The sequence below is a fragment of the Ctenopharyngodon idella genome, chromosome 20 (assembly GCF_019924925.1).
Source record: "Ctenopharyngodon idella isolate HZGC_01 chromosome 20, HZGC01, whole genome shotgun sequence".
In the NCBI taxonomy this organism is placed as follows: Eukaryota; Metazoa; Chordata; class Actinopteri; order Cypriniformes; family Xenocyprididae; genus Ctenopharyngodon; species Ctenopharyngodon idella.
Window position 1 is genome coordinate 3,194,046 of NC_067239.1, and position 121,896 is coordinate 3,315,941.

General features: G+C 36.6%; 9 protein-coding genes and 1 long non-coding RNA gene across 12 annotated transcripts; 9 read left to right on the forward strand and 1 right to left on the reverse strand.

Moving 5' to 3' along the window:
* Positions 1-9,278: 9,278 nt before the first annotated feature.
* Positions 9,279-24,518, forward strand: dsg2.1 (desmoglein 2, tandem duplicate 1). Its single transcript, XM_051874073.1, is given in 15 exon segments — positions 9,279-9,572; positions 13,038-13,166; positions 14,407-14,568; positions 14,684-14,825; positions 15,320-15,483; positions 15,733-15,864; positions 15,957-16,142; positions 17,237-17,454; positions 17,456-17,650; positions 17,746-17,888; positions 18,514-18,735; positions 20,296-20,535; positions 20,619-20,746; positions 20,857-21,132; positions 22,319-24,518. Coding segments are annotated over 15 exon segments (3,432 nt in total). The 5' UTR covers positions 9,279-9,518; the 3' UTR covers positions 23,360-24,518.
* A 3,666-nt stretch (positions 24,519-28,184) lies between these two features.
* LOC127501843 (desmoglein-2-like) lies at positions 28,185-43,000 on the forward strand. The gene is made up of 12 exons (XM_051874074.1): positions 28,185-28,272; positions 32,091-32,213; positions 34,694-34,849; positions 35,770-35,911; positions 36,009-36,178; positions 36,297-36,431; positions 38,990-39,175; positions 39,342-39,781; positions 41,566-41,708; positions 41,945-42,166; positions 42,423-42,662; positions 42,825-43,000. Exons 1-12 carry the CDS (start codon positions 28,219-28,221, stop codon positions 42,983-42,985), a joined length of 2,172 nt encoding a protein of 723 aa, XP_051730034.1. The 5' UTR covers positions 28,185-28,218; the 3' UTR covers positions 42,986-43,000.
* Positions 43,001-43,072: 72 nt separating this feature from the next.
* Positions 43,073-47,086, forward strand: LOC127501844 (uncharacterized). The gene is made up of 2 exons (XM_051874075.1): positions 43,073-43,354; positions 43,620-47,086. Exons 1-2 carry the CDS (start codon positions 43,073-43,075, stop codon positions 44,874-44,876), a joined length of 1,539 nt encoding a protein of 512 aa, XP_051730035.1. The 3' UTR covers positions 44,877-47,086.
* A 9,507-nt stretch (positions 47,087-56,593) lies between these two features.
* LOC127502611 (desmoglein-4-like) lies at positions 56,594-59,414 on the forward strand. The gene is made up of 3 exons (XM_051875637.1): positions 56,594-56,689; positions 56,782-56,967; positions 57,578-59,414. Exons 1-3 carry the CDS (start codon positions 56,594-56,596, stop codon positions 58,175-58,177), a joined length of 882 nt encoding a protein of 293 aa, XP_051731597.1. The 3' UTR covers positions 58,178-59,414.
* A 37-nt stretch (positions 59,415-59,451) lies between these two features.
* On the forward strand, positions 59,452-61,071 carry LOC127501848 (desmoglein-2-like). Its single transcript, XM_051874078.1, has 3 exons — positions 59,452-60,434; positions 60,523-60,641; positions 60,745-61,071. The coding sequence occupies exons 1-3, from the start codon at positions 60,101-60,103 to the stop codon at positions 61,060-61,062; spliced, it is 771 nt and encodes a 256-aa protein (XP_051730038.1). The 5' UTR covers positions 59,452-60,100; the 3' UTR covers positions 61,063-61,071.
* Positions 61,072-62,361: 1,290 nt separating this feature from the next.
* Positions 62,362-64,789, forward strand: LOC127501847 (desmoglein-4-like). The gene has a single exon (XM_051874077.1). It carries the CDS (start codon positions 62,366-62,368, stop codon positions 63,257-63,259), a length of 894 nt encoding a protein of 297 aa, XP_051730037.1. The 5' UTR covers positions 62,362-62,365; the 3' UTR covers positions 63,260-64,789.
* A 1,704-nt stretch (positions 64,790-66,493) lies between these two features.
* Positions 66,494-71,172, forward strand: ttr (transthyretin (prealbumin, amyloidosis type I)). The gene is made up of 4 exons (XM_051874080.1): positions 66,494-66,661; positions 68,110-68,249; positions 70,262-70,397; positions 70,920-71,172. Exons 1-4 carry the CDS (start codon positions 66,596-66,598, stop codon positions 71,025-71,027), a joined length of 450 nt encoding a protein of 149 aa, XP_051730040.1. The 5' UTR covers positions 66,494-66,595; the 3' UTR covers positions 71,028-71,172.
* Positions 71,173-73,887: 2,715 nt separating this feature from the next.
* b4galt6 (UDP-Gal:betaGlcNAc beta 1,4- galactosyltransferase, polypeptide 6) lies at positions 73,888-95,956 on the reverse strand. The gene is made up of 9 exons (XM_051874076.1): positions 94,853-95,956; positions 89,302-89,418; positions 88,475-88,588; positions 84,472-84,593; positions 84,263-84,379; positions 83,896-84,083; positions 79,667-79,789; positions 79,356-79,457; positions 73,888-77,441 (listed from the first exon to the last, which is right to left on the reverse strand). Exons 1-9 carry the CDS (start codon positions 94,965-94,967, stop codon positions 77,294-77,296), a joined length of 1,146 nt encoding a protein of 381 aa, XP_051730036.1. The 5' UTR covers positions 94,968-95,956; the 3' UTR covers positions 73,888-77,293.
* Positions 95,957-104,310: 8,354 nt separating this feature from the next.
* On the forward strand, positions 104,311-115,192 carry LOC127502175 (E3 ubiquitin-protein ligase TRIM47-like). 3 transcript variants are annotated; one of them, XM_051874817.1, is made up of 6 exons: positions 104,311-107,445; positions 109,636-109,731; positions 109,828-110,061; positions 110,162-110,321; positions 111,555-111,599; positions 111,822-112,574. In XM_051874817.1, exons 1-6 carry the CDS (start codon positions 106,867-106,869, stop codon positions 111,998-112,000), a joined length of 1,293 nt encoding a protein of 430 aa, XP_051730777.1. In that variant the 5' UTR covers positions 104,311-106,866; the 3' UTR covers positions 112,001-112,574. The 3 variants fall into 3 exon arrangements, with proteins under 3 accessions (XP_051730777.1, XP_051730779.1, XP_051730778.1); XM_051874819.1 differs by lacking the exons at positions 109,828-110,061; positions 110,162-110,321; positions 111,555-111,599; positions 111,822-112,574 and adding an exon at positions 114,889-115,192; XM_051874818.1 differs by lacking the exons at positions 104,311-107,445; positions 109,636-109,731; positions 109,828-110,061; ... (1 more) ...; positions 111,555-111,599; positions 111,822-112,574 and adding exons at positions 113,128-113,749; positions 114,640-114,735; positions 114,889-115,192.
* A 10-nt stretch (positions 115,193-115,202) lies between these two features.
* Positions 115,203-121,082, forward strand: LOC127502184 (uncharacterized). Its single transcript, XR_007926792.1, has 3 exons — positions 115,203-115,354; positions 115,446-115,493; positions 117,454-121,082. It is a non-coding gene; the product is annotated as an uncharacterized LOC127502184 (long non-coding RNA).
* The last annotated feature ends 814 nt before the right edge of the window (positions 121,083-121,896 follow it).

Consider the following 121,896-nt stretch of genomic DNA (forward strand, 5'->3'; position numbering starts at 1 on the left):
ATAAATAATAATCCTGATATTACGGATATGGCCATGAACATTGTGTGTTGGGTGATGTTGAAGCCCTGAAGCTTCTCTTGGCTCTGGGTGTGCACCTGCCACACCTGCTGATGCCCAACACCTGACTGACAGATGAAAGTCACACGAAAGGCTGTCATTAAAGCTGAATCATGAGAAAATCGATGTGTGAATCAAGGTGGGGCAAAAATCTGAATTTAGGAATTGCCTCACTATCAGTGTATGAGTTGTAATTTGAATGGGCTTTGCTCCGCAGCATAGTGAATTGGAAACACAAGAGATTCAAAGCTGAACATTAGAGGAATTTAATTTCTGTTTTTACCAATCACATTATGAATTTTGCCTAATTATCCAGTGTTACAGTATGTAAAATATTTGTAGCTTTAATTTGTCAGCTGATTAGACATATTTCTCTAATATTTCTACTCTTAGCTAAATTGAATACAGTCTACTAAATCTTTAGATTTATTTTGCCATACAGCACCACAAAAAGTCCACCACACTGTTTTCAGATAGACTGGGGCAGTGTTGGGGGTAACGCATTACAAGTAACTTGAGTTACGTAATCAGATTACTTTTTCCAAGTAACTAGTAAAGTAACGCATTACTTTTAAATTTACAACACAATATCTGAGTTACGTTTTCAAGTAACGCAAGTTACTTTGATTTCCCATTTATTGACAGACTGCTCTCCTCTCCGCATGTTGAGAGAAATCGTGAACTCATTTGTGTTTCATTTTTTGTTTTTATTGTTGTGCTGAACTTTCTTGTCTGAGTTGCGCCCTCTACTGTACAGGTGTGACTTTGCATTTCCTTCAGCCTGAGGCTTATTCGTTTCACTTATGGTATGAAAGGGCCTAAACATTTGCCAAAAGTAGAATTTTTTTTTTGTTATTAGAAAAACAAACAAGCAAGCCCAGCCCAGGTGAGAAAAAGTAATGCAAAAGTAACATAATACATTACTTTCCATAAAAAGTAACTAATACAATTAGTTACTTTTTTAGGGAGTAACCAACGCAATATTGTAATGCATTACTTTTAAAAGTAACTTTCCCCAACACTGGACAGGGGCTATTTACACTAAGTGCGAATAGTGTTATATGCTATTTACACTATGTGCAAATAGCAATAGATTTTATTTACACTTGTAAAAATAGCAGTATTTTCTATCATTTACAATAATGCAAATGATTATATTTATTAAATAATTGCCACCTTATTGGGACAATAAAGCAGTCTGTACACCTATCCCTAACCCTACCCGATAAACACTTTATTATTAATTAACCATTAGGCACTTTAATTGCACTTTTCACAAATTTTATTCATATTTATTGAAAATAAATGCCTTTCCAATCTGATATGCGATGGGAAATGGGAGAAGAATGAGTTCGGCAAAAGTCAGATTCGAACTCGGGTCGATCGAGTCAAAAGTAACTGTAACGTGCCTTAAGGGGGGCGGTCACACTACACTTTTCATTCCATTGATTTCCATTCATTCGCATGAGAATGCGTCAGGCCGCAAACACATGCTCATACAAAAAGTGAGCAACCAAAGCGTGAGCTGTTAAAGCTCTGCCTTAATTTTGGAAAGTGGGCTGGGAGCAGCAGCTCATTTGCATTTAAAGGGACACACCCAAATAGGGGCAAATTTGACAAGCTATAATAAATGATCTGTGGGGTATTTTGAGCTGAAACTTCACAGATACATTCTACACCAGACACTTATTACATCTTGTAAAAGGGGCATAATAGGTCCCCTTTAATATATTGTTAAAAATTACACTTACAGCAGTTTCACTCCATTTTATTTCTACTTCCTTAAATTCAATTCAGATTTAAAGTTATGCATCCAGTTTGCAGCCTTAATTCAAACTGAGGAACTCAAATTGATGCATTTCTGCAATTCTGAATGGTGCACTACACCACTGTGAAAGAGAAAGACAAAAGAGAGAGAGTGAACCAGAGAAAAAGCAAGAGAAAGAGATACCAGTCACTAAACCAAGTGTGAGATGGGATGTGATAACTGTTGACAGTGACGGTACAGCTGCTATTGATACACGCTGACAGCAAATGTCCCAGATTTCTCCAAACCCCAATCATAAAACCACAAACCACTTTCACTCCCAGATTTATTTTCAGATTTCTAACAAATGTTGCTTCAGTATTGTAGCACGCCTTTGTTTGTGGTTATACACTCTGCCTGCATGAGTACTGATGCATGCATGTAATTCAACACCTGTGCGGTACGTGAGATCTCTCTGCACACGGTTTGTCAGTTGTTGAGTGCAGGTATGTGACTTTCTCTCCTATTTCCTTTCCCACACTTTGTAGTCTCTAAATGCTGAAATGAAACACATATATACAATCTAGTATGAGTGAACATTATAATCAGTGTGTACAAAAATGTATTACAACATAATATTTTATGACATTTTTAGGGCATTACAATATAGTTTGGGGGCATTGGAAGTCATCATCAAACGTCACTTGTACTTTGGGTGTGACATATTTTAAGTGCAGATGTGTGACAGGCAGATATACTGATGACAGTCAGACACTGAGTCAGTGGTTTCACCCCAATCGGCCTCTCAGCTGTCAATCAATGTATTAACATCACTTCTCTGATTGAAATTTTTTGAGATGCTGAATTTGTAAAATCTTTTTTATGTTCTACTGCGGTATTGTAGAACATGTATTTTCATGTTGGGTATTATATATATTTAAAATGTAAATTAAATGGTATTTCATAATTTCTTACTATAAAAAACATGAATTGTACAGTATATTTTACAGTAAAATTACATATAAAGTGACAGTAAAAAGTAAAGCATATAACATATAAACCATTTATAATGTGCATGCACAGAATAATTAAAATAAATAAGTAAAATAAAACCCCACTGTGCTAATATGCTGTACAACCCAACAGAAACCATGTTCTGAAAGAGCATAAAATACAAATGAAGATTTACTGCTAAGTCTTTAGTGAATAGAAAATAGCAACAGTCTGGCTAAATCTCTGACGACACATGGCTGAGTGCTAGGAAACGCTGTTTATTTGAGACTAGTAGACACGCCTACCTCCTCTCTCGCCTTATCACTGAGCTCAGGTTTCAGTCCAAGCCGTTGCCATGGAGCTGTTTTCTTTTGACTGTGCACAAAGAGAAAGAAGGTAAAAGAAAGAGTGCACTCATACAAAGAAAGGAAGGAGGGAGGAAGAGAAGGGGAAATTGGGATTCTGGGAGACTGAGAACAACATCAATTTTTGGAAAAAATGAATGAACAATGCTGTTATGAGACTAACTTGGGAGCGGAAGTGACAGTGAGACAGAGAGAAAGAAACTAATTATGGGGTGAAAAGACAGAAAGGGAAAAAAGAGTCATAGGAGTGTAAGAGAAATGCGAGGGTGTGTCAAAGGCCAAATGATCATCCATAAACACCCAGATAAACATTCACAGCCTGCATGGAGTTATCAGGGACTCCTTTTAAAGCATTAGCTCACTTCAGAATTAAAATTTTCTGATGATTTACTCACTCCCATGTCATCCAAGATAATTATGTCTTTCTTTCTTCAGTCGAAAAGAAATTAAGCTTTTTGAGGAAAACATTCCAGGATTTTTTTCCATATAGTGGACTTCACTGGGGTTCAACAGGTTGAAGGTCCAAATGTCAGTTTCAGTGCAGCTTAAAAAAGAACTCTACACGATCCTGGACGAGGAATAAGGGTCTTATCTAGAGAAACGATTGGTCATTTTAATAAAAAAAAAAAAAAAAAAAAATTGTATACTTTTTAACCACAAATGCTCGTCTTGCACTGCTCTGCGATGTGCCACGCATTACATAATCATGTTGGAAAGGTCACGCATGACGTAGGTGGAAGTACCGATCCAGTGTTTACAAAACAAATGTGCAAAGACTAAGTCAAACGGCCTTTACAAAAAAGAGGTAAAACAACGATGTCGGACAATTTTGAAGTTGGAGGAGAAAATAAGATGGAATTTTTCACCCTACCGCGGTACTTCCGTCTACGTCACGCAGAGCAGTGCAAGACAAGCATTTGTGGTTAAAAAGTATATAATTTTTTTTTTTTTTTTTTTCGTTTCACTAGATAAGACCCTTATTCCTCGTCTGGGATCATGTAGAGCTCTTTGAAGCTGCACTGAAACTGACATTTGGACCTTCAACCAGTTGAACCCCAGTGAAGTCCACTATATGGAGAAAAATCCTGGAATGTTTTCCTTAAAAATGTTATTTTCTTTTCGACTGAAGAAAGAAAGACAAAAACATCTTGGATGACATGGGGGAGAGTAAATTATCAGGAAATTTGAATTCTGAAGTGAGCTAATCCTTTAACTACTTTTTAATGTATTTGATTTTATTGTTCTGTATAAAAGTCACAACACCGTTACACATAAAGCAAAAGTTGACAAAATCCTGCGCACAAAAACAAATACACGACTTTACTGCATGCATATCTTTGATTGAAGAGACGGTATAGGGTATCTATTTAAAATTGAACCGATAAATCAAAAATTCATTACCAAGAACATGATCTTTATTGGATTTGTTGTGCATTGAATATTAGTGTTTATTAGCACCAAGAGATTGCACCAATTGAAAAAGCCTTTTAAATTTCCCGAATTTGAATTGAATTTGAGGTTTAAAAATAATAATAATAATAATAATTTCAGAATACAGTTCAAATTTAGGGATGGATGTAGGCAGCAACACAAACTCAATTGCCCAATTGGTGGCTAAATCAAATGAATTTCAAATCTCATTTGTACAATCTGCTCACACCTGATACTAACAGTTTAGCAGTGGGTTTGAGGGGGAACTTCATGCTTACCTTTTTTTTTTTTTTTTTTTTTTGAAAATTTATAAATTTTGTACAAAAATCATACAAATTCATACCAAATCTCTACCTCGTAAAATACTTATGGTTTCTCATGAGATCTGGTTGGGTGAAGAATTAAAATGAACTAATTGAATAGCTGTAATTTTTTAACTAGAAAATTTCAAAGAATAATATTTTATCATTTTTAATAAAAGTACTTCCGTGGTCCAGGGTGGAAGAACACTTCAGTTCCCAAAGTGGTCACCTGTGTTGAATTTCTTTGAATTACAATTTAATTAATTCCTCTCACTGTTATTCTAATTCAAATTCAAAACGGTTCAAATTCAAAACGGTTCAAATTCACACTTATAAATGAAAATGGAACTAATTTTTCAATTCTGAATTTTGCACAGCCCTATGGAAGTCTTCGCAAACTGTAACATTAAATAACATTAAACTGTCTTACAACAAAGCTAACAAAACTAATCCGAGCCATGCAAACCTCTCCAAGACTAAAATAGTTAATGCTTCACCCTCTTCTATGAATAATTAGACGAGTAGAGTTTTTGGTAAACTGAAACCCACACCCTAACCTAGCTTTTCCTAAACTTTTTTCAGTCACGACACCCTTTGAAAATTTTCAAAAATTTGTGGCACCCTACACTAGTTGTCACGATACTAGCTTTGATACGATACCTTGAAAAGTATTGATTTGCACAGGGAAGAACCGCCGTATATACTGTTATATACATATTTTTAATATTATCTAATTTTTTTGTCTAGGCAATCAATAATTTCTTATGAAGAGCTCACTTTATACGATGACAGATTTTAATTTAGGGTTTTATTCATGTATAAACATTGCTCAATTACCATTATAATCTCACCTAAATGTCTGCTCACTCAATGTATTTGTGTTTTTACATTTGGCTAATTTTATTGCAATAGCACAAGATAACTTGATTTCAAACTTTTTTGCATTGAATTAAAAAAAGACAAGTAAACAGTCAGTAATAAAATAAAAAACAAATAAAAAATACTAATGTCAACACAAATAAATACAAAAGAATAAAGATACAAATTAAATAAATTGCTAACAGTAATAGGGCTATTGAGGTAAGAAGTACTACAGAAACTGAATAAAGTAATTGAATATAACCTTGGATAGTTTTCAGACCAAGCTTTCTTAGGATTTGCATTTTTATTATAAATTTGTGTGTTATTTGCTGTTATTGGAGACATCAGAGATTGATGGTACATATTTTTTTATTTATTTATTTTTTTTTTTACACATTTTAGCAATTTAAAAATGTTTAAAGGATTTTTACTCGGCACCCCTGCTCTCACCAGATGGCACACTGCCCTAACCTAACCCAACCCTTACAAACATGCGTAATACCACTGTTCACGCACCCCTAAGCTTTTCCTTACCTTAGTACCACACTCAATCATAATCTTAACCTGTACTCTAACTCTAACCAGATCCCTATCCACCTTTAACAATCCTCTTCTAGAGCTGGGACAATCAAACTAAAACATTTTGGCCACGTCCGGGGTGTGAAAGATTTGTGCCTCCACAACGGCAAATTAAAATTAAGTGCAAGGATAAAACATCTCAGCAACGCACATGAGTATACAACGAGTATTATGGAGAGCATCCTATAGGTTAGGCGGATTGCCATGTGAGCGCTGGAAACTAGGGTGTTGTCTGCTGAGCGAACACACAACCCTTCCCTCAAACACACCCTGCCTAAGCCAGCCTGACACACCCAAAGGCTCTCACTGATTTCACAATGAGTCATACAGTCATTATTGTGCACAGGTGACAAGCGTGTGCATGCACTGTCTACAGATACAGACCTGTTACTGTTTATCATCCAAACTCAAGGGAGTTTCCTGCAGGACTGGTTTTCTGTACTCTGGTTCATATTCTACATCCAAGAACACAATCAGACAAAAAAAACCAAACAAAAAAACAACAACCCAAGATTAAAAAACAAAGACGTTTTTTCCTGGGAATATATCCTGAATTCTCTGTTACCCCACTGGCAAAGTGCTAAAGTTTAAACTTCAGTACATTCTGTTAGATTTGAACTTAAAACAAGGGCAGTATGAAAAATACAAATAATTCTAGATATATATTCTCTCAAAATAAGTCTTAATTTTACTTCTTGAGTAAATGTATAATTTTTTACAAATATTCTTTAAACTGGAAAACATTATTTTATTTTATGTATTTATTTATTTATTTCTTATTTTACTACATGATTGTGCTAACCCATACAGTAGATCAATGTAAATTTTCACAAAGTTGGTAGAGCTTTACTATTTCTATTTTTCCCAATTAATGTTTCTGATATATATCTTGACCTGCAGTAAATGGCATGGAATCCCTCTTTCTATTCTTCTCTCTCTTTCACCATCTTTGTCTGAGAAACAGATTTATTACGGCTCAGACAGTGCAGGCTTGATCTGAATGGAGGTCACATTCAGGATGTTCTCTAAATGTGTGCAAATGGCAAAGACTTGCTAATCAGACCCTACAGGGCCCCTGTGACTACGCTTGGAAATCCTTAACCTTCATATATCCCTTTTAACATCTCCAAAAACATGCTGAAGTATTATGTTTATACTTTATGGCATGATGATTTGTTATATTGTATTGTCAAATTGAGACAAAGTCAGCAAAGAGAACACATAAGTAAAAACTGAGTGGGAGTGAGTAAGTGAGAAAGACGGAAAGAAAGAAAAAACACCTAATGCTGTCTCGCCCAATCACTTCTTTCTTTTCCCATTCTCTTTCCACACCTCCTCAGAGCCAGCAGCCATGCCCTGACTTCACCTTTCTCAAAAATTGCCCCCTCTTTTCCATTGAAATCCCACTTTTCCACTGAAGCTGTGGATATGTTTGATAGTGTTATCACAGCCAAATAAGTTCACATGAAAACATGATCAACGTATCTTCAGAAATAATTCACGTGTAATGCAATAAAATATAGTTCTTTATTTGGGCAAACCCTCAGACATGTTTCGGTTAAGACATTTTTAGTATGACCAACTTTTAATAAGCGCATGCTAAGGTGTGCGCGCCTAATGAATCAATTCATACTATAGGTGTGATTAATAGTGAAGAACACCTCAAAGAGCATCACTTCTGATCTTTAATGAAGCTAATCCCTGGGGCAATTCAATAGCTTTTCATCAAAACTATCCTTATATGCAAAATGATCGCTATAAAATTATTTGTAGGATTTAAAAATGACTGATCTCAGACTGATTTTAAAATGTATTATTTCAATTAAACAGCATAAAATCGCTGGTGTCAAAATGTTCACGTTAGATACACGTGAGTGCAACATCACATTTAAAATGACTGTCATGAATAATTGTAGCATGCATATTTACAGGTGTGTCATCTGTAAAAGCGCTCCTTTTGTGTCATGAACATACTGTATGTGCAAACCTTTTGATTTTTGTATGTGTATTTTTAAAGGCATTTTAGCACAGAAGCAATATATATCAATAAATGTGTGTGTTCATATATATATATATATATACTATCATTAATATGTAAATAAATAAAATAAATAATTGTCTAAACTCTTTAAAAACTTGTTTTGAGGAAATTCGAACTAAGAACAAGTACATTTCTGCTATTTTGCTATTTTATCACTTTATGTTATATTTTGTTTATGTTTGTCAGTACATGAAATAGTCCATTTTACTATGATTCTGTACCATAAACAACTAATTACTGAAAACTTACTGGAAAAAAAAAAAAATACTGAGATTTGTAGAAATACGGTATAAACATTAGATTCACTTTCTACTGAACACATTTCATTATAACAGTGTCAGCCTATAAAAAGTTATTATCATTATTTGTTATCACAACATTTTTTCTTTTGTCAAATCAACTTCGATATATAATGTGGTTCAGATAACATAATATTTCGAGTTTCTGTTGATTAAATCAATTGCCTTCATTGTATTAACTCAAATTTTTAATTTCAATGAACTCAAAATTTTAAGGCAACCGTTAACTTATACTTTTTTTAAGTTGAACCAATGTAGTTCCAAGTTCCAACATATATTAAAATGCTTTTAGGTCAAGATTATTAATAACTGAAAATATTCTTTGTCTGATACTATATATAATATTTATTTTATTCATTTACTTTGCTTGGCCCATGTGTTACTCATAGGACACAGCATGAAGGGTTAAGGATGGGTCTTGTGGATATATGTTAATACTTCTCGGGGTGAGAACACCCATGCCACCCTTTATGATACATGTAATTTCATTTTGAAAATTATATATTCCCACCCCTTTCTCTCTCACACTCTCTCTCTCTCTCTCTCTCTCCCCCCCTCTCCCTCTCACACGTTAACACTTAAACTCTCTCTTTCATACACACACACACACCCATCTTTGTGACGTTAGGTCCTCCTTTTAACCCGCAAGGTGAGGGTGTGGGAGAAAGAATGAATAAGGAGTTACTCTAAAGCGCTCCGGATCGATCTCATTCGCATTATCGTGCATCAAACAGCATCGCGACGCACATCTGCATCAGCGGGATATATTGAAACTTTTCCATAAGCGGCTGGTGACAGCAGCGGATCTCAGGTGATCAGGAAATACCGTTTGTTCCTCCGGCCATGGCCCGGCGTATATCGCCTGCTGTCGCGTTTCTGCTTTGTTTCGGATTATCGGTAAGTTTGTCGTGTTTTTAAATGTCTGTCTATGCACGTTCACAGAGGCTGCTCAGTTTTAGTCTTTCTCTATTTCGAAAGCAAACCAAAACAATCGTATGCGTCTCTCATAAAACCGAAACTGGTTTTGTTTATTTGTTTCGCAGCTTGTTTGTTTATAGTGTACTCACGATGTGTAAAGCATCAACATTTATGTTCGTAAAGTTAATGTGAGAAAAAGTCACTTCTGAGCTCGTGTCTCTCTATCACTCCTAAAATGCCGGAGGGGAATCGACTCAATTGTCCAACCCTTTACAGAAATTACCATGGCAACAAAATGTTAAAACATGGGATCGTAAATACATGTTACATTATGTCATAACAACTTTTTCCCCCATCTATTTACCTTTACTAAATAATTTCAGTCAAAGGTTAAATTCAAAGCAGACAATAAAATAAAATAAATGCATCCATCCATAATAAAAGTAATCCAGGGAGTTAATAAAGGCCTTTTGAAGCGAAGCGATGGGTTTTTGTAAGGAAAATATCCATATATAAAACTTTATTAACTATAAAAACTAGTTTTCGGCAGACGATTTAATCAACTATAATAGCTAGTTTATTAAATTAAACTTTGTTATTATTAAACTTATTAAGTAACTTGATATTTTTACAGTGTCTATACATTAGTATGTTATGACATTAGACACCATTGTAAGTGGTCAATCAGTAAATAAATAATAAAATGAGAGATTTAGATTTTTCTCTGTTGTTGTGGAGCTCCCCGGCTAACTTATTAGGCCTATAGTTTTACATTAGTAACCTTTATTGTAGCAACTATTTTGCAGGAAACTTTAATGATGGAAACCCTCACTATTTACCATGGTGTATTTTTGTAAAGGGCATTTCAGAACAAGCTCTGTCTGGTACAGGGACAGACAGATTACAGCAGTCGAGCTGGATCTGCAAGTATAACACTTGTAACGCCTAACCTTTCAATTTCAGGAGTGTTGAAATTTCCTCCCTCTGGCACCTTACTGTTTGTCATTTCTCTTTTGTTTTTGATATACAAGTGTGTGTGTGTGTGTGTGTGTGTGTGTTTGTGGTTTAAAACAGAGAAGAAGAAGTGGTTTAAAACATCTCTCTCTTGGATTAAAATTGCAAAACTCAAAAACATACTGTTTATTGCTGAGTGTTTTGCACCTTGTATTTCTATGTAACAAATTTAAAGGTTCATTCATATGACGATTAATGCCTTTGATCTATATTTAACAACTTAATCCTTATATAATTACTACACAAAATGTGATGTCTCCATTTATCACTATAAACACTGAAGGGGACACTCAAGTAACTATTGAATCATTGTACAGTACAATGCAGAAATGCACAGCAGCAGAAATGAAAAAAAAAAAAAAAAAAAACTAATAAGTAAGACATTACATCTTATATTTGTGGGAGTCATAGGGATAGGATTGTGATGGGTTTTTGGTCACATTTTATATTCGGTAACTAAAACCGTAACCTAACATGCTGTTGAGGGTAAGGTTTGCGATGTTATGTTTCGGTTTATTGGTGGGTTAAGGGGTAAGGGAAGGGTTAACAGTGTAATTATAGATGTAATTACAGAAATTAATTACAGCTGTAATTACATGCAGGTATTTTTTTAATACAAGTACAATGTAAAAACATGTATGTATGTACACAATAAATTTAAAGGGATAGTTCACCCAAAAAAAAAAAAAAAAAAACTCAAGATCACCTTAATAAGACCACACACAACTAAGATAAAGCAAGTAAACAGTGGTTGAAAGTAAAGAAAACCCGGTTCCACTTTATATTAAAAGGTTAGTTCACCCAAAAATGAAAATAATGTCATTTATTACTCACCCTCATGTCGTTCCACACCCGTCAGACCTTTGTTAATCTTCAGAACACAAATTAAGATATTTTTGATTAAATCCAATGGTTCAGTGAGGCCTCCATAGCCAGCAATGACATTTCCTCTCTCAAGATCCATTAATGTACTAAAAACGTATTTAAATCAGTTCATGTGAGTACAGTGGTTCAATATTAATATTATAAAGCGACGAGAATATTTTTGGTGCGCCAAAAAAACAAAATAACGACTTATATAGTGATGGCCGATTTCAAAACACTGCTTCATGAAGCTTCGGAGCGTTATGAATCAGAGTGTCGAATCATGATTCGGATCACGTGTCGAACCGCCAAGCTGCTGAAATCATGTGATTTTGGCGCTCTGAACTGCTGATTCGACACGCTGATTCATAATGCTCTGAAGCTTCCTGAAGCAGTGTTTTGAAATCGGCCATAACTATATAAGTCGTTATTTTGTTTTTTTTTGGTGCACAAAAAATATTCTCGTCGCTTTATAATATTAATATTGAACCACTGTACTCACATGAACTGATTTAAATATGTTTTTAGTACATTAATGGATCTTGAGAGAGGAAATGTCATTGCTGGCTATTCAGGCCTCACTGAGCCATCGGATTTAATCAAAAAATATCTTAATTTGTGTTCCGAAGATTAACGAAGGTCTTACGGGGTCTTTAACTACTATGTACTAACATTTAAAGAGACAGTGCACTCAAAAATTTAAAATTTGTCATAATTTACTCACCCTCAAGTTGTTCCAAATCTGTATGAGTTTCTTTCTTCTGCTGAACACAAAAGAAGATATTTTGAAGGATGTCGGTAACTAGACAGTTGACGGCACCCATTGACTTCCATAGTATTTTTTTCCTACTATGGAAGTCAATGGGTGCCGTCAACTCTCTGGTTACCAACATTATGTAAAATATCATCTTTTGTGTTCAGCAGAAGAAAGAAACTCATACAGATTTGGAACAACTAATGATGACAGGTGCACTATCCCTTTAAATATAAGTACATAGTAGTTAAAGACACTTAATATAAAGTGGAACCGGGTTTATTTTTTACTTTCAACCACTGTTTGTGACTATGTACACATGCTTTATCTTAGTTGTGTGTGGTCTTATTAAGGTGATCTTGAGTTAAATGGAATGCATTTTGCTTTTGCCAAGTATTTCTTTATCTTATCTTTCTTAATTAGACGTCTACTGAAGTGGATTGAAGTAATGACTTCTGTGCAGCGCTTTTTCTGCAGTTGCAAATCTTTTGAGATTTATCACTGTCAAACCATTTTATATGAATTTCACATTAATGATCTTCTATTTAATTGTGCCTTTATACAGACAGGATGATCCTAGTGTCTAACTATGCATGCATGCAAGTTGCAACCATAGAGTTTCGCTCATTAATAATGACTCATTTATAGTGAATCATTTACAAATCCTTTTAACGAGAGCATTCTTACCAGGAAGGGCAACGAATATAAAAACAACTCCCTGTCTCCTTTCTTGCTGTGTGTGGGAAAACTGAAAAATTTGGCAGAATGTCTGTTTTCACAATTATTTATTGTGCGTTTGTGTTTCGTCGCAGCATGTGTTCGAGGCTGAATCCAGATTCCAGCACTCTGTGGCCCTCCACAGGCAGAAGAGGGAATGGATCGTCCCTCCCCAAATCCTAGAGGAGAATGTCGATTACACCAAGAGAGATTTCATTGCAAAAGTGAGTGAGCCTTTCTCAAACAAGTTAACATATGATTACATAACCATTACTGTATAATCAATGTACAAGTAAAGAAGTTGATAACACTTTACAATAAGGTTCCATTTGTTAACATTAGTTAATTCATAATTCAAAATACTTCTAAAGCATTTATGAGTCTTAGAGTCTTAAAATCTAATGTTGTATCTGTTAATATTATTTGATGGACCTGAGGCCTTGTCCACACACATTATTTAAAAAATGCATCTTTTTCTCTCCATTTTTTGCCTTCTGTCCTCACTGAGACATCATTTTTGTCTAAGGAAATGTTTTAAAAAAAGCTTTCCAAAGTGGATACATTTTCAAGTTGTAGTGTAGGTGGTGAAAATGGAGTTTTTTTAAACGATGGCGCATGTTTAGTCTCGTGACGCATATTGTACCCATACATATCTATAGTAATTCCAGCATTTTGCCTGCTATTTACCAAGATAAATGCTCCTTTGAAGAATTTTTGTATTCCATTCCTGTAAAGATGACAGAGAATTTACTCACATTTGCTGTCCTGCGTGGCAAAACATTTGCGTTTTAAACGCTGGACCCGTTTTCAAATGTCACCAGAATAATGTAGATGTAGCCTGAGCTAACATAAACTAACAATGAAAAGTTGTATTTTTATGAACTGATTTTAAAAAAAGATTAATAAAAACTGTAACGAATGCTTTGCTCATTGTTATTTAATGTTTGTTAATGCATTAACTAATGCTGACTACTGGAACCTCATTGTAACATGTTACCATATTATTTAATGGACCTGAGCTAACATGAAATTGCATTGAACATTGCATTTTTATTAACTAACGTCAAATGTTGTTGTATTATTGTAAAGCATTACCAAGAAATAAATCACAAGACACCAGCTTTTTCACCAGGGAGTGAAAAGTGAAAAATAACATAAGATCTTTTCTTAACTCATCTATTTGCAATTTAAATTTTATGTTATGCATAAAAATTACACTGATAAAACTGATGTCTGCAGTATTATTATTTGTTAGATGTAATGTCCAAATGTTAATAAATTACATCTTAAATATAAGAAATGACCATTATGTGAGAAATAAAGCCAACAATGAAGTCACTACATCACATGTGTGATACATTGCAACTGTATCGTACACATTTGATATTTGCAGTGCTTCATTTCAATGCGTCAGAGCACTGTAAGCTTTTGTTTTAAAAATGTATGCATTTCTAATTGATTTAGATTCGCTCAGACAAGGAAGATCCAACTATGAAAAATCTGAGGTACTCCCTAACGGGCGTTGGTGCAGACAGGGAGCCATTCAATTTATTTGTGGTGAATCCTGAAACTGGATACGTAAGAGTAACGGGGATCCTCGACAGAGAGTCTGTTGCACAATACAATGTAAGTGAAATGACCGTGATGACAACAGGTGATTGATGATGATGAAGCTAGCTTTAATACCTACGTTTATTGATAAGGGTTAGTGATCCTGCCATTCATTTCTTCACCTCCATAGCTTTCAGGGATTGCTAGGTTCACAGATGGCACAATTGCAGAGAACAACATTGGGCTAAGAATAAAAGTTAAGGATCAGAATGATAATCCACCAGTTTTTGGTCAAATGGATCCAGGGGCTGTAGATGAACTCAGTGAAGCAGGTATGTGACCCGCAGTTGTTACAGCTTAACTCTTTTGCCCGTGTTAATGCCAACTGCATACATTTTGGCACAGGTGTGCATTTTTAATTGGAATTTTACTATTTCACCTCCTAAATCTACTTTACACTAGTAACACAAAATAGTTCCACTCAGGACCTTAAGGACAAAAATGTCCCCATTGAAACCCATTAAAATTGCAATTTTTAATCCCAGGGCCATTTAACTACAAAATGATCTAGTCTTTGTTAACAGGCTTTCATTCTGTTGGCAAGGCTTCAAAATTCATATATATATTCATATGATATATTTTATATTCTATTTCTTTTTTACATATTGTAATTTTTTACTTTTTGACCACATGATGTTTATACAGTATAAAAATGAAGAAAAAAAATCACCCTAAGAAACTAAAATGAATACAAAGAGCACATTTCTAAGAACTTGCCACATGTTTTTAACTAAAAGACATTTCCTTTAATTTACCGTGGACACAGGTACATCAGTGATAAAGATCAATTGCTTTGATGCTGATGAGCCAGGAAACCCAAACTCTCACATCAAGTATGAGATTGTTGAGCAGCAACCAGATGGGCAGTATATGTTCAGAGTTGACAGTGACGGGACAGTCCGTGTTGCCAATCCTAACCTGGATAGAGAGGTGAGTGGTCACGATCACTGTATCGAGTGTGTATGATATCCAACATGCTACAAGAGTCCATGCGTTTGCTCTGGCTCTTTTTTATTGACAGAGTCTCTCTGTGTCAGTGCCAGATGTTCCACCCCACGTGGCTGTTAATGTTTACGTTTTTAAATGAGGAACAAAGACACGATGAATGGCTTTGTTGAGCACTTTGAGCAGTATGTAAATGATTCCACCTGTTTGTTTACACACTGTCTCTCTCTTCAGAGTATTGATCAGTATGTCCTGCTTGTCAAAGCATCTGACCTGAACGGTGCCGCAGGCTGCAATGTCGCCACAGGGACAGTAACCATCACAATCAATGATGTCAATGATAACGTGCCTACATTGCAAGGCCCGGTAAGAAAATATCTACACTTTGTTTACATCCACATGGTTTTAGTATGTTGTTGTAGTGAATACGTGCTCATACGTTTTTTCATTCTCCATAGTTTGACGCCAGTATTGAGGAAAATACAGAGAAAGTGGAGGTGATGAGACTCAAAGCAAGTGACTTGGATCTTAAGGACACGGACAACTGGGTGGCCGATTGCTTTATTGAAACAGGCAATGAAGCTGGATACTTCTCCATTAAAATGGACCCAAAGACCAATGAGGCAGTCCTGATGCTTGACAAGGTGTGCAGTTTTTCATATTTTTTTCTAGTAGGTTAGTCATGATACCGAAATGTCAGTATTGATACCAATGTTGGTCAAATTCTCAATGCCAATTTCGACACCACATGAAAAACTCATTTGTTATTCAACACACTGTTTAATTTAAAAAGTTAATTATTCATATAAATATTAACAACAACTTGCAATAATTATTCAAGTAAACAGTAAAGAAATAAAGTAAGGCTGGTTTCTCTTTTTCTTTTCAGTACTGTTGTTTAAAATGAAATTACTGTCATTAATTACTCACCCTCATGTCGTTCCACACCCGTAAGACCTTCGTTCATCTTCAGAACACAAATTAAGGGTTTTTTTATCCTGCATTGAAAGCAACAAAATTACCACATTCAATGTCCAGAAAAGTAGTAAAAACATTGTTAAAATAGTCAATGTGACTACAGTGGTTCAACCTTATTGTAATGAAGCGACGAGAATACTTTTTGTGCTCAAAAACAAAATAAAAGTAATGACTTTATTCAACAATCTTTCCTCTCTCTGTCAGTCTGTTACGCAGTTGGAGCAGTGCTGCGTTTCCGTGTTTACGTCAGAACGCCGGCTCATTATTGGCCAATACTGAGCTGCCATTCGGACGTAGAACCTAGAAACGCTGCAACAAAAATAGCATAGCAGAATGACAGGGGAGAGACGAATTTGTTGAATAAAGTTGTTATTTTTGTTTTGTTGTTGCGCACAAAAAGTATTCTCGTCGCTTCATAAGGTTAAGGTTGAACCGCTGTCTTCACATTGACTATTTTAACGATGTTTTTACTTCTAACACCATTGGCTATTTTAAAAAAGGGGAGGAGCCGAGTTGTTTGATATGCCCCGCCCTGTCTTCCTGTTTCAGTGGAAATTCCATCAACACAGTGAATAACGCGCGTTCCAGGGCACTTCAGTGGGCATTTAAAAGTATTGGTACTTTTGACATTTCTAGTTATTTAGCATTTAACGCTAGCATTCTTACATACTAACTCGTACACACTAGCATTGAACTGTTCTGAAGCGGATTATACTCTCAGCCATTTGCCTGAAGAAAGTCATGTCCATTTTCCCTGCAGGCTGTTGATTATGAGGACGTCAAAGACCTGAAACTTGGCATCGGTGTACGCAACAAAGCTCCGTTCCACCCCTCTGTGACTTCAGGAAACTCTGGAATGAGTGTCAGCCTTGGGGGCAGCGGCGGCGGTGGAGGAGGAGGAGGAGGAGGAGGAGGAGGAGGAGGAGGAGGAGGCGGTGGTGGTGGTGGTGGTGGTGGTGGTGGTGGAGGTTCAGGTAGCAGGTTCATGGTCATCGTCAGGCGCTCAGCTCTACAACGTGAACATAAAGGTGAAAAACCAGCCAGAAGGTCCCAAGTTCTCACCCCAAACAAAAGCCATCCCCATCTCAGAAGGCAAGACTTTTAACAGCAATGAGGTCATCGCGAGGTACCCGGCTATTGATACAGACACAGGAAAGGAAGCTACCAACGTAAAGTATGTTTACATCAAAACAGTTCTATCAAAAATTAAAAGAAACGGCATTTAAATCAATAAGAAATGAGCCTGAACTATGTTCCCTTTTCCTGTAGGTATATTAAAGCATTTGACCCAGATAACTGGCTGACCATCGATGAGAAAACTGGGGCCATTCGAATGAACAAGGCTCCTGACCGCGAGTCCAAGTATCTAGTTAACGGCACCTACTATGCCCAGGTTTACAGCATAACTCAAGGCAGGTTCCAGGGAAAAGGGAAAACGTTTCAATCTTTGTTGTTTAATAAGGATGTAGATTTGCCAGCTGTTTTAATTTTCTAATATTTCTATAAAAAAGTATTTTTGAACTGCTGCCAGGTTTGTCGTTCACTACGAAAATATATGATAGTATACTTCATTAACTTTTTTGACACATCATACTTCCAAGTGTGCCGTATTGTTTAACATAATGACCACAGGACATTGCAGATACATAACCTGTCCTGAAGATGGCAGCATATTCACATTAATCAACAATAGTTACTGAAAACTTCAGTCAGAGATGTTTGAATATGTCTACAAGTTAACTATCTACAAGTTATATTGTACAAATGTCAGTTTACATTATTTAATTCATTTATGCCATTCATTTACAATTTATTCTCTTCTTTTTTTATTTCTTTTTAATTTTTTTTTAAAGTTAAGAGAAAGTAGCCCAAAGGCTTTCTTTTATTTTACGTTTTCGACACTCGTTATTTATATTTTTTTATTTTTTATTTTATATCATAGTATTATAATGTTTATATAAAATGTAAATATAAAATATAATTGTTTTATTTATTTATTTGTTTTTGAAATATGTATTTCTTTCCCCTCTTTTATAGACTTGCCTTCTAAGACAGCAACAGGCACCATTGCCATCCAGGTAGAGGATTTTAATGACCACTGTCCCACTTTGGCAAGCAAAGTCCAGACGCTTTGTACTGAAAAGGACGCGGTCTTAGTCACTGCAGTGGATGAGGATGCACCACCCAATGGAGCTCCATTCACCTTCAATGTTGTCCCAGAAGGAACCAAGGGGAAATGGTCAATCGAGCATTTAAATGGTAAGGCAAGGCAAGGCAAGATTATTTATATAGCACATTTCATACACAATGGAAATTCAAGTGCTTGACATAAAAAGGATGTAAAAGTAATCACAAATAATGCATAAGAAATTATAATCAAAGCAAAGAATAAAAATGATTAAAAATTGATCTTCTTGGTCCACATGTTTAATACAGCAATAAGCCCCAGGAAGCCGTGGTTTATAGTGAATTTAGAACACGCACACACACACAGACACACACACACACACACACACACACACACACACACACACACACACATCAACATATCTCCCATATGAGAAGACTTTCTTTGACAGGGAAGGGTGTGGTCTCAAAATTAAAGGTGAATTATTCAACATAACACCAGCAGGGGTCACTCATACTTCATTACCTAAATAATAAACAGGATGGAACCTGTGTCAACGCACAGATGTAGTGGCGCAGTTATAGGCTACTGATGTAATGAGGTCACAGGTGTATGTTTTTTAAATTATTTACAATGGCTTAAAACGCGGCTCAACCAATCAGAATCAGGGACAGGAACTATCTATTTTATAAAACTATTTGAGGTATTTTTTAATGTAAGAATTCAAAAAAAAATGAAGTACTAGTCAGTAGGGCTGTAATGGTACACAAACATGATGGTTCGGTACGTACCTCAGGATTGAAGTCAGTTCGGTACGGGTTCGGTACAGCAAGGGGAGAGAACTAAACATAAAATTGCTTCTTTCTTTTTCTTTTTTTATTAAACAGTGGTTTATTGGACAAATTGTGTCTCTCTTTAAATAAAATAAATTCAATTATAATTAACATTTTCTTAAGGATAAAAAAAAAAATCTATCTCAATTAATGCTGTAAACTATATACAGGAAGCCCTTTCTTGCACATACTATAATATTAAAGGTTACAATTAACAACAGAGCCCACACTTTTAAATTCAGTTGATATTTATTTTTAGATATAATAATCAACACTCAAATAAAAAAAAAATCTAATTAATTTTTCAATTACTTTTCTACTCCAACTCATTTTTTTTTTTAAATATAATCATTTACACAGTTACTGTCATAACTTGTTTCATGACAAATTTATTTAAACATATATTAAATAATTAAAACATTACTAACAGGTAAAGTAAATATAATGAATATATAAGCTAATATAGTGCATATATTTAGTGAAATGCTCCCTCTAGAGAACATGCTGTGGACACTAAATGACTTGCCTGAGATAAATGTAATGCTACGTGTTATTCTCAAGATATTTTATTAATGTCTTTCTGCAGTTGAAACACTAGTTGAGAGATTACACATAAACATATCTATGATAGTAGATAGTCTGTTCTTCTTCTTCTGCGCTGGCAAACAGCGTTACATTACCACATGGATCGCCTGTGACTGACTGTATTCGTCGTGACTGTATGAACTGAACCGTGACGCCCGTTCCGTAAGGGTTCAGGAGGACTACATGTAGCGTTACACCACTACTAGTTAGAGATCTAATAATCGGGATGTCACTACTGACTCTGTGGTTGAGATCTTCTGTTCTTCTTCTCAGATACCACTGCCATCTTCAGGACACAAGAAAAGCTGTGGCCGGGAGAACATGAGCTGATGGTGGATGTTAAGGACCAGCAGGGGTTGGGATGTCCAGAACCTCAGAAAATAGTGGTGGAAGTGTGTACCTGTACAGACCGGGGGGCTTGTGACCGAACTGTAACAGGAGCTTCTAAGAAGGGGTCAAGATTTGGACCTGCTGGAATTGGCCTGCTCTTCCTTGGATTGCTTGCATTATTGCGTAAGTAACTAAGTTCACAGACAGATTATGATTGATAGTTATTATGGTGCTGAAATAAATGCTGTATTTCTCCTCTGTTACAGTCATCCCACTCCTGTTGCTGCTCTGTCAGTGTGGAGCTGCTGGGATGGCGGGAGCTTTTACAGACATGCCCTATGACACTAAAGAGCATCTCATCTCTTACCATACTGAGGGCCAGGGAGAGGACAGGGTAAGAAATTTAACATCTCATTGATTTACGTAATGGGTATGATATGTTCTGAGATGTTACTGTATTTTTGACATAAAGCTAAATAAATCAAACCATTTTGTCTCTGACAGGATGTTCCAGCAATGGCCCCGGGCGACAATATTGATGGTGGGATGATCGGTTTAATAACCAAAAATGTGGGTTGTGTGCGTTTAGTGCCTGGCGTAGGAGCAGCAGGAGGCTACATGGATTCCTCTTCCACAATGGGTGGTCATGGCTACAATGACATGGATTTGGTCTACATAGACTCGATGAGGAGAAATAACAACCGTATGAGTAGAGAAGTGGCTGGAGATTTTGACGGAATGGCTGTGTCTGAAATGTTCCTGGGTGAATACTATTCACAGGTAATATATAGCTACAGGATAATGTGTAATCTATCTCTCTCTCTCTCTCTCTCTCTCTCTCTCTCTCTCTCTCTTTTCATTTGTCTGTCTTCCTGTCTATCTATCCAGGGCTTGACATTAACTTTTTTGCTCACCAGTCACTTTGGCTAGTGGTTTTCCAAAGTTACTAGCCACTCAGCTTTTTACTGGCCACATCGATACCATGGTGGAAAACTGCCATATAGAAATTTTAATATTATCTCATAATTTGGCAGCAGGTATATTTGGCTGCTGTTACTTTAAGATCTGCGCACGGATCCATTATACTGTTACACATGTGTTTTCTTTCTCAACGGTTTATGTTCACTTAAAACAAAACTGACTGTGTTTACATGAATACTCACCTAGACCGGCATTTTGACATTATTTTGTGTGTATTTGACTGTTAAAGCTCAATAAGCAGCGAAAAATAACTCAATTTAGTACTGAGAGGCGGCTTTATGTGCGTGCACTTCAGGTGTGAACACAAAACTTGTGGGAATGAGTAAAATTATGCGCAATCCCACCTCAAATTTCATACCCTGCAACAGTGTTGTCAAAAGTACCGACTTCGATACCCAGTCGATACTGAAATTTTAAAAATATGATGCTTTGAGCGCTGTTGAGTGGATTCGTAAACACTTCTGATTGGCCTTTGTGTTCATGTGCTCATCAGATATGTCTGTGATTGGCTACAATGTTCAACGCTTCAAAAACATGTTGTGAATAGACATCATTGATGCTCTTCACATTCAATTCAAACACTTCTGTGTGCTTTCAAACGCTCCCGTGCGTTAATCATAGTTGCCAATCACAGACATATATGTTGAGCGCGTGAACACAATGGCCAATCAGAGTTGTTTACGAATCTCAAAGCATCAAATTTTAAAAATTTCATCATCGACTTGGTATCGAAGTCAGTACTTTTGACAACACTACTGTAACAAAGAATATTCATCCGGAACAAATGAAACGAGTGAGTGAGGGGAGGAGGGATGAGAGAGAGAAAGAGCAGCTGGTATCGTGTATCTATTCTGAGAAAAATGAGCCTTTCAGATATTTCAGTATCGATATGTATCGAAAAATCGACGTTTTTGACAATACTACACTGCACTATCATCTATCTCTATGTGGATCACATATATGTATTGCTCTATGTGCATTACAGAAAAGCCGAGGAATGGAGGATGGATTTGCTAAGAATGAACCGATGGTGTATGGTTATGAGGGGAAGGGCTCCCCTGTTGGCTCTGTCGGCTGCTGCAGCATGCTCGAAGATAACAATGACCTAGAGTTTCTGAATGACCTTGGGCCAAAGTTCACCACTCTCGCCGAAATATGTGGAGGTAAAAAGACCGAGGTCCCCGCTTCTCTTCCTCCCCCTCCCAAACCCGTCGTGGACCGTACCGAGGTGGTGTCTTCATCAACCAATATTATAAATGCAGGGAATACAGCCACTAACAGAGCTGTATCTACAAATGTTATGAATGTGGCTTCCAACACGGCTGCGACATCATCTACTCTTGTGGAGAACGTGATTGTCACAGACAGCCGGCCCACAATGATTGCGAGCGTCCAGCCGGCTCCGACGTACCTGGTGCAACAGCAGCCGATGTACTACATGGTCGAGCAGCAGCCCAGCACGGTACTGCTCGCTGAAAGGCCCGCCATGGGACAGGGCATGTACGTGCTGAACAGCGGCCCAGTAGCCGAGGGGGTTGTCGTCCAGGGCACCAACATAGCTTCGAATACCCTGAATCGTGGTGAGAGAATGGTGCTTGTGGACAGGAGTGGATCTGCTCAGGCTCTGAACAATGGACTGCTGCACACAAGTAATATGTCTGGATCACAAGTGCTTTTGGTGGATGGGGGAGCCACAAGCGGTCAGGTCCTTCAGGGGACACTTCAGAGAGGAGTTGTTGGATCTCAGGGCCTGATGGTTGTGGACGGACAAGGGGGCCAGGTGATTCAGGGGTCCCTCAAAAGAGGCGTTTCCACTCATGGAGGATCTCAAAATGTCCTTTATGTGGAGAATAAAGGGGGATCAGGTATGGTCCAGGGGAGTCTTCAAAGGGGCATGGCATCCGCAGCAGGGTCCTTTACTGGTAACGTTGGATTCAATGGGTCATCTGTCCAGATTAACCAAAATCCATCATCACATAAAGTTGTTGTCCAGGAAAGAAAGGTGACAACACAAAGTATCAAGTAACAATGCAATGCTCATACAGTACGTGTACAGTTGTGAAAGTGTTAGAGGGTTTAGAAAGACGTAAAAAGTCTTGAAATTTTCAGCTCATGCATGCCAATCATTAGAGTATCATGTTGTGAACACGTTAGGTCATGGAGAATATGCAAATTAATGCTTGAAAAACTGGTTTTAATGCCCTTGAGTTTACTTCTCTATATGTGTAGTGTACTATACATGAATTTCTTCCTTCCTTCCTTTCTTTTTTTTTTTTTTTTTTTGCATATAGGTAATATGCAACTGTTTGTATGCATTCAGTGTGTGTGTTTTGTAAAGAATGTTGTTTGCACATTATATGCCGTTCTGGTAGCCCTGAGGCCATTCCAGTGTAGTTTATGCAAATCACCTCGGAGCTATTTTAGTAAACAGCAGATATATGAGAACACCCTGTTAAATCCATAAATCAGCCAAGTACTGAAAACTCAAAAGACTGAGAAGAGCAGATGTTTTTTCGTATCTGGAAATGTACAGTACTGTAAAAGACAATTCATAAAACACTTTTGGCATCAGGTGAACTACAATTTATGTTTTAGGAAGGCATTTATGGGAAAGATCAGAGTATGGTGTGCATTTTTACGGTACTGTTCATTCCTCTTTTTAATCACTTGTAAACAAATTAAAAACAAGTCTGATTAGTACGGTCTGTTTAGAAGCTTGGGGTTTTCCTTTGCAGTGTGTTTGAATAGCAAGAACAAACCCACATTCCAAGCAATAATGTTTGTGTATGAAATGAATGTTATGTAAAAGAGTCTTATATTTGTAAAATTGTGTTTCTTTTCTCAAAACATTTGAAAAAAAAAAATAGTAAAGTTGCGGTGCTGGGCTTTTTCTATTGACAGCTCTGGTTTGGTACCCAAAAATGGTTGCTTTTCACTTGTTTGTTAAAGGGGTGGGCAGTGGGTTCCAGCTTTCCCAGAAATGGACTCATAGCTGTATGTTGGGAAAGTATGGTACTGGTTTTAACAGTGAAACATTTTTCAGGGGTCAATAAAATATATAGTAAAGCAGCATAAGGCTGTTTAGAATTTCTTTTTTTTTTTTTTTTAATGTTCATTTTTATAAATGTTTGATATGTTTGACTATGGAAAAGACTACAAAACACAATAAAGTCATTTTAATGTCATCCAGTGTAAAGCTGTATCTCTCTGTGGGCAAATGTCAACTAAAACTGGAAACAGAGATAAATAATAAAGAGATCCAACTTTTGTTAAAATATGGGTGCGGGTTTTAGGAACTGCCACTCAAAAGAATTGGATGCTCTATTTTTATCCATCAGAAAAATAATGAATGGTATTATAATGTGAAATTGATATCACAAGAATGTCTGAGACAAGAGCTCTTTTAAATCTACTGCGCTGTTCATCCAGATTATTTTCTTTTATCTTTGCACTGTAACAATATTAAAAACACAACAGATACTACTCTCTTGTGGTCTGCTCTTCCAAATTAATGAATGATATCTTGGTTTGTCTTTACACAGGCACTTTAACATGTAATTTTATCCTCTTTCCACTTTTATTCCCAATTAGTGTTTACTAGAATGTTCTTAAAGCAATGAAATACAATATTTTGTAACACCTTATTTCGATGGTCCACTTTAGACATTCTAGTAATGACGCTTTATTTTGATGCTCCACCAACAGACCTTCTCCTGACTATAAGTAACTTTGCAACTACATGTCAACTTATTCTACTTACCCTGAACGCTAACACCTAACCCTAACCGGTAACACCTAAACAAGTTTAGGGTCAAATTCTCACTATTAACTAGTTGCTTATTAGCATACTACAATATTGGCTGTTTATTAGTACTTATAAAGCACATTTTTCCTGCGTGACCATATCTACATCCCATAATCCTAGCCAATACCTAAACTGGTAACACTTTATTTTACAGTGTCCTTGTTACACGTTACATGTACTTACTGTAGTAATAACAATAAATTATGCATAATTACATGCAATTAACCCTAAACCAAACCACAATCCTAACCCTAACCCTATAGTAAGTCCATGCAGTTAATTATTATTACACAGTACTTAAATGCATAATTACACTGTAACACAGACACCTTAAAATAAAGTGGGTAACACTATTTTAGTGTCATTGTTACACATGTTACATGTAGTTACTGTATTTATGACTAGAAATTATGCATAACTACATGCAATTAACCCTAAACCAAACCCTCATCCTAAATCTGAGCCTATAGTAAGCAAATGAGGTTAATTATTATTACTCAGTACTTAAATGTATAATTACACTGTAGTCAAGTCAAGTCACCTTTATTTATATAGCGCATTTTACAATGCAGATTAGCAGCTTTGCAGTGATAACTGGTAAATGATTTTGGCTACACAGCAGCTCTTAAAGAAAATGGTGTCATTGACCAGCTTAAATAAATTCAGTATTGATTCATTCTGTTGTAAAAATCAATAGTTATTAATCTAGTTAATTTGTCTATATATCTATCTGCACTGCAGAAAACAGTGATGTCATCGTCCAGCTCAGTTCTGTTCGCATACAATGGTGTCAATGCAGGCAGATCAGAAAACATTGTTGAATATCAAGTGTCCCCAACTAAGCAAGCCAAAGGCGACAGCAGCAAGGAACCCAAACTCCAACAGGTGACATCAGGTGACAAACAGGTGATAAAAATGGAGAAAAAAAAAAAACAGGCTCAGTCGGGGGGCCAGTTCTCCTCTGGCCAACAGCGAACAGTGCATAATTATGATTTAGGCAGCTTTATTTAAGCTGTATTTAATCCAGTTCCATCTAGTTGAAGATCGTATTCATCACGCAGGTATGGGACGGTTTGTTGCGAATCTTTGCCACTGGCTGTCGTGTCGGTGAGGCATTCACAGGGGATGATCTAGTTGACACAATCTCTGCTGACACTGCGTTGTCGTCGTGTCTAGGCGCAGGTCCTCAATCTCAACTGAATACGGCCCGGATACGGCTGACTCCGGTAGACCTCGGGATAAACAGAGCGACTAATATTAGCGTAGATGCCATTTTTCTACTGATGTAACGAGTACATCTGGTGTTATAGGAAATGTTTTCAGTTCCGGCTGACCTAATAACAATCCTTTAAAGGATTTGAAAACATAAATTGATAATGTGTTATGTGTATGCCAGGTTAAAGAGATGCGTTTTTAGTCTAGATTTAAACTGACAGAGTGTGTCTGCTTCCCAAACAATGCTAGGAAGATTGCGTTAGCGTCGCCTGAGCGAGCTCTTAACGCATTATAGTTCTTCACGTCTATTGTGTCTACTGGGCAACTAAACCATTTAGTGCTTTGTAAGTAATTAGCAAGATTTTAAAATCTATACAATGTTTAACAAGGAGCCAATGCAGTGTTGACAGAACCGGGCTAATATGGTCATACTTCCTGGTTCTAGTAAGAACTCTAGCTGCTGTGTTTTGGACTAGCTGGAGTTTGTTTATCAGGCGTGCAGGGCAACCACCCAGTAGAGTGTTACAGTAATCTAGCCTTGAGGTCATGAACGCATGAATTATCTGCTCCGCATTTGTCATTGAGAGCATATGTCATAGTTTAGATATATTTTTAAGATGGAAGAATGCGGTTTTACAAATGCTGTAATATTGACACCTTAAAATAAACTGTAACCCCTAAACTTAACAACTACCTTACTAACTATAAATAAGCAGGAGTTTGAGGCAAAAGTCGTAGTTAATAGTTAGTTAATAGTGAGTATTACATCCTAAACGAAAGTGTAACCCCCATATCAGTCTACTACAGTCTACTAATACTCTAATGACTGCTAATTGTTGTTGCAAAGTTACTTAGAGTTAGTAGAATGTCTAAAGTTGATATCGAAAAATAAAGTGTAACCCAATATTTGTTATCTGTTAAAATACAGAAAGCACTTTGAAATATACATCAGTACAGCAGTTACATTTTTCAATGGAACATCAACGGAACATTACGCAACACAACTTACACGTTACGTAATATACACGTACTTATATTACTGTAATAGACAGTGGACAGGTTAAAAGGTCACTCTAGGGGTAGCTTTCATGATTTTAACAAGTCGGTAGAGCGGTTGAAAAACAGCTGGCTTTGATGAGTAAATAAATGTTTAAATATAAAAATTCAATAAATTGTCAATGGCTGGTAACTTCATAAGGAACTGCTGCATAAAGTAAATAGGTTTGAACTGATGCGAGTAATGCAAGCGAATCAAATCAAAGACAGGTTTCTGACTACGAAATTGGCATGACTCTTTAACGTAACATTTTTTAATAACTTTTGCCGTAGTTCGTAAAAAGTAATTATCTAAGTATTTTCTTCAGAAGTCAATTTATATAATGCATTGCTCACACTAGGCCACAGACACAAATAAAATCATTAAAAAAAAAGCCCTGTAGCAATTGTGGTGAAGTACAAGAAAATGTTGTGTGGTTCCATGTTAAAAGCTTCTGCTAATTCCTTAGAACTGTACCAACAGTCATGTCACAATACATCAAAGGGTAATTAAAATGCGTATTTTACTTTCATTTTCATTCATTATTTAAAATTCACTTTCAGAACAACCAAACTTTTAAAAAACAATACCACACCTTAGTATGTGTTGTTTGTGTAGTAACTTGTGTAAAAATAGAAAATGTCCTCTCTACCATAATTAATATGTCACTCCCTAATCTACACGCAGACACGTGGTGAAGCTTTCATTTTTGGGCGGACCAATAGATGGTTTGAGCCTTATATTTTTGTGGTATCAATAAACAGTGTGCAAACACTTTGAAACTCTGCCAGTGACAACACTGACAGATCTCTTTCATCTTTCCAAGAAGATGCTTCCTCACTCTTTGCTGGCTTCGCAATTGTTTCTGCTTCTCACAGTGCAGGTAAGTAGAAAGAGATGGGATGACTTACTAATACTCTAACGAGAGTTAGTTGACATGTAGTTGCAAAGTTACTTGTAGTCAAAAGAAGCGGGGCATCAAAATAAAGTGTTACCAAAATATTTGGTTACACTTTATTTTAAGGTGATGTAGTTACATTGTAATTACTTAAATAAGTACTGAGTAATATTAATTAACTACATGAATTTACTATAGAGTTACGGTTAGGGTTTGGTTTGGGGTTAGTTAACTACGTCACCTTAAAATAAAGTGTTACCGAATATCTAAATAGTACCAAAACAAGATAAACGTACCTGAGAAGAAAAACGGCACTATTAAAATTGAACAGAAAAGGCAGCAATGCTGCTGTTAAAACCTGTTATTTGGTTAACTGTAACCTTACCATACATATAATTATATAGTAACACATTACAATAAAGTTTCATTTGTTAAGATAAACAAACAATGAAAAAATACTTCTAAAGCATTTATTAATCTTAGTTAATGTTAATTTCAACATTTCCTAAAACATTATTAAAATCAAAAGTTGAATCTGTTAATATTATTTAATGGACATGGGCCACGTTTCCCGAAAGCATCATAAGACCCTATTACACCAATAGTCTCTACGAACAACTTCGCTCACAATGCTTTTGAAAAACACAGCCCTCAGCTAACATGAAATAACAATGAACAGTTGCATTTATTTTTTATTAACTAACATATCAAAGAATAATAACTACTGTAAAAAATGTATCGATCATTGTGAGTTAATGCATTCACTAACTTGCATTAACCTTTCTGTAAAATGTTACCAGTAATATTATATTTTAAAAGACAAATGATGCATGTATATTTATTGGAAAATATTGTCAAATATGCTTTTTAGTTTAAGTAAAAAATTAAAACTAACTGAAAAGTAACCTACATGAATCTATGAATCTCTTTCTACTTTTTAAGGGAAAGAAGCACAATTCTGTTTGCGAGTAAATAAATGCCTTTAGTACCACATTATCGCATTATTATCAGTATATTACAGTAGCAAACTGTTTTTAATTCCTCAAAGAGGTTGCTATAATAGCATAATGTAATTTAATGAGAAAATTGATATAGAAAAATTTGCTATGTAATATGCTAGTAAATTTCACAAACAATTACAGCACAATACAACAGAAAGTAACATTTTGAATGAAATATTTAATTTTCAAGAAGAAAAACAAACATACACCAGTAATCTTTTTTTTATTTACAACTTTGAAAAAAAAAAGTTTTTACTGTACATATACAGGTAGCAAAAGGCTATTCCGTAATGACTGTAACATCGCTGTTTTTTTTTTTGTTGTTGTTGTTGTTGTTGTTTTTTTGTTTTTAATGATTATGATTTTTTTTTTTTTTTTATGATTAAACCTAAATACCAAAAAATAATTCAAGATTGGTAACACTTTAGTATAGCGAACACATAAACTATTAACTATGAATTTTCCCTCAATAGACTCCTAATTTACTTCTTATTAATAGTTAGTAAGGTAGTTGTTAAGTTTAGGTGTTGGGTAGGATTAAGAATGTAGAATAAGGTCATGCAGAATAAGGAATTAATATGTGCTTAATAAGTACTAATAAATAGCCAATATTCTAGTAATATGCATAATAATAAGCAACTAGTTAAAAGACCCTAAAATAAAGTGTTACCTCAAGATTTAATAAAATAATAATAGGATGTTTGAAGGATGTTCAGATATTTTTATGTAGAACAAGACAAAACTACTGATTAAGAAAGTCATCTACTCTTTTTTACATTTGGAAGTCTTAAATGAGAGACCTAAAAAATATCAATATTAGTGCAGAACTATCTTCACATTTTGAGTAGTCCTACCTGAAAGTTAAGCTGGGCAAACTAGGTTTGTGATAGGGCTAACATGAACAAATCCCTCGGATATCATACTGTGGAAGATGTTTCAATATCTGCATCTACAAGTCTTTGAATACGTTAACTCTCCTAAGTAAAACATTTATTATTTATTTAAAAATTAAAATTAGTTATTCAGTTAAAATGAAATATCCACTGAAATATCCATCAATGTGCCAGTTACATTTATGGTCAACACAACTTACACGTTGTATAATATAAACGCCACGTACACGTCCCGTATCATTTCTCAGTAGGAGTTACTGAGGCACAACCTAACGCGGGCTAGTTGTAACACACATGGTTTAAAAGTTTCCACACAGTTTAGATAGTTCTTTAATGCTTATCTAACCAGTAGGAGACACTAGCCGAGTTTAAATCCCAGTTGCGCAGATGGGGCATGTTAACACTGCGTTACAATGTGCCCCTATTAGAACTATGCTATTCTATGCAATATAATTCACATTCGCAGAATTCTATTAAGAATAACCTGTGGCCTAATGGTTGGAGAGTCGGACTTGTAACCCCAAGGCTGCGGGTTCGAGTCTCAGTACCGGCAGGAAATGTAGGTGGGGGAAGTGAACGAACAGCGCTCTCTTCCACTCTCATTATACACAAATGAGGCACCCTTGAGCAAGGCCCCTAACCCCTAATTGCCCAAAAGAACTGCCTCAAATCACAAATTAGACTCGTTACCAAAATTTGGGACAATCGGTCCCCAGGTGCTGCAGCAAAAATGGCTGTCCACTGCTCCAGGTGTGTGTGTTCACTACTCACTGCTGTGTGTGTGCGCGTGGCACAAATTCCGAGTATGGGACACCATACTTGGCTACACATCCCGTCACATGTTACAACGTGCCTCACCTTGGGGGAAATAATAAAAATTATACACTGATTAATGAACAAAAACCACATAATTATACTAGAAATGTGTGAAATTAATGTGGGAACAAAAGAAAAAAATACTTTTAAACCCCAAGTGGATAACTGGGAAAGCCAAAAAGTGTTAGGTTGCGCCCCATTCTCCACTACTCTTTACTTCCTTGGGGCAGAATTCTTCAGTCTGAATTCTACAGTCAAGTGGAATGTGATAATTTTTTTTTAAGCTACTCTTACATAACAAACAGCCTTCTAGTCATTGGCATGTGGTGAGTGATCCTTTGAGATTTGCAAATCCACGTGACTTAGAAGATAATCAAATGACTGGGGTAGTATTGGCACATTCTTTTCTCACGTTTTATTACCTTCATAAACAAGATTCCAGTACCATAAAAAAAAATAAAAAAAAAGCACTTATCACTGTACTCAAGCCATCCTAGGTGTATATGACTTTCTTCTTTCTGATGAACACAGTCGGAGTTATATTAATAAATATCCTGATGCATCCAAGCTTTATAATGGCAGTGAACAGGATCTATGAGTATGAGCTGAAGAAAGTGCCTCCATCCACATAAAAAATATCCATATTTAACAAGTTATGAAGTAAAATATCCATCTTCCGCCAGACCGCCTTCTGTATTCAACATAGGAAGAAAGTGTAACATTTCTCACAGTTCAAAACGCATTTTTCGTACGTTGAATACGAATGTACGAAAGCTGTGTGGAATACGTTTATGATGGATTTCTTCAGGTTTATACTCGTTGATCCCATGCGCTGAGCTGATGCGTCAGGATATTTTATTAATATTTCTCCGATTGTGTTCATCAGAAAGAAGAAAGACATATACACCTAGGATGGCTTGAGGATGAGTAAATCATGGGATAATTTTTATTTTAAAGTGAACTAATCCTTTAAACCTAACCACCAGGCTACAGTTAACAGAAAATAGCATAACATTATATTTTAAAAAGCATTATGGAGCAAATACTATAGCTTTTGTTATGTGTTAAGTTTTTTTTGTTTTGTTTTTTACAGATCTTGAGCACTGGAGACTGTTGGACAGGTTCACAGAAGCAGCGTCAAAAAAGGGAATGGATTGTACCTGTTAAAAAGATTACAGAAAATGTGGACTACAGTAATGAGCAATATGTCAGCAAGGTAATAGAAACACCATACAATACAGCAATTCTCTCCATGTACAGCATATTACAATGCCGGCTTGGATAATAATATTCAAGTTATTCAGTTTATACTTACTCAGTAAGTCAATTTCTCTATTAAAAAATTAAATCTGTTACACAGCCAGTTGTCAGCACTTTCCACAAAAAGGGTACAAACTAAATTATATTACCTGTTTTATTTTCCAATCAGGCTTGTTACAAAAATTTGGGATATGTCCAATTACAGATTTAGACAAAATTAATTATGTTAAAATAATGACAGGGTTACAGTGTTGAGAATGTAGTCTAAATGAAGCTATCACTCAAGAGGGATTAGCTAGTTTAGCAACAAATGTTGGTTTGTATTTACTTTAAAACCTATTTGGTTACACTTTATTTCGATAGTCCACTTTAGACATTATAACTCATAGCCTATGTGTGTCAACTAACTCTCATTAATTTGCAACTACATGTCAGCTAACTCTCATTAGAGTATTAGTAGACTTAGGTTAAGTTTAGGGTTAGTAGAATAAGTTGGCATGTACTTGCAAAGTTACTTAGGCCCTGTTTACACCTGGTATTAAGATGCGTTTCTGTTGATCAGATCACATGTGGACAATGCTAAATACAGGTGTAAAAGGGGTCTAAAATGCTTTGAGCTTGTCCACTTTCAACCACTTCCAGAGGTAGTCAAAGACCCTGTTTCCAGCTGGTATTAAGATGCGTTTTGGTCAATCGGATCACAAGTAGACGAGGGAGACATATACCCGTTTACACCCGGTGTTTCAATCCATCTCTTTTGTCCACTTTTGACCACTTCTGTCCTGATTTCTGGGTAAATGTTAAGGTTTTTTCAGATCTTTCAGTCTAATGGACAAAATAAGCTTGCACAATTTACATATGAATGCATCCGGAGATAACAGAAAAACATACAGAGAGCAGCAGCTTTCATTTCTGCTCTGACAGCCTCAAGACCAGCCGAACGCTGTTGAGTGTTTGTTAGAAATCAGGAATGGTGAGAGAACATTGTGCTTGGTATGTTTTTGTCTTCAAACCAAACGGGTCTTCAGCTGACAAAGTTTAAATCCAGTCTGGCTAGCGCACGCTTACCTTACGCGTTAGGTCAGTAGGAGGAGAGTAGGTAGTCTTTTGTGGCTGTTCAAACACATTCACTTGAGCGTTTCCACTACAAAAACAATTCTGTCAAATGCATTTTCAACAACCTCTGGAAGTGGTTGAAAGTGGACAAGCTCAAAATGCTTTACACCCAGTTTACAGCTGTATTTAGCGGTCTTGTGATCCGAACGACCAAACTGCATCTCAATACCAGGTGGAAACAGGGCCAAAAATGCATTCGACCTGAATGCTTTCGTAGTGTAGACGCTCATGTGGTCGAATGTGTTTGAACAGCTGCTAAAAACCGCCTACTAATGCGTAAACATTATGGGAAGCCGGCTGCCAGACAGGATTTAAACTTTGCCGACTGAAGCAATAAGTTTGGTTTAAAGACGAAAGTCAGTCATTCTAAGCACAATGTTCTCTAAACATTTCTGTTTTCTAACATGCACTTACTGCATTCAGTGCGGTCTCATGGCTGTGTCAGAGCAAAAACGAAAGCTGCTTCATGTTTTCTGTTGTCTTCGGTCACGTTTGTATGTAAATTGCTTGCGGTTATTTCGTCTATTAAGTCAAAACTTCTGAAAAAGCCCATACGTTTACCCGCCCATAGACCCTTCCCTCGAAGAAATCAGGACAGAAGTGGTTGAAAGTGGACAAAAGAGACGGATTAAAACAGCAGGTGTAAACGGGAATGTGTCTCATGTCTACTTGAGATACTTGAGGAGCATCAAAATAAAGTGTTAGCAGATATTAAGCAGACAGTCTACTAATACTCTAATGACTGCTGGTTGACATGTAGCTGCAAAGTTACTTATAGTAAGTAGAATGTTAAAAAGTTACTTATAGTTATGGTTACTTAGTCTGAATTGGACTATTGAAATAAAGGGTTACCACTTATTTTCCATAAATTAAAGAAAAGTTCTTGTTTGATCATTTTTGAGCCTGAGCTTGGTGAATGCAGTCAACTTTGTGCACTATAGTCTGTGAAAATTGAGGGGGGAAAGGGGGGGATGAAAGGTTAAAAGATTATTTACTTGTCTTTATGCCATTAAACTGTTACTTTTTGGGTGTTACAATTTTAAGGAATTTTAAATTTTTTCATGTGGTAACAGGACTGTGCTAAATTAGTAAGACAGAGCTAAACATTATAGTTTTGGTTATTAAAATCAGTTAATTCTTAGCAATATGAATTGAATATAATTTCAGCACATGTCAGAAGTAGGCCTATATGATGAGAGAGTTATATGATTTTAATTGTTATTGAAGTATGATTTTAAACTTTCCAGGTTTTAGAACCTTTTACACTTATCTTTAGTGACAGCAGTCTAACCTGCGTTATTGCAATATTAACTTTCTCAGATACAATCAGACATTGACAAGGGCTTGTTACTGCGCTACACTCTGAAGGGTCCAGGAATTGATCAGCCACCTATCGGTCAATTCATGGTAGACGAGTACAAAGGATGGATTCGCATCGTACGGCCTCTGGATCGTGAGCAGAGACAAAACTACACCGTGAGGATAACGAACACACATTAATTAAGATACAAAGCATATAGTACACAGTCATGTGTTATATTGTAGATCGTCCAGGACTAGTTGTCACAAGGGCTATATCTCAGTAACTTTTGAGTAAAAAGTTAATTTAAAAAAAAATGTATTTGTATGTTGGTTTTAGATATCTAGCTCAAAACTTCATTCTGAAAAGTTTTGTAAATTCAGTTGTCCAAGATAAAATTACAATGCCATAAAATTTTTGCTATAGTTGTTAAAAAAAAGTTAAACTTTGATTAGCAAAAGCATTTTCTTAAAGGGATAGTTCACCCAAAAATGAAAATCCTGCCATCACTTAATCACCCTCAAGTTGTTCCAACCCTGTATGAATTTCTTCCTTCTGTTGAACACAAAATAAGATATTGTGAAGAATGTTAATCAAACAGTTGACAACACCTATTGACTAGAAAAAGAAATACTATGGAAGTCAATGGGTGCCGTCAACCGCCTGGTTACCAACATTCTTTAAAATATCTTTTTTGGTTGTTCAACAGAAGAAAGAAACTCATACAGGTTTGAAACAACTTGAGGGTTATGACAACATTTTCATTTTTGGGTGAACTGTCCCTTTAAAATCTAGGTTAGAATACAGTTTTAATGGGGCAAGTGTGTTTTAAATGTCATAAATTAATTATTTAACTTATTGATTACAGTATTTGTTGGCCAAAACAATTATTTAAACTTTGTATGGTACGTTTTGTATCATTATTGTTTTAAAATTGTGACAGTTGCTCTCGGTTTCTGATAAACCATTTAATACCCACAAACTCCAAATCCAGAAAGCCTTTTCAAGGTAATAAGTTATTTCATAAACAAAGTCATGTTGTCATAGAAGCCTTTTTTTAATTTTTTTTTATTCTATTTTTTATTTTTTGTCTTAGATTATTGGCACCGCATGGTTCCCTAACAACTCCATAGCTGAAGATAATATTAAAATAAACATCGTCGTGGATGACCAGAATGATAACCCACCAGTTTTCATCAAGCCAGAACGATGCAGCGTTTACGAGGGGAGTCAAGTTGGTGAGCCTGATTGTCTGATTTTCTGTAATTAGGGATGAAAGATCCTTCACCTTAAAGATTTAGTGAGATGTTTTTGTAATTGCTGTGTATTTTCTAGGGACTATTGTAACACAAGTTGTGGCCAAAGATGCAGATGAGCCAAACACTCTTCACACTAAGATAGCGTACAGCTTAATCAAACAAGAGCCAAACAATGGCCAGCTTTTCTTTGCTGTAAATAAAGACAGCGGAATAATCTCTGTGAGCAACCAAGCACTTGACAGAGAGGTAATTGCTTCCAGTTAAACTGGTATTTATATGTGTGATTATGTGTCTGTAGTTTCCAAAGAACTCATTTACTTTTGCCAAACAGTCGAGATTGATTAAGTTTTTTTCTGTTGAACAGGAACACAGCTCTTATGTTCTTACGGTGCAAGCTGCTGACATGTATGGAGGTGCTCAAGGAAATTCTGCTACAGCTACTGTATCTGTAGACATCCTGGATGTTAATGACAATATTCCCACTTTGGAGAAGGATGAGGTGACTTTATGCATTGGCTAATCTAGTCAGGAGGTCACAATTCTAACAATAAATAGTGTTGTTTTTCTTGATACCGTTGCGAAAAAGAAGTGTGCTTAAACACATTGAATGTGTACCTTTATAGTATGTTTAAAAAAAAAAAAAAAAACACTATACTTGCATATATAATATTCATAAAATAAAATGCCACTTAAGCGTATTTAAAGGGGGGGTTTAATGCTATTTCATGCATTCTGACTTATTTACACTGTTAAAGAGCTGCATTCTCATGCTAAACATGGCCAAAGTTTCAAAACACGAGTTGGACATTCCTTCTGATGTATTTGGTGGCACTTAAGTAATTACTAGTGGGTTACCATGATCTTCACTTTAGAATTAATTATACATTATGCATTATTCACATTAATTATGAACCTGTATATAGTAGTTATTAGTAGTTCTCTAGGAGGTATGAAAAAATAGTAGTTACTGATTAGCTAATAGTGAACTACCACCTTCAACTGAGCACTATTACTTACTAATTCATTAATCAGAGTTTCTTGTTAGTTAATAGTAGTTACTAGAGTGTTAATAATGCATTACTCATTTGTTCCTGTGTAATTATTCATTATTGAAAGATCAGTATTCTAAAGTGTTACCTATTAATGTACTTTAAGTGTTTTTTATGTTAAGCGTTTTAAAAAGTTAAGCTGATTTTAGTGATTGAAAAACTGCAGCCGGTGCTGTATATGGATCACAAGCACCCAAAACTTGCATTTTGTTCAAATATTTTTGTCCTTCTTTTGAATGATCTAAATATTTGTGGCATGAAACAAATGGAGAATTGACAGGCCTATATGATGCAGTTCTATGGAAGTTTTGCCCTCCAGGTCTCTGCGCCAGTCACATGACTGAAAACTATGAATAGAAATATGAAATTACTTGTAAAGTCCTATTTAAGTGGGTCAAAAAGCACACTTAAGTTCAACTATTTTTCTGCATCTCAAACAGTAGAGCATGGTGCCAACAACACCAAGGTCATAGTTTCAAATCCAAGGGAAAGCAACAACTAGTGAAATATGCACTATGAATTACACTGAAAAAAAAAAAAACACTAAAATTTACGGTAAAAAAAACCAGCAGCTGTGGTTGCCAGAACTTTACTGTAAAAAATACGCTAGCAACATTTTAGGTTTTACGGGACAGCACTTATAGTTTACTGTCTATTTTACAGTTCAACACCGTATCATTTAAAGGTTTATATTGTAATAATTACGGTTCATAACTGTTTATTTTACAGGTTGCTTTAGATAAAAGTGTCTACCAAATTCCGAAAAATAAATATAATAATAATTAAAAAAAGAATAATAATTGCATTTAATAGCAATTTAAACTATAATACATTTTCATTTAATTGTAAAATAACATGCAATTAAGTGTCCGAAAACAAGACATTCAATTCACACTTAAGTTTATTCTTTTAAAGCATATTATTCCCATAATAAGTGCTCTTTTTAAAAGTATGCTAAAGTGTACTTCTTTTTCTCAAAGGTATTCCTCTTAACAGTGCTGGGTAGTAACAGATTACATGTAATCTGGATTACATAATCAGATTCCAAAAATTACATTATATTACATTTTAAAATACTCATAATCAGACTACAGTTACTTTTTATTGATTACAAGATTACATATTGTTCATTCACACAATGGCAGTAAATCATTCATAATTTATTGATTGTCCCTTTAAGTTTAAAATTTTCTTTTCTAAAAAAAAGCATATCGCTTTATATATATATTATATATATATATATATATATATATATATATATATATATATATATTCAAAAAGTCTTCAAGTTTTGTGAAATTGCAGTTATAGTCAGAATTGCAGCCACTAGTCAGGTGGCTATAAATATATGGAAAATGTATGGCCACAGCTACTGTATACATGGCCACGCAGCATTTGACCACTGGATTTACAAAAGTCATTTCACTTTTAAGGAGTGCTTTCATTGCAACATTGCATACTAATTCAACTTCTGACAAACACATTAATTATTAATCACTCGGTGCCATTTAACTATGCATTGCTCTGTCTTTGGAAGGCTTTTGTCTTTCAAACACTTTTCAAACACATTGTTCTAAAATTCTACATTATTTTCATTTTAAATATTTATGATTTAACTTTTAGCTTTTCATTCAACTCACAAACACTGTGAAGCCCTGATGTCATGTCACTTCATGTTGTTAATAACAAAGAATGGAATATTTTTCTTTCTCTTTATATTTTCATATCAGTATGGTACACTATTATACCATTCAAATCAATGCGATAAAGTTAGGTCAAAGTAATCTAAAAGTAATCAAAAAGTAGTCACCAGTCAGATTATATTAACTAAAATGTGTAATGTAATGGATTACTACAATTTTTGTCATGTAATTTGGAATCAGTAACAGACTACAATTTGTAAGTAATCTACCCAGCACTGCCTCTTAATTGTCTACTGTAGTGTAAGAAAATGTTTAATATTAGATGTTACTGGAAAAGAGGGTGAACACTTTTTCTGGTTTCATAGTTTTCAGTAAGCGTTGATGAGAATGTGGCACCCATTGAGGTTTTAAAGATCCAGGCACTGGATATCGATGAAGAAAGGACAGACAATTGGTTGGCCGTGTTTGAAATAATCTCTGGAGACGAGGATGGACGTTTCTCTATTAAAACTGATCCGAGGACAAATATGGGTATTTTGTACCTGAACAAGGTCAGTGCTTATTTTGTACACAGTTCCAAGTTCATGTGAAGGAGATCAGGGCTAAAATGTAGTAAGGGTGTGCTGTATTAATGCGATGTACACGTGTGCTATTTACACACATATTTGCTACATGGTTTGTATTGAGTAACCAATTACACTTTGTTCTCTCCTTTAGCCTGTTGACTTTGAGTCAGCATCTAATCTGAAACTGAACCTAGCTGTTGCTAACACAGCTCTTCCAGGAGCACCTATAGGGAGTGGAGCAGGAGCAGCAGATGCAGGTGCAGCTGGAGCTTCTGGTCAATCTGGAGCTTCTGGAGCCGGTGGTCAATCTGGAGCTTCTGGAGCCGGTGGTCAGTCTGGAGGATCTGGAGCCAGTGGTCAATCTGGAGCTGGCCCTGAAGTTGTGTTTTTGGGAGGAAACGGTAAACCAGGCTCCAAGAAAAAGTCATACTTAGTGAATATCAGTGTAAAAAACAAACCAGAAGCTCCAAAGTTCCAGCCACAGGTCAAGCCTATATCTGTATCTGAAAACACCAAAAGTTCTATTCCAAGAGTAATTGACACCTACACTGCTATAGAAGAAGACACACAGAAACCAGCAGAAAAAGTCAAGTAAGTGTTCTTCAAGAATTTCTTGTGAAAAACAACAACAACAACAACAAATGTCTCGGTTACATATGTAACCCTGGTTCCCTGAAGGAGGGAACAGAGATGTCACGTCAGTCACTGACGAATTGGGATCTCACCTGAGAGCACTATCACCTTTGAGTGTAAACTAAACGAGACAATGCACAATGGCGTGCTAGATTTGCATCTCGCACTCCACCCTGCAGCGTGGGTATAAATGCGAAAGCGGGTGCAACGCACATTCAGGTTTTCACTGAGGAGCCAAGTCGGTGACTAATGTGGCCATCGTCTGACCGAGGGAGTGTGCAGTGACTTTCGTTGCTCGTAGTGCAAGGTCCGTTGCTGTGTGCAGCTCCTGCATCAGTCCTGGGTCAAAACAACCCTTGTGCAGCTCATTAAGTGCCTTGGCTTGGTATACTTGCAGGAGAGCCATGGTGTTCAAGGCGGAGACAGCCTGTCCAGCGGCTCTGTAAGCCTTGGCAGTGAGAATAGATGAGGACTTACAGGCCTTGGATGGGAGACGCGGGTTACCCCTCCAGGTGGCAGCGCTTTTTGGACACAATTGCATTGCAACAGTGCGCTCCACCGGGGGGGATCGCCACGTATCCCTTGGCTGCCCCACTATGGGTCAGGCTTGGGCAATGTTACTCTCCCCGAAGGAGGTAACTTGAGTATTCATCCCCGGAGTACTCCAGCTCACCCTCCGATGTTGCGATCAACATCTGATCATGAGACGCCTGTTCCCCCATGAGAAGGACTAGCGCGTTCAACTGGAAACTCCACAGCTTGCGGTGTGCAAGAGGAGTGGGGGGCCCACAGAGACTGACTCGGCAGGTTAGCCCCCACTGTTATCCTCAGGTCACCCTGGCTATTCACCAAAGTAGCCCTCTTCTGAGGCCCAAAAGTGGATCTAGATTGGGGCATAGGTAAGGACTCTCCACCTCCTTTGAGGTACTGGATTCTCGACCGCAACACCGTGATGGTCATCTTACCGCAGTGGGTACATCCACGAAAGCAACCTCAGCGTGTTTGATGCCCAGAAACACACGGGTGTAATGACATCTTTAGAAAGACGCAACGTCACAACCGTGTTTTGCTCTTTTAGGGAAATTTAAGCTATCTTTAAGTGCTGAAGCGCATAGGGGAAATGGCCGCAGCACAGCTAGCAGAGAATAGTGCAGTCTGCAGTGTGTCTTTTAGGCTGTATGAAAACAGCAGGAAAATGTTCTGAAAGATCGCGAACACCGCTGCAGCGGCGTCACACCAACACCGGAATAATAAAGGCTTCTTCTTGAAGAGCACTCCCGAAACACTCGTAGAACACTCTTGAAGTGACAGATAGAGCAGAACATTTGAACCACTCGGCTCCAAAGTGAAAAGCTGAATGTGCGTCACACCCGCTTTCTCATTTATACCCACGCTGCGGGACGGAGCGCGAGATGCAAATCTCGCACACTAATGTGCATTGGCTCAAATAGTTTACGCTCAAAGGTGATAGGGCTCTCAGGCGAGATCCCAATTCGTCAGTCACTGATGTGACGTCAAACGTGACTGACTGAAAGGGAATGTCAGTTTCAAGATTTTACAATCTTTCAACAAAATGATCTGGTTAAATCTGCAGTACATTACAACAGCTCAATCAGGCATATTAAGAAGCATTATTATGCCTTAGTTCTACAAAATGTGATTGAATAATAACTATTCCTGTTATAAACCTCAAATGTGGAATTTAAAATTGCAATTAGGTAATGTTCCCCATGTTTGTTTAGATATGCAAAGGGATATGATCCTGACAACTGGATTTCTGTTAACATGGACACTGCTGAGATCAAACTCAACAAGGTACCAGATCGTGAGTCTCCATATGTGGTAAACGGGACCTACCATGCCGAGATCCTCTGCATTACAGATGGTTAGTAGGAACAAAGTTTCAGTACATTATGTTGGGAACCTTTATATTGGCAGCCAAATGTTTGGACACACCTACACCTACTTTACACATTATTTAATTTCTCCCAACTAACTTCATGGAGTGCTTTCTAGGATGCTTTTAAACACTAGTGAAAGAGTCTCCATGTCAAACATTAAAAGAAGATTTACTGTATAAAGGTTAATTATAACATGATTTGTGTTTCTTATACATTTTAGAGCTGCCCGCTCAGACGTCTACAGGGACTATAGCCTTGCAGGTGGAGGACCTGAATGATAACTGCCCCAAACTCCTTGATAATGTGCAGACTGTTTGCAGTGATACCAGAGCAGTGAATGTCACAGCAGAAGATAATGATTTCTATCCCAACGGAGCTCCTCTGGAGTTCAGCTTGATACAAGAGAAGACAAAAGGCAAATGGAACTTGCAGAGAATAAATGGTAAAACATCGGTTTTTCAATAATAATAATATCTTATCAAACATTCAGATATTCATGTAAATGTCTGATGTAATTTATTTGCAATGGTCTGAATTATGAAAAAAATTATAATTTTCCAATATTTAATCTAATATACAACAACAGCAGGTTTTTGTTATTTAAAATAAACTGAAAGCAACATATTCAGTAGATAATCATTGTTTTGAGTCGAAAGTAACCACATAGTCAGGTCTCTCACTGTTTTTCACCTCTTCAGATGTAAGTGCTTCATTGTTCATTGAAGGTGACTTATGGCCTGGTTTTTACCAAATCACCATGGAGATCAGAGACATGCAAGGACTGACCTGCCCCGATGAGCAAGTCCTCCATTTAGAGGTTTGCACCTGCTCTGAAGGCGTGGTTTGTGGTGCAAAAATGGCAGCAGTACACACTGCATCAGCCACTCTTGGAGCGGCAGGAATTAGTTTCCTGATTCTAGGATTCCTCTGCCTAATCTGTGAGCATGATGTTTAGTTTGCTATGGTCTACTACTGTAAATATAAAGTTTAGTTAACTGTAAAGTTTACTGGCTAAATTAGTCTGGATCAAATTATTTGTAGTAACACTGTAAAATAGACATACGATTTAGATGTGTTTGTTTGTATGTCTGTACTTTCAGTGGTGCTGATGGCCTTAATAAAATGTGAATGTGGGAGTGCTGAAATAAATTTTATTGACATGCCATTTGAAACCAAGCAACACCTTATGTCCTATAGTACAGAGGGAAAAGGAGAAGATAGGGTAAAAAAAAATCCCTTCATGATCTCACACAGCTCATAATTATATTCTGAGGGAACAAGTGACAGTGTAAAACACTTTTGTAGTATGTGATAATTGATTCTGTTTCTCTTCCAGGATGCTGTTCTGATGAGCACCCCACCAAAACTCAACAATGGAAGGGGTGGTGAAATGAAAATGTCCAAAGAACCTTTAAGAATGGTGGAGGAATCATTCCATCATTCCGGGAAAGCCCTGCAATCAAACCAACCTGTCTATAACAGTTCTAAAATGGTAGGAATGACGCAAGAGAGTGCATTTAGAGGCTTTTACTGTGATATTGATGGAGTAGACATGGAAAACTCTGCCAGGCGTCAAGAAGAACATGAGGTCTTGTTTAATGCAGCATTCCTAAATGAATACTTCATGCAAGTATGTTATTATTATTATTATTATTATTATTAATATTATTGTATAGAGGCATTTATATATATATATTTAAAGGGATAGTTCACCCAAAATTGTTTCTTCTTTTTTTTTTTTTTCACTGTCATGTTGCTCCAAAACATGAAGTCATGAAGTTCTTTTGGAACAACATGAAGATATGTATAAGACGATTTTCATTTTTGGGTGAACTATGCCTTTAACACTTCATGAAGTTACACTGAAAGTGTCATTTTCTTTCAATCTTTTGCAGAAATGTAGGTATATACAAGAGTGTGATTCTCCAGAGGAAGGATTCAAGGAGTATGATTATGAGGGTGAAGGATCTGTTATCAGTTCTATTGACAACTGCAGCTACAACGAGTCCAACGATGACCTGGAGTTCTTGAACAACCTTGGGTCAAAGTTCACCACCTTGGCTGAGGTTTGTGGATTTAGACAGACTCAATCTATGTCTCAGGCTGACCCAAAAGTTACTGTAAATACTGTGGAGACAACACCAACTACAACAGCATTTACTGCAGTATCTTCCAATCACATGACCAACACTGTCCAACCCAGTCCTGTGGAGATAACTGTTAAGTCACCACTTGTCCAAACTGCACCTAGTCAGGGGATGGTCATACAGGAGCCTATGTACTATGGGTTCAACCAACCAATGCAAAACAATGTTTTCTTGTCTGATGATGGTCTTGGGCAAGGTGTTTACATAATTAATGGCACTGCAGAAGCTGACAGACTTCTCACTCAAGGTAACGGCCATGCACTTGCACAGTTAGGTAGTGGACAGCAGGGCATCATCAGTGATTCCATCTTTTACTCTCAAATTGGACCTCAAAATCCAGTCATGATTAATCAAAAAAACCTTGTAATGATGCCACAGCAACAACTAGATAGAACTGGTTCACTACAGATGGTACAAGTACCTGTGGGATCGGCTGTATCAGGAGAGAATGGGCAGGGTAGAGTAACTCTAATAGATGGTTCAGTCAATGGAGGTATGGTATTAGTTGGAGGTCCAAATCATCATCCCATGGGCCCACAACAATTTTACCCAATAAGTTCTCAAGAGTTGAGTGGAGCAGTACACATGAACCAAAGTGTAACTGATGGGTCCTTTTCCAATGCACAGAATGATGGACAAGGGAAAGTAACAATTCTAGAGGGTCTCGTCAATGGAGGTAATGTTTTAGTAGGAGGCCCAGGAGCACCAAACCTAGTGAGCATGCCTCAAATTGCAAATGGTCAAGTAAACAACCAGCTATTAGTAAGTGGTCCCTTCTCGAGTGTTCAGAACATTGTAGCAGGGGAAGGTGGACAGAGTAGACTATTGGTTAATGGTCACTCTATTCTAGAGGGTCCAAATCAGCGCCCACTTGCCATAAGTTCAGGATTGCCTCAGGTGGCAAACAAACAGTTATTCCGCTCTACAGTGTCCAAAGTTCTGACTTCAATGGTTATGACACCAAAATCCAGAAGTCTTGTAGCAAATAGGCACCTGAATGTTTAGGAGTGATCAATTCTCAATTTTTTGCTCTCAGAGAAGCACAGAAACTATTTTAGGCATCAGATGAATTAGAAGTACTCAATATTAATGACAATAAATGACAACAAGTGGGTATGAGCTTTTTTTTTGTTGTTGTTGTTGAGAAATCTACATTTTTGGAGGGTGTTTTGAACTTGTTTTAAAGGCCAATATTGTTAATAAATGTTGTATTTTACTTTTCAACGGGATAAGGTATCCTATTTCTACAGAGCAGATTTCAAAGAAAAGGTCAACACATTAGACATATGCTTTATAAGGCAATAAATAACTTGATTAACAATAAATTAGAGGGATAGTTCACACAAAAAATGAAAATTCTGTCATTAATTACTCACCCTCGTGTCGTTCCAAACCTGTAAGACTTTAGTTTATCTTTGGAATACAAATTAAGATATTTTTGACGAAATCTGAGAGCTTTCTGTCCCTCCATAGACAGCTACACAACTACCACTTAGATGCTTCAAAAAGTTCATAAAGAGATCGTAAAACTAATCCCTATGAATTGAGTGGTTTAGTCCAAATCTTCTGAAGAGACTCGATCGCTTTATATGATGAACAGATTGAATTTAGGCTTTTATTCACATATAAACATTCATCAGCTCACACATCAGTTGTGATAAATGGAAGTGCAAGCATGTTTGCTTGAAATGGGAGAACCAATGAGGTTAATTCAAAACGAAAGTCTGGCGGGTTTGGAACGACATGAGGATGAATAATTAATGACAGAATTTAAATTTTTGGGCGAACTATCCCTTTAAACAATTTATTATGTAGCCATTTATTATGTCTGATTATGTATCTATATATATTGTAAAGCTTTTATTTTCATAAATTAAATAATTACATTTTGAACCATCTGAATGTGAACATTCAAGTTGATTGATTTAAAATGAGTGTTGATTATTATTAGTCGTTAGTTCCGAAAGAGAATGCAGTCACATGATTCCATGGAATTCATAGAATTGCTTTCTGTAAACAGTGAGGAGGAGTCAAAGTTATGTTCCTGTAAAAATCAAAACCACAGATACTATTGTATTTAATATTTCTCTATTTTTGTTGTGGAACACATCTTTGGTGAAACGACTGTGGTTTAGTACATTGTAATAATAATCACTGAAGTTAAGGAGTTGGTAAGATGGCCACTGTGATGGAAATTTTTAACTAATTAATAATGAACTAACATTTCTTTTCTTCTACGGGCCTAATAAGCTAACTTTGAAATAGAGAAATAGTCACTAGGACTGAGTGTAGTAACAAGTGGAAAAATTCTGCTGTGCTGGCTAGACAGCATCCTTCTAAGGATAAAAAATAGTCTTTGAAAAATTGTTTTAACCTATTGAGTAATCTGAACTATTAACCCGGTGATATTTTTTGATGATCTTGTGATTCAGTTGTTCTAATCTAAATTTACTCCGCCAATAAGTGGGGCAGAGGAACTGAGACGTTTTTCTTAAATCTGAACCAATCATATTAAGATTGATGATTATGAGTAATAGATCATGCTATACTGACAGTGAAATGTACCTGAAATCCTATAAAACCTGCTGTATTCCTTTGTTCGGGGAGAGATTCTATGGAATTGATTAAAGCGTTGAAGGACAAAAACTGGAGTCTCTGGTTATTGCTGCGCAGCAAGTCAGGTTAGGGAACACTAGGTTTTTGAGGGTCAAGACGTTGACCGAGATATTATTGAGTGTCGATTTGGAGACGCTCCTAAAGATTATATATTATTGAGTGTCGATTAGGAGATGCTTCGAGTACTATTGAGTGTCGATTTGGAGACGCTCCGAAAGATCAGGAAATTTATTGAGTGTCGATTAGGAGACGCTCGGGTGTCGATTAGGAGACGCCCCAGGAACAGGTAATCTTGAGTCGGGTGCGTCTTGGAAAATCTACCACACCACTCAGTGTTTTTGAACACAATGTTGTCTTGTGAATGTGATAATAATGTGTCTTATTTTTTCAGTAGCTTCAAAAAACTTCCCTTAATCATTCACTTTAAGCATTACTGCAGGTTTATTGTACACTATAATTATTCAAGTTTATTTTTTTATAGCATTTTTTACAATACATATTGTTTCTAATTATGTGTGTTTTGCATTGCATAGCTATGTATTTGGAAGCTGTTACCTCTATTGCTACCACTGTAAAAGCAATAAATATATATATGGCTAGAGTGATATTTTGTGATTTACACCATCTAGTGGTATGAAACTGTACTGATGTTTTTACCACACTGGTCAGGTGTTTTCTGTATGTTTTGCTTAGGGCAGACTGCATTTCGGTGAGAGGTGTAGCACATAAACCTGCAGGACAGGTGAATTCTCAAAGTTCTTTAAAGTGTTTGAAGTATCATCTGTTTAGTGGAACCGAAACATATTTAGACACTTAAGCTACGTTATGTAGCAAAACATCACACCAACTGCCATTTCTTTTAAAGAAATATAGCACAAGCCATTTTCAAGTGGTTTGTCAGATTTCAAATGATAAAACAATGCCCATTACTGAAGTATTGTGACATTTTGTGATTTGGTTTTGATATTTTGCGATCTATGCCATGAAATTCCTTTTTGGGGACACTATTTCATGTTACATTTGCACAACCTCACATACACAATAAATGTCTTTTACAGTTTAAATATGATGTATTAGCATCCTTTATCACACAATGTGAATAAAAAATGAAGGGTGGAAAGAGAGAGAGAGAGGTGGTAGGGGGCTCCTCCACAGCAGAAAACTCTCACACTTGGGTGTGTACAAGAGAAAGTGCTGTTTCAGATGCCCCACCCAAAAAAAGTGATCAGTAACCTGCCCCCCACTTCCAACGCTTTCCTCAAACCCTCTACACAAGCACAGCTCTGATCAACAGCTCGGAACTGAAAGAGAAGAAGGGCCGGAGAAGATACGAGAAACAAGGTCTGACCACTTGCATCTGACCTACAGCTGTCATGTCTCTCGGTTGGCTTGGACGAATAGGTTTGGTCCTGCTGCTGTGCAGGATTGTGGTGAGTGACATGCTCACATGCTCAATTTGTTTTCTTTCACACATACTTAAGCAATTGTATTTATTACAAATAATGAAAAACACTTAAATTATTAACATACTATACACACTTCACACACTATCTTGATCACATTAACTCTTAAAACTGTTTTTCTTTAGAAACAATTTTATATTTTTTCAAAGCTTTTGTATGAGATTATGCAGTGTTAAATGAAATAGATTTGGTCTGATCAGTTCTCAAAACTTTATAGTGATATATATATATATATATATATATATATATATATATATATATATATATATATAAAATGTAAGCAAATACATCATTACAGTAAAATGTAAGCAAATACATCATTATAGTAAAAAAAATATATAACAGTCACTAATTGTTGTGGCCTATTGTTATCTTAATCACTGGAAGGGAGAGGTATCTAACAATAACCACCGTTAATATAAAAAACGCCTGTGGGCAGCACAGTCTCAAGTTTAAACTTGCACTTTGTGCTACAGCAGCGGATTCTTACAGTAGACAGAAAGAAAAAAAAAAGACATTACTGTCACCTCAGCACATTCAGAACTAGTTCAGTTTACAGTAAAGAGGAAAGGTTTACAGTACACACACACACACACACACACCCATATATAATTATATATACACTATACTGCCAAAGGTATTGGGACACCCCTCCAAATCATTGAATTCAGGTGTTCCAATCACTTCCATGGCCACAGGTGTATAAAGGTGCACCTAGGCATGCAGACTGCTTCTACAAACATTTGTGAAAGAATGGGTCACTCTCAGGAGCTCAGTGAATTCAAGCGTGGTACCGTGATAGGTTGCCACCTGTGCAATAAGTCCATTAGTGAAATTTCCTCACTACTAAATATTCCACGGTCAACTGTTAGTGGTATCATAACAAAGTGGAAGCAATTGGGAACAACAGCAACTCAGCCATGAAGTGGTAGGCCACGTAAAATCACAGAGCGGGGTCAGCGCATGCTGAGGCGCACAGTGCGCAGAAGTCTCCAACTTTCTGCAGTCAATAGCTACAGACCTCCAAACTTTGTGTGGCTTTCAGATTAGCTCAAGAACAGTGCGTAGAGAGCTTCATGAAATGGGTTTCCATGGCCGAGCAGCTGCATCCAAGCCTTACATCACCAAGTGCAATGCAAAGAGTCGGATGCAGTGGTGTAAAGCACGCCGCCACTGGACTCTAGAGCAGCGGAGACGTGTTCTCTGGAGTGACGAATCACGCTTCTCTGTCTGGCAATCCGATGGACAAGTCTGGGTTTGGCGGTTGCCAGGAGAACGGTACTTGCCTGACTGCATTGAGCCAAGTGTAAAGTTTGGTGGAGGGGGGATTATGGTGTGGGGTTGTTTGTCAGGGGTTGGGCTTGGCCCCTTAGTTCCAGTGAAAGGAACTCTTAATGCTTCAGCATACCAAGACATTTTGGACAATTTCATGCTCCCAAATTTGTGGGAACAGTTTGGGGATGGCCCCTTCCTGTTCCAACATGACTGCACACCAGTGCACAAAGCAAGGTCCATAAAGACATGGATGAGCGAGTTTGGTGTGGAGGAACTTGACTGGCCTGCACAGAGTCCTGACCTCAACCCTTCTCGCCAACATCACTGCCTGACCTCACAAATGTGCTTCTAGAAGAATGGTCAAAAATTCCCATAAACACACTCCTAAACCTTGTGGAAAGCCTTCCCAGAATAGTTGAGGCTGTTATAGTTGCAAAGGGTGGGCCAACTCCATATTAAACCCTACGGATTAAGAATGGGATGTCATTAAAGTTCATGTGCACGTAAAGGCAGGCGTCCCAAAACTTTTGGCAATATAGTGTGTATATATACAGGGTTCTTCCTACATTGCGGCAGCCAAAACCTTATTTGGTCAGTTATTGAGAGTTATTTATTAGTGATGCAGTCTGCAGAAGACTGCTGCGCTTGTGATAGGGCGCATGTTAACTGGAGGAGAGAACGAGCAGAGAGCTTCTCCCTCGGTCTTCAAACTAAGCGCTGTATTTGCTCTCTTTCCCTTGCACATAATAATCTAAATCAACGGGCACAATGCTAAAAGTTCAGAAGACCGTTGTTATATAGCTCAACACGTTTAGTCTTACTGTTTAAATCTAGTTCTCTTGACTCACTTAAAAGTGAGTACCATGTTTTTCCATGCCTCAGAGAAAAAACACTATTTTTTCAAGTAGCTAAGTAATACAGCATTTTCTCCATCATACAATATTATACAATATTATTTTAAAATCCATCCAGCATTTATTATTATGATATTCTAAAATATGTCTTTGATTTTGTCCAAAATTGCAGTGCGCCACAAGTGTCTCACAGCAGCCGTAATATCGTCATAACATCATTTTCAACATAGTCAAATGAATCTAATATGATAAACAGCGCTGTGTTACCTCATATGCTTGACCGGAAGAGGCGAACGCGGCGACTGCAGCATAATAAGAGCTCCACTGCTCGCGAGGCGTGTGTCGCGTTCGTCTCTCATTAGGAATCGCTCCAGCGGCCTCTTTCAGCTCCAACATCACTCGGCCATGCTCTGCTTCATATTACAGTGACGTTAATAATCCACAAACATGATTTCTGCTCGAGTCCCGCCCTGATTCTTTTCTAACATCTGTGAGGTGAAGACGACATTTCCAAAGATTCCGCGCTCAAACTCGGCATCATCAAGCTACGCCTTTGTTTTGAATATGGAATCTCTAGCGGCGAAAATCTAGCTTTAACACATCCTTGCTGAATTAAAGTATTAATTTCTTTCAAAAAAAGAAAAAAAAAATTACTGACCCCAAACTTTTGAACAGTAGTGTATATTGTTACAAAAGATTTATATTTTAAATAAATGCTGTTCCTTTTTTTTTTTTTTTACTTACTCACCATAAACCCATCAGCCTGTGCCATCTAGAGTTTCATGACAGAACTAGGCATTAAGCAGCACAACTGTTTCCAACATTTTGATAAATCAGCATATAAGAATGATTTCTGAAGGATCATGTGACACTAAAGACTGTAATGGCTGGTGAAAATTCAGCTTTGCGTCACAGAAATAAATTATATTTTAAAGTACATTGAAATAGAAAACCATTATTTTAAATTGTAACAATATTTCACAATATCACTGTTTTTTCTGTATTTTTGATCAAATAAATGCAGGCTTGATGAGCATACGAGACTTCTTTCAAAAGTATTAAAAAATAGAAATGTTTTCAAACTTTTGATCGGTACTGTGTATATCATTTCTAAGCATGAATACTATTGACACATCTGGTATGCTGCCATGGCAAGCCATAAATAATTCACAAAAGCATTTACAAGCACAGAGTACACAACAAGTACACCAGTGCTCCAATAGTCCATAATACATTGTTGTTAGTGTTCACACACTTGAAAATAGCATTTGGATCTATTTTTATCAACATCAACAGTTGCCAACCATAAACAGTTGACAAAGAAGATCAAATTGACGTGACATGATGATAGTCACTAAAACGTATAAAGACAAAATCACAAAGATCTTTACATTAATTGTAGGATTAGAGGTAGTTATATATGTTGAGTACAGATAAAATAATACATTTTTCATATATGTAATAATAAATAATACTTAATGTATGGTAAACGAAGTTATATGTGCTTAATGTCGTACAATCTAAAAAAATCTAATTCTTTAGGCATCAAGAGCCAACAGCAGATCGAATCGAAGGAAACGAGAGTGGATTCTTCCACCAACAAGGCTGTATGAAAATGTTGACTACACAAAAGAGGAGTACGTGGCAAAAGTAAGCATTTTACAGTTTTTTTTTTTTTCTGTACACAACCCAAAGACATATTTTGCATATGCTTGCACTGAGTGGTCCTAATGTCAAGCTTTTCTTGTTTGTGCATTTACCTGAAAAACTTGAGATCTGGATCTAGTGGTTCTTAAAGCTTCACATTTTCATCCGTTTCAAGCTGCCCTACATACTGCTCAATAAATCCTCCTGAGACCAGCAAAACAAAAGCTGAAAGCATTTTTTAAAAATGGATTTCAGTTAGGCCTTTATTTTTTACATGATTGCATACACTTTAATTAATACTGCCTTCATACAGGGCTGTCGCCAGAACATATTGACTGTTTTTTTTTTTTTTTTTTCTGATTGCACTTTCTGAGAAACACACATTCACTAAAACCCGTATTTACAGTTTTTTTCAAATTGCTTACACAGTTTTTGAAACTATGGCTCCATTTCTCAAAACTCTACACACAAAACCAAACACGCACACAACATGCAAAATGTCACACATATCTAAAGCAAACACTTCATTCAAAACTGTTAATTATTATAAAAGTTGTATTTTTGTGTAGTAACTCTACAAACAAACATAAAATGATTAGTCACATACCCGCCCAACTGCACACAGATGCGAAAAATGTAAAACACTACTCTCTTGTGTATTTTGCTTGTTCAGCGTGCAGTGGAGTGTACAGGAGTTTGTCATAGCACTCGCATGTACATTTGCACAAATACACTGTATATACAGTATGTATGCACAATTTTACACAGGTATTGAACTGAACTGTTGATATATATAAGAATAATTTCTTTCTTTCTCAAAACAGAGTTTTGATTTGTAAGTGAACAAATTGTGTACAAGAGTTTTCACACTTTCGTCATTGGGCGTAGTTAATCAGGAAATGAGTGTGGTTTTTAAATGGTACTGCTTCCCAAATGAACCACAAGAGCTGTTAGATTTGAGTGGTGTGTCTAATTTAGAGAACTGTGTTTAAAGTTTTGCAAAAAGTTTGTTTTACAATAGCAAACTGAGTGTAAATCTCGTAATGTGCTTGTAGTTTTGCAGACTTGGTCTGAAGATTTGGTACATGATTGAATGGTTTCACTGAGTGGGCCTTAAAGGGTTAGTTCACCCAAAAATGAAAATTCTGTCATTAATTACTCACCTACTGTGACTACAGTGGTTCAACCTTAATGTTATGAAGCGACAAAAATACTTTTTGTGTTCCAAAAAAACAAACAATAATGACTTTATTCAACAATATCTAGTGATGGGTGATTTCAAAGCACTGCTTCATGAAGCTTCGAAGCTTTACGAATCAGTTGTTTTGAATCAGTGGTTCAGAGCATGTATCAAACTGCCAAAGTCACATGATTTCAGTAAACGAGGCTTCGTTACGTCGTGCTTCGAAACATTTAGAAATTTCAATGGTTCACGTGACTTTGGCAGTTTGATACTCTCTCCGAACCACTGATTTGAAACAAATGATTCGTAAGCTTCGAAGCTTCATGAAGCAGTGTTTTGAAATCGCAAATCACTAGATATTGTTGAATAAAGTCATTATTTTGTTTTTTTGGCGCACAAAAAGTATTCTCGTCGCTTCATAACATTAAGGTTGAACCAATGTAGTCACATGAACTGTTTTAAATATGTCTTTAGTAGCTTTCTGGGCATCTGAAGGTGTTAATTATCTTGCTGGCAATGGAGGCCTCACTGAACAATCGGATTTTATCAAAAATATCTTTGCGTTCCGAAGATGAACGAAGGTCTTGTAGGTGTAGAACGACATGAGGGTGAGTAATTAATGACAGAATTTTCATTTTGGGGTGAACTAACCCTTTAAGTACTACTTTTAGTGTGTAAGCGTTTGGGGAAAAAAATGGTATTATAACTGAAATACTGACTAAAATCTATATTAAAAACAGAACACCAAAACACAAGCTGTGACTAAACAATTGAGATAAATTAAGTAGGCTATAATCTACACCAAAACACATTTTCATTATGCCTATACACTATCGTAAACAAGAGTCACAAAAGCTCTTTAGTTCCACCAACAATACAATAATAATTACGTAAGTCTATAGCATATTAAAAGGGCACTATAGGGGAGAGTGGGGTAAGATGAGCCAGTGGGTAAGTTGACTGTATCTTGGCAACTGTACACTTTTATTGTCATGTGACCATACATTTTGGAACCACCCATCGTTTCTGCCAGACTGTGAAAAGGAGAAGCACATAGAGGGGGTGGAAGTGACCCATTTACTTTAAAAACTTTTGTCAAAGTAATATTTTAGCATATCAGATGTAATGGTTGCTACATCAAAGCAAATTTATCCTATAACATTCATTTATGATGAATGTTGGTGATTTACCAACATATAAAACTATGCAAATCATTTAGGTAAATATTAACCTGAATTGGTAAGCTAGGTAGTTTTTTTCAGTGGTTTTTCAGTTAATGTAGTACTACTCATTTGTGAAAAAAATTAAAGTTAAAACAAAATGGGTAGGCCTACTTTGCATGTTAAAGTCGGCATAAAATGGAATTGCGATGGTCTTTTCTTTCCTATTGTGACGTATACCCGAGTGAAACTTCTTGAACAAGAAAAAATGTAGGGCGGGGCTTGATTTTGTGTATCGGGAATTGATTGGATGGTTGTGGTTTGCTATTGGTGTGATGTCATGTGAGTGACAGGTTGCCCCGCCCTTGCGCTAGCAAACACATCATCAGAGAACAGAAGAGATGTCCCTGCAATAGGGAAACGTATTTTGATTAAACATTATGAAAGCACATGAATTAGATTTTTAAAAAAAATGATGTGCACAGATAAATCATTTATAATAAACACTGCAATATTCCATTAAAAAAAGAAAGAAAAAGAATTGTCCATTTTGATTTCATGGTGATTTTAAGTCCGGTCATGTACCGGCATTGCTTATTACACTATTGACAATGGACCTATTTTGACCACAATGCTAAAGTGACCATTTTTACATTCACACATTTAAATACTCAATATTCACTAATGTTCTCAATATTGTCTTGATCTTCTTTTTAGATCCGGTCTGATAAAGATATCAACTGGCAGATGGTGGAATATGGACTAAGAGGTCATGGTGCTGACAAGGCACCATATAATTTGTTTGTAATCAATCCAGAAAATGGCTTTGTTAGGGTCACCGGCCTGCTCGACAGAGAGAAAACATCTTTATACAATGTGAGTTGTGCCTCAGGTTCATGAATGAAATGATGATTCACATAGTGACTAAAATAAGAGACCTTGAAAAACACATATCTTTTCTAATTTTTCCTTCTGTATAGTTGACTGGCATTGCAACATTTCGTAACGGAACAATAGCAGAAGAAAACATTGAGCTGAAGATTAAAGTTGAGGATCAGAATGATAACACACCAATATTCAAATTACAAAGGGGATCTGTAAAGGAAAGCAGCAAGATCGGTGGGTTGCATTCATTTATTACCACATTGTTCCTTCTGTTTCCCAATCAACCATAGCAGTTTCCCAACTTCCTTAAACACACAGCTTTCTCTGTTCTACAGGTTAAAAGGTTATGAATTAAAAACACAATGCTATTTTATACATTGTTAGTAAGTTAGCCTAAAATAGCACACTTTTTGATGATGTTAATAGGTTATAGCTCCAATAATAACTGTTATAGGCGAGTTATCATGTTTTAAATTGATTATGATTTCACTTTTTCAACTTTAGTTAGTGTGTAATGTTGCTGTTTGAGCATAAACAACATCTCCAAAGTTATGACGCTCAAAGTTCAATGCAAAGGGAGATATTTTCTTTAAAAAAATTCTCTGTTTAAGGACTACAACAAACGGCTGGTAGGGACTACAACAAGCTTCTTTCCGGGTTAGTGACATCACAAACCCCAACATTTACATAAACCCTGCCCCCGAGAAGACGCAACAAAGGGAGTGAGGCCATGTTGGGCTGCCTTAGAGAAGAGGAAGAGTTGTTGTAGTAGAGTGTTGTTGCCATGCCGTCATTTTATGCCGGACTGCTTCACAAACGAGGGTCAATTCAACGCTGGATTTGCACAAAAGATTAACACGACGGCACATGCTAGTCGATGAGTTGAATCAACTCCACAGCAACTACGTAAATGTATCCACTAACCATTCAGAAACATCCAGATGCATTTTATAAGTTGTTTGAACAGGTTTGACCAATGTAAGGCTGAACACTGTTACTGACAATCCTCATTTTGGCTGCGTGAGATTCTCCAGCTTTGTTGTTGTTGAGCAACTGAAGTGCAAGCTGTTAACGCTCCGCCCTCTTCTGGAAAGGGGGCCAGGAGCAGCAGCTCATTTGCATTTAAAAGGACACACAAAAAACAGCGTGTTTTTGCTCACACCCAAATAGGGGCAAATTTAACAATCTATAATAAATGATCTGTGGGGTATTTTGAGCTGAAACTTCAGACACATTCTGGGGACACCAGAGACTTATATTACATCTTGTGAACACCCACCTTTTATAAATACTTAATACAAATGACACATTTTTTGGTCAATGTTCTTATGAAACTACAGGAACACCTGTCATGCAGATAACAGCTACTGACGCAGATGAGCAAGGCACTATCAATTCCAAAATAGCATACAGTATAGTAAAACAAACACCAGCGGAATCCAAATATATGTTCTCCATAGATAAAGAAACTGGGAAAGTCTATGTGAAGGAGAAAACCCTGGATCGAGAGGTAGGCTAACTGATATGAAAACTGGCACTGCATAACATTTAAACTGCATGATCATTTAAATTCAGGATTTTGGCCAATTCTCTTTTACAGAGACACAACATATATACTTTAATAGTTCAGGGAGCTGATATGTATGGAGATCCATCTGGAAACACAGGAACAGGCACTGTGCAAATTCATATTTTGGACATAAATGACAATGTTCCCACTCTTGAGAAAGAACAGGTAAGATCTTAAAATGTCCTGCAAGCTGTGGTTATTTAATGACATATAAATGTTTTTTGTGCTATAGTATCAGTTGTTCTTTCCTCTGTTAGTATTCAGGCAATGTTGATGAAGGTGTGACTGATGTGGTTGTCATGAGAATTAAAGCCCTGGACAAGGATCTGGAATTCACTGATAACTGGCTGGCAGTGTTTGATATTATCAAAGGAAATGAAGACGATCTCTTCACTATTGAAACAGACCCTAAAACGAATGAGGGAATTCTAAAACTTGTCAAGGTGAATGCTTTTTCTTATATGGAAATAATCACCCTTTCATATTATACTATTTGTTGAGGGCTCAATGACTTGACATCTCTGAATTCAGTGTTGGAAGATTAGCCACTATCTAGGTAGTGGCTAATGGGGATCCAAATAAACAAATAAAATAAATAATCTCTCAATTCATTCAAAAATACATTACAAATGCAAATTCATACATGACTTTAATACACCTCTTCTATGATGAGAATATTTTTAATTGTATTATTATTATTATTATAATTGTAAGTTAAAACGTGTCAGGATGGTACAACTGTCCTGATATCATAATGAAGATATTAATAATAATATTAATATGACATAATTAAATATAATTATACACACACTGTGTATATATGATCAAATATGCATTGAGAAAATATATATTTAAAAAGTTTATTATTTATTATTATAATATTATTTTATTATACTATTATTTATTAGTAATTTTATTTTTCACTTGGTACAAGCATTTTAAACTAGTTTTTTCTTTTTTTTTTAATCACTTTTTCTTGTATGTCATCAACTCTGAGACATGTCTTATTCATATCCCTTTTTTTCTTTTCCATGTCTATCTGCTTGTCTGAAGCCTGTTGATTTTGAAAAGGTAAAGGACTTGGACCTCAGTTTGGTTATATCAAATGTAGCTCCTTTTATAAACGGAAGTGCTTTAGAGGTGGACGTTAATCTGGACAAGGATGGACCAGGGGCTGGAGCGGGCTTAGGAGCAGGGGCCGGGATGGGAGCAGGATTGGGAGCGGGGTTAGGAGTAGGGTTAGATGTGGGAGTAGATGCTGGACTGGATGCTGGACTCTATGCAGGAGTGGATTTGGGTGCTGGAGTGGATGTCGGAGTAGATGCGGGTGGTAATATTGGACTTAAACCTGATGGTAAGCCTGGAGCCAAACCTGGCCCCTCACCTGGTGTCAAGCCTGGGTCTAAACCAGGAACAAAACCGGGCACTAAACCTTCTGGCAAACCTGGATCTGAGCCTGATAAAAAACCAGCTGGGAAAGGTTACCCAGTTAAGATTAGTGTAAATAACCTACCCGATGGCCCTAGATTCTCACCTTCTTTAAAAGACTTCCCAGTGTCAGAAGATCCAGATAATGAAGACTTCCCAATAGTGCTGGGCACCTATGCTGCTTTGGATGGTGATACTGGAGAACCAGCTGAAAATGTGAGGTGAGCTTTGATACCAAGGTCACTTTTTCAAAGTAATGAATGGTATTACACCGTGTCCTAACTACACGTGATAAAAGGTATCATTCCCATGTTAATCAGAGTTTTGTCCTGACTAGCTGCAACTAGCGACATGCGATGATTCTATTTTAGAAACGGTTTCTGCGACGACGCGGCTTCAACAACAACACAAAGTATGGCAATGATAATCTCAAGTACTGTATATGTGCTTTATTTATTGTTAAAAGCGTCTAATGTCCGTTTGAATATCATTTTGTGTTCTCTGCTTTGTAGCCCTGTTGAAAAAAACAGGTTAGGTGGTTAGGTATGTTTTGAAGCATGGAAGCTGGTTTGAGCTGGTTTATACTGGTTCTTAGCTGGTCATGAGCTGGTTTAAGCTGGTCAAGTGGTGGTCCAACTAGCTCCAGCTCAGGACCAGCTTAGGACCAGCACTTGACCAGACTAAACCAGCATAAACCAGCTCAAACCAGCTTCCATGCTTCAAAACATACCTAACCAACATATGCTGAAAGTAACCTCAGATCGTGAAAATAATGGGCACAGCACAGGAACGTTCAAACTGTCAACTCCTTGTGAACGAGCAAGTGTATTATATGATAAAAATGGTTTTAGTCACTCTGGATGTACTTCAAATAATATTTAAATTGTGTAATATTTATGAATTTGATTATGTACTCATCCATTTCATTGTGACTGCCGTGTGCTTCCCAAGAGAGCCCGCCCTCACGCTCTTCTGATTGGATGTGGTTTTTGATTGATTTAGTCGCGTCACTGCTTGTCACTCGAATCTTTTCGCGTCGCGTTTGGTTAGGACGCAGTGTTATAAAGTGTACAGCTAGTTGGTATATTAATGTTAAGTATATTAATGATTTTAGATTAAGTTTCAATACAGAATTATATTCATTGATTATATTTGTAAATAAAGATAGATATTATTGATTTCTATCATTGCTATAATTGATTATCAAATAGCATTGTTTATATGGGGGCCTAATAATCTTTGATCCACTGTTTTCATGTTATTGTTTTGATCATTAATTGAATACCCAGGTATGCTAAAGGTCATGATCCTGATAACTGGTTAACCATTGATGAAGAAACTGCTGAGATTAAACTGACAAAGGTTCCTGATCGAGAATCAAAGTTTTTGGTCAATGGAACCTACTTCGCAAAGATTATCTGCATGACTCAAGGCAAGCATCATTTTTCAGGTTTCATGTCTGTTCCAAGCCTACCAAGGTGAAAAAAAAAACAGAGAGAACCTGTTAAACTACATTTGAAGGTGTTTGGACTGGGTGGTTTTGTAACAGAAGGATGTTAAATATTTTTTTGTATGTTTTTTTTTTTTTTCTCTGTAAATAATTAATATGTTGTAAATATGTAAATGTTAATAAGTATCTAAATATTGTTTTTTAAATATTCATTATGCTTTAAATATTTAGATATTTAATCAATCTTAGATTGATTTAAATTATCTTGATTAATCATCTTGATCATTGCATTACATTAATATTTACAGAATCTAATATTTATTAAATATCTATATATTTAATTGATAATATTTAGATACTTATATTAATATTTGTATTGTTACAATTTTGAAACCATTGTTCTAAATCATTGAACATCAAACATTTATTCTATCGGTTGTGTTCCTTTAAAATGTCTACATTTCTTTCAACATTTTTAGATGTGCCAGCTAAGACAGCTACTGGGACAATAGCATTAAAGGTGGAAGACTCAAATGACCACTGCCCTACATTGACCAGCACCTATCATCAAACTTGTGAAAATAATAAAGTGATAAATGTCACGGCTTTCGATGAGGACGCTGATCCAAATGCCGCACCTTTCCAGTTTGTTCTGATAGAAGAGGAGAGTGTGGGAAAATGGGAGATGGTGCCTATAAATGGTAAAGACAAAGCAGGTTTATTCACTTAAAACATACAAGACTGGACAAACTCGAATGCAGTTAGCAGAGTGTAATTCTCTCTTATTTGTAGGAACAACTGTGAGCTTTCATGCACATGAGGCTTTGTGGCAAGGCATCTATAAGCTGACAGTGAAGATCTCTGACGCTCAGGGTCTGTCCTGTCCAGACAGCCAAAAGTTTGAGGTAGAAGTGTGCACCTGTGAGAAAACAGGCTCATGTGGGCCGAGGATAGCCGCGCAACGTGGCTTCCCGTTCAAAATAGGAACACCAGCCATTGGCTTGTTCCTCAGCGGTGCAGCTCTGCTCCTGCGTGAGTTATCCGTGTGTGCAACACATTTGTACAGCTTTTCATCCTTATAGAGCTTATAATACAAATGCTGTGTTGCTTGCACTTTCAGTGGTACCCTTCCTACTGATCTTCTGCCAGTGTGGGACCGTGAGCGAGTTCACAGATTTGCCCTTTGATGCAAAAGAATGTCTTATTTCATATCACACTGAAGGCATAGGGGAGGACAAGGTATTTACTCAGAAGCTATTTACTCAGATTCAAATTTAAAATTACAACTTGAGTTTATATCAAAAAACACACTTACAACGCGTCAACTTGATTTTGTATATAGGCGGTTCCTCTTCTCAGCAGTCCTGTTGATACAATACCCAAAAAACAACTGTTCCAGGATCTCAAGGTTTCCAACACTGTATCCTCAAGGCCCTTTCAAGCAAGTGTTGCTAATGACAGCAAAATGTTCAACCAGGAAACAAACGATGGGTTTACAGAAACTGATGGCAGGTTTTGGTACCGGCAAAACACCCTTTTAACAGCCAATCAGCGCGCTAGTGCTCTCTACTCTGCAACACTCGTGCATGAAAAACAGGATATTTTGGGGGATATGGCAGTGGGAGATGAATTCCTCAATGAATACTTCTCTCAGGTATGAGATTATCTATGTTTTGAAGCATCTTATTCATGTTTTAATTAATGTAATAACAATTGTGATCACGATTTCCCTGCATAGCGTTTGTATGACTATTCTGTGGAAAATAAGAAGTGAATTTTTTTAAGGAATACCTTGGGAAATCATTCCAATATAATGAAAGTGAATGAGGACTGGGGCTGTCAAGCTTCAAAATGAAAAATCATACACCATAAAAATATCATAAAAGGGGTCCATATGACTATTTTCCATGTCTTATTCGATAAACATCTTGACATCCATCCTAGCTCTTTTTGGCATGTTTATGAACGAAGTAGCAATGCCTGATTCATGAACGAATCATTCTTTTGAGTAAAATGACTTGGAATATAAGTAATTTTGACCATTTTTGCAATACATTCAGGGCTTGACATTAACACCCGCCATCCTGCCAAATGCGGGTGGATTTCAGCAGTGGTGTGTAACACAGTCACTCCTACTAGATACTTTGGCGGGTTGAAATTTATATATAAAATACATTTTTCAATCGTAGCCTTTTAAAAAGGCTTCTGAAATAATAAACTAAGTGCAATGTAGTGTTGTCAAAAATATAAATTTTTCAATACATATCGATACTGAAATATCTGAAATGCATCCAATACTCATTTTCTGCAGAGACAGCGAGTTGACACACAAACCAGTCTCGGGATGAATATTGTTGGTGTAACAGGGCTTGAATTTTGGCATGGGATTGTGCGTATTGCACATAATTTTACTCATTCCTGCAAAAAGCCGCCTCTCAGTACTAAATTGAGTTCTTTTTTGATGCTTACTGTGCTTAAACATTCAAATACACACAAAATAATATCAAAATGCCGTATTCTAACTGAGTATTAATAATAAATGAGTATTCACGTAAACACAGTCAGTTATGTTTTAAGTGAATGTAAACAGTTGAGAAAGAAAACGCATGTGTAACAGTATAATGGATCTGTGTGTCAGGTCAACCTAATATACCTGCTGCCAAATTGTGAAATAATATTAAAAATATCTATATGGCAATTTTTCCCCATGGTATCGATGTCAAATTGTGGCCAGTGAAAATGCTGCGTGGCTAGTAACTTTGGAAAACCACTAGCCACAGTGGCTGGTGAGTGAAAAAGTTAATGTCAAGCCCTGAATACTTTTATAGTGCTTTTCCAATCTTGTTTGACATCCCCAGACTCATTTACTTATGTTATATTGAAAACAGTGGCCAGGATATTCTTCAAAAACTCACTTTTTGTGTTCAATAAATACAGGTTTGGGATGACTTAAGGCTATATAAATGATGACAGAATTTTCATTTGATTCTTTATTGCAGAAAGCAAGCTGTGCTGCAGCAAAGCCTCCCCTGACAGACAGTCTTCTGGGGTACGAGTATGAGGGTCAAGACACCCCTGCTGGCTCTGTTGGTTGTTGCAGCCTCCTTGAGTCTGACAATGACCTGGAGTTCCTTAACAACCTTGGGTCAAAGTTCCTTACATTAGCGGACATATGCCGTCCTCCAAAGCCTCCCAAAACTGAGCAAGTAGTCAAATCGGTTGAAACCAGCTACAAAAGCGAGAGCACCAGCACTAGCACCATCCAGGTTACCAAAACCACTCCACCTCCACAACAGGTACAGCAAAGCTCTGTTACCAAAGTCGAGACGGTTAATAAATCAGCCACACTTCCAAGTGCCAAAGCAAGCCAGACACTTTTCGTGCAACAGCAGCCTCTATTCTACCTGGTGGAGCAGCAAATGCCAAACACAGTTTTTGTTGAGAGCCCTACTCAGGGTTTGTATGTAATAAATGGCAACCCTGGGACGGAAGGTTTGATACTGCAAGGCAGAAACGTTTCACAGGCGACGCTAAGCAGAGGACAGCAGGCAATGTATGTGATAAATGGAGCCCCTGTGGCTGCTCATAAGCCGATTCAGTTGCAAACGGAAGTACAGGAACAGGAGGCAGTGCTGGGATTTAGCCCCGTCTCATCTCCCATTGGAGCGCCTGGAGGTGTACTGCTAATGCAGACACATTTTCCTGAGAAAGCAGTAGAAAAGGAAACTGGAAGACCACCATTGCTGCTTGCTGATGTTCCAGCACTGGCCAAAAAACATAAAAAGAAAACACCATCTGAGTCGTTAGGTACCAAAGTAGTGAAGGCTGAACTAAAAGATACTGTGTCATCTAAATAGATAAGAGAAGATCCAATAAGACAAGCACCCATGACACAGTCCAAAATTAAGCCTGATTTGAGAAAAAACGGGTCAAGTTGGAGTATAGTGCTGTGACTATAAATGTTTTGCCATATTTTACAAAAAAAATGATTAGATAGATAGATAGATAGATAGATAGATAGATAGATAGATAGATAGATAGTGAGATGCTTCCTCTAGAGTTCATTTCTCTAGTGAAGTAACATACTGTGGATACTAAATGACTTGCCTGAGGTAGATATAATGCTACGTTAAATATTATTCTCAAGCTGTTGTCTTTCTGCAGTTGAAACACTAGTTGAGAGATTACATGTAAACATATCTATGCACAGATTGTTTTCTTCTTCTGCGCTTTTTCCTGTGGTGGCGGTTAGCAAACAGCGTTGCATTACTACGTACACACCCTTCTGGATTGGAGTGTGGATCGCCTGTGTCGACTGTTTTTGTCGTCTGAATGTATGGACCGAACCGTGACGCCCATACCATGACGATTCAGGATGAGTACATGTTCCGTTACACCCCTGATGATAGATAGATGATAGATAGATTGATAGATAGATAGAATTTCTTGCGCTGTTCAGTCCGTCAGAGAAGGGTGTGTCTATGCAGACACCATCTGGACCATTTGGCCTTGAGGTTCTTCAGCATTCACACTGACACACATGTGGCCAGATGTTCTGACAGCTGAAGGAGGAATAATTTGAGGGAGAGTGAACAGTAAAGAACACTGTGTGAGCTAAGTGTTACAGATGGAGATGGCCCGTGGGAAGAAACTGTAAAATAAGCATAGGAAAGTAAGAAATCCAGGCACATTAATGCTCACCCAGGAAGTGAGGGTTTGAATTTGTTTAAAAAAAAAAAAAAAAAAAAAAAAAAACATTTTTATGCAAATATTAAGGAAACATTCCATTTTATCATTCTTCAAACATTATGGGAACGTAACTTTTGAAAGTTTTCTGAAAAAAGTTTAAAGAATGTTAGACGTCCAACAAACATCCAACTTAGGAGAAAACTTTCCATGGATGATGTATAAATAATGTTTTTGTGCTAACATTTTGAGAACATTTTTAAAGACTAGATAACTTTAAATGAACCTTCTATTAATGTTACTGGAATAATGTTTGTTAATAATGTTGGGAGAACCTTGCCAGAATGTTCTGAAAGTGTTCCAGGTTAGCTGGGGTGTCTTCCTGACATTCTCACAATCATTTCTTCTTATTTCTCTATTTTTTTTTTAACCATCAATAAAATGGCAAAGGGCCAAAAAACTTTTCGTAAAATTAAGAAAAAAAAAATGCTATATAACATTTGCCAATAATTGATCAATTTTTTTCCTCTTTTTTTTTTTTACTTCCAAATGTGTTTTTACACAGTGACTCATCTATTTTCTTGTTTACTGGTGATTCTGGTGATCCAGTGGTGATTTTTTTTTTTTTCTGCATGAATTAATGAAAATCTTTTATTAGGGGGATTTCAGACAATAATCTTTAATAAAGTCCTTTAATGCTCCAGTTCTGCAGAGTCTTGTTTTTCCCATTTGTTACTGCTGTGAGTCATGTGTTGTCAGCTTGACAGCTTACTCGTTAACCCTGAGGAGCTGTTTCAAAAACAAATCTAATTTTCTCTTTTCACGCTACCTGCTGAAACCTGCCTTACCAGCAGTTTTCAATTGCAGTCATAAACCTGCAACTAACTAACCTCATGCCACAGGGTATGAGCTGAAGTATGAGCATGACAACTTTCAGCAAACATTAGACTTTGTCACTTATGATTTAAGAGGCCTACAAAGCATCCAGTTCCCATGCTTTGCCCAATTCAAACTGGATCATGTGAATCACAATGATCAGAGCATGCCTGACAGTTGCAACTATCATGTTCATGTTTAAACATATCTGATCACATCTCATTTTGTATCAGATAGTATTAAGAAAACGAGTCAGTGCAGAAACATCCTGTCCTTTCAAAGGCCCTTGTTCCTGAGAAAAAATTTTTTTGTTGTTTTTTTTTTACAAACGACATCCAGAAAATACAAATAAATAAATGTTGTATCTCTTAAACTTAATATAAACTATGCATCTTTGAAAAATTAAGTTGTACAGTTTTTGTAGCTTTAAAAAACCAAGCACACTTACCCAAATAGTTATTGAACTTAATTGAATCAACATTGAACTAAATTGAGCTGAATATAATACACTATTGTGCTCTGTAAAGATGTCTTATAGCTGAATTGAGTATTTGTATGTCGAGTACTGATGTCTGTGCATCATTAGGTGATGGAAGAAAAAAATCTTGTGTTGCAAGTTGATATCATCTTTCAAAGACGAATCTCAGCAGCTGCTTCACTACTGTGAAATTTCCATCTACAAACAATTAAATAACGCTACTATTATTTTACTAACTTGTAATCAGCCAATTAATTTATTTTATATTCGAGCTTGTCATCATTTTAACAAATGTTTTCATTTGTTACACTTCTGACTTGGCTAGATCAGACATTTCAATATGAATATACAAGGTCCAAGACCACAAGCAAATGGAGCACTGATCACCATTGTGGCGACTTACAGTGGTAAACAATATATTTTCTTACAGTGGCATGGTTAAAGGCTTTATCATGTGAATTCACAGTAAAAATGAGCAGTAAATTACCATGATGTTAGCATCATTTGCTGTTCATTCACAGTAATTTGTAAGATCCAGCATACATTAATTTCACAGTAAATTTCTGACTACATTAATTTATTGTAAAATAATACTTCTTAATCCTGTAAATTCCTGGCAATTTTTTTACAGTGTGGGCCAGTTGTGAATGTGTTATGAATCTGCTCACAAGCAAAGGAATTCTGCTGTTTATAGACTTATAGATTCAATGCCTTTAGCAATACAGCTAGCACATGAAAATATGTGAAAAACAAGTGTGCACTCGCCTCTCAAGGGGTATCTGTACACTTTTCTTTGAACTGTCAATAATAGCTCAGACCCTCAAATTTGTGCTGCCCAGAAATATTTCACCGGTGAGCTTGAACTAATGTCCTCAGAAAGTAAACAGACAATAAATCAGATCTCACACAGAATGGAGGAACTTTGGGAATTAACATTCATGAAATGCACAAATTCCAAGGACAGGGGTGCTGTTTATGGGCTGATGCCCTTGATTGTTTCCACTGGATTAACCAAATTGTATGGAGTTACTCATTCCCGTTTATTTACTGTGTCAACAGGGCGCCTCAGACACCCCCTCAAGTCACCTGATGACGGGGTCGGCAGCTGTATAAAGGGCATTTTGGGTGTTATCGCCCACAGTTGTGCTCTAACATGGCTAAAGCAGTGGTTTGTGTGCTTCTCGCATCTCTGTTTGCCTTCTGTAGATGTGCTCCAGTGGTAAGTTCAATTGCTTGGGTCTACAGAATAGAGCTAAACCATGGGAACTGGCACAATTTTAAAATTTTGCATCATTAAATTTGTATCATTAATGTGACCAGTTCAATGCATTCTTACCAGGGCTCGTTTCATTTTACTCCGGATGAATGTTATAGGTGTTACAGAGCTTGAATTTCAGTGAGGTATTGCACTTATTGTGCATAATTTTACTCATTCCCGCAGATTTTGTGCTCACACCCAAAGTGCACGCACATAAAGTCGCCTCTCAGTACTAAATTGAGTTCTTTTTTGCTGCTTATTGCGCTTAAACAGTCAAATACACACAAAAAAAATAATGTCAAAATGCTGGTCTTGGCGAGTATTCACATAAACACAGTCAGTTTTGTTTTAAGTGAACATAAAGAGTTGAGAAAGAAAACGCATGTGTAACAGTATAGTGACAGCAGCCTAATATACCTGCTGCCAAATTATGAGATAATATTAAAAAATATCTATATGTCAGTTTTTCCCCATGGCATGGATGTCAAAATTGTGGCCAGTGAAAATGCTGAGTGGCTAGTAACTTTAGAAAACAACTAGCTACAGTGGCTGGTGAGCAAAAAAGTTAATGTCAAGCCTTGATTCTTAATATGTTGTGTCATGTATCTTATCTTATATAGAATTCTAACCAGACTCTTAAACATAAAGGACATCCATTGAACATCCATTGAACTTTTCTGATGTACAAAACATTCTTTGAGTGGAAAAATGTTCTTCAGATTAAGATGTACTTCACACTAAAAAAAAAAAAAAAAAAATCTTTAAAAACTGTTTGCTGAAAGGCAAAAATGTTTCTTGTATGGTATTGCTGTGAAAACTAGCCAATCCAAAATGCTTTCTGCCTCATTTTGCATGGGCGGGTTTGCGTCTTTGCGTCTTTGGAGGGTGTAATTTGGGAAAGAGGCTGTAAAGTGAACTGGCTGAAATCTCTTACAGCAGCTTTAAGTTATATTTAACTTGGCATGGACACAAAATCTATGAAATGTATATGATAGATAAAATGTCTCCTAAGATGGCCCCTTCTGGGTGAGACAAGGTACTTTCTGTTGTTGGACGGGCTAACATAAAGGTCACAAAGTTATCTGCACTCTGCCATACTACAAAGTGCTGCAGTAAACTCTATACCAGGAAAACACACAACTGTACGTCCAGGTGGTCACTGACCCAACAAACAGCTCTGAGCTGATACATCTGCATCTACTTCCATTACGTTTTACATGTATCCTTTTATTCAAAGCGACTTAAAAATGAGGAATACAACAAGAGATTCATCTTAAGACAAGATCATTGAAGTCAAGATCATTTTCAGGCCTAAACCAGAACAAAAAAAGACTATAGCACCATGCTTAGACTAAGCAGAACTAAGGAGTATTTGAATGCACATTGATTTTGCTTTGAATGTGTTCCAGGGTTTTCATGGTGGTTCAGATGCTCACTGCCCTCTGACGGTAAAGATCCTGGATGCTGTGAAGGGGATTCCCGCTGGAAATGTAACTCTGGATGTGTATCGCCAAGATCAAAGTGGGACATGGGAAAAGATTGCCAGTGGGTAAGATCACATTAACAACAATAATCATAATAAAAATAATAATATAAACAATATCACACTCGTAGCTGTGCGATATGGCTGTATATCAGCACAGCTATGATTCAGTCGTAGGTAACAGCATACTGATATACAGCCATATCACATGGCTACGAGTGTGATATTGTGTTTATATAACAGTTCGACGGCACGAGTGTGTAAATAAATAAGAAACAACAACAGAGTGTCTTTAAAAACCCTCTTTTGTGCAGTACTTCCTTCCTCCAAAGATTTGAATCCTTGGAGGAAGGAAGTACTGCACAAAAGATATATATACATTAAAAAGTATCGGTTTGAATGTCCGCTGGGGAAAGCGAAATCTTTGTCTTTGACCTTTTAAAAGATTTCCCATGACTGTGCTAAAACAACTTCCTTGTTTACAACCAGTCCCTTTCAGTTTGCTACTGACTCACTCATAAAGACAGTTAATGGTGGCCATGACAGTCGCCGCTAACGGAGTGATACAAACGGTGAAACGCTTTCAGTGCTGATACTGGGGTAATATTGCATGGCTGGAAAAGGCTCTCAGCCAATCAGATTCGAGAACCATATATATATATATATATATATATATAAAATCAATGATTACATTTCAAATTAGAACCCAGTGGATCACTGAAACTTTTCATAAATGCGATTGGTATCCATGAGCTCAGTTTGACTTCAGCAATGTCCTTTTTGACATTCACATTTTACATTTATTCATTTAGCAGATGCTTTTATGCAAAGCGACTTACAAATGAGGAATACAAGTGCCTCATTTTATAACACAAAAAGTGCTAGCAATACAACGTTTCAAACATTATCCAGAATAGTTGTCATATTTATCATATGCTGTACATCTCTATACACTTTTATTTGTTAGCTGGGATCTCTGGACAGAAATGTATTATTGTTCATGGACCATTTTTAATAAATTATATTAAGTATCAAATGTTGTTAATTAGTCAATCCAGTCAGATATTAACCTAAAAAGGTACAATCAAATATTAACCTGAAGAACTACAAAACTACATCTACAGTGTTGTACATTTGTTTATATCTTTCAACAACAACAAAAAAGAAAGCTCAACTAAACTCAAATTTAAAGAAAACAGTGTGAAAATAGATGAATTTTGATTAATTCAGTAAAAAACAAATATCAGTTACACTTTATTTTAAGGTGTCTTTGTTACACTGTAATTATACATTTAAGTAATATTAAGCAACATGTGCTTACTGTAGGGTGAGGATTAGGGTTTGGTTTGGTTTAGAGTTAGTTGCACAATGATTGTACAATGACAAAATAAAGTGTTACCCAAATATCTTTTTTAGTTCCGAAATTGGCATAGTTGCTGCATTTTGTCTTTGTATGAAAGCAAGGTAACACTTTATTTTAGGGTATTTTAACTAGTTGCTTATTAGCTTGTATATTATTTGAATATTGGCTGTTTATTACTACTAAGTACATATTAATGCCTAATTCTACTTAATCCTACCCAATACCTAAACTTAACCACTACCTTATTATTAATAAGCAGTAAATTAGGAATTTGTTGAGGGAAAAGTCATAATTAATAGTGAATATGTGTTCCCTATACTAAAGTGTTACCGAAAGTAATAACTGCTCTATTCACACTCCTGCACATTTTAATCTGAAAATCTACAAAACTATTTAAATGCAGCAACAACTACAATGTTGTATAAGTTTTGTGAGCGTTACTAAAAAATCATATTTTGTCAAAATTGAGAGTGATCTGTACCGACAGACTTTGACTCAATTATACTCAGATATAAAGAAAACGATGTGCAAATGTATGCATTTTGATTCATTTTTTTTTAAATTCAAATGAAAAAAAAAAGCATCCCATTTGTCTTTGTTGAAAGGTTTTACCTGCTCTATTCACTCTGCTGCACATTTTCATTCTAGTCACATCCGCATGGTTCCCCTTTCCTGCCTCTGTCATTGTAATTAATAAGCTCTTCCTCTTAAACAGGAAAGTGGATATGACTGGCGAGGTGCACAACTTGATCACTGAGCAGGAGTTCACTCCTGGTGTGTATCGTGTGGAGTTTGACACTAAAGCCTACTGGAAGGAAGAGGGTCGTACACCATTCCACCAGATGGCTGATGTAAGCAGTGCTGTGATGACACTCCTATATTCATGAGTGATTATTGGCTGCTAAGTGATGGGTTATTGTTGTATCAAGGCACCTAAACCACAAAAGCACACAGTCTGGAACCCTTCATCAGGACGATTTGGGACTAATATATATATTGTGTAATTATCTTTTCTAAGAGCTACCTACTAGATATGCATATAGCTCTTTCTTGCAGCAAATATAGGTAAATTAACACCCAGAATGATTGTCTTGGATGTGAACCAAGAGCTATATTAACTGTGGGGAGGTAAAAATTTAACAACCTATATCTTGTTTTCTGTCTAGACACAGTAAATGGACCAGTGTTAGATAAGAGGACAGAGCATTCAAGGACAACACATGCATGCACGCACAGACATACAGAGCACACAGGCACTGACATATGAAAGAGTCTGTGAAGTGACAGATATACACTTTTGTAAAGACCCTTTTGTCGTTCAGATGTGTTCGTGTTGGATGGTGTTTCTCAGTGGTTCTTGTGTGTTTTTGCAGGTGGTGTTTGAGGCTCATGCGGAGGGGCATCGTCATTACACTCTGGCTCTTCTTCTGAGCCCCTTCTCATACACCACAACAGCTGTGGTCGTCAAAGCACATGATTGACATCCCACAGAAAGTTGGTTCACGTCAACTTAAACAGAGAAATTACTTCACATCCAGGATCCAAGATTAACTCCTTGCTACACCTTGTAATCCCAGGTTGAGATATATTACTAGCGATTAAACTACTTTTTTTATTTAAAAATTATTCTTTTGTCACTACAGTTTTTTTCCTTGTATATTTGTGAATATAATGCAAGGAATATATGCAACACAAATAAACATCTGATAGTAAAATTAATTATATATATTATATATATATATTATATATATATATATAATTTAGATATTATAGCCTCAGACTTTTTGGCAACCCTGGTTGAAGATGAAAAGTCTGATGTTTGGGAGAAGGGATTTAGAAAATGGTTGTTTTATTATAAAAAAGGATAAACAATTTTCAGAAAGCATCAATGAAGATATGATCAGTTGTCTTATATGAAAACTAGCCAGTTATCCGAGAGAGTCTAATGTGAGTTAAACATTTTCTACATTTTAAACATTTTATATCATGGCAAAGACATCAAAAATTAGGCCTACTTATGGAGAAGATTTTGGTCATATCAGCCACCTCTAGGTAAAATAAACAGGGAGCTGCTAAAAAAAAAAAAAATCAAGTGTCTCTCAGTGAGCTAGCCAGAGGCGGCAAAGAGCGAAACGAATGAAGAGCGAAAAACTCCATTTTGGTGATAACGGGTTAAACAATTTAGGGCCGTAAAGCATTCCAATACGTGAATATTTTCATAACATTAGAATGAAGAAAGTGATCAGCACGACTGACATTCAAAATGGTAGCAAGCGTTGCTTTGTTTAACAGCAGTCCTTGTTTTGATTCTCTTTTTGAATGACTAATAAACTGTTGATAGAAATGCTAGTTGGCAGTCAGTTGTAGTCTTTGTGAGGTGCAGCTTTTTGGCGTTCTTTAGCGTAGGCTTGGTGTGTCACGGCCTTTAAACAATGTCAACTTAAAGGCAGGGTAGGTGATTTCCAGAGAGGCTAGCATTAGCGAGCTAGCTTTGAAAGCACAAGATCCCACCCTCCCTTCAGAGCGTCTCCAAAGCCACGCCTCCTTCTATACACAAACACGTACAATAGGGAGCAAATAAAAGCGTCATGACAGACAGTGTGTTAAACTACCTCATGTCTCAAAGCACATACCATTACAATAACAATGAACGTAAACAACTTAAAAAGCACTGACCTGTGCCACCTGTCTGCTGCAGATTAATTTCGGCGTTGATAGTGTTGCCTTTGAAACGCATAAATTCGAGTATAATGTCATGGGTTTCCATCTCATCTGAATTACGGTGGTTATTAGGGGTGTAAGAAAATATTGATACACATGAATATCGTGATATGTTTGATGATACTGTATCGATTCTCAAAAACACTGCATCGATATTTATTTACATCCAAGATTTGTGGCTCTGTTCGGTTTAAACCACAGACTGTATAAAACCCAACCGCTAGATGTCATCGTTATCTCAGAACGTAAACTGACACGTAGCCGGAGAAGCTTAAGGTGCATCGCTAGCGTTAGCATTAGCAAACCCAGCTCACAAGACGATAGAATTATTCCGCTCTTGCGGTATACAGAGCTGAAGTGTGTGGACTCATTTTGGCTTCAACTATAAAGAAACCACCAAGGAGATCGACTAGTCAGTTGTTTGCAAAATAGGCCATGTTAAAATCCAAAACTCGGGAAACGCATTGAATCCGAGTGCTCACTTAATATCCCGATGCCATCCACGCTGCTGAGAGGCGTTCGATGGAATATGTAATATGTACTGCACGTTTTCCTCTCAGTAACAAAATAAACACACAACAAAAATGACAGCGGTGACAGCAGAAAGAAAGCATCTGATCATAGCAATGTGGATATGTTTGCACCAGCTCTGCAGTTCAGTACTTCAGTGAAGGCACGTTTATTTAAATAGAACTTCACACAATAGACTGCTTTAAAGCAAGCAGCTTTACAATATTAAATATAAAACAAACAGACATTCAGTCATGAAATGGACTATGCACTAGTTAAATAGTTTATAAATTAAAAACTGCTATACCGTGAACCTTTAAAACATACACACCTAAAGAATTCTGCAGTCACTTTACGATTTTCCCTTAGATTGCACAAAATAGTGATTAGTGATATAAATGCAAATGGTACTGTAAAGTTGTTTGTAAGGTTTTATGCATATGGTGGTGTGTTCTTTATGACAGTTTTTTCTAAAAATAGATCCTTTTTCTAAAAAAACAAGAAATATCGCAATATATCGCCTTTCTTACAGTATCGCAATATATCGTATCATAACCCCTGTATCGTGATACACATCTTATCGCCAGATTCTTGCCAATACACAGCCCTAGTGGTTATGGTGTGAAAGCAGCATAAGCTCGTTGTTTTGGTTAAGGAGGAACTGTTAAACGAGGCTGCTGTTTTGGTTGCTTGGGGGCTTGTGACTAGCATCTGAACTCTGCATAGTATGAACAGGGTATGTAAAAGCATACGTTGACAGGCAGAAAGGACATCCTATTGTATCCCTCAGACCGAGGGATGTGATTGGATGAACATTTTATGGTCCTACGCCTTCCCCTATATAAATACATATAAATACATTTAGACCACTTAGTGATTGTTATCGGGATGTGAAGAGACTTTAAACTAGCGTAACAAAAATTGTTTTTGAAGCAAATCACCTACCCTGCCATTAAACATTAACAAATGTCTTTGTAGCTTGCCTTTAACAAAAGCAACTTTCTTCAACAAAGCCAGTTTTCACATGCATTTGGTACTTGGCGAGAGTTAATTTTGGACCATGATTACACCCGCTCACCCTTAGACCAATTGAAGAGATCAGACTCAGAATAAGTTTTCAACTATAAAGTCTTTTAATGATCATTACAGAGTGAAACGCAGTGAACAGACTGGTACAACAAAAACAAAACAAAAAAAGTCTGGAACCAGGATTGTACATGTCAGTCAAAGCAGCTGGCATCTCAACACATTCTGCTTCTCATACTGGTGTTACAGTTAAAGTGGACCCTCAATGTTGGAGAAACAAACACAGGAGAATATCCTCATGTTTTTTTTTTAGTTCCCACTGAATGACCAGCAGACATTTTAGATTTATAGACAGCTCCAGATTGAAATAAAAAACTGTTAAAGAAAAATGTAAATGTGCTCCCGATTCTAATTTTAAACACCATCCACACACACCCCACTGCACATCTCAACAATGCGAAATTGAAAAGGGAAAAAAAAAAAAAAAAAAAAAATCAAGGCACAAATATGAATACTGCAAAAATTGAACACTCTACACATTACAGATATGTAATGGTGAATAAATCATCTTTTTAAATTTTCTATCTATTGTTTCTTCTGGATATTTTCAAAAGACAGCTGAACAGGATGGGGCAGCTAGGAGAGGGGTTGGTTTGGGGTGGAAAATGAGATGAACCTTAAATTAGAAGACAAATGACAGCACTGAACAAAGCTCCCTCAAAAGCTACAACTGATTAACCACCAGATCCAAACACACCAGAGCAGTCTCACCGGTACGTTTCCCATAATATTAAAAAAGCACATTTCATATCAGGGGAATGGAGCGTGACCACATTCACCACCACAAAAAAAAAATAAAAAATAAAATAAAAAATAAAATTCAAATCAACTTAACATTCAATATTCATATTGCAACCCACCTCACTTTAAGAACAATGTGTAACTTTCAGTACCCATCTGTGTAACCAAATAAAAGCGTTTTGCAAGCTAATGATTAACACAATCCATAACAGGCCTATCCGACTCCGTATTGCAGCACAAGACCACTTCTTTACTCCGTTAGCACATGAAAGTGCGGCCTACCGCCTGCAAAACAAGAAAACAGTGCACTGTGAAGATGGAATGATACTCGTTTATTTGAGCATTCTGGAAACTAGTACCTGTAAGCCACACTTCCCCTCTTTGAAAGCCTATAATCGGTCTAAAATGCCTCTATTTTTACATTAAACAACACATATTAATCTCACCAGCTGCTTCAACATGAACACAGAGCGTAAAACAACAGCTTAGCATCCCACATTGGATGCCAAATTTGCCTAAACTTTGCTTATGTAAATTTGTTGGCCCCGTGCAGTGGAAAAGCGAGGCGAGGGGTTTTTCAGCCTTCATTCTATAGCCTAACGCAATCCTCTCACACTAGACTGCATATGACACAAACTCATACACAAACTCGCTTCACGCATACCGAAAAACACTCGCAGATCTTCAAAGTGACTGGCTTGAAAAATCCTAGAGCTACATTTTACCACACAATGCTGAATGAGTGAAAAGGAGGTGATCAATGAGGAAAAGTGGACTTTGGCACCATTAACCTCCATTTAAGTATATTATATTCAGTTAATTTCAGAAAATGACAGAATTCTTCAATTCCTCGTCTGAGTTGGTCAAATGTTTTTGTAACCCGTAACCACAGTAAACGGGTCTGATTAGACCCAACTGCGAGTCTGATGGTTTAAGAGGAGACTGTAAACAACAGACTGGGCACTGGAGATCACGTCGGGGTCACCATCAATGGGAAAAGACCATACTAGAGTTTAAGAAATCATCCACTCAGAAAAAGACAAAGCAAGCAGAGGACCTCAGAGATGCCATGGCTCAACTACACTTCAGAGACATGCGGATGGAAAGAACCTACAAAAAGCCTCGGAAGCAGGCGCAATAAAGCGTTTTTGTGAGCTGTAAGTGTCTCAACTTCAAGTGTCAGAAAGTCCAGTTAATGTCGCAAAGCATGCTGCTGACAAAATCTCCCCCTCGATGTGCAATTCTGAGTGGAAGGACACACACACACACACACACACACACAGACAGCATGAGAGGATATGAAATAGCAGTTTTAGGACATTTATATGATAACTTAAAATATACACAAAAAAAAACTAAAGTACATCGACAACTCCAAAAAAATAAAAATATATACAAAAGGCAAACATATACCAACAGCTTGTAATGCTCAAAACTTTAACAGCATAAAGTCGTCATGGCCCAAGGGTACTCCAAATGCCATTCAAGAGCAACTTGCGAAGTCGCTCTCTCATCTTGGCCCTACAGGAGTGCAACGTCACCCAGTATTTCATACTGAGAGCTACACACACGAACAGACAAAAACACACAGGTTGAGACACATGCCAAACCCTGTGAAGGGCGTTTTGGCTTTAGCAGCTGCGAACCTGACTGACCAACAGGTTATCCTGTGAAGGACCTGTCTTTTAAACACCGTTTCAGTCATATCTTTCACTACCATGGAGTGCATTTCAAAAACGAGACATGAGAATGATTACGCTATTAACAAAAGCAAAGACGAAAAAAAATCAATATGACTAAAAAATATAATTCTTTAAGACACAAAATAAGCATTTAGCAAAAAATAAATTAAGGCATGCAGCAGGTAATGATATCTATATTTCGTTTTTGATTTTTTGTTTGCATTCTACAGTTACTGAAATTATTTGACCGGCAGTCGTGTGTCCCAAACTATTGAAGAAAAAAAAAATAATTAACAGAAGTCAAAAACAACAATTAGCTGCCAAAAAGAAGAGTGTTTCCACTGGAATCACAGGCGTCTTTTGGGGGCCTAAAGCATTGTTTAAAAGGCCAGTTATTTACAAGGGAGTCAGGGCCATGCATGCAACTTGTCACAGCCTTCTGTTTAGCCATGGAATTAGGGAAAAAATAAAACTGTAGCACACCACCAAGGTGAAATGTATATCGTAATACAAGAACAAAAGGTGAAGTACAGATTTAAAATACATCCATTTAAACTGCATTGATGTCTTCTTTTTAAAAAAACGATATGTATAAAAAAATTATACTAACAGAACATGACAAAATGTCTATTGGCGTCAAGAGTGCTGTTGCCATGTAAAACCAAGCTTTCTACAATGTAGATCTACAGAGTTTGATAGCCTATAAAATTCAATTAAGGCTTTGCAGTAAACATCTGATTTGTTGACGCTGGCACTCCCCACCTTTTTTAAAATGTGTTGTGATCTGATTCGCTAAAGCCAGCATGGACACAGGAACATGCAATTAAACACGCAGTCACGCTAATACACTTTCACAGATATGATCCAGTAATCGTACACACGCACACACACTCACGTCACACAACTAACTGTGCATTAGACAGGCCTTTGCCCTCTTCACTCCTGTTTTTAAGGGCATTTGGCATCACATTTTCTGACACGGGGTCACACCGAGGGGGCGAAGCCTGTCAGTATTCTGCTATGGGTGCGAGCTCGGGATTCAGATTGACCGTGATGTTCTTATACAGGCTGCTCAGAGAGATCTCCGGAGAGTACTGCAGATTGTTCAAGCCGTCTAGATGCTGTCGCTCTTTAGAGTACCTCAGCAACTTGTACCTGAGGGAAGGGCGAGATGAACGTGTGTTAGCGTGTCCTTGAGATAATCTGCTACAATATGCAAATATCTACAGTTGCAAGAAAAAGTATGTGAACCCCTTGCAGAATCTGTGAAAATATGCAAAATTTTAACAAAATAAGAGAGATCATACAAAATGCATGTTATTTTTTTATTTAGTACTGTCCTGATTAAGATATTTTACATAAAAGATGTTTACATATAATCCATAAGACAAAAAAAATAGCTGAATTTATTCAAATGACCCAGTTCAAAAGTTTGTGAACCACTGATTCTTAATACTGTGTGTGGTTACCTGGATGATCTACGACTGTTTTTTTGTTGTGTGATGGTTGTTCATGAGTCCCTTGTTTATTCTGAGCAGTTAAACTGAGCTCTGTTCTTCAGAAAAAATCTCCAGGTCCTGCAGATTCTTCAGTTTTCCACCATCTTTTGCATATTTGAACCCTTTACAGCAGTGACTGAATGATTTTGAGATCCATCTTTTCACATGGAGGACAATTGAGGGACTCAAACACAACTATTAAAAAAGGTTCAAACATTCACTGATGCTCCAGAAGGAAACACGATCCATTAAGAGTCAGGGGGGTGAAAACTTGAACAGGATGAAGAGGTCCAAATTTTTCTCATTTCGCTTGAATATCATTTTTTTAATCATTTTTTTTTTATTTAGTACTGCCCTTCGGAAGCAACAGAAGATACTTGCATGTTTCCCGGAAGACAAATTAAATACAATTTACCTTGATCTTCAAATTCCAAATGTTTTCACCCCCCATCTATTAATGCATCATGTTTTTTTCTGGAGCATCAATGAATGTTTGAACCTTTTTTAAAAGTTGTGTTTGAGTCCCTCAGTTGTCCTCAGTGTGAAAAGACGGATCTCAAAATCATTCAGTCACTGTTGTAAAGGGTTCAAATATGCAAAAAATTCTGGAAAACTGAAGAATCTGCAGGACCTGGAGATTTTTTCTGAAGAACACAGCTCAGTTTAACTGCTCAGAACAAACAAGGGACTCATGAACAACCATCACAAAACAAAAAAACAGTCGTAGATCATCCAGGCAACCACACACAGTATTAAGAATCAATGGTTCACATACTTACGAATGGGGTTATTTTAATAAATTCAGCTATTTTTTTTGTCTTGTGGATTATATGTAAACATCTTTTATGTAAAATATCTTACTCAGGACAGTACTAAATAAAAAACAACATGCATTTTGTATTATCTCCCTTATTTTGTTAAAATTATTAACATTTTCACAGATTCTGCAAGTGGTTCACATATTTTTTCTTGCCACTATATATAAATATGACCGCAAATATGTTTTTGTCACACATAGGTCAATCCACTCTAGGCTACACAGAAACAGATGAATACAACTTTTGTTTAAGGTCAGGTCAAGCGTAAGCAGGTCAGAGGTAAAGATTGAACAGTGCAGTGAAGAGAAAGCGGTTTTCCACCCTCCAAATTTTTTTGAAGTCCTAGCTTCCAAAATTGGGGATGGACTGAAAGGAGATTGAGGAAGAAGGTGGAGCAATTTTCCTTTACAAAGTGTTTGTTAGAACAAATAAATTTGCTTCCTCAGTGTCGACTTGACCCTCTGCTAAACACACAGTTCCTGTTTTTAGGGCCAAAACCCTGAAAGGGAAAAAGACCTATTGTTCTCCTTAGGATTATGTAGGTCCCAGCTCTTGAAACTTTAAACACATGTTGGAATCGTTGGCCATTAGGGCAAGGCACAAGGGCTCTACAGCACACCCTTTTATATGGTGGTATTTGAGGGGCTCTGTAGCGCTCCCCTTTTCACCTACAGTAACCAAGCTTCATAGACTCATAGATCTTCTTATACATCACCCACATCTAGTGTTTATGTATGTGTGCGGGCACTGACCTCCCCAGGAACTGTACTTCTCCTCTGTGGTGATGGGGGATAGATTTGTATTTGCCAATATCACCTTCTGGCCTGGTCACATTGAAACCTGCGTAATGAACCCTGAGAACAAGAAACCCACCCACACATAAGTTTCTGTTACATATACATCTATTTGTTTATGATAACATGATACATTCTTTAGTTACGCACAGCAATATGGTGAAGCAATAACTTGTTTTTACACAAAAGTAACTGGATAGTTATAAACTGCGCGTTATGCTGCTCTTAGGAATATGCACATACTGTACGTCAAATTAAACATAACTGACCTGTTCCAGAGGTCATCGTCCTCTCCACCCCAGCCCCAGAATGCATTGGGAAAGCCATTGATCTTGAGGAATTGTTCGACAGTAAGTCCACTTACTCCACCGAAAAACTCATTGTAGGGAAGGCTGAAAAAACACACACACACACACACACTTTAACACTCAGTAAACTAAAGTACCACTATGCAATCACTTGTAAAAATGTCTAAAAATTGAAATCAAACAAGAGAAGGAGCGGGGGGGAAAGTAGAAACAGAAACCTTACCATCAGGAATCACTTGAAAGCAATAGGCAACAAAAAACAAGCCTTTTAATAGCACAGACTATCATGCTACTTCACAAGGTGATGAGGAGATATGGCACTCTTTTACTTCCTTGCAATCTGCCCACAAAGCATTTTTGGTTGCAACCAGAATAGGTCCACATGAACAACCGTCCTTTCAAACTCAACCAAAGCAAAGCTGAACCACGGGGTCTTAAATCAGTCCTTTGTCACGTGCAAAATAAGGGTAAATTCTCCAACTACCCCAAATACTTTTGAGAGACAATTAGAGCTGCGTTTACACCTCATTACACAAATGACATAATCTGCATAACAAACAGTCCTAAAATCCCCATGTCCCAAAAGCATTTCAGTCCTATATTACATCAAAGTCCTATTAGCTGCTGCGAAAATGCAAAAAACTGCAGCCCTGTATTTATTTGACCAAACATGTGAGCTGGTCTCTCTCTATGGTCTCACACATATGCCAAAACAATACATCAGGAAGTGAACTTAAGGATCTGGAGAGTTTTTCAGGCCCTTAACAAAAACAAAATGACACAGGTTTCCAGAAGCCCATGAAAAATATTTGGACAGACATGTATTAGATAAATAAGGGAAATGAAATGAAATTAAAGAAAGAAAGAAGAAGACTCTAAACCATGGGATGAAAGAATGGAGAAAAGAATGGCTTAAGTTTAAAGGGTTAGTTCAAAAATTAAGATTCTGTCATTAATTACTCACCCTCACGTTGTTCCATATCCGCAAGACCTTCTTTCATCTTCGGAACACAAATGAAGATATTTTTAATGAAATCTGAGGGCTTTCTGTCCCTCCATAGAGATCCAACGCAACTACCACTTTCAAGCCCCAGAAAGGTAGGAAAGACATCATTAAAGTACTCCATGTGTCTCCAGTGGTTTAAACTTCTGTCATTTCTGCTCCTATCTCACACTTAGTAAATATGTCCTTTATCTCTGCCACTGTTCCAACTTCACTGAAAACTGCTGCTGTTACTCCTGTTCTTAAAAAAACAAACAAACCTGGACCCAGCAGATTTCACCAACTACCGTCCAATCTCCAATGTAACATTTGTTTCGAAAATTATGGAAAAAGTTGTTGCCAATCAGCTACAGTCTTTTCTAGCTCTCAGGGATCAGTTTGATGCATTTCAATCTGGTTTCCGCTTTCATCACAGCACTGAAACTGCTTTAGTTAAGGTTGTCAATGATCTGTTACTTTCTGGTGACTCAGGTAATCTTTCCATTCTCCTACTGCTCAATCTCAGCTCAGCATTTGATACTATCTGTCACAAGCTATTACTCTCCCGCCTTTCAGAAATAGGTGTCTCAGGTGCTGCACTATCCTGGTTCTCTTCCTATCTCACTGATAGACAGTACTACATCTCTATGCATAATTATAAATCTCCCACCGCTTTACTCAGTCAGGGTGTTCCCCAGGGCTCTGTTCTTGGACCATTACTATTTATTACTTACATTCTGCCTCTTGGACATATCATCCGTCGTCATGGTTTTCATTATCATTGTTATGCTGATGATATTCAGATATATACTGCTTGCCGACCACCAGACCACATCACTGTCTACCTGTGTTACTGAGCTAAAGGCCTGGCTAAATTCCAATTTTCTCAGTTTGAATTTGAGCAAAATGGAAATTTTAATTACTGGCCCCCCATCACTAACAAAAAAATTTGGAAATGTCCCCAGTTTCAACCTAGATGCTACAGCAATTTTTCCATCTGCTACTGTCAGAAATTTAGGCGTCACTCTTGACCCTTCTCTCACACTGGATGTTTACATCAGTAAACTTTCCAAAGCTGCATTTTTCCAGCTACGCCGTTTAGCCCAGCTTCGTGCTTATGTTTACCCAAAAGATGCTGAATCATTAGTGCATGCCTTTATTACATCACGCCTAGACTACTGTAATTCTCTTTTTGCTGGATTGCCATTGCACTCTATTTCTCGTCTAATATACTTTCAAAATTCTGCTGCAAGAATATTAACCCACACTAAACGATCTGCTCATATTACCCCTATCTTATTTAAACTCCATTGGCTTCGTGTCATCTCGCATTACTTACAAAATCCTTCTGCTTACCTTTAAATCACTCAATGGCCTTGCTCCTCCTTATCTCTCTGATCTACTGTCTCCTTACATTCCGCCTCGATCCCTTCGATCTTCAGGGTGTGCACTTCTTGCAGTACCTAAATTTAGTCTATCTTCAATGGGCGGCAGGTCATTTTCTGTCATTGCACCTAAATTATGGAACTCTATACCACAAGCACTAAGGACAATAACCTCACTCTCTGTATTTAAATCACAACTCAAAACCTACTTGTTTACCCAATATTATCAGTCATTACATGTTCTTTAGCCACTCTCCTCTTCCTGTACTACCAGCTATAATTCTCTGTGAGTATTTCTGTCTGTGTATTTATGTTGCATCTACTATTCTTTGTTTTTCATCTATTGCCACAATCCTTTTTCTGTTGTTACTTTTACTATGTCATATATCTCTGTTTTATGTATGAAATTGTACCATGATATGCAACTGCATTCATTTCTATCCTTGGACTGGACAAATGTCTACTGTCCACTTGATTGTGATATGATTGTTTTGTTCATGTGAATTGACTGTCTCTGTAAAGCGTCCTTGAGCTTGGGAAAGGCGCTATATAAATTAAACATTATTATTATTATAAACTCAATTTTATGAAGCAACGCTAGCGCTTTGTGTGTGCAAAAAAAAACTTTTCCACTTTATTAACGAAAATACTGATCTTCAAAGTGCAATCACGAGAGCATCACAACGCATGCGTTTTGTGTTCACAGGAGAGCTGACACTTTGGATAATATTATTTTGTAAATAATGTGGTAAATTATGTTTATTTTGGGGCAAACAAAGCACTAATGTCGCTTCATAAAATTGAGGTTAAACCACTGGAGTCACATTGAGCACTTTAATGAAGTCATTCTTACCTTTCTGGACCTTGAAAAGTGGTAGTTGTGTTGGATCTCTATGGAGGGACAGAAAGCTCTCAGATTTCATTAAATATATCTTCATTTGTCTAACGGATGTGGAACAACACGAGGGTGAGTAAATAATGACAGAATTTTCCTTTGACCATTCTTTAGGAAACGCAATAGCTAAATAAAAAGGACATTAAAATCAATGCAAATACATCCTGAATATTCAATAGCCCACATATAACCTGACCTCACATTTTGTATCAAATTAAAGCTGCATTACAAAAGCTAATATTGAGAAAATCACAAATGTTTTCTTCATCTAGTTTTGTCTTAACTAAGCCAATTTGTTTTGCAAGAAAAAGGCAGTTTACACGTTCACATCTCATGATCAAGGAAGTGACATGGCAACATACGGCAAATCTAAAGAGGCCACATATAACAGAAACACACTGTAGTTAAAAGTGACAGAAACTATAATGTTTTCACACGTTATCCAAAGGCATTCAAGATTAAGCTTTGAACATTCTTCACTCAATAGGTTTTTGAAAATTTTCCAGTTTTTAGTTACATGAATTTCAAAATAGCTCATTTTAGGTCTTAATCAGAAAGATAATATTGCACAAATACAACCAACTAACAACCAACTAACTAAACACAAATGCATATATCCCTTAAGATCTGCAAGGGTCTACAGACGGCGGATAACATCACAAGAGTTTATACACTCACACACACTTAAACACGACATTGTGTGCTCTAAAACACTAGAATTGTTTAAAACACGAGCCTAGAATTATTTAAAATATGCACTTTGAAAACAAACTGAACTCAACTTATCTGCATTAAAAACCTGGAACGTCAAGAGCCGGGCAATAAAGAAAATAAACGTTAAACAATCAGAAAACTGCAGAAAAAAGGAGAGTAAAAGTAGTGAAAAGGAGGGAATAACTAAAGTAAACCTTTCAGATGAGGCACTTACATGTACATGTACTTGTCAAGCTTGGCGGCAAAGTGTCGAGGCATCTGACCACAGCCGTAGTAATTACGGTCGTTTTCTGGGATGTGATCGACGTCGTGAAACACCACACAATCCCAGTCCAGGTCTTTCATAGCCTCTTTAAAGCCCACGTTAAACAGCATGGCACGGTTAAACGGCTGAGCACCCGCCTGAAAGCACAAATACATGACTGAAAAAATGCAGACAACTTGAAATCCATCCTATTTATCCATCCCATCATCAGTATATTAGTTGTTTTCATATTAAATACGTCTCTGGAAGTCCACATGCTTATTCCAGACAAATATGTTGTTATGGCAATAAAGTTTTGAAGTATTTGTGTACACACCTGTTCAATGACATAAAAGGCAAACTGCAAGCGTTGGCGTTGGAGCATAGGGGCGAGATGCTGAAAGAGGATGGGAAGATGCTCATGGCGATTCCTAAAAGGGATTAGTATGGCCACCTGAGAGAAAAGAAGAGAGAAAGGACACAATAGCAGTCATGCTGATATCCTGATGACCTTTTGTGATCGATATAACCACAACAGTGACACACCTTCCAGCGTGGCTTGCAATCTTTGGGCTTCCAGTGGCCTCCAAATCGAATGTCCAGACGTTTGAGCCTCAGTTCGATCTCCTCCATAGGAACCTCCGTCATGTTGACTTCCATCTGACCCTCTGCAAGGAAATACAACAGCAAGCAAATAAGAAAAAGATTTTTGAGAATAAAATTTCTGCATGAAGACCAGCTAAAATAAAAGCTTTTGACAGCCAATTTGATAGGAGTTCCTCACAAAGAGGCAAATGAGATACAGAGGGTACAATTGGGATATCTAGATTAAGAAGCTAACTGGTTAGAAAGCATTTTAGAGAGGCAACATAGTGGTGTTGTCAAGATACTGGAATTTCCAAGTTCGATATCATGAAAAATATCGATATTCGATACCATGGGGAAAACTGCCAAATATACCACCATACAGATAATGTTATTATCTCTTTTTTTTTTTTGATAATTTGAGTAATTTTGTTGTAGTAGCTTACACTCAATGCAGGGAGGCTTTATTTAAATTGTTGAACTACATTTACAAAAAAGACAAGTAAACACTCAGTAATAAAGAAACAAATTGCAAACAATAGCACAGATAAATCCAATAGAATAAAGAGACAAATAAAATAAACATGGCTTTAAGTTTTTTAGTTGGGTCTAACAGTAGTATTCAGATAAGAAATAATAAAGAAATTAAAGTATTACAATGTAAAATAACACTGGATAATTTTCATTGTAAAAATTAAATGCAGATTAATGCTTACAATCAAAATTACAACAGTTATTCAGTCAAGAGCAGTGAGGGATTTTCTCTTTGACTTTTGTTCTTTGACTTACATGACAGACAACAGCTGGTTTATTAGGCTGCTGTCATTTAAAGAGCTTATGCACGGATCCAACATACTGTTACACAACATGCATTTTCTCTCAACTATTCACCTGAATACCTGCCAAGATGGGCATTTTGACATCATTTTGTATGTATTTGACTGTTTAAGCGCAATAAGCTACAAAAAAAGACTTCATTTTGGTACTCGTGAGCTGTTTGACTCAGTTATGAGCAATACAAGCACTATTTAACCGAAGTGAATGAGACGAGTGAATGAGGAGGCGGGTGCGTGTCAAATCGCCATCAGAGAGGAGATAGAGCAAGAACGCACAGCTGGTATCTGTGTATCGATACTGCGGAAAATGATAATTGGAGCCGTTTAAGAGAAAATCACTCACTGCTCTTGAATGAATCACTTTTGTAACTTTAATAAGAATAAATGTATACTTAATTTACACAGTAAAGACTATGCAGTGTTTTCTGTACATTTAATTAGTTTATACAACTTATGTATAGAGGAGTTTAGAGGAGCTGAAAGAATGTTTTCTCTGAATTTTTTTTTTTTTTTTTAACCAGGATGCAAACACAGATATGGTCACTGAAACAATTACTGATTATATTTCCTTCTGTGTGGATTTAGCTATTCCTCAGAGAGTTATTAAGAGTTATCCAAATAACAAACCATATGTAACAGGGGGAATTAAAGATTGCATTAAAAGGAAGAAATTGGCCTACAGGTCGGGGGACACGGGGGAACTCAGGGCAGAACAAAAAGACCTTAATCACAATTGAGGACAGCACGAACACAATAAGGAACGGGCTGAACAAAATTTGTCAAAATGTGATGCAAAACAACTGTGGAACTCAATTCAGGGAATGACCAACAAGCCCCCGACAAGGAAGCCATTGTTTGCCAGTAACGAAACTGATAGGGCAAATGAACTGAATAACTTTTCTATGAGATTCGAGACTGACACTTTTAAAGAAATGTTGCGATATTTTAAAATACCTGGAGATAAACTGTAATGTCGGTGATGGCAGATTATTAATATATTCAGGGGATGTTATAAGGGCTTTTAAAAATGTATGCTCTAGTAACAACAATGACTATAGGACAGTGGCCTTAACATTGAATATTATGAAATCATTTGAGAAGATCATAATAGGAGAGCTGCGTAAGGAAGTTGAGCCATCCTTAGATCAGTATTAATTTGCATACAAATGTAAACGATGCGGTCTCTACATAAACGCACCTTGTTTTAAAGCATCTGGAGAGTCCGGCTGCTTACGCTAGGCTGCTTTTTATTGATTTAAGTTCTGCATTTAACTCAATTCAACCACACAAACTGCTGGAGAAATTAATTAATTTATGAGTTAATCCTTTTACAATTAATTGGCATTATTCCTTTTTAACAAATAGGATACAACAGGTGAAATTTAATTCAGTGTTGTCTGATGTTGCAGTAAATAGTACAGAGACCCTGTTAAGGGCATGTAAGCTCGCCATTTCTGTTTACTCTTTACACAAATGACTGTGTTAGTCAGCAGTCAAATCAATTCATTATGAAATTTTTGGATGACACTGTATTATTGCACCTGTTGACAATTGACTGCAGTATTGACGACTAAAAGCTGCTGTAGAAGGGTTTGTGGGCTGGTGTGACGACCATTATTTGCAGACTAATGTTGAGAAAACCAAAGAGGTCATTATAGACCCCAGATCAGTGGGGGACAGGAGCTCTGTTGTGGTTCATGGTGAAGAAGATATTAAACAGGTTGCTTATTATAAATATTTGGGGGTCCACATCAACAGTTAGCTTAAATGGCACACATACGTCAAGTGTTTGCACAAGAGTCCATCAGCGCCTACATTTTATACGGAGATTATGATTATTTGGAGTGAGTAGCAATATAATGTTATTTTATAAAGCAATGATAGAGTCCATTTTAAGATATGGAATCATTGTTTGGTTTGGGAATTTAACAGTAAAACTGAGAGCCCAAATAAATCATTTGGTGAGAGTGGCAGGAAAAATTATTGGGATACAGACAAGATATTTTGAGCTTCGCTCGATCCAGTAGGCCAACAAGATTTTATTGGACTCTTCACGTGTTGCACCCTGAGTATGCGCTGATGAACTCTGGTCGGAGATACAGGGATCCATTATGCAGGCATAATCGATACAAATACTCATTTGTCCCACAGTCTGTTAAATTAATTGATGAGCAACTGCAGCAGAATGTTTCAATAACTGCAATAGCTCACACAACAGGCAACTGAGGGTTGTGTTGAGTGGTTTTCCCTTAAGGATTAGTTCACTTCAGAATTAAAATTTCCTGATAATTCTTTCTTCAGTCAAAAAGAAATTAAGGTTTTTGAGGAAAACATAGGTGATGTAGGCGGAAGTACCAAGCGATTACAAAGTCAATGTGCAAAGACTAGGTCAAACGGCCTTTACAAAAAAAAGAAAAGAAGGTAAAACAACGATGTCGGACGATTTTGAAGTTGGAGAAAATGAGATTTTTCGCCCTACCACAGTACTTCTGCCTACGTCACGTGTGACCTTTCCAACATGATTACATAACGCGTGCGGTGAGTAAATTACAGGGAAATTTTAATTCTGAAGTGAACTAATACTTAAAATAAATTATTATTTTAATGGTATTGTTTTTATGATGCAGGATTATAGGATTAGGATGGTTGGTAATGTTGTATGTTATATGTGTTGTGTGTTGATGTTGCAGCAGTTCTGTTATCCAAAACAAATTTCTTTTAAGGGAGACAATAAATACTACCTAGCCGTAGTATTTCTTATTTAGTGCTTGAAGTTTTTCAGGTAGGTCTATTTCACTGGTGTTTTTGTTCTATTGTAGTTTTGTCCTATTGCTTGTAATTAGTTTCTTTGTTCTTATTTTATCACTGACTGTTTACTTGTCTTCAGTAAGCTTGAGGTTTTTTTTTTTCTTTAGGTTAATATTACAAAAAAATATAGTATATCATAAAAATAATTTTAAGAAAAAAAACAAATATATTGTGATATATATTGTTATCATGAAATAAAATTACTTATATCGTAAGATTATAGATTAAAGAAATAAGATTTTGGTCATATCGCCCACCCCTAATCTAACACAAAACTCAAATAATTTGAGTCAAGTAGACAAATTAATTGTTTAACTTACTCATAGAAGGTAATCGTTCAGGACAGGGCAGGTTCTGAGCATATGTGAAGTTCTCAGGGAGGTATGTGGTTGGCTGAGCAATATACTCGCTAGAATTATTTCCATCTGGATAATCTGTTAAAACAAAGACAGTCAGACATATTAAAGTTAATGTGAATTACCGTTCTCATTTCCATAATGTGACTTATTTATGAGTGAAAAGGTATTCAACAAGAAAAGTGTGTGGCGGCGCTTGGTTTTATCCATTGGGAATGGATTGGACAGTGAAAAGAATTGAGCCAGACTGAATGAGAGTGTCTAAAAAGCTCTTTGGCTGTTGGTTAAGATCATTCAACAGCCTGTACGTTCTATGACACTAGATAATTTATAAAGTTATTACACATTCTGACTTCTGAGATTACAAATACTTTTTTTTTTTTTTGGCCATGGAACAACATGATGAATAGTTCACAGTGAGACCAGGAACAGGATCCACTAAGCCGAACGTATACTACCTAGTCAATGTTCCACTCCAGCCTGCGGGCGGTTTGCGTGATGTAAATGTTATTGCCCATATAAACAAATTTTGTGTACACACGGACAACAACAATACATGTACAAGTAATTTGAGCACTCAAAAACAAAGGTCCAGGATGTAGTACGAACTCGCTGAACACATCCATCCACATTCACAGTCAATGGAGTATACTTTGAAAGACTTGCACACTCAACTGTGCGCTACACAAAGCAGAACGAGGAATATTATACCTGGGCCTTTGTAATAGGGTTCAGTTCAAAGATCAGTCTGGTCAATGTTATTATGAAGAAACGTTGTCGTTGACTCTTACCTGTGCCGTTGAGAGTGCTGTTCTTATTGGTGTATAGCCTGATCATGTGACCAATGGTCCGCACATTGTCTCGTAACATGATACCCTGAGCCTGTACCATGAAGAAATATGTGTTGACTGAAACAAAGAAAGAGAGAGTGTGTTTAAAGCATTTCCCAAATGATGTAGAGGAAACAGTGTTGGTCACTGCACTCAGAAGTACAGAGTTGCCGAATGACAAAATTATGTTATAATGTCCACATTGTAAAACATTTGTAACTGGACAGCAAAACTGCTTTTTTTCCCCTCTTCCTCTCACTGGGAAGCTCCTAAGAGAAGCAATATTAGAAAATGGCAAATGTTGAAACTATAAGCAGCTATCATTGTAAGCATCAATGGCTGTCTGCATTCAGCCTCGGTTCTTGTCAGTGTAATGTGGTTTTGTTTTAGTTTAACTGCTACAGTTAAGATTATGTCAGCATTCCAGAGTCCAATGTTTCCGTGTCCAGATATGAGGGAGAAATTAACCGAGATCAGCAGAATGCCAACCATTACGTTTCAACTGTGGGTCTGAAGGGAAGTCTGAACTGAGTCTCACATCCTGCTATGGTACAAACTATATAAGCACATAAGTATAAACCCATGACATCTGTGTGGACTAAAATCTATATTGACTGAATTATTTTTTTGGATACTGCATGTAAAAGAACAAGCTTGCTTGCATATATACACAAATATTTACTTATATTTAACCATTTAAAAGTTTGGGGTCAGTAAGATAATATATATATATTTAGAAATTAATATACTTTTATTCAGCATGTATGCATTCAATTGATTGAAAGTGTCAGTAAAGACACTGAAGACACTGAAGACTGGAGTAATGATGCTGAAAATTCAGTTTTGACATCAGAGAATTAAATTACATTTTAAAATATACAAAACAGTCATTCCATGTCAAATCAACCAAATTTCAGGAAGTTCCCCAGTTTTTGTTAGCATTTTTTATAAAGAAAGACAAACATAGTGAGTAAAGCCAAAATATTAAATGTCACAGATGTATATTTAATGAGTAATCCACTATTTTGTAGAGGGGGGTCAAAATGACCATTTTCACCTGAGATTTTGAGCCAAATTACTTTCTAAAGTCATCTTTCTATAAATGACTTTAGAAAGATGGCAGCATCATTATTTTATTTTTACACAGAGATTGTCTATTAGTTAAATCTGTTTACTTTAACAATATTTGTTGCATTATATGCCAACAGTGACAGTTCAAAAATGGGAGGAAAAAAGCACTTCTTGTTTTTTGCCCCAAGTTGATGCTGGCTGGCAACTTTTTTGAAAAAAAAGCACTGGTGGGGAAAGAGTAAAAAAAAAAAAAAAAAAAAAAATTATATATATATATATATATATATATAAAAAAGAATAATCTTATATCACATAAGATTTATTTAAACTTACATAAAAAATTATATAAATATATATGTTAAAATTGGCCAAAAGTATAATGACACCCAAACACCAAAGACATTTTTGATTACCATTTAACTTCTACACAATTTCTTTATGGACCTCCCTTGCAGGGGAATCCTCACCTTGGAAACGAAAAAGGCCCCATTCCACTATATATGGGTGTAGTCCGAAGAAAAACTATTTCAGGTGTAAATTATAACAGGTTGTCCACATACATTTGTACATGTAGTGTCTAGACATCCGATTTGCATTGATATACTGCAAAACCTACACTGCTCGGCCAAAAAAAAAAAAAAAAAAAAAAAAAAAAAAAATCACTGTTTGGATTTAAATAGGCAAATGCTTAAGATTCTATGATTGGATCATTATTTCTGTGATTATTATATTTCTAGCATGTTACATGTTTAGCAACAGTTCTTCTAACTCTAATTGATGGAGTGCATAGCTTTTTATTTCTTAAACAACCATGTAGGAAGACACATCATGGCCATATTCCAGGATGACAAAGCCAAGATTTATCAGGCTCAAATTGTGAAGGAATGGTTGGGAGGGAGCATGAAGAATCATTTTCACACATGAATTGGCACCTCTGAGTCCAGACCTTAAATTCATTGAAAATCTTTGGGCTGTGCTGGAGGAGACTTTACAGAGTGCTCACCTCTTGCATTGTCAATACAAGATCTTGACCAAAAATTGATGCGCCTCTTGATGGAAAGACTTAAAATTACTTAAAAATTTGCTTTTTAATAAAAATTGCTACATGGAAACTGCACTGCAGCAAGTAGATTCCCAACTCTGATACAAATCTTCAAGCCAGAATATAAACAGCTGCCATTAATGGTACAAAAAATTAACTCCAAGCCTAGGGACAAAAAACACATTGGTTCTTCCTAACCACTTCATATTAGACACAGTCCAGTGAACACCGGTCAAACAGCAGTGAGGAAAAAACATTACGTTTCTTGGACACTGATTATACAAATAGAAAAGGCTATTAAACAGGATTTGGTTGTGTGTTGCTTGTGTAGTGCATGTGTTAGAGGGTTGCTTGGATTTTTAGAGAAAGATTTTAGTACAGACACTGAAAATGTCAACTCAAATCAGCACATAACTGATTCAAGGCTGTAAAATCCCTGCTATCTTCAAAATTCTATGAGGTCAACGACAGTCAGGATGATGTTAAATATTACAGCTAGTTAACAGCAACATAACATCTGTGTAGACATTCAGTTAAGCAATTCGAGACAAACTGCAAACAATTTTAGACACACTTAGTTGTGAGAGAATCCCTAAGTGCATCCTTAAGTATAAAGAGTACATTTTATGATCGTTTCATAACACATGTTGTAGTAACGTCAAATCAAACATTTTGCTTTAAAGTACACTTTAAATTATTATACTTTAACAATCTTTTGTCAAGCTTTAAAGTAGTACACTTACTCTAAACTACTGATTAACATACTAAAGCACATGAAAGTCAACTAGATTCTAATTTTAACTGTAGAGTGTTATTTGATATTACATTTAAAGTTAACATTGTAAATGTACTACATTGCAACTTCACCCTTACTAATGCTTAATAGAGTACCTCAGGGATGACATGTTTTTGTAGGCAAAACCCAGAAGCGAGTTAGCATTTTAGGACTTCCGGTTCCATCACCCCAAAGTCAATGGGCTTTTTGAATGGGTTTTTGCTAAATCGCCTGAAATAAGGTCTGTGGTTAACAAAGCCTCTAAATATTTTCATGTTTTGATCTATGACATAAAACACACCAGTTATAACCCACTTGTGATTTTTTAAACCTTTATTGTGTCTTAAAAACGGCGGTTGCTAACACATTGCTAAAAGGGACTACTTCCTTTGGCGGGGACATCATGACGTCTTTATTTTCTAAATAAAGTTTGAGGAAGCTTGGTGGTGGTGACGTTGATCCGCGACCATAGTGTGTTGTAGTCCGTTTATAGCCTACTGTTAGCTTTTTATATCTGATGACTTTATTAAGGCTTCAAAATGTGTAAATGTTGTGTTAACTTGTAAAGATTATCTTGATAGACAAAACATGTAAGTGTCATAACCCTTTGTTAAACAGAGCTTATTTTTTGCGATTTTCCAAAAGTCTATGGGGAAAATGCATTGGCTTTCGATCGAGGGAACCCGTGCGCCGCTAACTTCCAGGTTGGCCTACAAAAACACGTCATCCCTGAGGTACGAATACATTTACAAAACAACAAGTTTAAATAGAAATTATATTAAAGTTTACCATAAATACTTGTTAGTATATTTGGCACCTTAACCATATTTTATAGACAATAGAATTATGAAATTACATAGTTTACATTACAGGAAGTACTTACTTGAGTGGGTCAAATTCAACTAATTGCATTTAATATACATAAACAACAATACATATTCGTTTAAAGGTGCAGTAAGCGATTTCTGAGAAAAGCTGTTGAAAGTGGACTTAGCACCAAAACACTTGTAGCCAATCAGCAGCAAGGGGCGTATGCAATCATGAGGGGGAAGTGTCTGTGTTGTATAGTGTGTTCGTCAATTTGGGGGCATGGCTATCAAGACAAGCCAGATTAAAAGCCTGTCAAACAGCGTGTGAGTACTAAACTAAGTTATTTCTTGCGTCTCATTGCGCTTAAACTGTCAAATACACGGAAGGTTTAAATAAACACAGTCCAATGTCTTAAGTGAACATAAACAACTGAGGGAAAACCAGATACGTGTCTGTATATTAGATCCGTGCATTCGATCTTAAAGTGACAGTAGCCTAATTAACCTGCTGCCGCTTGTCATTAATGTTAAACAACAAAAGACAAAGAGAAAATCACTTACTGCTCTTCACTAAATACCTTCAGTAGCTTTAATAATAATCAGTTTATATAATTTATACAGTGAAGTCTAGTGTTTTATTTTTACATTTATTTAATTTCTTACTTGAATACTACTGTTAAATACACCTACAGTGAAAAAATAAAGCATTGTTTATTTAATTTGTATATTATATGGTATTTGTAATGTGCATCTTTGTTCTTATTTTTAAATAAAGATAAAATCATAAATATTTTCATCTCCACCCACCCCTACTTTGGCCTAAATGGTCTGTCATTCTTTTTTCTTTTATGTTTTGTTACCTTGTAAGACTACGTTTTTAAAATACAGAAAATAGTTTGGCTGTACTGCTCAGTCACTTGCAAAATAGTAAAACAAACATGGAAAAAAATCGTGATATGATATTTTTTCCTTATCGCCCACCCCTAGGTGTGATCCTTTTGGGTAGGAGGTGTGTTGTTTTGTTTATTTCAAATATCAACAGCGTTTCTCAGAAATCGCTTACTGCACCTTTAATTGATATCATAATAGCAAACATACCAAACGTATTAGAGGAGGGAATATACTCAATGTTACAACTAGGACACGAGTTACAGTTTATAAATGTATTAGGGTAGTATCTTTCACGACAAATACTACTTTGTTTTATAGAAAGAATATGGTAGTAACGAGCAGCCATACACGGTATATCTGTGTTTACTATGTTCTTACTACAAACACCGCTTATAAAATTCCGTTATTTTCAAAAACTGATAGATAAGGCTCAAAGACAAATTAACCTTCCGTATGTGGTTTATGATATGAGCAGATTCAACAAGAAGCAGTTGAGCTTTACATTAACAGCCCATTATTCAACATATCTTAAATATACAAGCTTGTACAAAACAGTTGCTGGCTAAGGGGGCTGTAACAGAAATAACCAGAAACCGTTTAATGGTGGAAATTAAACCGAAAGTCAAATCTGATTCAACTGTGCTCGCATAAGGGGATCTAACACTGACTGCGTCTCAAAACCTACTGAGCCGCCTAACTAGATGACATTGTTGGCATTTCTGAGCATCACAGCAAAAGCAGTACAATGGCTGTTTAGTTAGGTAGCTCACTGGGTTTTTAAACACAACCTGTCATTAGTGCTTGTTTTGGGAGGTGGTGATCAGTATCTGGAGTCAGTGATGTATGAAACACGATTAACACTTTAATCACATCACTCGCGATCAGTCACATGAGCGATGCTGGGGAGTTATCATAAGCACTCACCTATTCCAGGAGCCACATAGATGAAGTAGAGGCAGGTCGTGGACATGGAGAAGAAAAAGATGAAGGCCATTAAGGAGCGGTTGGACAACCGCATCAGCCGCCTCCACTTCCACATTTTATCCCGGCTACTAGCTATCCGTCACTCCCATAAAAACACACAGAACGGAGAAAAGAGACGCTGTTTGGTGTGGTGAAACGGTCATCCGTTGGAAATGTGGTGCTAAATCAAGGTGCTGGTAAAGTCCGCATCGTTCATTCAGCTGGATGCAAGGCCGCAGTACTCGTTCGCTCTCCCAACAAAGTCAAGAAATTTCCAGATCAAAAAATAAATAAATAATAAAACGTGCTACATCAAACGGCGTCCGGGCTCGGCGTGCGGTTAACGCGATTCATTTTGTTCGGTGCCGCCGCTGCTGGTTTAGTGTTGCGGTATGTTTCTAGTGAGCGCAGACACGCCTCGTCGCGTTGATGATGATGATGATGTTTGGAAATGATGAAGGGAGTGAAAGTGATGATGATGAGGGACCTGCCCTTCCTCCCTCCTTCTTCCCCCTCTCTGTAAAATCCCCCCACGCTCCAGCGATCAGTCCTCCGACACGGCGGCGTGAAAAGGCGCGCAACCCGCAGAGGGAACGGGATGGAAACGGCAACGAGCGGGATGGGAGTGGGAGAGCCGAGAGAAACGTGACGAGGCCCGACAGGGAGTCCTCCGATTTCGGTTCTGCTGTCGGTGCAGGTGCAGACACCGTTTCCGGTAGGCGTGACCTACAAAATGGCTGCCAGTGAGAGGCTCACGCTTGAGGAATGCTTTCAAAATAAAAGTCTTCACGGGCCGGTTGCAGAAAATATCCAACATCAGATAAAAAGGCTGATAGAAAATCAAACTACATAAAACATTTAACTAATTTACGCAAAGGTATTTTATACCACTGACAGGTGCTTAAATATTTTTATTCTTTGCCTATTTTCAGCATTATTTTGATAAAAATATTTTTGAGCTCCTATCTGTTTTTTTTTTAACAGTTTTCTATAAATGATGTGTAATAAATGCAAGGAAATAGAGAGAAGAGGGCAAATACTGTGCAAATAAAACACAAATGTTAATATCTATGTTTCTATGAACATGTTTTTTAGTTTGTGAATAGGCCTACTTATATTTTTTTAGACAAATAGCCTATATGCAGATTTATTTCTGCATATTTGCTAAGACATACTGCTGTCATTGCATTTGATTTAATATTTTCCAGCTTCCCTTTCTTTCCCCTTATCCTAAACCTACCCCTTAACCTACCCATCACAGAAAACTTTCTGCACCTTTAGGCTACATTTTCAAAAAACATCATTTAGTATGATTTATAAGCTGTTTTCCTCATGGGGACCAAAAAATGCAAGTGGTGCTCACTGCAGAGCCAAATGACTTCCAGCTCCACCTCTCTAGATGTTATGTGAATTGAGCTTGACCAAGTCCATCTCCACCTCTGTGGATCTAATGGGTGGAGGGATAGAGTTATGGGTAGGGTTAGAAAGAGGTTGGACATTTTAGCTCCACCCATTATGCCCAAATTACATTCAAAAAATGTCCTCACAAGGTCAAAGATTTCTTGTATTGCCATCCTTGTGGGGACATTGTGCCAACATAGGGTCCACACATACACACACCTCTAAACTCAAAAAGGGCACCAAACTACACACAACTGCTATGCGATTCATTGCTTCAGTTTATGTGTGATTTATTTCATCATATTTTTCAAGTGTTTAAATCAAGGCATCAACACGAGGATACAGTATCAGTTTTGAGTTTATTATACCATTGAATATTACTTGTTTTACAATGTTATGGCATAATTTTAAACTAATTGTTGCTCTTTATGCTATAGGATATATAGCGGGTGTAAACACAGATTAACAATCATTAATCAGAAGCATGGTGTCGGCTGGGGTTTTAGTGTATCAATCACATTGATTGACAAGAGGGGGACAGGGTGGTTATTCTCTCTAATCAAATGAGCTTTATTGGTTCATAGCAACTCCACCGGACCTTTCTGATTAATGATTGTCAATTACTGTTTACACCTGCAATAAACCTTATTAAAGAGCTACAAATTAATTTAAAACTATGCCATAACATTGTAAAACAAATAAACTACTTTGCAAAACACATTAACATTCAATAACATAATAAATTTAGAACTGAAACATGTTGTTGTCTTGATTTAAATACTTTGATGAAAAGCTTTGTATAAACTCATTGAAGAATCACACTGCAGTTGTGTGGAGTTTTTTAGAGGGGTGTGTGTGTGTGTGTGTGTGTGTGTGTGTGTGTGTGTTCATTCAGTTACAAAGCCCTAATAAAGTGTTATATCCTGCAACATAAATCTATGAATAAAAATACAAGCAATTTTTGTTAGGGACAGCTGAAGAGTCCTGGAAAACATTAGATCATCGGTGTTGGGGGTAACGCATTACAAGTAACTTGAGTTAGGTAATCAGATTACTTTTTCAAGTAACTAGTAAAGTAACGCATTACTTATTCAATTTACAACAAAATATCTAAGTTGCTTTTTCAAATAAGTAACTCAAGTTACTTTTTCACATTTATTGACTGACTGCTCTCAAAAAATACATTCGAGTTTCTATATGAACATATATTAAAGGTTCTGTTTCATATGCACAGTATTTACCCTGTTCTGTGTTTAGTATTATATTACTGACAGTGGTGGTTACAGACCTGTTCTGCATAAACAAATAGTTTCCTTGTGTGTTGTCTTGTGTGTGAAAGACATTCATTTTACTGAGTATTAATGTATAGGCTATTGTTGAATTTTCTATCAATTTACTAGTAGGTCTCTAAAGTACGGTCTGTCTTATATTTGTAATTTAAAAATTGAATAAGAAATATTAATTTTTGTGTAAAAACTTGTGTGAAAAAAATCTATATGGTATGACCTACTGTATTTGCTATTACTTACTGTATGACGTATTACTGTATTTGTCATTTGCAACAGAGAAAATCACTTGACAATAAAGAACAAACAATATACTCTAAAAAACATTTCATTTTGTGTGTGTGTGTAAATAACACCACATGACTAATGACTGATTATGAAGTTGGAACTTTTAAAAAAAGTGTCTTTTATGAAATGGTACCCTTAACCTTATGATTTGTTTGAGATGTTATCTGTTCTTCCTGGAAAAATATAAAGAGACACATTGTACTGTACATTAACTCAGCATTGGCTATATATCTAACCTGTAAATTGACTATAGGAATTTACAGAGTAGCTAAAATATTTTAATATCTTAAACTGGAACTTAAGTATTTATTTTATTTTTATTTTAGGTTGAAAGATTACCATATGAGCTCATGAGCATATGAGCTTGAGATATTCACCTTTATATTTTGGATGGAAATAATTTAAGCCTGTAGAATCATCAGACCTTTAAGCTTTGCTTTGACTATACCATCGGGGCTCTAGTATCAACAAGCAGTCAAGTAATTCCTCTTTGAAAGCAATTTATTTTCTTATTTGCTTTGTACGGCATACACACACCAGCATTGCCCTTGAAAACTGGTTCGCTCTCCCAGGTGCCATTTCCTGTCACTAGTCAAATATGTGTCAAAATTACAATTCAATAGAGATAAGCACATGTATACATAAAAAGTAAATAATACAAACATAATGCAAATAAATGAATATTTATCATAATTATAACACTAATAACTCAAAAATGAAAATTCAAAAATAAAAATGAAACAAAGTGCATGGAAAGGTCTATGACTTTTTTCACAGTACACAAATACATAATTAGACAGCTCTTCACATTTCATCTCAACATCCCTCACACATAAAACAGCTTCACACACACTTGTATCAGTCAGTTGAGCCTGTTTGGCGGTTTTAATGTCTTTCTTCTTCCAGTGTGTTGGGTCTCTCAGTCTGTGACGAAGACCAGGTGGAGCATGAGGTTGACTCTGAATGCAGCTATCTTTCTCTCTCTGCATCTCATGGCAGGTTGTTTCCATTGTTGTTTCTACATTAACTTTTCATTGTCAGCCCTCAGAAGTGTCAGCTTCCTCTTTCAGGGGTGAGCTGAAGGCCCATCAACCATTGCCTGTGTTTCTCTGCAGCCTGGGTCTTTAAGTCTCTTTCCCCCACTGGCATGCACAGTCCATTCGCTCTTGTTTGTGTGGGACAGCCTCTTCTGGAAATTGAACACTCAGAGAATGGCATAAATCAAATTGACCCCACATAAATTGTCACCACAATTGTATATGAGCAATCTGCTCTGCTTTTCCTTAATTTTAGAGGTCTCATCCAATTGACAACAGCAGTTCTGTATTCTATTTTAATAAAGCAAGTTCTTCTTTGCAGAAAATAGAGCAAGCCATTTCTTCTTTGCGGAAAAAGCAAGCAAGTTCTTCTTTGCAAAATGCAGGAAAGAGCAGGAGAGACCTTAATTATCTGAACATATTATAAACAATCCTCACAAATACATCAGTGTGACGTATGGTAAAATGTCACAACTGAAAATCAAAATAACATAAAATAAAAATTTTCTTTCTTTACTTGAATCAATTTAATTTTGTTTAACTTGGTTCACTCAATCTTGTTCTTATTCAACACAATGCAAAAGTTATTTCCGTTAACACATACTAAAATCTCTACAATAGATCAAATTTCAAGCTGTCTACCAGGGATTATGAATACATATTTCAGACGTCTTCCGATGACAGATAACAGGATATAATAAAACTATATCTTTGCTTCATTCAGTTAATATTGTACTATTTATTAATTTCTCTTTTTAACTAGCTCCCACATTTCTGTTCTTTAACCTATCTGAGACAATGCATAAATGAAATAAAAAAAAACTCTATTCGGCAGAATTATCTAAATACAGTTGTACATATCGTATCACTACAAATTTGGAACACGATACTTTAAAGATCACAGCTGGGACAGAACAGAGCAGAACAGGATTTGGTTCAAAACTAACTTCACCTCATCAAAGTGACTTAGAGGAAATAGTGACGAATAGTCATTAGTTGAATTTGTAAGCCTTTTTACAATCCAATCCAACCTCCTTTATGAGACGGACATCCACATACAAAAATAATTGCTGATGTACTGTTCTGCTTTGACACCCATTCTGACAAGACAGATTTATGTAGGAAATTTAAAAAGTAATTTTTTAGTGCCTTGCAAGGACTTCACTATACAATAGAATAGGTCATGACTGAGGTATAACTTCATCCATCAGATAAAATACTCAGAGAAATTCAAAATATGTGGCTAAACTCAGTGTTCATTTTTTTTTTTCATACAATAAATCCTAAAAATTTGCACAATTTAGATTTTTGCTTTCTGGATTTAGACAAATTTCAAATTCCTCTTGGTTTTAATTTTATAAAATTAATATATTATTGACCTCTGGATCTCAAATTAATAATCAAATCTCAATTTAATAATCAAGCAAGGCCAGTCTCCTGTTATCGTAATTGCCGAGCCCTCAACAGAAGCGTCCACCAAAATAACGGATTGACCAAGGGACTCTTAATGTCTAAACCAGTTTTACCTGCAAACCGGGATTAACAAGATAGATCATCAATGTCTAATTCAAGTCACCTCCGCACCACAGAGAGCTCTCTTAACTTTTATGCACTTCTGCCGATTAACCCAGAAGTCACCAGAATAAATCAATGATTCAATATTCCAAAGTCCCTAAAAGACTTCACAGAATACTCAAGAATATTAATTATCTGATATTCATAACATCGGCAGCGGCCCCGGACTCGTGGTTCTTTCTTTGTCTGCAGCCAAATTGAAAGACCCACATCCACAGGCAGACTCACTTCAAGGCTCAAGCAACTCAAAAACAGTAGACCAGAAACAGGGGATATTACTCACCTCTATTTTAAACCTTGCCGTGCATTACCAGAAGTGACGGGTCGTGAAGAACCGGGCGGAAACACCAAAACTGATGCAAAAACTTGAGGCAATGAGATCCAGGCAGTCCAGCAATGATTATGTCACAGTTCAAATTTGAATAAGGAATAACAAATTTATTAATTAAAAATTATAGAGACAAACAAATTAATTAAGTATGTTTTGGTCTAATAAGAAAAGCTCAAACAGATTTATCCATTATGTCATAGTTGGTGTAACGGCTAGGTCAGAGTGACTGGTCAAATGTCAAAGATAGATGAAAATAGATACAAAAGGTGTTGTTTTGACACCCTTAAAGGAATTTTGCAGATCTTGCATTATCACGGACATATTTTGATATAAAGGTACATCAAGTAGAATGAGCAACTAATTCCGAAAACATCGCTTCTGCAGTACTTGGCAGGGGTCCAATATCTAACCACAAACGTGTCAACATGACCTGTCACAGTGGAACACTTCAACTGAATATAGCAAGCATACATACTCTTAAAGATACAAGAAGAATAACCATAAAGGAGTACATTAAAGAGTAAATACTTGAAAATATGATGAGGATTAATATATGGAGTAGGAGTACAATGAATATATGAAATCTAAAGTAATATTGATAAATCATAAGCCATACATGATTAACATGAAATATAAATAAAATGCATGAATATGAATATTGACCATTTTGGATGCACCACACATCAACACCATCTGTACTCTAAAAATGTTTTGATTTAACCAAAAATATTGCATCAATATTTTTAAGCTATGACAACCAACAAACTACAACAAACATTTAAATGTCAAACACAACAGCACAGTCTTTCCCTTTACTAAAAACACATAAAATAATGCTTAATTTCAACATTTACTCTACTTATATGCAAAGGATGCTGGGAACTAGAAATCCATTGCCCAGTTTTTAAAATTATGAAGACTATTTTATTTAGACAAGTGCAAGTTACTAAAACGTAACTTTTTAAAATTGAATTGTTTCAATTACACACAATATTAAGCTGATGTAATTATCAACATTATGTCAACAGACCTCAACAGAATGATGTTTGCAACTTAAAATGTTTAATTAAATCAATACATTTGGATTTTTAACTTGTAACCATGCATTTATTTAAGTTGAGGCAATAGCCCCCCGGAATTTCTTAATGGAGTGCACAGTTGCTGAAACTAACACCAGATAAGATCTCTCTATCTAACACATCCACACTGAATAACACAAAGTGCTTGAGCAAGCTTTAGTCCGACCTGTAACAACCTGACATTCTTAAAGCACAGAAACTAATGACAGGGAGGCTGATCATTTGAACCAAGACCTCCGTTTAAGGGAATGATCAGATCCCATTTTCATCCAAGATCATTCCAAGGTCCTACAAACAAGATGCTCTAGATTTCATATTTTCAGAAACAAGGCTTTACGGCTGCTGGAGGAATGCCAGTCGGCAAAGTGTCTTTAAAAGCAGCTGATGCATCACTGGAGATCAAGGTGAAAATGAAAACCAAAGGACACCGGGGAAACGCCATGAGCTTTTTTTTTTTTTATTGCAATATGACTTTTAATGTTTGCATTGCAAAGGATAGATAGGAAGGAAACAAAAATCTAAACATCTTCCTATGTGCCAGAAGCTTTTTTTCTACAGCAATTTACAGGCTGAAGAGTAACTAAGGTTCATGTTACTGGGGAGAACATGATAAGACAGGACTGCATATCAACCTCTGAAATTGTGCTGTAGGTGGTTCACTATATATCATTCGTGAGTCCTGACAACACTATGAGTGATTTATTATTTTCTGCAGTCTCAAAAAAACATGGTTTCTAAAATGCTCAGAACTAAACAGCATATTAACTTCATATTGGTCTGTATGTTGTCAACAGCTACCAATCCTAAACAGATAATACAATACAGCTTGCGAACTGACTTAATTAACTTGCTAATTAATAATTTAAACCATACATAATACTACTACTTTTTATTAATTACTTCAATTCTCAAGTTAATCTCAGCCACTAAATGGGTTTGCTTTTAATGAGAGTATTAAGGCTATTTTTAATACATATATGTGGTATTTATTAAAAGTGGGGTAACTTTTGGTGCTCTAGCGGTTAATAAACAGAACTACATGCGTCTTGCGGAAGAACATTGTAGCCGGAACTACATCTCTCTGTTTATGCCTATGACGAGTCACGCACGTACTGTGCTACTCCGCAGCGGTACGAACAGGGCAGGGTTAATTTAAATTATACTGCAATTTTAGTCTATGCAGTCCTTTTTTATTTAGGCAAACAAGTTTCATTTACCCACTTTTTAAAGTTACTGACGTGAAAACAAAGTTTCGTTATTTGCAAAGACATTTGTTGGTAATTTAGTTGCATTTGGTTAATGCTGACCACTGTATTGCCTACTACTGACCTTTAGATGGAGCCACAGCACACTAATGCCCTCCGTGACGTCAACTTCCGCTGCGCAGTTACAACATTAACCAAATAATTAATGCAGTCATCTCCTTTACAAATCTCACAGGGATTGGTATGTAAACATAAAGTTAAATATACATTTAAGTATCAAATCTCTACATGCTAATTCAATACTGATTTTGTCATCTATGTTTTCTTTTGTTTTTATTTTCATTTTCATAAGGTTTCTGAAGGAGCAGCTTCCCCCAGGCTTTTGGAAGTGAATAGACACAATTGTCTAACTTTAATAAAAAGAAAGCAGCAATCCAGATGATGTATAATAATATCCATTCAAGTGCCATGTCACAAGTTTGCCACCAGAGATCACTATAGTATGATTTCTAAATAATCACTGTCACCTAATTCTCATCATCTTTAATTCTCATATTTTCACATAATTCTCACACTTTAATTTACTTTTTTTTTTTTTTTTTTTTGCCTTATTTTACTTTTCCATTTGTCAACTTTGCTTGGATACACTGTAATATATTCCACAAAAGAAGTGTAGAAATCATGCCCCCTCAGAGCACTTTGTAGTCTGATCTCAGTTCACATTATTCATTGACCCATTTGCAGCCATTAAAGACTTGTCTACATGACAAAGTATGGTACTGTGGTATATAGTATTGATACAGTAAAAAAATAAATGGTCAGAGAAAAATTAGGTAATTTGTACTTTTAGAGTTTTTGATAGGAAAATAGTCTTAAAGTACAGAGTATTTCAGAAGAACAACATAAAAAGCTTCTTCGTCAACTACTGTATAGATTCATAGGATGCAGGTTCGTAGGTAAATATTCACTCCCTCCAGCGATCATTTTTGCTTGTTTGCTGTTATTAACCTTCCTTTTTAAACTGCTTGAAACACTGGTTATACTTTTTTTTCTTCTTGAAATTGTGTGACCTTTTCTCATTTAGGGCCATGAATGTGCATGCAAAGTTTCGATACACAGATGTTTTGGGAAGGCTGTAGAAATTTTGGTGACTATGACTGTGTTGGGGTCAAATATCAACCCATTCAAAAACAGTAAAGACAGGGGAAAAAACAAGGTCCAATAGAGCTTTTATGTTTTTATGTGACTTTCTTTTTTTAGTGTCATATTGTCCGTTTTCAGAGAATTGCTTTGAAACCAATGGGGGGGTCAATGCTCTCAACACAAATAGGTACCAGATCTTCAACACAACAGGAGGGTGTCACGAAACAGTCGTGTAAACAGAACAAAGATGAAGAATAGGAATAATGGCATTTAATTACAAAACTCGGGAGATCAGACAGGAAACTCACACTGACACAACATAACATTGACGAGAACAGACAGAGAATGAGGGGGAACACGGTATAAATACATGGAGCAAACAAAGGGAACTAATGAGTAAATGAAATGACTAACAACACAGAGACACTAGATCACAGGGAAACACAAGACACAGCATACATGTTACAGTACGCACCCCCCCGAAAAGGCGCGTCCTTGCGCCATAAATAGTCCAACTGAGGAGGGAAGGAGGGGGCTCTAGAGGAGGGCGTGGAAAAGACAAACAGCAAAAATAGTCCAGGTCACTGAAAATAGTCCATGGGGGAGTGGAGGGTGGAAGAAGCCAGGAGCAGGAGGAGTCTGGTGGAAATCCAGTGTCCAGCCTGGATGATTCCCCATGGCAGAGTCAAAGGAGGGGGAGAAGCCATGGTGTAAATCTCCTCGACAAGGCCATGGAGATGATGGATGGAGATGGAGCCGGTGGAGAAGGAGTCCAGAGCGCAGACAGAGAGCTGATGGTCAGGCACGACACTGAAGACTTTGGTGGCTGCGACAGAGTTGTGGCGACGATCCCCCGAGGTGGAACCAGGGTACCGGAGGTCTGAGGTGGAGCCATTGAGGGCCGAGGCGAAGCAAAAGGGAAGGCGGAGCCATAGGGGTGGAGAGATGGAGCGCAGCAAACGGCTTGCAAGTCTGTGACCTAGGAGTGGTGAAGTCCGACTGAGGTGGACGGAACCAGCTGAGACTCAGAAGAACTAACTATAGCTGGGTGGGATCAGCGGGGGCAGGGGATCATCCTCTTCAAAACAGTCGTCGTTAAAACAACAAAATAAATAGTCCAGTGCTAGCTCACCCTCTGTGGTGGGAATGTGGGTAGGGCTCCACTCAATTCCCTCAAACTCAACGAGGACTCCCACACCTGGTCAGACGATTGTCGAGGCGCCGGCTTTGAGGCTCTGGAAAGCTTGGTCCTTTTCATTGGCTCCGGCTCGTTCCTCGCGGCAGGCTGAATTCCTCCATCTGCGGTGGGCTCTGGCTCGTTGTCTCTGCAGCTGGGTGATGGCAGGCTGGGCTCTGGATTAGGAGCGGGGCAGGTGAATACCTCCTTAGCAAGGCTGATGGTCAATGGTGAATCGCAGTTCACCAGCTCCCACTCCACGTACTCAGCGAAATTCCCCCGATGACCCACACCAGGCAGGCGTGTCTTCGTTTCCGCGCTGAGGCTTGTGTGGGAAAAGACACTCAGCGCTTCGTCCGGGAAGTTGGTGAGGCACGCCAGATCTAGAAATCATGTAGTGTGGGTCTGCTCCAGTCACAACAGCTGGACTGCCGGTAAGTCCAAGTTTCTGTTTTGGGTCTGTTCTTCTGTCACGAAACAGTCGTGTAAACAGCATGAAGATGAAGGAGAATGGGAATAATGGTATTTAATTACAAAACTCGGGAGATCAGACAGGAAACTAACACAACTTAACATTGACAAGAATGGACAGAGAATGAGGGCGAACACAGGGTAAATTAACAAGGCACAGGTGAATGAAATGACTAATAAACAACAAAGAAACTAGATCACGGGGAAACCCAAGACACAGCATACATCTTACAGAGGGTTAAGTTCAAGTGTTACTGAGTGAGAATTCCACTGCATATGATTCAGTCCGCATTTGAAATGTCCGAATCATTCAGACTGAACCTCAAACCGATTTACACTGCTTTGATAAACAGACACGCTCTTTTAAAAGAACTGAAGACTATTAATTTGCGTATCAGTCATCACTGGTTCTGATTCTAATCAGAATATACAAGACACATGTTTGATATAATTTTTAGAGAAATGTTTGCCAAGGATTTGTCAGTAAAAATATTACACATCAATATTGTACTGTGGCAATACTGTTAAAGCATCTACCAGCAGGCCAACGTCCAGCCAAACCTTGACCTTAAAAGTCTGTTGTGAAATATAACAACCTATACACATTTCTTGCTACTGGCTATAAAATCACTTCCCTCTACTTTTCTCACAAGGGCATAATATCTAAATATCTCAAATCAAAAATTACTGGCCAACTTTTGCAGATGTAGAGTCATTTTGGTTTGAAAGCAGTGTTTTGGACCTTTACTGTTTGCCTCTATCTCTGCAGTATCAGTTTCACTTTTAATACACAAAACTTTCCAGAAAAAAACTTTCCAGTTCCCAGAAACCAGTTCCCTTACCCTACAAACCAGTATTTTTATTTCCTTGAGCATGTCTAATGTTTACAGAATGCGGAAATTATTTAAACACTTCAGCTGAAAAAACCTGCAGTGTAACTCATTGTTGAGCTGCTGTTTGATCTGAGTTCATATGCAGTGAAATGGCAGAAGCCAGTATTTCAGTGGATCAGGACCAGTTCATGTGTCCAGTGTGTCTGGATCTACTGAAGAATCCAGTGACCATTCCTTGTGGACACAGTTACTGTATGAGCTGTATTAGCGGCTGCTGGAATCAGGATGATCAGAAGGGAGTTTACAGATGCCCTCAGTGCAGACAGACCTTCACTCCAAGACCTGCCTTATGTAAGAATGTGGTGTTTGCTGAAATGGTGGAGAAACTGAAGAAGACTAATCTCCAAGCTGCTGTTCCTGCTGGATCTGGAAATGTGGAGTGTGACGTCTGCACTGGAAGAAAACACAAAGCTGTCAAGTCCTGTCTGGTGTGTCTGGAATCTTACTGTCAAACTCATTTTGAACGTCATGAAGAATTTCGCTCAGGAAAGCCACACAAAGTGATCAATGCAACTGGACGACTCCAGCAGATGATCTGTCCTCAACATGGTAAACAACTGGAAATCTACTGCCGCACTGACCGGCGCTGTATTTGTCACTTGTGTAAAATGGATGAGCATAAATACCACGACACTGTAACAGCTACAGAAGAGAGGACAGAGAAACAGGTAAATACAATAATTACTGTCTTGGAATATATAATTGGTTATTGTTGTTTTATTTGTCATTATAATTTAGCATGTAATAAGTAAAATCTGCTTCACTTTTTTTCTGGTTTAAGAATAATTAATATTTGTGCACAAAGAAGAGGCTATTTTTGGTTGTTGTTGGCAAATAGAGGAGGAGGGTGAACTAAAGCTATAGGACAGGGTGCTGGTGATGACATGACAAAATGGACCATCAATATTAATAAAGTTATGCACATAAACATGATTGTTTAATATTATGATAAATATTTCAAATATTAATTTCGGACAACTTATTATCATCTACCTTTTACATTAGTCAAGTCATTTTGTTTTTGCTTTCAGAATGAGTTTTTGCTTTTAGTATGAGTTATTAAAATATTACTTTTTAACAACTCACAAACATTAGAATGAAAAGTGGTCTATTTACACACACACACACATATATATATATATATATATATATATATATATATGTATATATATATATACAGTGGTGGTCAGAATTATTGGCACCCTTGGTAAATATGATCAAAGATGACTATAAAAATAAATCTGCATTGTTTATCCTTTTGATCTTTAATTCATAAAATTATAAAAAAAAAAAATAGCAAAAATCTAACCTTTCATTGAAGGAAAAGAATTGAAAGTGGAGGGAAAATCACATTATGAAATAAATGTTTTTCTCCAAAACACGTTGGCCACAATTATTGGCACCCCTAGAATTTTTTATGAGTAAATATCTCTGAAGTATATTCCCATTCATATTTACATTTTTTTTAGCACACCAGGGTGATCATGAACATGAAATTGTCCAGCCATGACTTCCTGTTCCACAGGAGTAAAAACATGAGGAAACACAAAAGCCAAATTCCCTTAATCATTCATCACAATGAGTAAAACCAAAGAATGTAGGAGGAGAGTTTGAGTGGCCAAAGACTCTCCAAGGATCACAGCTGGAGAATTGCAGGGATTAGTTGAGTCTTGAGTCTCAGAAAGCCTAAAATAAATGATCAAACAGCACCTACATCACCAAAAGTTGTTCGGGAGGGTTTCAAGAAAAATTCTCTGCTCTCATCCAGAAACAATCTTCAGCATATTCAGTTGTCAGACACGACTGGAACTTCAAACGGGACCGGCTTCTATGGTCAGACGAAACTAAAAAAGGAGCTTTTTGGCGGCAAACCCACCAGATGGGTTTGGTGCACACATGGATAAAAAGTACCCCATGCCCACGGTTAAATATACTGCTGGATCTTTAATGTTGTGGGCCTATTTTTCTGCTGGAGGTCCTGGACATCTTGTTCATGTACATGGTATCATGGATTCTATTAAATACCAACAGATAAAAAAACAAAACCTGACCGCTTCTGCTAGAAATCTTATAATGGGCCGTGGTTGGAACTTCCATCAGGACAATTATCCAAAACAAACATCAAAACCAACACAAAAATGTGTCACTGAGCACAAAATGAAGCTTCTGCCATGGCCGTCCCAGTCCCCTGACCTGAAGAAAATGAGTGGAGTGAACTGAAGAGAAGAAGCACCAACATGGAGCTGGGAATCTGAAGGATCTGGAGAGATTCTGCATGAAGGAATGGTCTCTGATCTTTTGTCATGTGTTCTCCAAACTTATCAGGCATTATAGGAGAAGACTCAGAGCTGTTATCTTGGCAAAAGGAGGTTGCAAAAAGTATTGAATAAAAGGGTGCCAATAATTGTGGCCAACGTGTTTTGGAGAAAAACATTTATTTCATAATGTGATTTTCCCCCCACTTTCAATTCTTTTCCTTCAATGAAAGGTTAGTTTTTTGCTAATTTTATGAATTAAAGATCAAAAGGATAAACAATGCAGATTTATTTTTATAGTCATCTTTGATCTACTTTACTTCCGTGTGTGTTGTGCATTCCAAAGACTTTGTTGACTTCCTGAAGCAGTCTGAGTTACAGTGTATGTAAGGAATGAGGATCTGCACTGAAAACAGCGTATTCCCATTAACTGCCATTCACAAAAGTCAATATTGTGCAACCTCAGACACAGATGATCCCGCTATATGTGTGGAGCATATCTTCCTATTGAGGATAAAAGAAAGAAATCCTTTTTATTTATGAACAAAAAAATAACTGATTTCATTAAGAAGAACATTTCTTCGATTATTTCTTTGTCAAAAGAAACATCTGGAACAAACACTAAGAAACTTCCAGCAGAGAATCTGGCAGAGAGAGAAAGATCTTCAGGAGCTGAGAGATGTTGTGAAGACTCATAAGGTGAGTTGGCTATACTGTCAGGTGAGATTCTCCTCCAATCAGCGAGGATCCCAGTGCCAGTCTCACTGAAGCTCACTGTGTAATGTGTCCTGACAGCGCTCTGCACAGAAAGCAGTGGAGGACAGTGAGAGGATTTTTACTGAACTGATCCGCTCCATTGAGAGAAGCCGCTCTGAGTTGACACAACTGATCAGAGATCAGGAAAATGCTGCTGTGAGTCGAGTTGAAGGACTCTTGAAACAACTGGAGCAGGAGATTGATGACCTGAGGAGGAGAAACGCTGAGCTGGAGCAGCTTTCACACACAGATGATCACATTCATTTCCTGCAGGTAACAGCTTGAGAAAAACATAATACAGTTATCATATGTCTCTGTCTTCATTTTAATGTTGTTTGTCTTTCTTTTCTAATGTTGTTGTGACTTTCTGTAGAGTATCGAGTCTTGCTCTGTTCCTCCCAAAACCACTGTTGTGCCCAGAATCACTACCAGTTCTCACCTCTTATATGATGATGTGGGAAAATCTGTCCTTCTGCTAAAAAATAAACTTGAGGATTTCTGCAAAGAAGAGATAAAAATGATATCTGATAAAGGTAAAGTAATGGAGATATTCAAATATATATATATATATATATATATACGCACACACACACAGGGCCTAAAACTAACTTTTTGCCACACAGTGGTCGGTGACTTAAGAAAATTTACCGTCCACAAATATATTTTTTACCGGCCATGAAACTGTTTTTGCAATAAAAGGCAGTAACGACACCAAAATTTTAGATACCAGGGAAATTTCTACAGGACAGCTAAAATCACTAGCCTACTAATATACATTTAAAACATTATTAAAGACAAGTAAACAGTCAGTAATAAAATAAGAACAAATAAGCAAACAAGCAAAAGCACAAATAAATACAATATAATAAAGGTACAAATTAAATAAACAATGCTTTTCAGGTTTTTCAGGTAGGTCTTACAGTAATTTTCAGGTACAGAAACTTAATAAAGTAAGCAAATGTAAAATAACACTGCATAGTCTTCACTGTATAAATTAAACATCCTTATTGATTAATCCTTAATAAAGCTACAAAAGTTATTCAGTCAAGAGCTGTTAGTGATTTTTTCTTTGTCCTTTGTTGTTTGATCAACATTAAAAACAGACGCAGGAATATTAGGCTACTGTCACTTTAAGAGCGAACGCACGGATAATATAGCCTACTGATATTGGACACTGTACACGTTTATATTGTCAACTGTTAACGTTCACTTAAGACATAACCGACTATGTTTACTAGGATACTCGCTATTTTTTTTGACAATTTTGTTTGAATTTGTCCATTAAATTGCAAGAAGACATGAAAGAGAGCTCAGTTTAGTATTCGCGCTCTGTCTGACGCGGCTGTTTGGGTGGGCTCTTCGGATGTGTGCACGCACAAAACTTTTCACACACAGTGCGCGAAAGAAATGAGCTCCCTTTCGAGTCTTCTTCTTGTCAAAACTTAAGCTTTCGTTACGATGCAGCGCTGTCCCGAGCGTCACTCACATTTGTTCACGTTCATGCATTGTTAGAATTCATAAAAATGTTACCAGCCAGCAAGTGACACTGCAGCATACACTCGCCAACGCCGATTTTTACTCGCATTTGGAGCTTGGCGAGTGTTAATTTTAGGCCCTGTATATATATATATATATATATATATATATATACATATATATATATATATATATATATATATATATACTGTGAAACATCTAACGAACCTAAGACTTTTGCAGATTACTTTGAGTTTTATAATACTTTAAACGTCTGCTGGTTTCCATAGTGACACACATTGAGATCATTTCCACTTCTGAGGAGAGCATACAATGTAAGTCTTACTAATAAAATGCACACAATTATTTTTGATTCCTTCATTATACTAATGCAATATTTTTTTTTTATCATGTGATTATTCAAATCTATAAGCTATATAGATGTACAATATTCTAAACCAGCTGGTACACAAACTCAGTTAAGAGTAAATCTAAAACTGTTTTCCTCATTGTCACTAATTCAAGTTTGACATTAATATCTTTGCTTTCCTTTACAGCGCCACAGTCATGGTCCTGGGCCACGATGCCAGGGTCACCATCCAGTCCATACCCAATGCTAGGATCACCAACCAGTCCCTTCACAATACCAGAGCCATGGCCGAGACGCTTTACAATGCCAGAGTCACAGCCGAGACTCTTGTCAAAATCAAAGTATTGGAACTTCCCTAACCCATGAGTCACAGGCTCTCCACAGCACCAAAGTACTGGCCCAAATCATCACTGAGTTTTGCTCACCAAGACAAAGGACATTTCTTATGCTGCTCAATTATGATTTTTAACATATGATTTTTGTTTGAATAAATACAAAGAAAGTTTACTGGATGATATTTCCTACAAATATTCTTGTTATAACCCTATTATTCTTTAGAATTCTGCGATCTCTCCACCATTAGTATGTATGTGTGAATGTATTAGGATACTATCTTTATAACTTTATAAATGTTAGAGAAAATGTAGTTACCATTTCTTGATTCTTTGTCATTTTTAAAATATTAATTGAATGATATGTTTTTATCTGTAATTATAAAGATTTGGTAGTGGGGCAGTATATTACAACAATATTTTAATTAATTTTAGCAAATAATTGTTTTTGTTTTAAATTCTGTTTGAATTTTTGGTCAGTCCAGTTCTTTCTATTTGGAGAAATGATTTGGCTTGTTATTGAGGTTACTGAAACACACACACACAAAAAAAATTAATTTTTTATTTTATTATAGCATTATACAATAATAAAAACTTTATCATTTCCACCTGCGATCTGTTCTTTATTATGAAGTGTCATCCATTGTTTTACATGGTGAGAATGCACTGCAAACCATTCAGTCCATGTGTGAATGGTCCGTATAATTCAGGTTGAATCACAAATCGATTCACACCTGTTGTTAAGCCGTTTGACCTATTCATTGAAAAAGAACTGACTCAAAAGAGTGATTCATTCATGAATCAGTGATAAGTGATTCTGCTTCTAATCAGAAAATACAGGACGCACTACACATTTGGTGAAATTGGTATGTTTCTCACTGTCAGATTTATCATTAAAGTTTTACAGCAGTATTTTACTGGTTTTCTGGATATAGCATCTACCAGCAGGGACTTACTTTCTGAAGCTAACCAACCAAATATTGACTTTGGCTTTACATTTAAACTATAATAACCTAGACTATACATTTTTTTATAGATAAAAGTTAACTTTCCAGATTCCTGAAGTCACAGTCACACCCTACAACAAACCAGTCTTTCTTGGACACGTCTCGTAATCACAACCAGAAAACTATTTCACTCTTTAGCTGTAAGAACCTGCAGTGTAAGTCATTGTTGAGCTGTTGTTGAGGTTAAATGCAGTGAAATGGCAGAAGCCAATATTTCAGTGGGACAGGACGAGTTCAGCTGTCCAGTGTGTCTGGATCTACTGAAGAATCCAGTGACCATTCCTTGTGGACACAGTTACTGTATGAGCTGTATTACCGGCTGCTGGAATCAGGATGATCAGAAGGGAGTTAATAGCTGCCCTCAGTGCAGACAGACCTTCACTCCAAGACCAGCTTTAGGTAAAAACACCATTTTGGCTGAAATGGTGGAGAAACTGAAGAAGACTAAACTCCAAGCTGCTGTTCCTGCTGGATCTGGAGATGTGGAGTGTGACGTCTGCACTGGAAGAAAACACAAAGCTGTCAAGTCCTGTCTGGTGTGTCTGGAATCTTACTGTCAAACTCATTTTGAACGTCATGAAGAATTTCGCTCAGGAAAGCCACACAAAGTAATCAATGCCACTGGACGACTCCAGGAGATGATCTGTCCACAACACGGTAAACAACTGGAAATCTACTGCCGCACTGACCGGTGCTGTATTTGTTACCTGTGTACAGTTGATGAGCACAAAAACCACGACACTGTAACAGCTACAGCAGAGAGGACAGAGAAGCAGGTATTACTACATATCTAGTTCACTCATGAAACTCTAGATGGCACAGGCTGATAGATCTGTAACATGCAATCTGCTAGAAATCACATAATTTACTACTCAGCACAAGCTGACTGGTATCTGCTGATTCTGCAGCCTATTAATTAAATTATATCCTCTGAGTATCTAATTATGTTATTTTTTAAAACATTATTTTTGTTACTTTTATTAGTAAATAATTTAAAAAAAATTGTATTCTGTTGAAATTTTCATCCAATCATGTCTTTCTATTTTGATAAATTATTAGCCTGCTTATAATAATAAGATAATAATTATAATTAAGATGCAGTAAGTGATTTGAGAAAGAGTTGATATTGAAATCAAGAGTATATACAAGCAAGAGTTGGAGTTAGTCTCCAGAAGCACACCAGCTCCAGACAAACAATAACCCTATTCGGACGGGACTAGTTTTCTAAACGACTTTTAACAGTGCTTCTCAGAAATCGCATACTGCCCCTTTATAGTTACTGAAGTGCCAATACAGTTTGTGGTTAATAAAGAATGAATAAATTCTATTTACTTCCTCCAGCGATCTGTTCTTTGTTAAAGTATCATCCTGTGGTTTACTTAGTGAGAAACCACTGGCAAAAAATAAATAAAAATCATTCCACAAGTGAACTGTCTATATGATTCAGATTGAATTGCAAATCGATCGTTGCTTAGCCATTTGATCCATTCATTAAAACAGAACTGACTCGAAAGATTTTTCTTTCTGTTACATAAATAGTGCTTTGTATTTTAAACTTAACATATGTAGGTAGTCAGTAAAAAAATTAAATGTATAAAATAACATTTATATAAAAATAAATTTCTGTTTGAACATTTCTTAGCACTGTTATTTCTTTGTTCAACAGAAACAGCTGGAGAAAAATCAAGAAAACTATCAGCAGAGAATTCAGCAAAAAGAGAAAAAACTCCAGAACCTGAGAGAGGAGGTGAAGACTCATAAGGTGAGTTTGATAACCTGTCATGATATCAGAGCCATAGCTTTTTGGACATTGCTCCGACATATAACCCTAAAGTGCTTTGGGAGACCTGAATGAGAGAGGATCCCAGTGCACTTCCAGTCTCACTGAAGCTCATTGTGTAATGTGTCCTGACAGCGCTCTGCACAGAAAGCAGTGGAGGACAGTGAGAGGATCTTTACTGAACTGATCCGCTCCATTGAGAGAAGCCGCTCTGAGGTGACGCAGCTGATCAGAGATCAGGAAAATTCTGCTGTGAGTCGAGCTGAAGAACAACTAGAGCGACTGGAGAAGGAGATTGAAGACCTGAGGAGGAGAAACGCTGAGCTGGAGCAACTTTCACACACAGAAGATCACATTCATTTCCTGCAGGTAGCAGAGCCTGAGAAACAGTTTGGTGTGTCTTCATTTGTCTTTATTTGATGATTTTTGTTGTTTCTCTTTGTTTTCTGTGCAGGGTTTGTCATGCCGGTACTTTCTTTGCCTGAGTTCAGAATCACTGCCAATTCTCTCCTCTATGATGATGTAGTAAAATCTGTGTCTCTGCTAAAAGAGGAACTTGAGGATTTCTGCAAAAAGGAGACAAAAAAAATATCTGATAGAGGTAAAGTGGTTCAAAAATTTGAGATACATTACATGATACATTATACTCTTTATATGAACATCATACTTTAGATGTCTTTTGGTTTCCATAGTGCAAAACAATGCGACCATTCCCATTTCTGAAGACAAGGTGAAACAATGTAAGTGTTACTAATAAAGTGCACACACAGAGAGAGAGATACGGACACACACTCCGCACACACTATATCAACTATTTTTTACTTCTAAAAATATTTATCCATGCTCATTAGAAGCAGTTAGTGATCACAGAATATATGAAAAACTTTTATTTTTAAAATATGCATTTATGTCTACTATTTATCAGTTACTTCAGATCTTGATCAAGTTTATTTAGTTCAGTCTGGGGTGACCAGTCATTGTCATTTGCATGATCACATATTTCCTGTTTCAGTTTACTTTATTATCCTCATGTAACCCATACTTTTCATGTGATTATTCCAATCAATAATTTGCCCTGCATTGAGCAGATTAGTGGTTTTCAGTCCTGACCTAGGTTCTTTCTGTATTATTTAACATGCCTGATTCAGATCATCAGTTCCAGAGAGCTCCATGACCTAAACCAAAGAGTATAGAACCCAAGAGTCGACACTCTGATACTTTTTGGGCAACAGCCACTAGATGGCGCTCCGGTAGCGCGGCCGCCATTATGGGGTGAAAATACTAACTGGACCATAGAATCCTTCACATCTTACGCACCCAAAACCTGTTTCATCTTACGCACCCAATTTCACTGCCAAATCAGAAGCGCAAAAGAACATTTTTCAAATGAAATCATCAGTAAATTTTATGGCACCTACAGTAAATGTTGTAGTATTGTCTTATACTGTATATGTTTTATTTGACCAGTTGTGAAATCCAACCATTCATCCATCTGAGGTAATGTAGTTAACCTACTTTATTGAGTAACCTATTTCCATTTTATGCAGCTTTACACATTTATTAATAGTAAATTAATAATTAATAAATTTAAGATCATCATATTTGCAGCGAACAATATATTTCAGACCTAGTGGAGTAATAGTAATAATAGTGTCACTCCACTAGGTCTGAATTGAAATAGGCTATTGTAAGTTTTAATGGATCACGCTTCAAACATAACGATCTTATAATACATGATGCATTGCTGTGTCCGTTATCCCATAATTCCCATTTTTGGACACTTTTGCTTTGAAAGTTGCTTGTGCTTTTGTCTTAATTAGACAACACTGCAAAATCAAGCTGTTATATTATGTTATATATTTATTGTCCAACATTCCCAATTTTTCTGATGCATGTCCTTAATTTAATTTCATATGTTGGTATTAATTCAGTGTTTATAATGCTAATACTTGAACTTCAAAGAATTTTAACCCAAACTGACTGGGTTTCTAGAGAGCAAAAAGGTTTTATTAAAAAAGTGGAAGGCTTACACAAAGTCTGTAAAATAAACTGTTAAAAGGATTTGATGATCACTAATGATAGTGTTTTATTCTGTGTTGTCATCATTCAAGTTTGATTTCAGCTTTAATGTACGTTTTTTGTTTTTTTGTTTAACAAATCAGCTGATATTGCCATAGAAACTAGTGGACTGCCGAGTCGCTTTCACCCCAAAATGGCGGAAACGCAGGGCCGCTGCTGGGCGCCGGTGTTGCAATGGAATGTTCTATTGAGTGTTGCTTCTTGTTAGTGTATATTCTTTGCCTAAACGGAGTGTGTCAGATTATAAGAGACGCATAAGCCGCCTTTTCACTGCACGCTACATTTGGATACGACTGTTACTTGCCCTCTAGGTGTGACCGTCAGCAGTGAAAAGGCGGATAATACAAAATGTTCAGTGCAGTGGATACCCAGGTCCAGGATTGAAAACCACTGGAATAAAGCGTAAGCACAATATTATAAGCAAACTATTATGCACACGTCATCACGTCCATTTCAAGATGTTTAATTTATATGGTCACTATTTCATAAGAACTCATGGAATGTCATTGTTTTGTTTTTGTTTTTTTTATAACAAACTTAGCAGCTTTAATTAATGCTTGACTGAATATCTGATCATTTGTCATTGATGAGTCATCGGTGTAAATGGGTTTTCCTCCACAGTGCCAGATCCATGGTCACGGTTTAGGACCAGAGCAGGGACAAGGCCACGGTTAAAGACCTCCAACAGTCTCTCTACAGGGACAGAGACTAGACCCTCTGCATTTTTGCTGAACGCAGTGGTGGATGATAAAAGCCATACTTGAGTAAAAGTATAGATATCTCACCAGAAAACGACTTTGGTAAAAGTTAAAGGCACTGTTTAGAATATTACTTGAGTAAAAGTTTTAAAGTATGTGATATTTTTTGTACTTAAGTATGAAAAGTATTTTTTTTTATATTAAACGTAAGTATTGAAAGCATAGGCGTAATTTGCGGGTGGGGCGGGTGGGGCGGGTGGGGCATGTCCCCACCACTTTTTGAAAGGGTCGATATTGTCCCCACCACTTTTTGAAACATCTCGCGGCACGGATATGTAATACAAAAGAAACACCTCTAGTTGATTATCAATTTGTGTTAATAATAGGCGATCTGGCGCTGGGATGTGTTGTTTTTGAAAACATGTTGAGTGCTCGTTGTCGCTGTTATCAGAGGCGCAACAGTGTTCTCTTGGCGCTCGTGCACACTGCGGATTCACACGGACGAGCGCTTCAGTCTATCGCTTAACTGTTGCGGAGACCTTTATTCGTTACGTTGAAATCACAAAACAAAATACACATAAACGTGTCCCTGCTCTTGATATACAATCACTGATGAACATCTTTGGTTTTAATGAGGAAAAAAAAACAAAAATCAGACATGAATGGATTAGAACCCTGAACCTCTTGCACGCTAAACGAAAATCCACGAAGCGGATCCACGTATTTATTAACTAATGTACATACTCCCGAGACTAACGACATATTATAGCAGATGTAAGGAAGAAACTATCATATTAATTAATTATTATTATTATTATTATTATTATTATTAATACAATTACAATAATTGTAATTGTATTAATTGTATTACATACACGAATGTCCCACCCACTTTTTAAAACAAAGTTACGCCAATGATTGAAAGTAAAAGTACAATTAAATGTAAACTACAAAAGGAGCAAAAAAAAAAAAAAAAAATTACAAATTGTTCTATACACAGTTTGAGCATTAAGATTGTGTTCAGTTTTAACTCTTTTTACATTTTTTTCCTAGAATAAAAAAAATGGCAAAATGTTTATTGTAAGTTTTAAATATAAAAAACATTAATATATTAATTATACATTGATCATTCATGTTAATTCATAGTGCATAACGATTTTGGAAAATAATCTAATTGCGATTATTTTTACCAATATTGCGATTGCAATTTAATGTGCGATTATTTTTTAAGTTCTTTATCTTCTGTATTATTCAACAAAGACCAGCAATAAATGATTGTAGGGGTGGGAATCTTTAGGCACCTCAAAATTCGTTTCAATTCTGGGAGTCACAGTCCGATTCCAAAACAATTCTGATCTTTTTTCTTATGGATTAGTCTTATTAATAAAACTTTTTTATTATTTAATTACATATGTAATTATAAGTACTTTTTAAAATAATTACACATTCAAAATTTAATTAAAACAATTGCATGTTAATAATTAAAAAAAACAACAACTAATAAACGAAGACAGATTAAGCCAGGATTAGGCTTTAGTTTAATTAGGACATCTAAGTATCTTTTATAAATGTGCCTTAGAAAAAAAACATAAATGGTGTGCATCTTGAGACAAAACAATGGCACTGATATATTTTAAAGCATATCAGTGCATCGCCATCACGCATCTGTGGTTAAAAACTAAGCTCAGAATCGATCCAGAAACGTTAGAGAGAGAATCTTTTCTCCCATCTCTATTGTATAGTATGAACAACACAATATTAGATAGATTAAACATAAACTGTGCTTTTATGTAGGACAGGCATATGTGTAGCGTGCCAAGTTGATGCTTCCTCTGCAGACTGCTTTACTCTCACATGTCACGTGGCGAGGATGTAATAGCAGCCTTTGCGATTAAAAAATCACGTTTTGTCATATCGCGATATTATCGCAAATGCGATTAATCGTTCAGCCCTACTTCACACTGTCAGCGTCACAGGACAAATACAGTATTTAACAAACATTTAGCAACACTTCTGATTCAGTGCTCAAAGAAAGTTTCTTTCATATATCGTCAAGGCCAAATAACTTCTGAAACCCAATTAAAAACCAAATTAATTTATGGCTGAGTGATTACTGAATAATGGTTATGAAATAACTGAGTGAAATGTGTTTTGGATGCCCTGATAGATGGATAACATTCTGGCTTTTAGGAAAAGATACCGTATGTTCAATTTTATACCTGTATGTATTAAATTGCTCAGGTTTAGTTAATTTTTTTTCTTTATAATTAGCCTTTTGTAGCTGACTCTTGACTTTTTAGAACTTCTCTAAATTAGAATTTCTCTAAACCAATAGTTAGATACCTCTCTTAGGTTTACTAAAGTCCGAATCATAAAGTCCGACAGAGATGCTTAATCTCCACTACCCTTTTTTAAATAGCTATGCAATTTCTTAACTTTACAGCTTTGTTATGAGAAAGATGAATTTATTTTGTTTCGGTTATCTTTGTATAGCTTTATAACTGCTAGGGAAAGTACATTAAACATCTCTTGACTTTATTTAATAAAACTGCAACTGTTCATTGTTATTTAACAGATACAACTTTTATTTTTAATAATGTATTAGTAAATGTTCATGTTTATGTTAACAAATGTAGGTAACTAATGTTATTAACAAATGGAAAGTTTTATAGGAAAAAACAAAATTGTTTTTTGACATTTGGTTCAGTAATGGGTCAGCTGTTTAATAATAGACCCTTTTTCACAGACTGTGAAATCCTGCATAGTTTTTTATATTTATATATTTTAAAAAACGTATGTACATTTATAACGCTATACTTAGTATTATATTACATTTGCATCAAGTTACAAAAAACTAGTTAACGCTGCTGTGAGGGTGTTTCTAATACAGCAGCTATGGGAGTGACAGTAAAAATGACATCTTTCTCTCTTCTGACTGCTGTTATTAATCACTCTCTATTTTTTCCTCTTTTTGAAAGTTGTGAAAACACTATTGTGGAGTTTTTCTTTTGCTATTTGAGTAAATTGAAACACAAAAAAAATATATTTAACGTATTCTTTCATTCACCCAACTATGACGACTTCCACTTCTGAGAAACCCGGAAATGTGAAAAGGGTCTATGAGGGAGGTTTAATTACTGGCTGTATTTTAAAATACAAAATACCAGTAACGTCAAAATATTTTACAGTACTATTCAAAATTTTATGGTCTGTAAGATATTTCTGAAAGAAGTCTTTTATGCTCACCAAGAATTTATCAACAATAAAGTAAAAACAGTAATACATGTGATACATTTTTTCAGGATTCTTTGCTAAAATTGCTTCAGTAGAACAGCATTTGAAACAGAAATCTTTTGTAATATTCGTAACATGTCTTTACTGCCACTTTTGATCCATTTAATGGATTCTTGCTAAATAAATGTATTAATTTCTTCAAAAAAAAGTCTTACTTTTGAAGGGTAGTATAGTTAATTATGTTAATTATGCAAAGTTATGTACTATTGCTGTGGAACTACTATATTCATTTATTCTGTTCGTCCTGCACCAACTGTCTTTATTCTGCAGAACATAAAATAAGATAATTTGATAAAAATGTCTGTTTGTTGTTGTCATTTTTATTGGGACTAATAGAGAATGGTATTTCTACATCAGGCATCGATCATCACTTCACAAGTTGTCTGCTTTCCACTATGATTTAGGGTTGCACCTGAGGTGGCAAGGGAAATTTTAGATTTGGGATTTGGGACCTCAGGATGGTTTTTGTATTTTGTAGTGGTGGTAATTTGTAGGGATACACCGATACCATTTTTTCAGATCTGGTCCGATACCAAAAATTCTGAGTATCGACCAAATATAATAATAGGAACCTTGAATCATCTTGGAGAGAGCCGTAACCGAACACAACACGCAGTTTGAATGCTGAATGGAGAAGACTGACAGTTGCAGTGGAGAGAAGAGTTTAGGTGAACTTGAATTTAACAACTTAAATATTCATCTGTACCTCACATTAAACTATGGAATGGCTTCAGAACACTTGGAATATAGTGCACAAAAACTTTATGGTGCTTTATAATGATGTTGTGCCTTTTGTGGGGCTTAAAAATAACAGAGAAAAGTATACGCACAATATCGGATTTGGATCGGTCTCCTCTGACCGATACCCAATCCGGCAAAGAATGACAGTATCGGAGCCGGTAACGATACTGATTATCAGATCAGCTCATCCCTGGTCATTTGTGTGGCAAATTAAATAAATAATCATAATGTATTTATACATTTTTTACTTCTATGCTTATTAAAACATTTTATTTTTTCAAAATTGTTCTGAAGCAAAACTCACTTGAGCAACAAGTGCAGTAGGGTAGAC

Bases quoted from the DNA above. Each gene is read 5' to 3' on its own strand.
- LOC127502175 (XM_051874817.1), top strand. From the start codon at position 106,867: ATGGCAGAAGCCAGTATTTCAGTGGATCAGGACCAGTTCATGTGTCCA. The intron at 110,062-110,161 runs GTAACAGCTTGA...GACTTTCTGTAG, and splicing joins ATCACATTCATTTCCTGCAG to AGTATCGAGTCTTGCTCTGT. The intron at 111,600-111,821 runs GTAAGTCTTACT...TTTCCTTTACAG, and splicing joins TTCTGAGGAGAGCATACAAT to CGCCACAGTCATGGTCCTGG.
- LOC127502611 (XM_051875637.1), top strand. From the start codon at position 56,594: ATGTATGGAGATCCATCTGGAAACACAGGAACAGGCACTGTGCAAATT. The intron at 56,690-56,781 runs GTAAGATCTTAA...TTCCTCTGTTAG, and splicing joins CCACTCTTGAGAAAGAACAG to TATTCAGGCAATGTTGATGA. The intron at 56,968-57,577 runs GTGAATGCTTTT...GCTTGTCTGAAG, and splicing joins GAATTCTAAAACTTGTCAAG to CCTGTTGATTTTGAAAAGGT.
- LOC127501843 (XM_051874074.1), top strand. From the start codon at position 28,219: ATGCTTCCTCACTCTTTGCTGGCTTCGCAATTGTTTCTGCTTCTCACA. The intron at 36,432-38,989 runs GTGACTTTATGC...CTGGTTTCATAG, and splicing joins CCACTTTGGAGAAGGATGAG to TTTTCAGTAAGCGTTGATGA. The intron at 39,782-41,565 runs GTAAGTGTTCTT...ATGTTTGTTTAG, and splicing joins AAACCAGCAGAAAAAGTCAA to ATATGCAAAGGGATATGATC.
- b4galt6 (XM_051874076.1), bottom strand. From the start codon at position 94,967: ATGTGGAAGTGGAGGCGGCTGATGCGGTTGTCCAACCGCTCCTTAATG. The intron at 84,594-88,474 runs GTAAGTTAAACA...ATTTCCTTGCAG, and splicing joins TGAACGATTACCTTCTATGA to AGGGTCAGATGGAAGTCAAC. The intron at 79,458-79,666 runs GTCAGTTATGTT...TCTTGTTCTCAG, and splicing joins GACGATGACCTCTGGAACAG to GGTTCATTACGCAGGTTTCA.
- LOC127501848 (XM_051874078.1), top strand. From the start codon at position 60,101: ATGGTAAAGACAAAGCAGGTTTATTCACTTAAAACATACAAGACTGGA. The intron at 60,435-60,522 runs GTGAGTTATCCG...TTGCACTTTCAG, and splicing joins CGGTGCAGCTCTGCTCCTGC to TGGTACCCTTCCTACTGATC. The intron at 60,642-60,744 runs GTATTTACTCAG...TTTTGTATATAG, and splicing joins AAGGCATAGGGGAGGACAAG to GCGGTTCCTCTTCTCAGCAG.
- LOC127501847 (XM_051874077.1), top strand. From the start codon at position 62,366: ATGATGACAGAATTTTCATTTGATTCTTTATTGCAGAAAGCAAGCTGT.
- LOC127501844 (XM_051874075.1), top strand. From the start codon at position 43,073: ATGAGCACCCCACCAAAACTCAACAATGGAAGGGGTGGTGAAATGAAA. The intron at 43,355-43,619 runs GTATGTTATTAT...AATCTTTTGCAG, and splicing joins TAAATGAATACTTCATGCAA to AAATGTAGGTATATACAAGA.
- ttr (XM_051874080.1), top strand. From the start codon at position 66,596: ATGGCTAAAGCAGTGGTTTGTGTGCTTCTCGCATCTCTGTTTGCCTTC. The intron at 68,250-70,261 runs GTAAGATCACAT...CCTCTTAAACAG, and splicing joins TGGGAAAAGATTGCCAGTGG to GAAAGTGGATATGACTGGCG. The intron at 70,398-70,919 runs GTAAGCAGTGCT...GTGTTTTTGCAG, and splicing joins CATTCCACCAGATGGCTGAT to GTGGTGTTTGAGGCTCATGC.